The sequence below is a fragment of the Accipiter gentilis genome, chromosome 2 (assembly GCF_929443795.1).
Source record: "Accipiter gentilis chromosome 2, bAccGen1.1, whole genome shotgun sequence".
NCBI lineage: Eukaryota > Metazoa > Chordata > Aves > Accipitriformes > Accipitridae > Astur > Astur gentilis.
In genome coordinates this window covers 18,901,118-19,045,296 of record NC_064881.1, presented here as the reverse complement: position 1 = coordinate 19,045,296, position 144,179 = coordinate 18,901,118, and the positions used below count along the sequence as shown (strand labels likewise).

Here is a 144,179-nt window from a genome sequence, read left to right as displayed (position 1 = left end):
TGCAGCCAAAGCAGGATGGAAAGCTCTGGGTTTTCCAGAGAAACAGGACCTCACATTAGTTTTAATTTACTGCTTGAGTCAGGAGACATTCTAAGCCTTAGAAAGTAAATTGATTTGTTTCTCTCAGTTTTTCATGAAAATCAGTTTGTGTATTTCAGTGCAAACTGGCTAGGAAAATATCGCACAAGAGACTTGATGACAAGAAAAGAAGAAGCAGTGGAGTTTGTGTTTTACTTTCTGCTGCTGAATTACTAAATCAGAAAGAAAAGTAAAAAAGTATTTACAAGCACTATTTATGTTTTGACTATAGTATTGTGCATTGTGAAGAATCTCCACATTCTCCCTAATTTGCTGGTTTACCACATGCATAAGGCTTGACTCTGGCAGCACATCTGAACATGCAGCTATCTAAGCAGCTCTTCATTCAAGTAGCCTGAAGTCCTTGCATCACCAGCTAAGGAAGAAAGGCTGTCAGACCTTCTCAGTGTTAGGATAAATGCAGATCTATTGAAATACAAAAGATTTTATGAGAAAGTAAAGTAATTGGGACGCTGTTTGAGGTGACGAAACAAATGGGATCCACTCCAGAGAGCAGCCTGCACTGATCGGCCAGAGAGCTACGACTGGGAGGGAGCAGATGGGTGGCACTACAATTTGGAGGGGTCGGGAGTCCCTGAGAAGTTGGAATCAGAGCAGTGAGATGTAGATCATCTGAACAGCCATAGTAGCAGTGATGTGGCTTTGCTGTATTTTTGATCTCATCCATAACTGTGCGGTACCCATTGCTAACTCTGCCAAGGCTGCGCTGCATTCGAACTAGAAGGATGCTCCATACAGCAGCCTTATCCCTGCCCCACCAGTGGATTTGAGACATACTCTTTTCTCTGAAGATGAGAACTATTTTTTAAGGCCATCTTTATCCATAAGCTTCAAAGGAAATAGCTTTAAGTAGGTGGGCATTTGCCTATCAATTGGCAATATTTAAAGCTGGCTGGATGCCCATTTAAGTAAAAAAGAAATCAAATAAATAGTAAAACATGTATGCAGATTGTGGATGTAAACCATGGCTGGTTAGGTTGAAAGAGGAAATTGATTTAAGTGTGCGCTTTTTTTTCCCTTGCAGAAGAATGGAAAGTAACTGTGATATTCTGAATTACTATCGTTTCTGTGTAATGCTTATGACATAAACACAGCCCTTGACTTCTAAGAGCCTGGTAGAATTTTATCAATTCCTGGGGGAAGTTCTCACTTTTGAATGACCAACAATTTTATGTCAGTTTATCTAATTGATAATGTTTATGCCCATACGGTGTACAAAACAGAAAACCGCTTTTGTGGCAACTTTTAAAAGCTGAAGCTGGGCTACAAAATTTGATAACCACAAAAACTATTTAATGCAGCTAAACACCAGGGCCCAAATATTTTTTTCCCATTATGTAATATACAAAACAAATTCAATACCCACAACATTAAAACAGTGCTTTTCCATACTTCTGGGATGCTTACAGTTCTCTGACTTTTATTTTGAAGATTTTTATAAGTACTCCATTTGTTGGCCCTGTCTGCAGAGAAGGACAATAATCACTAAATGAGTAAATTTACTGATAAGTTGACAAAAAGCAGTAACTCTTCAGTTTCTGTCAGTGGACTTTTGTAAGCACATACCGTGAGATAAGGTATGATGAGGAATACAATATTGAGTTTGTGACTGAGACATGAAGAGGCTGAATGTTGAAGAGATTGAGTTATATAGATATAGATGTTAAAATATTAGCAGTTCCTTTTCCACCTTAGCCAGTTTATGCTACTGAATGTTAAAGGCAACATAGTTCATTTTGAAACTGCTAAGGAGACTTCAAGAACAATTACCAAAAACTAGTTTAAATTCTGTAGTCCCTTCCGACGTGCAGTCAGATTTCCGGCAAGTAAACTGCTGCCCTGCTGACCTTAAGCCTGGGGATATCCTTAACACAAAATGCTATTTGTACTAAATTATGAAATCATCGTTTTATAATGTAGCTTGCATTATCTAGGGAGTAAGCTGGGACTATCACAGATACTTCCCTTAAGGTTCCATATTTGTTGAAACTAGATGTTAAGTATCAAAATAACTTTCTCTTACTTTCTAAAATGTACCCAAAATAATAGTAATAATTAAAAAAATGCTGAAGTTTCATCTTTTCTTGATCCTTTAGTGGTAGGAGTTAGACTTCCCCAGCGGTTTCTGGAATAGTCATGGTAGTTGTAACTCCATCAAGCAACTCAAAGACCTTAATAAATGGGCAGGTCTTAAAAGACTACCTAAGATACAAAAGGGTGTTACTGAGGTTTTTTTAATTAAATATTTTTTATGCCAAAACCATTTTTGCATCCCTTGCAGCTGTGAGTTTCTTATTAATGAGGTTTATATAGGTATTCACAAAGGGAAAAAATGAGGCACATAGCTGAATATTAGTGCAGTTGTTTTCAGCTATGATGAACACAGTAATTCAACGGTATCTGTGAAGATGCAGTTAATTTTAAACTAATCATGCCGGTGACGTCTTTTACTGTAAAACACACCTGAGTAAAACATACATATCATGTAAACATACATATAATTTTGTTATATAAATACATATATATATGTATGTTATATATGTGTTAAATGAACTGGGAAGATGTGTAGAAAGCTTCTCAGTAGTGCTGCAAGTATAACTGTTGTGAATGGATCTCAAGTTTATGTAAATGAAAAATGATCTATTAAAGTAAATTTGGTTTTGAATGCTAATTGAATTTTCAAAATGTTTATACTGAATCCCTTGCTTTCATTCCTTCTGTATTTATCTTTGCAGAAGCAAAGTATTACAATTACTAAAAATCTCGAAGTCTTGATTTAGTAGATCACATCTCCCAGAAGGGGACTTGTAAGAGCAAATTTTGTACTTAACTTCTAGGTATCTGATTGAAAGAAAATTATTGAGAAAACTCTGCTAGTGCCAAGACTCATTTTTAAGGTGACTGACATTTCTGAACTGCAGCCAAGATGATGGTTAGGCAGATCATTTGTCATGCTGTTTGATTTTCCATTGTTGGTTGATTTTTGATTGTGAGCTTTCAAATTTACTGGTAAGATTTTGAGTATGAACCAAGTGTAACTGGAACATTTCAGTGTTAGTATAATTAGTCCTACCAACAAACAGTGCTTTTGCAGGCCTTCTGTGTCTATATTTATTATTAGTTTGTCATAGTACAAACAACATATAAATAGATCACTGTAGTGTCTAGGGGCCTAATCACAGACTATGTATTCCTCAGTGAATGATGAAATACATAATTATTTTTAATGATTAAACCTCATGCAAAGAGCATGAGAGAAGCTATGACTATGTTGAAATCAGCAAGAGGATTATCAGTGATTTCAGAGGGACTAGCCTCCCAGTTTTTTTGCAGGTCTCATTCTTTCTTACTTGATGTAATTCCATGGGCAAAATTCCTGACTTTTTATAATGCCAGTTTCTACCAGTTGATAATTAGTCTGTAGTGGATTAGTCTATTAGTCTATCATGCATTTCAAAGACTGTTATTTTGAATTATATCGGATTAAAAGTAGACCTTTGGTGAAATTTATGAAGCTCAGTTTTCAGTAGCTGTCTCCTGTGTGGATTTTCTATTATCTAAAATCTGACTGAGGTTATGAGGCAGTCTTTCCCTTAATGGGGAAGAGCTAATCAGGATCTCTCTTCTAGTTAGGCTTCTCTGTCCCTTAGCACTGTAGAAGCTGCCCTCTGTCTGCCAAGTTCAAATGTTACCAAGCAAAGAATGAGAGACACGTGGCCTGCACAACAGTGAAATACTTGGGTGTTTTTTCTTTTGATGTGAAACTGAATTTTTGTTTGCTGTGTAATTAAAAAAACCCCAAATTTAAAAAGTTTTAAACATATCTTCACCTTTCTCTCATGTAAATATTAGATATAGGTAACAGGTATGTCATTGTGCAAGGTAAATCCCTAAGCTTCCTGCTGTGTTGAAAATATGCTTTCTAGTAAATGAAATTAGATGCCAAGTAGCATTCCACAGGATCTTTTTGAAAATGAGATTACATGTTAAAATAAGACTTCAGATCTTTTACACAGTTTGATTATAAAATTGATAACCTGTATAACATATCTCAGGGAAGCAACTGGTAGTTATTTAAGATCCTGGAAGAAGTGAGATGGGGAATGTGGGGAAGCTTAACAGGAAAGTGTAACCTCTACTGTTTGACTTCTGTGTCCTACATGTTTTAGTAGGAACTCGTGTAGTTCTCTTATTATTACCATAAGGGTACCACCATTCTGCAGAAGTGAATTGCCTATGTAATCATAGAATAGTTTGCACTGGAAGGGACCTTTAAAGATCATCTGGTACAGCCCACCACTGCAATGAGCAGGGACATCTTCAGCTAGATCAGGTTGCTCAGAGCCCCGTCCAACTTGGCCTTGAACACTTCCAATGATAGGGCATCTACAGCCTCTCTGGGCAACTTGTTCCAGTGTTTCACCACCTGCATCATAAAGATTTCTTCCTTATATCTAGTCTGAATCTACCCTCCTTTAGTTTAAAACCATTACCCCTTGTCCTATTGCAACAGGCCCTACTAAAAAGTTTGTACCCATCTTTCTTGTAGGCCCCCTTTAAGTACTGGAAGGCCTCAGTAAAGTCTCCTTGGAGCCTTCTCTTCTCCAGGCCGAACAACCCCAACTCTCGCAGCCTGTCTTCACAGGAGAGGTGCTCCACCCCTCTGATATCTTCGTGGCCCTCCTCTGGACTTGCTCCAACAGGTCCATGTCCTTCTTCTGTTGGGGGCCCCAGAGCTGGATGCAGTACTCCAGGTGGGGTCTCATGAGAGTGGAGTAGAGGGGGAGAATCACATCCCTCGACCTGCTGGTTGCGCTACTTCTGATGCAGCTTGGGATACGGTTGGCTTTCTCGGCTGCGAGCACACATTGCTGGCTTGTGTTCAGCTTTTCATCCACCAATACCCCCAAGTCCTTCACTGCAGGGCTGCTCTCAAATCCCTTCATCCCCCAGCCTGTATTGATACTGGGGGTTGCCCCTATCCGTGTGCAGGACCTTGCACTTGGCCTTGTTGTACCTCCTGAGGTTCACATGGACCCACTTCTCAAGCTTGTCCAGGTCCCTCTGGATGGCATCTTGTCCGTCAGGTGTGTTGACCACACCACACAGCTTGGTGTCATCCACAAACTTGCTGAGGGTGCACTTGATCCCACTGTCCGTGTTGCTGAGGAAGATATTAAACAGCATTGGTCCCTGTAATAGCTTTAATAGTAGTCGAAATTTCTTGACGTTTACTGGCTGAAAAGTGACTAAAAGCAGCATTATTCATAATTTTAAAAAACCCAAACAATTTCTGATACAGAACCATAAAACTTTTGATATGTCTTTTATTGTCTGTTTCCATTTTTGTTACACTAAACAGTGCTAATAGACTAACAGACTTTTAAGTTATCTGCAACTATCTATAATTCTCAGATAATTAAAACTGATCACACCTTATCCAGATATGTGTGGGCCATATTCTCACTTACCAGGTGCCATGTTTTATCACATACATCCCTGAAAAGGAGTATGCAATGTGATTGATTTTATTTGATAGGATTTGATATTCCTTTAGAAACACTCTGTATGTATGTAAATGACAATGCAAAGTCCAGGGGACTTAGATGAATGTGCCTGGAAGATAGTTTTAACCATCCTATTTCAAATGAACCAGAGGGGACAGGCTGACTGTCTTGAGGACCAGAAAAAGTTTCTATGTCTAGTCAAGACATAGAAATTTAGAGGGATCAGTGACCTAATTAAAGAACATGAATTCTTCTAGTGTTGACGCCTGAAGTTCAAATGTTCTTTTTATACAGGAAACTCGCCTGCCTGGCTGCTACACAAATACTAAAACAACTCTGTGTGAGACAAGTTTTTTCAGCATCTGGTCTGCAGCACCATGAGACAGTAGCTAAATCTTTGCTATGCAAGACCTCCTTGTCAATCTTGAGCCTAAACATACTAGCCAGTGTAATAGGATGTTTATTAGGGGAAACAAATAATTCATGTCTTGAGATAAGCTCGTAACAGAGACCACATTCCTCTTGCAAGTTACTGTAAATGACTACTGTGTTTTCTTCCTAACTATATTCCTTTCAGGAAGAGACTCTGCATGCCTGCTAAAGTCATTTGTAGCCTTGTCCTCCATATAAATGAATGTCAAGGTTGAATAAGATAACTAATGAGTTGGACAACTTCATACTTGAACACCAGAAGAGAGGTAACTCCAATTTTCCTTCCTTTAATCCTTGGTGGGTCGCTCTTATTCTCATAACTTTTTCTCCCGACAAACTTACTGTGTGTTTCTGGAAAAAAATACCTTATCTAGGGCTTATCCAAATCTCATCTATTTTGTTACCATGTTCACCTTGGGACAAAAACCCTTAATGCGAGACAGGGGTAAAATACGAAAACAACGGTTTCCAACTGTTCTAAATCTTCACATTTTTATAACTAAATATTTTAGTGTCAGATATGTAACTAATAAATTGAAAGCTTTCAAAATCACAACCAGGAGGTACGCTGTACCCTATAGCACATGTTTTAAAAAGGAAATGACTGAATAAATTAAAACATGGGAAGACAATCTGAGTTACATAATAGCTATATGTATTAAATCATTCAGGAGAAGTTGCAGCTGAACTAACACTCTGTAAAAATGAACTCTCTGTGGCAGACTCTTCACTCACTGAACTTATTTAAAATGTAACAGAGAGGAGTGAATGGTTGTACAAAATGGAAAATTGCTGCCATGGAAGAGATATGTTCGGATTTATTCCTTCCAGAGGAGAAGATGATGATTCAGTTACATACAAGGGAGAAGCAATTAACTGTATCTTTCAGTTTAAATCTGATGCTTATTTGAAATTATGTTTAACCCCAAACCAATTCTGTCCCTCTTATCTAAATGCTCATCTATAAAAGGAAGAAAGCATGATCTATTCATAGAGAAGACATTGTGGATGTAATTAGAAATTATTTACAGTCTGCATAAACACCAGGTCTAAATGCTTTCCCCATAAATGCTCATATAAGCACTGCATTGACCATTTTTTTCTCAAAATGTTCAATCATATTTTCACTTCAAGTGTATGACATAACTACTGCCTGGATAAAATTAAAGTCTTAATAGCCTAATATACAGTAATAATATATTCCCTTACAGGGGGGCCCTTACAGACCAGCCAGCCTTATGAATTCAGATCTCACTGTTTTATCTAAATTAGGAGCCAATGAGCTGGAACATATAATTTAATTTTATGATGCACTGAAAATTTTCAGTAAGTAGTCATACCCGACTGCTACAACACACAGTCTCAATTTTACAGGTTGTCTGTATAATAGATTTTAAAGAACAGAAATTATCTGTTATCAATAAATATAGAAACATGTCTGGTCTGTCAGAAGGGTACCTTTATTGGTTTTTAAAGAACTGAGTCTGAAAAATACTTTGCTACGTGTAAGACCAAAATACTGCAGCTAGTGCTTGGAGAACCAGCTCTTTTCCTTTCTTCTGTTCCTTTTTCAAAAAGGTTACTTGCCAGAGCTGCCTTCTAGTGATCTTTCTTTTGTAGCTGCTATGAAAACATTAGCTTTTACTTTGTCATAGAAAGAAGCACAAACATATAGCCATCCCCCTATATTCATATGCTAAAAGCATTAGTATTTTGTTGTTGCACCTGGAACTTGCCAGTTCAAGGGATTGTCTGCTCATGCATCCTGGAAAAAGAGTGAATTCCCTCATCAGGATGCACACAATTGATAATTGTATAACCTATAAAACTTTTGCTACAAAAATTATTTTAACTAAATTTACTTATTTAGGAGAAATGCACAGAAAACAGTAATCTTAATTGGAAGGACTCCATTGTATTTCCTGCCATGCTTTCTAAACAGTGATTTAAATAAAATCAGAGATACTGTGCTGAAATCCCAGGGAAGAACTTAACTATGCGAGAATGCTTTAGTGGTTACTCTGTCTTTTCTGGGCTGTATACCACAGCAGCTGGGGCAATTTCAGTGAGGGAAGACAGCACAAATTCAGTGTGTCCTGTACTTCGTGATGTCTTTGAGGAAGCAGCCGAGTCGAATCCCTTGTAGTTAGGCTGGTGAGGACTTGGAAGCAGGTAAACTATGAGTGCTTAAGTTCATTTCATTCAACAGGGCTGCAAATTTTAAACCAGAGGAGGACAAACCTCTTCACTGTAGGAGCTCCATCCTAAAATCTTTGTGGATGAAAAGCTGCATGGGGTACTTTGCGTACTTAGGAGAATCAAGGATAGCAGGAGTGTGATTTCCCAATAAGGAGTAACGGAAGAGTCCCTGTGCTCCACAGGGCTGACCTGTCTTGCTTCTTAGTTCCAAAGCAGCTGAGGGATGTCATCTTCAGCAAGCTGAACCTTGCTGGCAATACGGACTACCTGGCAGACTGACTGAAAACTTGCTGCTGGCCAGCTTTACTGTAGGGAAATCCCTTTGAACATCCACTTCTGTCTAGCACCACATTTTGGCCAGCCTTATCTGACTGCTTGAAGAATCTCAGCTGGCTTAAGCATTAGCCGCAGGAGTAAATGGTCTCATTATAATCAGTGCAGCTACCAACAGGCGAAAGTTATGGTTCATGATTTAGCATCCTCCATTAATAGATGAATAGGGTGGATTCTAGTGGTTCCATATGTCCACTCATTTTTCATTTATTGAAAGGTATGCACCAGCCACAGTTCAAACCAAGGTGCTTTACAACGTATTATTATAATCTGTTGGAGGTAGGAAAATATAGTATGTACTGAGGTTAGACACAAGCATTGTTCATTTGGAGAGATACAGTCCCTGTAACAGTGAAGTGAAAACATGTTTATTTCATTTGAAAATCCTGTATGCTCCATTCAAGGATCGCAGCTTATATCTTTTGCTAAATTTCTGGGAGTTTATTTTATTAAAACCAGTACTTGAAGATGGGATTTACTATTTTCAGGGGTGGAGAAGAGAGTTTTTCAGAGACACTTGTCAGGAGTGGGACTGCCCCATTTTGTAGAAATCCAAGGAGGATAAAGTCTATTCTTGGCTGATAGAGTAGTCTAAGTGGTAATACTAAAAATGACAAGACAAGGCAACTCCTATTCTTGTTATCAGTAGTTGCTTTACCATTTATCTACAAAGGACGTTTCTTATATGCATTTGAGGCCCTTTTGAGACTAATTTTCATTGATCTATAAGTAAGAATAAAATCAGCCTTTCAGTTGACTTTTTCTTTCCTAATGACATTTTTACTACATTACATATTGCCATCATATTTTAAATATGCTGACTGTAAATTGAACAATATTAATAGAAACGTAAATGAGAGATTACTTCAATGAATTATTTCATGTATCTGTGAAGCAGGATCAAACACCTTAATTACCGTTGTACCAGTGGATGCTAGTCTAACATGCTCTTTGAAACCTGCGATGCTGAGCTTTGCTCCATTCCCAGTTCACAGACGGTAATTCGCTGCCCTCTTTGTGAGAGACTTTTAGGAAGTGGTAGGGATTTATTATCCCTCTTCTCAATTTTCTCCTTCCTAGATCCACCAACTCTAGATCCACCAAGCTCAGTTCTTTAAGTCATTCCTGATAACTCATGTTTCCTCAACTTGATTACCTCTGTGGGTCCTTGCAAGGTCACCTGCTGGTTCACATTTTTATTGGGATGTGTTACCTAAAAGAAGCTGAGGCTGTGTTGGAGTAGGGGTGGGTGGGAGGATTACTTTGCAAGTCTTGCATTTGCATTGCAGTTTATCTGTCACAATAGGATGAACACTTTTTTTCACACAGATTGCTTAGACTCGATTTGTGATCTGCTCCAAAGCCATTTCTCCAGAGCTGCTACTTAGCCAGTAGTTGCTTTCTCATACCTGTGCAGCTGTGCCTGTTTAGATGTTGCAGTTGTTTTACATATTATCATTTTAATTTATGTTAATTAAAAGAAACTAAAAATACAGGCTCAATTTTCTGACCTAACAGTGAAGAAAATTCTAGAAACTTTCAGTAAGCATCTTTAATTCCAACTTTTGCTTTTATTTCACTGATTTTTATGTATTATCCTCACTGTTCTTGAAATAAATGTTCAGTACACATTAAATTAGAGCTATACCACAACTAGAGTGGAATCACTCAGTCTGCATTTTAAATGCTTAAAACCCTTACGTATTTTTTTATTGTCAGTATTCTGTAACTATAATACTATCAGCCCCTTTTTCTTGAATTTTTAGTGGAAGTCTTGGAAGGACATTTATTTTTACTGGTAACTTCTGTAAATTAATTAGCATTTTTTGTTGTCAGATGCTCAGACATAAACTGTTGGTTTTGATTATGTCCTGTAGCACTGCTTTCCTAGACCATGGTCTTGCAGATGTACATTTGCATGTAGCTAATGTGGCTGAAGTTGAGGGGACTGCTTACAGGGCATACATTTAAACATTTGTTTACATCTTTTGAGTACTGAGTCTTTCCTTTGAGGTCTTCAGGGAAGCAACTCAGTCTGCTTTCCTCCCTAGAGAGTGTCTCATGCATTATAATAACAACAAATAATGTGAAGAATAGGTATATTTTCTTATTCCAGTATACTACTATACCCGAACAAAAACAGGTTCTTCCAAATTGTCAAGTGCCTGCAGAGTTGTTTAGCAAGTACTTTTGTTGTCTGATGACCTTTCCTTCATTAGTATGAGTTTCCCTTCAAGGCAGGCATTTTTCAATCAACAGTAATTTGCATATAATTTATCAAGAGAAAAGAAAAGCAAAATAATTTTATTTAAAGATTTCCCTTTGTTTTAAGTGTCATTAGCAGTTCTGACTAATCAGATTTTTACAATCTCATCAGGCGCTTTTAGAAAATCTCTATGAACTCATCTAGAGGATGCATTTATTCCTAAGTGTCCTGTATTGCATTACAGCACGGTAACGAGTCACCGGCTGCTACAGATGTTTATGTGAAATGCAATTAACACTCTGGCAATTTAGTTTTTATAGGGACACAATCAATTTTTATTCATTTTAAAGCTAGAATGCTTTCTTTTATTGTGTGCTGCCTCTCTGCTGATTATATAGCTAAACAAATTATTCTTCTGTTTGTAGTAAATGGGAGCGTTTAGGCAGACAGTACTGTGGCATTTTACATGGATCACATGTAAAATAGGAATTAAATATTTGGATTATGTAGAATTTGTATGAACTAAAAGCTAATTTTAAAATATATTTAAGTTTGGTATATGAAAAAAAAAAATCACATAGAAATGTCAATGATGGTATTTAGAGATGCTTGTTTAATCACAAGCTTGGTCATGTGGTGTGCTCAGTGTCCACAGCTGCCGTGGCTTTCATTAGTAGGGAAATAGAAAAGTCATCTTGTTCAGGACCTCCTTTAACAATGACATTTGCTTGGATATGTGACTTGGTTAGTGTAATTGCAGTGAACAATACTGAATTATTATACGCTAATCTTTGCTGCATAAAGAGACCCTAAGTAAATGGTACGTTCAGCAAACATAGGGATATTGTTGTAGGTAAGGGATATCAAAGACTTAATAGGAATGGAGATTCCTGGATATCCATGTTATTTTTTTTATATATTAAGGGTGATGTCAACTGAAGTAAAAAGAGGGCGAAGGGAAGAGTGGAGGTTGCATGAATGTGAACTATTAGGAAAAATTTTCCTTAGAATGAACCACCTTCTGCTCTTAGCAAAATGATTAATAAAATTTGCTTGTGCTCATGCAGAAGCCATTTTTTTCTAGGCAGTGGTTCCACCTTAAATAAATACCTGTTATCCTGAGTTTAGCAATCACATGGAGAATCTGTAAATAGGGCTTCTGCTCATTAGTCTTTCTTCCTTTAGAAGCATGCCCATATCATTTTCTGTCCCTTCCTTATGCAATTGTTTGTTTGCTTTTCTTCCTTGACTGTTGGGCTATGTTTATCTGTTTTAGTAGAGGCTTATCAAAGAGTTGCTCCCTGCTCATCCTTAGTGTATATAACTGTATCACTGGGCTGGCCAGGAACCCCTTGAATGTGACTGCATACAGGCCATCTGCTGGCATCTTCTGGTTGGGAAGGCTGTGGTTGACCCCGGGCTCTGCCCCTGGGAATCCCCCAGGGTTGTCCAGCAAGCACTCTCAGCACTGTCCTTCCACTGATACTGGTGTTTCTTGCTTGGTAGGTCCTCCTGGTCACTTTTCTTTCTCATGGTCCATTCTAGCGTTCGTTCCTGGGGCGTTCCCACCTCTTGTTCTTTCCATCCTCCAACCCCAGGTTCTGCGCTGCCCGTTATGTCCCTGCATCCCCAGCTCTTGTCTCACCAGTCCTAGCTTTCTTCTTGCTCCCTCTGCTCACCTCTCTGCCAATCCTTCATGCTTTTCTCAGCCCCAGAGCTCATTTTTCTCTCTCGTCTGCTCTTCTTTCCCTGCATTTGAATTAAGTTCTTTCTCTGTCCTTCCGGGACACAATGCAGAGAATGAAAGGAAGGAAAAGATAATTTAAAAAAAAGATAAAAACCCATTTCTGCCCTAATTTTATGAGACAGCCCACTCAGAATTCCCCAAAGCATGCCAAGTGTGGACAGATTTGTCCATAGGATTGACCTGCTAAAATGTAGTATGTTGTCAAGTCTCTACCATGAGCTGCCGTTTTCCAAGGTTAATTATTTTTTACCACATTCATAGGGAAGTTAATAGTTGCTGCCCTGAAATAAATTTCATGTTCCAGATGTATAGTCCGTCTTAAAAAAACCAATTCATTATTTTGAGTGTGGGCAGAATTGTTTTCTTGCTTATCATTCTCAGAAACAGCTGAACAATTTTGATCGACATTTCATATCGATCAGCTTGATATTGGCGAAGCTGTAAATTTACTGCAGAATGTGTTCCCCTAGTAGTTAAAGCACATGTACATTTAAGTTTTCTAGGCCTCTGCCAGCCAAGCTGGAAAGTAAGCTGAAAAGCCATTTCTTCTGCAACTGCCTTGCTACGCTTTCACTGTCAGGCTGCAAGGCTTGTAAGTGTTTTTATAGTCTCGGTCATTCAGGGAGTGCTTATATTACACCTACAGACTATCAGAACCACCTCTGTATAACCTATGCAACTATTAAAATACATTTAGCTTCAGAGAAAGCAGTAAGAATGTGCATCCTATGTGTGTTTAAAGCCAACTTTTACACCCTCTGAATTTTTGCTGCACATTTCAGAGAGGTTTCAGTCTAACTCCAGATGTATGAGTGCTTAAAGGCAGTCTTGTCTTCATACTTGCCTGTCAAGTGTCTTGAATGCTTATAGTTTTGTTATTCGTACCAATGTTAATTTACTTAGGATGCAGTTACAGCACACTGCTGAATTTTCTTGACCTCAAGCACTGAGACAGAAACTTAATTTAAGGCACAGAAGTAGTTTCCTTAAATTTCAACTGTGACTATAAATAATGCACATACTTTTGTGTAATGAAATAATTAATAGTTTCCCTCAAATTTAGTTATAAACTACTAAAGTTAATATTTAATTTTTTTTTTTTGAAGTTGAGATTTCTATAAAATGCATCTAATAACTTACAGAGCACCACAAGACAAATCTGAAGAAAATATTTACAGGTTATAATGAACCCCTCCATTTTAAATTGGTCATGTAAGGATGATCATGTATTCAGAGAAAACATACAAAGGTTTTGTTTTCTTTTTTCAGATGTTTTTTACCTGATCTGGCTTTCTGTGGCAAGTAACAAAGTATTAGCACCTTTGGTGCTAATACTAATAACTCACAATGTAACACAGAGTTTTCAGAGGCCTCCCTGCAGACAGTATGAAGGCTTCTTGTTTCACTTCTTAAAATTTATTAGTATTCAAGTTCAGTGAAGCCTAGATGAATAATTGCAGAAAATAAACACCCCTAGGAAGTATGAACAAGGTGAGCTATAGAAGCTGCCGTTACACCAAAATCAGATGAGATCCACATTTGGTTCTCTTTCATGTTTCTCTAGCGATTTTTCAAAGGAAATCATACAATGACAATGACCATTTTTACTAACATGCTGTAATTGCCACAGTGTTAGGATACAAACCATTGTGAAGCAGGGAAAAAAAGGCTGAAAATGACCAGCAAGGACACTTTAATGAACACTTGAATGCACCTCAAATGAAAACCAGATGTTCTTTGTTAACTTCAGCAGTAAGCCTTCTGTTCCAATTGAGGAAACTGTACCTTCATCAAGGACAGAGAACAAGGAGAGCTCTTTCCAACAACAACGTGTATTTTTTGTGTGTTTAATAGATAATAACTGCAGAAGTATGTTTCTGTACCTTTCTGAACCTTTATGGCATATTTAACATCACTGATATGAATAACAACCCATGGCGCCATAATTTTATGATTTGAACAGTACAGTTCTTTATTTCAGAAAGCCCTGTAACACAATTTGCTTAGCAAATGGAAAATATTTCTGCAAAATAACTACCAAAAAACTACAAAAAAGAACTATTTCCTTACCATTTCACTGCACCAGAAGGAATACTGCAAATAAAGTGATGCTGTAAATAGAGTTTGATTTTCAGCATAGTTTTGATTTAATAGATCGTAAATACCATTTTTTTAGCTATCCGTTCTCCAAGTTCTAGTGGGACTGCCTAGGTCTGGCAAATCAACTGCTGACAGGAAACTAAAAATTCCTGGGAGAATTAGTTGCAGTATTTATGTGCATGTGTGTATCTGTATCAATACATACCTAGACATTCAGAGATATGTAGCACTGCATATAAACTCTAGACCTTAAAAGCATATTGGCCTGTAGAACACCTACAGCAGCTAAGTCAGGTATTAGGTGCTCCAGTTACCCCTGTAGACCTGCAGTCCTACTGCAAGTACAACTTTGTGGCCACTGCTGGAGTGTAACAACGGTAAATTGTCTCTTCAGACTTTAAGGACAGCATTTAATCAGAGATGTTCAGAACTAATTCTGGAAACCCATAACATTTTGTAGGTTTAGCACTGATTTCTCCAGGTCATCAAGTTGTTCTGCAGCACATGCTGTGTGGCCAGCTGAGTCCTGGGTAGGTAGTGAAAATCCTGTCTCTGCCCTGGAAAGGATACAGATAATTTTGCTGTACCATCTGTCCCCTTTCCCGTTAGGAGAAGTGGAACTGGAGGCAGAGACAGGTCATGGTGGAGCAGTTGCTCTGTGCTTCATCACTTGTTGGACTGTGTTAGCAGAAGTACAGGTGGGCTCCTGGTTGTTTTAGCTGGAGGTCATAAATGGGGAAGAATAGCCAACTTCTTGTAGCTGTCCCTGTCCGCTATGTCTGAACATAGTTTTAGGATTACGTATATTGTATTATTTCATGAATTGCTAATGTAATACGAATCATTACAATCTGACACGTCAAGGCCAACTGAATGGAAATGTAATGTATCATGCCAAGATCTACTTGGAGACAATTTAATTTATGGCTTATTGACTAAAATTTGTGACTATTTTCTTCTGAGCTTTTAATATATGCTGCGTAAGGGTTTATCAAGGTGCTTGTTCTATAGTAAGTGATGTAGGAGATCTGAAAGACTAGCATGCAGTGCCTAATGCTAAGCCATATACTACAGCTACACGTTCTTCTTTCTCTTTGCATTAATTCTTCTTTAATTAATATTTAATTATTTAGCGATTTATCTGTTTAGATAGTTAATAACTTAGGATGTTAGGATTATAGGAAAATTCAGTTTGGAAGGCAACCCAGGAGATCCCTAGTCCAACCTCCTGCTGAAAGCAGGATCATCTATAACATCAAACCAGGTTGCTCAGAGCTTTATCTACTCCAGTCTTGAAAAATCTCCAAGTTTTTCACCTCAGGGTGAAAAAGGTTTTCCTGTTATCCACTCCGAAACTCTTGTGTTTCAGCTTATGCCTGTTGTTCCTCATCCCCCAACCATGCATTACTGTAAAGAGCCTGGTTCTTGTTTTCTTGATGACCTCCTTGCAGGTACTGAAAGGCTGCTATTAGGTTCCCCTTAAGCCTGCTAAACTTGGTAGAGTTTGCCTGATTTAATCCACTGGCCAAGCCCCATATTATTTTGAGGAATAAAGGCCAGGTTTTAACCTTTAAACAACTCCCAACAGCTCACTGTTGCCACATGTTTAGGTCCTTCAGACTTTTTGCCCTCTTCTTTGTTAGTACCGTGCCTCTCTGTGCTGTGCGAGTGTTGGTCCGACATCAGTGAGTGGTTGTGAGTGTTGTGCCCAGAGGTTCAGTGTGGGGAGAACTAAAATGTTGGGGGGGATGTTTAGTTTGTGGATACTCGATGTTCTCTGTGGGCTGCAGAAGGGTTTTGGTTTTGAGTGCCTCTTCACATAATAGGAGTAATCTGCTATCTACATTAGTCACGTAAGGTTCCTCCAAAGGTCAGTGGATCTCTCCTCTCTTCTGTTGTTTCCACTTAATCTATTCAGGAGGAGGTACCCTCTTTGCATCCGTCTTGCTTTCTCTCCTTTTGCGGTGATTTTAAACTCTAAAATGAAAGTCAGGTCCACAAAGCTACTGGGAACGCTAGTTCATCTTCAGAGAACTTCTGTTTAGTTCATCTTCACCAGATTATACCATTTATCCTACTACTTGGTATTTCATAAGACTCTTAGGACATCTGCTCCTTTTCTTCGATTGTTATCTGGTTTGCTCTGCATTTCTTTAGCACATTTAAATTTCAAGACAAATTGTCTGAAAATGTTCATACTATGAAAAGTGGTTCATCTGTTTTTATGAACAGTTTTCTTTTTTACAAATGAATGAATCTCAGCTTCCTGAGAATGTATTTCAAAGTTGTCTTCGTCACTTTGCATTCAAAATTGCTTTATTCCTGTGGCTGGATTGAGACTGGACTGGAAGGAGTAGGTGGGGACATTCCCATACATCCTAAAAGGGAATTCAAGGATGTATGTTACATCTGTTTCAAAGTAAAATGCCAAAATTGACCAAAAGTAAGCATTGTCTGTATCAATTCTATTTTTTTACATTTTCCACTTGCAAGAAGAGGTCCTGTGTATGCCTAGAGATAAAAGTGAAAATCTGTTACTTACTGGCCAGTAGTTTTAAGAATACAGAACTGACTTGTACAGCTATTAATGAGTTTACATACAGCAGTTACAGCACACCAGAAATTACTACGTGTAAGGTGTTGGAAAGACCACATTCACAGATATTTTCAGAGCCTTGCTCATCTGTCATAACTTTATGTTTGGCTCCAGTGTTTCTGTCCTTATAGGGGAGCTGCAGACTTGTAGCTGGGTTGCGTGAAGCTGAAGCTTTCATAAAGCCTTAGCGAAGTGTGTTCAGCAGATCATTTTGAGCACAAACTGTTGACAGGAAACATGAGGAATTGCTTGAGATTCTCTGGTAGTTTTATACTTGGTATTTGGAGATTTTTTTCCCCACAATATGTAGTATTCCTACTGTAAAGACTCGATTTACTTTGGCTAGATGTAGAGCTGAAAAGCTTTTCTTTTTGATTTCTGCATTTATGGAAATGAGTGGCAGTTTAGCATTTTGTTCTCATCCTCAGAAGACTTGTAGGAGATTTAGTACCACGTGAGGCTGCAGAGAGACGTACTAGATGGAAGGATAGAAAAGCATGAGAAGGGACAGGAGCAGATCACCAGGTCCTTCTGAATATCAGAAGTTGTGATCATTTAGATTTGGTGATAGCTACTAATGAACAGTATCTACATATGGATAGATGGACAGTTTGCTCTTTGAGCATATTTGCTGACTTTTGTTTGATAGCATCCCTGCAGTGACTTGGGAAGTCTTTAGTTAGCAACATGTACCCAGTCCAAGTCTTACAGATTTTGACCGGTTCTATCAGAGCATCCCTTCCGTGCCGCAAGGAGGAAAAATATTAGTGTTTTGGTTTCTTTCTATTTTAAGTAGACTTTTTCTCCAGTGCAACTGAAGTTTTGTTGTTCATTATGCCAACTAGTATGTCTCATGGAGAACTGAGGTCATGGAAATTGGCTGGGGAAGGACTTCACAGCAGCAGGAAGGAGTCCAGAAATGGCAGTAAAGCTGTGGGTTTTTTCATTTGGTTATTGAGACCTATTAAATTTATGTTTAAGTGAGTGAACTTATGAGATATGAATTGGTACAGTGAGAAGACAAAATAAAAACCTGGGGTCATTCCTGTATTTCAAGCTTTAGCAATTAAAAGTGCAAATTCATGTGCCATTGCTTATTGTTTTATATAAAAGCCAAGCTGGGATACTGATTCAGGTGATTTGTGGAAATAGTAAAATATATACTTATTTGGGAAGTCATTCTCAGGTTACATTTATATATTTTGAATAGGTCTTGCAAAGTTTATCCCAATGTCATCATAAAATAGATTCACTCCTGCTTTAAGTGATAGTAGTACAACAGTTATGTTTACAGAAGGTAGAATTCAAAAGAAATATTAGATAAACCATATAAGCCCCAAACGCACAATAACTTAGGTACAAATGCAGTTTTAAAAATGAGTTTTGGGATACATTTAACAGGCCAAATATTATATATATTTCTTCAGTTTCCTCCTAGTTCCTGTGCATTGAGATTCAGTAACACATGCGTGCAAAAAGCAGAGCTTTATGAAAGCATTAACTGGTGTACTCATTAGTGCCGGATACTGACTCTTTACTAGAAGATGTTGACGTGTAGAATCACTAGTTAGAACCTCCCCCCCCCCCGGATTCTCAAGCTCAAGTTACAGTATTTCCATACTGTACTCTGGTGATTTTACTGGTTTAGAATACATGGAGCCACTATTCAGCCACATGGCAGTGTTAAATTTTGCATATACTGGAGTATTGCATGAAAACTCTGACTGCCAAAGATTGGAGTTTAAGGTGGCTGATGGGAATTTTCATAAAGAAAAGAAACCATGAAAAAGGGAATTGTACTACTTAGATATACTTTTGATTCCCACCAAAATATCTCCATGTTATTGTCTCATTTGAGTCTTTTTTCCTTTTTATGACTTATTGGAATTTTGTCTTACAGTGCGGGAAAGCATTGTAACAGGGAGTAGAAATCACAGATTATAATTTAAATCTATGGTATGATCGCTATTGCAACGTTGGATATAGCTGTCTGCTGAGGTTTTGGTATGAGAATACTAGTTTCTGGGGAGGCAAATGAAGTTTGTAACTTAACAGGAAAAGTAAAGAGAAGGTCCCGCTCTTAAACAAACAAAATCCCTCTGTCCCTAACCCCTTAAAGTTTGGACACCATTCAAAGTAATTCAGAATTAAAGTTATACTCCAACAAGCCATTGTGGAAATGCAACCTGAAAAAGGAATAAATAAGTGTCTTTTATATTTGTCCTGTGTTTTATATAAAGCAGGGGAAGTCTTCATTTTATAATGCTTCATGTATATTTTTGCTTGTTTTACTGAAGGTCTCCTTAGAGAAGCAGAAAAGTGGATGGAGAACTTCATTAGTTCTTGAAGGACAGAACAGATTATTGAATAATCAGCAGAGATCTTACTTCCCAGCTGTTTGAATTAAATAAGCTGTAATAAAATGTACACAAATCCTCCCAGAGATTTAAGTAGATGACTGTGCCCGAGGAAGTTGAATTATAGAAAAGAACATCTTAATTTCAGTCCACTGTCTCTGAAACTCATTTCATAGACACTGAGAATATTTAACTCTCATAGAAAACAGGCTACTGAAGTCTGTGTACCCAAGTCAGAAAATATAGCCCCTTGTATTTTCTCAAGACGTGTATATTTTTGTTTGCTTGTTTGTAGAGAAATAGATGGAAGAGGTTATCTTATAAATAAAAAAAAATATTTTGTGAGAATTTTTCTTAGGATCCTTTTGCAAATCATCACTAGAATAAAAAACATCCAATTATTCATTTTGTAAAAGCCAAAGCATTAATCAGTCGGGCTATTAAACTGTAAGAAACTAAATATAATAGTTGAGAGGGGAAGAGGCACTACATCTCTGTAATGAGTCATGAATGATTAATTTATGTTAGTGTAAAATTAAACACCTACTTTTTATACGAAGTTAAGGAACTGTTTGTGTTTACAATGCTGAAGGACATGTTAAACCAAATAACAGAACAGCAGCAAGAAAGCCAATGGCATTCTATTTGTTCAGCTTAAGGAGGACGTGGTTAAAAAAATGAGTAACAATACTGGAAAGCACTGAGACATATTTTTGTATGAGGTAACCAGTGAGTGTGGAGGTGTAAATCCCTTGGAGAACATAAGTGAGACACAATGAGGCTTCTGCGTTCTTCATGTGGGTCACTGAGAAGGTGAACAAAAACCAGACAGATATGGTATATTTGGATTTTCAAGAAAGCTTTAGATTCTCACAAGAAGTAATTCAAGAAACACGTTACTGCTAAACTTCTGTGTGGATTGAAAAGTGGCTGGGAGAGTAAAGAATAGGAGATTGATATTCATCATGCAAAACCTTCAGCATCTCCACTACAAGCACTTTGATAAATACACTTATTAGTCAACTAAAAATAGGATGAGTGGAGAGATGGCAAATTTAAGACAAGATAATTTAGGTGAAAAAGATTAAGAAAGGCTGAAGAACTCCTACGGGACCTGATGTAACTGGCAATTATGATGCAAACTATTTGGAAGGACTGTGTGAGCTCCTGTAGCCAGAGCTCCTAGAGAGAGTGGAGCATCCTTTTGTGTACTTCTGCCCAGAGCATGGCACCAATGAAAAATTAGAATGGTTTCATTTGTACTAGGACACGTTTTCTTTGTACAAGTAATAAGCCTGTGTTACCCATAGAAGAAAAATTACTTCTAAAGTTTGGAAAGATTTAAAACGGTATTAACAAGGATAATGCAGATAACAAGAGCAATAATAAAATTATTTTTTTTTTTTTAATGTGACATAATCCTTATGCTTCAGAAGGCAAAACCATGGGCAACTGCATCCCTCTGTTGTTGTTCTAGAAGAGCAATTAACATCTCTGTCATAAAAATGTCATGTGCCATCAGACGGTGAGACCTTCTGGAAGGGACAAACCACAAGGCTGTGGTGGCACAGCTGTCACTGTGGCCAGAGTTCACCAGTAAACATACAAGTTTCTAAACTAGAAAATGCTTGTGCGTGTACAGGTCACTAGAAAGCAGAAGTTCAAACTGCAAACCCACTCCATTTAGTTTTTGGGTCTTGCACATTTACTGTGTGCAAGATGACAGTTTCGTCTTATCTAGAAAGATATAACCTTCACTATTCATATTAATTCATAACTGATCACCTGCAAATGAGCTAACTACTTAGACTTGTATGGTTTTAGTATCCTAGCCTAGCTAAGTGCTTCTGGAGACTTAAAGCTCAAAACTCAGCCCACTCAAAAAGCTTGTTAATGGGTCCCACATGACACAGCTATCAATTTTTTAGTATCAGATATACATGCTGTATCCATTATAACTTTCACTTAGGGGCAGGCTTGCCCTAACTGTACAGGAGCTTGTAAGGCTTTGCTCTTATTTTTGGTCTGAAAGAAGGAAAAAAATTAACAATGTTAGATGAGGGTGAAACTGTGTATTGCAAAAGACAATGCTCACTATGTGTCTGGCAGAGAGAGGCCTGATGCATTGCAAGGGGTTGCAAGATTCTCCCTCTGTTTTTAACATTTCCCAGGTTGTTTAAATGTGCATTGTAAGCAATGATAAAATGACAAGTTATCATTGATCTGTCCTTTCCTCCATCTCAGAGGGATTCATTAAATAATGCATGCACCCATGTGAATTACCCTTCTTCACTATACTATCCCCAGACTATTAGCCAAATATAGCAACAGCAGCATCTTTCAACCCCTAGAAACCCTTTGGCTTTCATTTAATTAAATTATCCCATTATGAAAACTCTTATAATGAGATTAAATTTAATTATTTATTAGACACTTATTTGCACTTGGGAACCTATCAATTATGCATGGTTGTGCTAAACATTTTTCAATCCATCACCTTTTCTTTTCATGGAAGGTGCAATTTATTAAGTGCAACTGAAGTACTGTAACAGAAGAGCTGTAGCAGAAATGTATATGCCATCCTAGTTCGATTAATTGCAAATGTAATAGGAAAACAGAAATATGAAAATTTATTCTCTCTCCTTTTGAAATACAGCATGCTGACAGAATTGCATGCTTTGCAATTACTTGGTGCATCTCCTTTTTACATCCTACCTAGTAAAGTTCATGGATGGTCATTTTAATTCATGTTTCTTCGTTGTATTTGGTGTGCTAATGGTTCCTAATTGCACAAAAATTCAGATGTAATGCCTAATTAGAATAGTTCCAAGAAATACTTGTAGCACACTGTACCTTGTAGCTATCTATATACATACAAGAATTTTTTGTTAAGTTATAGAAGATGCTAATATTCTCTTAATATAAATTAGTTGATCATAAAGATTAAATTTTAGGCAAATTGTTATGTGTATAACCATAAAACATCACCAGTCATGTATCTTCTTGATAATAATTTGGATCTGAAGGTAAAAACATATAAGCTACCAATAACTGTTTCAAGCAGAATGACATTTTCTGGTGAATGTTAAGAAGAAGATATAAATATCAATACAGCTCTGAGCTTTTCTTTTATAAGACCTTGTCAATATGTAATTAATTATTCAACTGGGGTTCTGTGTGGCTGAGGGCAGCATTTCAAAGAGCTTTCTTTTATAAATTGCAAAGTCATCATAAGACTGCTTTTACTTTTTTCCTTTCCTTTTTTTCACATTTAGAAATAGCTTGTGTATTAAAGCTCATAGACACCTGCAAAGTGGCATATGCAGTGCAGTGGTAAAGTGAGGAGCAGTAGGCTTTTTGGTAGCTGTAGGCTTTAGCAGATGCTTTTAATACATTACAAAATTCTGCCTTGCTTTAAAAGTGCTCGTGTTTCATGTTCAGATGTGAATGGGGGTCAAACAGAAAGATTTATGTCCTTTTTTTCCTCACTTACGCATGTGAGAGGATGTTTGCTTCATTAACTTTGAAATTCACTGGCCAACTAGAGTGCATATTTTAGAGGATTTAAGTAAATGTGCCCCAAAGTTCACACAAATTACTATAGAGCATTTCAATCCTCATCTTGAAGGAATGAGGCATGATGCATCTGTTAATAAAAACAAAGGATTACTGCTTGTATGTGGCAAAGCAGTCATACTTACAATTTTATCGGTATCACTGGCTGTTATTATTTGGTACTTTCTTCCTGAAAGTCAGGACTGTTAATTAAATCTCAGTGTACCCTAGTGGGCCTGATAGGATGGTTTTATTCCTGTGAGGGAGATTACATTCATTAGGACAGCTCTCCAGATGATAGTCAGACCTGAAGTTTACTTTTCGGTATGCTGCTTTTGTCAGCCATGGATCTAGATCTCATTTTCCAGAATAACCACCCATCTTCCACTTGGATAGGTATGCTCATATGTAAGCCCCATATGTAAGATCGGTACATAGTCACACACAAGTATGTTTCTTCTGTTGAAGTACCAAGATGATATATGAAGCGAGTGATGGCACCATAACTAGTAATTTTGGTCTCTGACACTTCCTCTGCAGAATCAAACCTCTGAGTGAAGCTAAAAAATAGTATCTAGACCAAAACCTTTGCAACATTACACTGCAATGAGATTAACATCTGCAAACTCTTGAATGGTGAAAGGGTGAGTTACATTTGACATCTTCTCAGCCTAAAAGCAGCATTTTAATATATTTTTCAGTAAGTTACAGCAAAAACTTCATTTTAACTTTGGCAAAGATGTGTTGATTGCTGTATTTTGCATTCTGAAACCTCGGTGCTGCAGTTAGCTGTGGAACAGACCGTCTTAGTCTGTGTTGGGGGCTGGTAAATTGGCAACGGTTATTCTAATTTTTTCCCATTGTATAATCAGTTGGCAGCTTTGAACTCTACTTTGAAATCTCCTTTAAGGATCATGTAGGCTACACACTACAATATGTTAGCAAATAATTTTAAATGCATACTTGAGACACGAAAATGAGATTAAAATGAAAATGAACATGAAAAAGCATGCTTGAGACATGACATCTGTCAGCCACCTGCTTAAATTATAGCTACCCAGTCAGGCCAGATGCATTGGTAAGTGTACTCAATTTTTATACCTATATTACACGAAGGTTTCAGTGTTTGCAAATTGGCTGTGGTTGCAAGTCTCCATATATTCACCTCTTCCTTTTACATGTGATAATATCTTTTTTCAAGTGGTACAAGAAAGGTGAGCCTTCTAAGAGCTTCAGATGCTGAAACATTAAAGCAACTGTATATCCAGCTTACATTGTGGAGCAGGTTCTTTGGATACAGGTTTTCAATACTTTGGCTACAAGTTTTGACAGTTTCACCTGGGCAAAGACATGATCTGTGAGGTAGAACAGAATGGCAGTGATGATTTCCTCATTGGTATCAAAAACTTGTAGGTAGGCTTTTCATTTACAGCTTGCTAACAGCTTGTTAACTTTCATTAACATCCTTTTGCTTTTGTATTTAATAAAGACAACAATTAATAGGATACTGCATAAGTTTCAATGTGTTAAAAAGCTACTGATTTCAGCTGTGTAGCTTTACAAGCTTTATTTTTACACTGATGGTGAAAACACATGATGTGGCCCAGTCTAGCTTGTTATAATCTTTGGACTCATGTCTTTATTAATAAAGAACAACATGAACTTAGTATGGTTCTGAATTAATATAATTTTAAAATGTTTTAAAAGAAAGATATCAAGTTTACTAATAATATTACTTAGAGGCATGGAGTTTCCACCTGTGTTGCTTGTTTATTGCTTTCCCCTTCCATAACTGTTTAACTAGAAACAGGTTTCTGTAGAGGACTTAAGATAACAGTGAAAACAATATTCTGACAGGGAAATTATGTTAAAAAGGAAAAACTTGTTAGAAGTGGAGGGAAACGTGGGTTTTCAGAAAACTGCAGGATGCAGTAAAATTTTTAGGATACTTTAAATGCAAAGACCTTTCAGCTTTTTTTATTCTTACAGCTTTTAAAATATTTGTAGACAATGGAGGCTTTGTTTTGTTTGGGTGAAAAGACCTCTGATCTGAGATTCGCTTGTTTCAGGAAAAGATTCCTTTTCAACAGAATATTGATAATTTTCCAATACAGATAACCATAGCTGGGAATCATCAACACATCAGGTTGTTAAGCCAGGGAGAAAGACTCTTGCTTCCTCTATCCCTGATGCAAAGCTTTTTTCCCATCATTTTAGCCCCTCAGGTTGCCTGTGTTCTTCCCATTTTCCTTGAAACAAACCGCCAGCCTAAGGCTTTCCAGCAGGCTGTGTAATGAAGCCCTTTCAAGACCTACTTGATGTAAAATCAGGTTCATCATGAGCTCACACATGGTGTCCGTTCTTGTGGTTTTACTTTGTTTCTAGTGGTCTCATCCCTCACTACATTCCTATGCTGCCTTTGATTTTATTTTCTGGTAGTCATCAAAGTAGACTGAATGAATGTGTGAAAAAGGAGGATCCTTTTCCCTGATACCACTCTTACCTGCTGCTACGTGGTGAGGAAGACAAAGTCAATCTGGCCCACGTATGAGACAGGACAGTCCGGCTGTGTACAGCATCATGTCTGAGATGAAAAAAAAAGTTCAGGTGATCCACAATATGGAAGAAGTGACTTCTTGATCGCAGGCATAGCTGGACCCTGATAGCAGACAATGCACAACCAAATTGGGAAAGGGGTTTGTGTCTGTAGTATTGTTTTCCTTCCTTCAGCAGCTCTATAGGATGAACCTGATTTCTTGAGGTACAGTTTTGCTTGTATAGGTAGGGACTGAAGGGATTTCCTGTGACAACTGACAGGTCTTACCCTCTGGGGAACTGTCTTTCTACATAAAATGAAGTTGCTCTGTCAGCAAAATGAAAAAGTTCATTGAAATAACTGAACAGAACTGTAAATGGAGATCAGGCAGTTTCTTGTTATAACCTGGTTTTCTGAGGAAAAAAAAGGTTTTTGTAACCACATTCTTTGTATGTGTCTGTCTAGCTGTACGTCTCCTAATAATAACTTTTCAATTTGTTGGGAAATCTCCATCCGGTCTGACAGAGAGCTAGCAGCCTCAAAAATATCACACTCCTTCAAGTTTTATGAAAACAGGCAGATGGGTTGTGGAGAACGTGCGTAGACGTCCTTGGCTGATGAAAGGCTAAAGACAAATGTATCTTTCGGTAGACGTGTGTGAATCTGTAGGACAGGGGTGCCGTGTACTGACAATGGAAGGGTTGGAGGTGTGCAGGTCTTCAGTACAAGCTAGCTGCCTTTGGCCCTGGGGGTGCTGCTGGTGGGTGCAGCTCATTGTGCATCCCTCTCCCCAGACTGGGGTTTGGTAAGAGGTGCATGGTTGGTCTGCGTCAACCCTAAGCCATACACCCTCAGCGCTCCCAAGCGCAGAGATTGCATTTTTAAGCAACTTGCATCCCAGAAGCCAGACCCTTTCCTCTCAGGAGCTACACCAATCTCATCAGCAAACCTCCCCTTCTTCCCTGTCACTTGATTCCCTTCACTTAAGCCACCCCATGATCTTCTCTTCAAGTTTCCCAACACGGAGCCTTCAAACCCATTGCAGCTGCTTCACCACTAGATTTCAGCCTGGTTTAAGGTGCTGCTCCGAGCCGGCTGTGCTCCCACCGGCTGCCTGTGCTCACTGCCCCTGCCTCCGTGGCCGCTGAATCTCTTGAGGTTACCTGTGTGGGGAAAAAAAAGTCCTCCCTTCCCCCACTCCGGGTTTCCAGGAGATGTAAAAAAGCTGGTTAGAAGCAGCAACTGTGAAAAGTGAAGCCTGTGAGCTATAAAACAGAGGGAATCTCTGGCAAGGCACTGTAAGTAACTCTAAGCCTGTAATTCTCTCGACTCACAGCCTTGCTCTAAAATACCCTGGCTGACCTTCCTGGCACATTGTGGGGAAAGTTCAAATATAGTCAAATGACAAAAATCTTTCATTTATAACTTGCTGTCATTAGCTTCTGGGGGAGGAATGTCAAAGCACAGTTTCTGGGACTGTGTGATGGGTTACCAGGTTGATTATGTCTTATTCTGGTTTTAGTGGTTCTTTTGATCCTACTTCTTTGGTGAGTGTACTTTTAATTATGTCAGAGGTTCCCAGGATATTAATTTTCTATGTATCTAAATAGGCATTTCAGCAAAGGAATTAATGGAAACGTCTTTAGAGGTTAGGATTAGGAGCAGCATGAGGAGTTTAGTAACTCTGATCAGGCTGGGGACTTTTTTTCCTTTGGGTATAAAATGCCACTGGAGCATCCTGAAGTATCTATATGAAAAGACTGCATGTCCCTTGTGTACTTATAGATTGTGGAGTGGGGGATGCAGACAGTGCATACTTGGAATTAGACAGTTATTTCAGATGGTGGAAAGCAGGAGGGAAATTTTCAAGTTAGAGTGTGGGAACATAACCATGTGACTCATTAAAATTAATAGGAACTGCATAGTGTAGTCTCTATGCACCACTTTGAAAATTTCCCTGGGTGTTTCTCTATGAATATTTATGCAATCAGAAATAAAATGCAGATAATGAAGCAAAAGCCAGTGTAAACACAAAGTGATCACATAATTTACATGTTTTTAATTATTGACATAAACTCCACTTCTGTCCAGTAATAAAAAATGCATATGAATGAAGAAAGTAAACACAAAAGCAAATGGTTTCAGCAATTATTTCAAAAGGAAATACTTTTCTGATTTAGTCTCTAAAGAAGTCACTAGACCTGTTTACACTTATAACAAAGCTATTTAAAATCTATAGTCCATATAGATTATGTATATAACCTATACAAATATATTTAAAATCTATAGACTATATAATCCATATAGATTATATATATAGTACATATAGATTAAACTATACAAAGATATTTAAAATCTATAGTCCATCTAGATTATATATAGTGTATATAATTGCATCACTCGAGAGGTTTATGTCAGTCGGATCACCAGATATCAATCTTCTGGTAGTGTACCAAGAGTCTTAATTTGATCTCAGCATTGGGTTAAACTAGTTCTTTGTATTCTGAAGACTGTACCTGCACTGAAGGATGATTTGAGAAAGGTTCAGGAGGTAAAAGGAAAGGGGTATGCATTTGCTTAAGAACCCACTTATCTACAGTGTCCTCTGACCAGTTACTACCGGCTTACTAAAAGACACAGGGTGCTTACCTTTAATTAAAGTCACGAATGGTGTTAATTTTATTATCCACTGATCTTTCGTTCAAGAGCATAAATCCAAAGCAAGGTAGCTAGCAAGGCTCGTGGTTCCTGGTTGTCAGTTCAGTTCAGGGAAAGAATGAAAGATGAAGCAGTTATGTCTGAAAAAAAAAAAAAGATCATATGGTGTCTGCACCCCATCCAAAACTCAAGATCCCCAGAACTAATTTCAGCTGTTAGTATTATTGTACCACCTTTGCTCTCCCAAGGCAGAGGCAGCAGGTCAAAGAATGGCAATGCCTGCAAAATGAGAATAATTCTGAATCAATATAACCTTTAAAAAACCTGCCAGGAAAAGTAGATACTTCTGCAGCTTTCTCTGTGCTTCCCTGTCTGCCAAGTGGTTCCTACGTTTTGAAGTCTTGTCAAGCTGGGCAGCAATCTTCCGCCAAATAATTCCGTCACCAATTAGTCTGTCATAGGCTTTGTCAGTTTATCTTAACTTCTCTGCCCTATGGACTGAATACTGGATACCAAACAAAGATCAAGAGAAAAGAAATGTTATGCTTTCCCTCTGTATAACACTGCCTTAACCCAAACATCCTCCTCCCCTGAAGTTGTGAAGTAGCAAAATTCCTCCCCAGGACCCCACGCTGAAAAAGGAAAGTCATACCTCCAGTAGGACCAAGCCACTCGCAACCTTCCTAGCGAGACCCAATGTAGGAATGGTTAAAGGGGTGAGGAGGAATATATAACAAATTGATCAGTATCAGAGAGAGTGATCCCTTATGTGTCACAAGCAAAACATAAGCACCCTCCCTAGCCTCTGGAAAATCTAAGATTCCCCTGGGAAATACATGTGGTTCTTCCCCAAGGAAGGAGACTTTAACTAGCTTGTGTGAAGAAAGACAAATTGTGTAAATCGGTTAACCAAATGGTAAATTGAGAGGGCTGGAAAATCATGCTAGGTGAATGTGGGCATCTCCAGCTGTTGAGGGCAGCTCATGAACAGCTGGATAGCAGAACCTGCTATGAAAAAACACCAGCCAGCTCATATTGCCACAAGACTGTCCCCCTTGCCAATATAATTCAGAATATCTGTGATTCGTATTTCAGTGGTTCAGATCAAGAGGGCTGATAGAATGAACACAAAAGAGAGCTAACAAATACATCCACTCCCTTCTCTCATCTTCAAAGTCAAGAGAAGAGAAAGAAGCTTCTGACACACCATAAGGCAGTCACCCCTGCGTGGGAGAGCGCACTCCTCGGAAAGTATTTATAACGTGGTTAGGGGCGAGACACCGGTGTGTTGGACAACGCATTGTCTTCTCTGATAAACATTTTCTGAAAAGTAATTTCCGGAGCTAACGAGGAATTATGTAAATGGAGAAATAATCAGATAAGGTGATCAAGACTGAAGAAATGAAACACTCTTTCAGGGTGCAGTTATGAAAAGACGATTGGGGTGCATTTAGCAGACTTCAGCTGATGAAGTCAGAGTTGTGATTGCAGGCAGGTGAGGAAATCAAACAAATTTTAAATGCTAAATCAGTATTTATGTTTTCTAGACTTGCAGGAAGTCAGGGTTCCGTTTGTTTCAGCCTGAATGTTTGAAAAAAAATTCATGGGAAATTTTGGAAACACTCTTTTTAGGAATAGCTCTTTTGGGGGAGAGAGGGTTCCCTGAAAAAAATAGTTTTATTTTCACCGTCAGTCCAAGCTGCTCTGCTGTGCTGCAAGAGATGCAGTGTCTGGCCCTAACAGATGGCATTTCCGTGAGGATGTGGGTGTTGTGATGTTTTCTGAATCCTGGCAGGCCTCAGGCAGCAGAGAACGGTAGCCTAAGCGCAGTGCTCAGCTCTGCGAGGGGAGAGATGGCACTCAGTACGCTCAGTAGCACAGTTTAAGCACCAGTTCCTATCTGACATCGTTAATTGCTTCATTTTCCTTAGATGATGTCCAGTACAGTTGTTTGGGTTGCGTTGTAAGTTAGGTTGAACGCTGAGGCCAATTCATGGAGGTGGGAGCAGTTTGGGGGTATTTGGTTTTTTTCTGGTAAACAAGGAAGAATATTCCTTTCACTTTGTTGATCCAATTCATGATTATCCACTATAATTACTCATAATATTAATACCATGTCATAAATTTTGTTTTTCATTGTAACGCTTAACAGTCATTAATAAGATGCTAACCTTTACTTGGTATTCCATCTGTGACTGGAATACCAGAGTTCAGGTATTATAAATCAGTTTTAAAGGTTGAACATCAGTTTGAACTTGTTTCAACTTGTTTCATACCTGTTTCTGTCAAGCTTTTGTAAAAGGATGTTTCAAAATTCTTTTTTTTTTTTTTTTTAATTCTATTTTGTGAATCCATTTGCACGTTTCAGCAAGCAAGCAGAGTAAGGAGTAAATTCTTAGGGATTTTCAAGTTGTGGAGCTAATCCAAGATCTGTTCAGGTGAACAAAATTTACTGGATTTACTTCTTCTTTCAGTAGAATCCACCCTATGGAGATGTTAATTTGGACATTATTGCATTTGATGTTAGGCAAGGAAGGATGCTGTGGCTTATTAGTTCTTCTAGGATGGGAGGAAAGAAACACATTTTCATAGGCTAAAGGAGATATTCAATGAATTAGTCATTCCCTTGAGCAAATGACACCTACGTGCTTATGGCATGTTGATATGTGGAAATGTTAAAAAGTCTGAATATCACCATTTTTATTATTTATTAGGTTATCGTATTTCCACTGATGTCTGTGCATGTACTTTCATGTTTGTTGACTGTTAAATGACATCGCTGCCTTCTGATTGTTAATAGTTTGCATTACTATTAGTTCTCAGCTATTTGAGGGAAGATTTGTTGGTAGTATACATGCATCTTTCTAGCAAGAGAAAGGCCATGTATGTTCTTAAACAGAGCCGAAGTTGGAAATTTGGCAAGTATGTTTAAGCTGTGCTGTGCAGTTTTATTAAAACAAAGAAACTTATGTCTTGCAAAGTTACAAGCGAGCTTAGGTGAGTGTAAAGATTTAGCAAATCAGTGTCTTAAACCAATCTCTTAAATCACTGTGATTTATTCTTCTTTTATTCGTAGTCGTGAATTTCTAAACCAAATGTAAACAGCAGTCTTCAAACCTCTTATTCAGGGTCTCAAAAGTCCACTTCTCATACTAGATTAATAGGAAGCATTTTTACTGCGTATTAACTTTCAGCTATTTTTTCTGTCCAATTCATTTCAAGTCATTTTATGGTACCCGTTCAAATTTTGAGAAACGGGTATCTCGGCAGACTTCAGTGCATCTGAACATGAAGAGATAACTAGACCTGGATCCTGCAGCCTGGGCTGTGAGGGTAGACTCCAACACTGCTACACAGCCCTTTTGAGGTCAGAAGGACCACTAATGGGTACCGCAGTCCGCCTTTGGATCGGGCTGCAGGTCGGTGGCCTAGGCTGAAGCAGACCTCAACACTGGCTGACAGGAACCTCGTAACGTAGGACCTGCTGAAACATGTTTCATCCTGCACTTTCATCGGATGGTAAAAACAATGTTAGGCAACCCCATATTGGATTGCCGTAAAAGATAGGTGACCTGCCAGTTGTTACTTTATGATGCATACTGCATAACTATTTACTTTTATTTACCTACCGACCAGAAAAACAAGAGCCAAATCCTGGAATTCATCAACTAATAGAGAAGGATTTGTATAAAGCTACTCCTGTACTTGGTATGCCACATATGTCTGAGGCCAATTCCATAAAAAGAAACTTAACGTGAAGTTGATCCTGTTTTAATTTAAGCTTTAGAGATTTGTAGACAATATTTTATAGTATTTTGGAGGTGAAAATACTAACAGTGTTTTCTTCTTAAAAAAAAAAAAAAAGATTAGAACTAAAACCAGTGAGGATTTTATGGGAGGGGAGACAGGAGGGAAGAGAAATGCATCGTAGCGGTATCATTGCTGGTTTGTGGCAGCTTTTTTGGGTCTCACAGAGGAACGAGAGCCTTACGGTGCCCAAGCTGTACCCAGCTGAGGGGCAACCACCCTCCATGCCTTGGATTTCCCCCTTCCCTATTGCAGGCACCACACAGTTCCTGAGACTCCTTCTGAATCCAACCCCCTTTCTAGATATGGATTAAGGTTCAGGAGGGGGACCCTTCATTCTGGATGCTTGTTTTCCTTTGCAGGGAGGGGTGGAGAAGCAATTCACCAGTGGCCGCAGGGGCCGAGGATGCTTTCCCGTACGGCCACAGCCCGCTGGGGCTTGGTGGAGCAGGTGGCAGCACCGCCGGCATCCTCAGCCAGGGCAATGGAGCCCTTGCGTGCGTCCCAGGCACCAGGAGGCATCACTTGAGGCATTCAGCCTCAGCAGTATAATTTTGACTTCATTTTAATAAGCAGTCATCTGCAGTGGAGCACACTGGTGGAGTATGTTTCAGGCTAGTGCGTTTTTAGGCTACTAAATCTACTAAATTTTCCTAGGTGTCTCTAATTTAGGATTTGGTGCTTTCCAGAAGAGCTATTAAAAATCAGCCTAGATGCAAAAAGATATCCTGCTGGTGAATATATATTGCATTCAATATATTCCTTATACAGAGAGCTGCCAAATTCTGATTTTTTAAAAATCAAATTACAAGAGATAAAAACTTTTTACCTCTGCTCATCCACCTTCGTTTTGAGTTCTTCATACAGTTGTGTTCTGTTGTGTGTATCTTTGTGTCCTCTTCTCCTTACGTTTTTGTGTTCTTCTGCTATCACTGCATGAAAAGCGTTGTGCCTCTGGTCGGTGTGCAGTACCCATGCTGTGGCTTTCGGCATATAAACTGGCATCCAGTGCAAGGCGTGTTCTCATTTGTCTGTGTCTAGTTTAGCAACATTGTTCAATGGAGGTTTCTGTGTATAGAGATTCCTATATAATAAAAGGCGAGGCATCCTTAAAGACACATTTTCAGAACTTCATCAGGTCAATCACTCTGGTGGGTATGAATGTTTCAGTCTTTTGTGCATGCAGATGTGGTACAAGACAGAGGGGCAAGGTATAAGATTTTTTTTTTTTAGATATTGAAATCAAACTTTTGCTTGTCCTTAATTGTTGTGAAACCCTCTTGAAATCCTTATTTTAACCTATTTCCCTTTAAATTAATGACAGGTTTGCAGGGACAAAAGTACTGATTGCCCTCTGTGATTTTTTTTTTTCCCCTTGAGCCTAGGTTTGAAAGGGATCTGTCATCTTATGTTCGTGGGCTGAAAATATAGGTGTAATTATGAATAATTGGTTTAGGAATTAAATATTTCTTTGGAAAGGTAGATTGTCAAGCAGGAAATACATGTAGAAAATCCGTATAATGCACTTAATTAAAAAAAAAAATCCGTATTAGTAGCCTGGAAGTATCCAAGCAGTAAAAAGAGTTTAAGCTTTGTTTACATTTTGGCTGCAAGAGGTGCCTCTCTTTAAGTATTTAGATAAACAAACCAAAGCTGCTGTTTTCATTAGCATGTAACACAGAGCCCAGTTTCCTTACCTTGGAGAACACTAAACTAAAATTCGGTGGCAGAAAGCAATTCGATCTCTTGCAAATATGAGTCTTGATAAACCTTACAGTATGGAGAAAAAAAAAAAACAACCTTCAAATTTCGTACCTATTGACATTGCTTAATAAAAACATCTCGAGTGCTGGTGCTTCTGGGTGTGTTTCCAATAGCAATGTGATTGCAAGGCTCTGTGGATAAAGTTACCAATCCTTTGAATTCTGACCTTCAGTCTAAAACAGCTTTAGAGGTTACTCTTTTTCCGATTTGTGAGATTGCAGAGAAGAAGTTAATGCTGCTGGAAGGAAGCGGGGGAGGGAGCTGGGCTTGGAGATGAGAACTGGGACTTTGAAGCCATCTGAGAAGTTTTCCTCTGGCCTTGATTTGTAACAACAAATATTGGCAGTCTGAGTAATTATACGACGTTTCAAAACAGAGCATGCGGCAATTTACATTTCTGTGAATACAATGCCTATTGAGACCCAACTGATTTTAAAGGAAATAATGTTGGGCTCGACAAAGTCTGGATACTTGGGGGAGCTGTAGCCATCAACACCTGGGAGCTAGCTTAAGCCAGCCCATCGTCTGCGTCTATGGGGAGCGGAAACCTCAAAACTGAGTCCCCTCTAGACACATCGGCTGGAAGTGTCTGTCTCTCTCCACTGAAGGTGAGGGTTGGGATGATCATCTTAAACTAAATGCTTAATTTTAGATGGTTACAGTTAGGTGAGAATCTAACCCCTGCTGAACAAATGAGGGTCGTGGTATAATTACCGTAAGGTTCAAAAGAGTTTATTGTGGTAAATTTCTTAAAAACAGTTTGCAGGAAAAGCTAGTGATGCGAGCGTGAAATAAATTGCCCTTGTAATGATTATTTTAACTTAGACTTCCACTTTTTCCTTTCCATTACAAGGCCCAAAATGTGGAATATATATGAACTTCACTTTTAGAAGATACTTCACCCTTCCCGATCGTCGTAAGAAAAATATGTGTGACTGAATGTTTCAAGGTTAAGGACGTACATATTTACTGTATTCAACTAACGCAAGGTTTGTGATTTGAATGTGTGTTTATGAATCCCTTACACTAGTCATAAATGCAGGCTTGTCTAATAATTTGTCAAAGTGAGCTTGGTTTGCTGTTCTTTCAGTTTTCTTCATAATTCCAAATGCTTTAATTAACAATTATTTTCCCTATATCCTTTTTTTTTCATTTGCTTGTTCAGTCTTGTATGTCAGCAGCTGAAAAATTATGCAATAATTGACACGAATAACTAAAATACAGTAATGATCCACTGCTCCATCTACTGTTGAACAGTGACACGAATAACGCTTCAGGAAAAAAATACGGAACACATTTAGGAAATAATAACAAAATGGAATTTGCAACAAATAAACCTATTGTTTCTGTGGTTAGTGAACAAACGTATTTTTCTTGCAGAATTAAGAATTCTGAGTATGACCTTAATTCAGAGCTGAAAAACAAAGCGGAACTTTCCATCTCCCTTTTCACCTTATAGGAGTACTGACAAAACTGGTTTTGTTCATGTTAATGGAAAATAGTTGGAGAAAAGACAGTCTAGCATTACTGAGCTGACTCATGTTATATGGTGCGCTGTATTTATATCACTGGCAAAAATGTAAATTATTGCTGTGAAAAAAATTTGCAATGGTTTGTAAATTCTAACTTGTTTCTAGTAGCACTAAATGAAAGATGGGGAAGGCTTAAATAGTTGTGGGAGGACGAACTACAGAACAATGGCATGTGTGTGAAATTATGTGTTTTATAGCCTTTATAGAACAACAGGACTTGATTATTTTGTCAGCTCACTGGTAATCTCTCACTTGAACTGCGTTCTTCATGCAACTTGGTCTTCTGAGGAACTACCAAGTGTAGCTTTTTTCACCTGTTAGAGTGCTAGCAAGCTGCTCCTCGTCATCACTGGTGCATTTGATTTGACTTGTTCATTTTTGTAAGCAAATTATTATTCACACATCACAGTGAAGGATGATTATTTTCAGTTTTAAGGCAGTTATGTTTCCATGCTGAGCTGGAGTAGAAGCTCGAATGTAAATTAGAAAAATTAGCTTTTTCTCAAGGATGCTCACAGGTTGCAATTTACTCCTTTCATTCCACCCCCTATCTTGCAAACAGCTAATTCTCCAAATAACTTTGTTCAAAGACAATTACGTTGCCTTCAGCGGGACCACTTTTGTAAACAGTTGCTAACATGTTTTTATGTATCTTTCGAGCTGAGGTTTTTGTGCAAAAAAAAATGTTACATTCTCACCGATTCTTAGGTACCATAGACAGTATTAAAAATCCCCATGTAAAACTATTGAACTTCATTGGGAAATGGAAAGTAATTTTCAGTAGTTCAATTTAATAGCTAAGATATTGTTTAAATGAAGGCTGTTGTAGCTAGAAAAGCTACAACATTACTCTTACATCAGGAGTAGCTCTCAGAGCTCTGCCCTCAGTGTCACAGAGCTGGTGTCTCAGTCTTTAGGGAAAAGCGATGCCATCACTTTTGGGTAGAGCATCTACTTCAAATGATCTGGAGACCCAAACTTATCAGTATTTTTGTGTGGCGATCATAAGTATAATTACCTTCATGAGATTTCTGGAAAAGTAATGTAGGAAGTTTTCGGCTGGGTGTTACGATGTACCAAAAGAGACATGACAGTATTAGCTATATTTAAAACTTACCTTTGTGTAGGAAACCTTCCCTTCACCCTGCCAAACTACTTATTTATTTTGCAGTTAGAGTACTGAGCATATTTATAGTTTACACTGTTTGTGTCTATAAATATATATGCTTCCCCCCCCCGCTACATAATGCTTTTAAGATGCAACGGATCTATTGAAAAAACATGCATACCTCGATTTTGGTTAAAGTGAAAAATTGAGAAACACTAAGGTATTTGCTATCAAACTAGACTTCAACTGCTTCTTCTGTGGAAAATCTCTGCATTCGTTTGTATCATAGTTGTCAGGAACTACTTCAGAATCATATAAAGTCACGCATTGATTTAAACAGCTAAAGCAGTGTCTACTTTAGATTAATAAAGACTACTATTTCCTATTTAAAATTATACAAAATGATCCTGCACTTCCTACTGAAGTTGCTGATTAAAAACAAGTACAATTGCATGCGAACTAGCAAAGATGTCATTGGGGCCAGCAGGTCACACATCTTTTGACTAAGGACGATGGTGAGCAGCACGCACCTTTTCTCATAACATGTTACAGATAGACCTTAATTCAATATTCGTTTTATCCAGTGTATCTTGAAAGAATATAATGAAATTGTCCTTCTCAGTCACACTGATAGCTTTTGGACAGAACGGCTAAAATGGTTGATTTCTGTCACTTTTTTTGTTTGTATTTACCAAGGTCTTTCTACTTTTGCTCACGTGAGTAGCTTGAGACAATAAAGGCTCCTGTCAAACACTGCAAACTTCTGCTCCAGCCAGGCACGTCTCTAGGCAACAGCTGCTATGTGTAAGATAAAACTTGTATGGAGACATAGGAGGGATATTGCCTGCTTCAGAGGGTTCTGACGTTGCATTGCAGTTGTTATGGGAAGAGCCAGGCGGCGGCTTTCGGGAGCAATGGGATGCGTCTTTTGCTTTAGTGAAGTGTGGTCTTCCTGGGCCTATTTCTAATGTTAAATATTCCAGTAGCATTTCCTACTTAGAGACAAACATGCAAACTTCCCACTGTTCCATACCCATCTTATGCCTGATTTGTCTTAATTATCAGCACATCTGTAATTGTGGCACCTAAGCACCCAGTAAATACTGTGTTCAGGATGGACCGGCTTTACTTGTGCTAAAACAGGTATGTGACACTGCATATGGAGTTTAAAACCATATTGGCGTGAGTAATAGTTGTAAAAATATACCCAATAGCTTGTTGTGCATTTGATACTATGTAATAGGCCTGGTCCTTCACTTCTTCTGACTCTTGAGATGCCAGCTGTATCAGCAGGAATGCAGAATCAGGGCAAATTCAGGCATGATGTAAACACATACAAATCCCACTGAAATGTCTGTTCCAAACCCAGTGTTAGTGCAGTTGTGGTTTAAAACTGATGTTTTGTGCCAGCGATCAACAACCCAGCCTGCACTGATTTGGTATGCAGTTAGTTGGAAGAACAAAACCAAAAAAGCCAAGTAAACAAACCTCTTTCAAATAGGTTTCAAATAGGTGCTGTGCTCAGCTGGCATGATTAGTTTAGCTATTGAAATAAAAAAATTTCACTCACTTAAACCAAATGAGGATCTGGTCCGTGGTATCAGCTGTAGGGTAAGTTCATAGGTTAGACCGTACCATGGGGTAATGATATACGCTAATCTGAAGTCCAATCTTCAGACATCAGATAAGGAACTTTAAGGCACTGTTTAATGGCTGCATAAACACAGAGGACCCTACTTTATCTTATATCGCCCATCTAGATCATTTATATGGCTTCAGTTCCCGTACTGCCTACATGCCATACTACAGCAGAGATTAAAAATTCAAAGCCATTTCTTTTCTTGCAATGCATCATCAACACCCTTTTTCTGATCATCTTAGCCTCTGTGTAATTTATCCCATGTTTATCATCACATCATCAAGCTCTGTATGTGAGGGGAGGGGGGATCTGTCTTAGTTTAATTAAATACAGAGGCTGGGCACACTCCTAAAGTTATTACTTAGACAAAACTCCCATTAGGGACTACAAACTCTGACCAACAGTAAACCTGTTTCAGTAAGCTTTACATTTAGAACAGTAAGATTTTTTTCATATGCTTGTACTATTTGTTTGGGTTTTTTTTTTTCAAATATGGAATGAAATGAAATAGATTTATGCAAAAAATCACATGCATCGTGGGAAGTCAGTCATATTATTTGTTAAATATTTTTTTTTTATTTCCATAGCATCATTTAAGTATCACTATTTTTGAGAAAGTGTTTTGAGTTACATTTTCCAGTGTCAGATGGTACCTTACAGCAACAATATGATATTTTTTGAGTTTTTTTTTTCTCAGAAAAAACATGAGCTTCTGCTTCCTGAAAATATGTGCCTGACCTTTTTCATGTAATAGATGGAGCTCCTAGAGATAGTGAAGCAAGACATGTGTCTTTATATAGGGTTGGGTAGGGTTTTTTAAAAGTGATCTCGTTAACACTGCTAAAGGCTTCAGTGGTAAGCGTTTTCCGGAGGATCGTGGCTGTTCCAAAAAGCGTATAGGTCAGAATGATTGCATCGCCTTGTATTTCAGGAGTTCAGTGAATTTTACCTGACAAAACTGCATGTCTCCATAATAAGTAATTTGTATTTCTTTTCACCGTTTAATATAGAACATCATAAACAGTTGTCTTGGCGTGAGATGGTTTGTGACTGTAAAGAAGTAAAGGGATTGTGCTAGCGCTGGCTACGCAGACGGGCCCAATCGAAAGCTGCTTATTTTGACCTGGGCTCCCATATATGGTGTGTGACTGTCCCGAGATCCCTTTTCTCCGCTAAACAAAATGAAATCCTAGGTGCCTTTTCAGCTCGAGGTTGACTTGTAGCTTTGCAAACCGATCTGCTTTCCTGAAGTATTCCCAATGTACTTGCTACAAAATAATGTCTCGCTTCCTGGGATGTAGTAGCCAGAAGACATTTCTCCTCTAGAAGTATTGCTTTGATTCACAGATTAGTTAATTGAAGGTAAGGATATATTAGCGGTGAATAACCACAGATTTCTGTAAAGAAAGAAAGGTTCTGTTTCAATCTATTTATGCAGCATAAAGTTGGATATTTTTTTTAAGTTAGTACTGTAGAGCTGGCATAGTATTAAGACTTCTTTTTTTTTTGGTACTGCAAATCATTATGCTGTTTTCCTCATCATATTTGGATTATGTGTACTGAAAAAGTGTAGAAAAATAAGTGTTACATGCATTGAAAGATACGTTCTACGAAGTGGAAATGCTCCGGACGACCCCGGTCAAATTCAGTTGTTGCCTACGTTATAATGTTTTTTAACATAATGTATATATATTTGAAAAGAGTTTTTCTGAATTACGAGCAACTAATAGTGCTGTAATAGAAATGTATCATAAACCCATTTCAGTTTAATGGCTTACTAATTAAATTACTTAATTACTTATTGATTGGTAAAAGCTAAGCTTTAAAGAATTACTGTTACTTAATGCACAAATTTAGCTCTATGCAACCATCTCTTCTTTGGAAATATTTGCAAGGTCTATGGAAGGGGCCTTTACGGAGTTTTAAATTTTAAAACTTTAGCGGGTGAGTAGCAGTGATTCAAAATACCAAGTTGCCTGCATCTACGGTTGGTTTTAGGGGTAGGTACAGATATTTCGCATACCTGCACGGTTTAGACCATTTTAAAAGTTCCAGATACTTTATTTAATAAATACCTTTAAATTGGAGAAGGCTGGCTTAAATAGTTTTAGCAGACCCGTTCTTTACAAGGTTGCAAGAATCTCAGATATTTGAGAGCAAATCTGTTACATATCCAATCAAAACGGCATGTCCGGGCGTGCATGCTGGTTGTATGCCTGCGAGCCTCTGTGAGTATCCTTGTTTAGCGTCTCTCATTGATAGAACGTTGGTTTAATTCCAGTTATTCTATTAGGACGGCTTTTGTTTAAGCCCGGCTTACTCGAGGGGACGCCTCTACGCGCCGCTAACTTTTTAAAGGCGGAGGGACCCGGGGGATTCGTTAGTTGTCGGGGGCTGAGGGTGAGGCTGAAGAAGGGGCGAAACGGGGCTCCGGCGTGCGGGCCGGGCGCCGGGGGGGGGGCGGCCGGCTCCGCGCCGGTTCCGCGCCGCCGCCGCCGCCGCCTGCGGAGCGCGGCCGCCCCGGCTGCCTTTCGCCCGGGCGGGAAGGTTGTGACTTCAGACCGCGCAAGCCTCGCTGCAGTTGCCGCTGTTAAACCAATGAGCTCGGGACAAGAGAATAGCTGCGGTTTGCATTACAAAAACAAAAACAAAACCCGAAGGGGAGGAAAGGAGGGGGGGGGGGGGGAGGGAAGAAAAAAAAAAAAAAAGGCAGCAGAAAAAGGGGAGCGAGGAGGAGAGAGGGCGCGGGAGCGGCAGCGTGCCCCCAGGCACCGCCTGGGCAGACCCACAAGGCTGAGCAAACAGGCGGCGGGGCTGGCGGCAGCCTCCCTCCGCCGCCGCTTTGTCTTGCCCGCCGCCGCCCCGGCCCCGGCCCCGGCCCCGGCCCGCGCCCCTCCGCCCCGGGGCGCGCCTGCCCCGCCGCGCCATGGGAGGCGCCGCCGCCGCCGCCGCCGCCGCCGCCGCCGCCGCGCTGTGAGCCCGCGGGCGCGGAGCGCTGCGCGCCGCGGAGACGGGGCGCCCCGGCAGCGTGAGTAGCGGGCGGGCGGCGCGGGCGCTGACAGCGGCGGGCGGGCGGGCGGCGGGGGAAGGAAGGAAGGCGAAGCCCGGAAAAAGCGGGCGGCGGCGAGGGGCGAATCGCGGAGCAGCGCCGGAGTGCCGCTGCGGCGGCGGCGGCGGCGGCGGCGGCGGCGGCGCGGGGGATGAAGCGTGCGCGGAGTTGCGGGGACCCTGGCGCCGGCCCGCCGAAGGGCGACGACGCTCGGTCATCGGTCACTGGGCGCAGCGGTTCGTTTTGGCCGTGGTTCGGGCTGGGGTTCGCAGGCTGCCCGCAAAGCAGCAGATGTTAGGCGGTTCTGTTTGCTGCCGTCAGCCCGGTTTGGGGATTCTCCCCTTTGATTTCTTAGAGTGCTCGTGGTTCGGCAGGTAGGAATAACGTGATGGTGGACATGGTAAATGGGGGGGGGGGGGGGGGGGGGAGGAATAGGCACGTAACATAGGCAACCCTTAGACCCTTCTGAAAGAGACATGAGAGCGTGAGAAAAATGATAAAAAAATTGGAAGGAAGAATGCCTGACGGAGGTTTTGACAGCGCTTTCTGAAGCAGGAAATCCTTTTGCTTAAGATGTTTAAATTTTCCAAACACCAAGGAAAACACGCAGATCCCCACAGGAGAACTTTTCAAGACGACAGAATAAACTCCTACACAACTGAAATATTTGACGTTTATTGACATTTTAGGTGGCTTATTTAGAACGATGATCTTAGAACGAGGAAGTCAAAGACCTTTTGAAGTCTCATTAAATTTACATCTTGCTTTTGAGCAACCGAGACCCACAAAACGTTCCCAAGTATGTCGTTCTCTCACCCGTGTTTCTGACAAACACCAACAAGAGGAAGGGCTGCCCTTCGCAGTGAAAGGTTTATGCTGGAAAAGTAAAGGTGTTGGTGCATTTAAAAGTGTCTCTTAGAAGGTGGTTGGGGTTTTTTGGTGAGCAAACATTTAAAACGAGGCAAGCAGGAGAGGGAAAAGTTTTCAGGGGAAAAGAAATAGGGGATAGTATATTTCACGCAGTTTGTTGAAATTTAAAAATTATCACAGAGAGAAGTTTGTGATAAGAAGCGGAAACGTTGTGTAGCGTATCACTGGAAGCTGTTAACGTTAGCTACCACGTATAAAGGATCTTTTCTTTTCCGTCCCATACTGAGACGGTTTGCAGAGCATCCGCCAGAACACAGACTGCTGGTTTGGTGCGTAGAATGGATTAATAACGTGTATGTGTATCTGTAAATACATACGTGTGTGTGTATACCCACTGTATACTTCTCTGTGCAGAAACACGTATGCCCGCGGCGTTCTACATGTTGCTCACGAACCCATGACACGCAGTATTTAGCCCGGCACCTCACTGCTGCCGGAGTTTTCCCAAGGCCTGGTAGGGTCTGGAAAGGAGCAGCCATCCCCTCGCAGCAGTTCTGCTCAGTGACAGACGGCTTGAGTCACGCTTCGCCTTTGGAGAGCGAAGAAAAAAAAGAATGAGTAATCATTTTGTTTGAGCTGCAATAAGTATGAAATATTTCTCGGGAGCCAAAAAAATCTTGGAAAAGCAGAAAGACATTCTTAAATGGCTCGTCATAATAGGAGCATTGTCACATTGTAGTACTTCTTTCTTAAAGGGAAGAAAGTGTTGGGGTTTCAAAACGTTTCATTCATAAGCGTATGAAATGAGCACACAGGATAGCACTTTTAGAAGAATTTAAACTAGTTATTAAAAATGAAATAACTGTAATTACCTGCTTCTGGTTTGATAAGTGCAATTTGTCTTTGATGTGAGAATCTCGTGAAAAAGCCCTACCTCTTCACGTAGAGCCCAGCGATAGGATTATTGGAAGAGTGAAAGTATTACCAAGTTTCATGTGTTGCCAGCAAGGTGCCTTTTTGTAGCCAATTTGCATTTTAGTTTTGTAACATTTTGGCTGTTGAAGCCATTATGTCTCTAGATACTGATTGCACAGGGCTTTTAAGGAGGCAAAGAGTGCTGTTGGGGGAAAAGTCCTCTGCTCTCCCTCCCTCCACCCCTTGCTAAAAAATGACAGTTGTTCCCCCCCCGCCCCGAGGAGGAACACTCTGATTTGAAAACTGCCATTGTCTTTGAAATTTGCTTCTTTAAAGTAGAACTGTGTTTTAGGAAAAAGCGCATGTGCTGGCTATAGTTTTCTGGGTTAACTTCTTATTTTCACTTAGAAAATTTCTTTTCAGCTGGAAAAATGTTTTAAATTAATAGCCATTTAAAAAAAAAAAAAAAAAAAAAAAAAAAAAAAGATTGCTCCTAGCAAGCAAAAATACTGTGGAAAAGCTGTAATTTAGACAAGTACCTACATTTTATTTGCTCTGTGCTGCTGAAATTTAGAATCCCTTCCCATTTACAGTTTACTTTTCACAGAACATTATTAACTTTTTGGCTTCATACATGATCTTCTGTCAGATGCTTTTGATTTGTAATTTAGCAAAGTATAATAAACAGTGCAAAAGTCATGAATTTTCCTCCGCATCCTGAGCTCTGTGGTAGGGAAAATGTGATAAAATGTGTACCTTAAGTCTTGTTTGATGATCTCTCAAAGCAAGTTTGCCTTCTGGAAATAATTTCTGGGGTTGAAGAGCATGGTATTAACAGATTTAATGTGGCTATTCAATGGATTGGTGGAGTACTATGTGAGGTTTAACAAAATGAGAGAGACAAATTGAACATCAACAAAACCTACATCTGTGAAGAATTATAAATTTAATTAGAAAAAAGGCAAACTTAAAAGACCTCATTAACTAATCAGAATTTGATGTTACTGATTTAAGATTCTTAAATGGATGAATTTTAAGTAGCTTTGCTATCATTGTCCTTTTTTTCTCGCCATGTACTATGTAGCGCCCCGATCTGCAATCCATATTAAGAAGAAGGATGTGAACATTACTTACAACAATCAAATTATACACCGTAATATTTTTGAGGTATTAAGGAGAGTGTGTATGCCATTTAGCATACAAGGCATTTTTAGTTTAAAGGGGAGTGCAGTGTATGAAGGGTGAGTGACAGCTCCTTTTTTCTCTTTTTGTTTTTTTTTTTTTTTAATGTGCCCCTTTGGCTGGCCGGGTAAGGCTGTTGCCTTTTTTTTTTTTTTTTTTTTTTTTTTTTTTTTCCCCTCCACTTTTTATTTGATATGTGAGTTATGTTGCAGAACTTCAATTATCCAGAAATCTGTTGGCAAAATGGGAGAATGTATGAGAGCAAGCACACGCCACCCAGAAATGTTTTTATTCTATGAACTGGTAGTCATAAGTGTGGTTCCTTACTACGTTGTAATTTTGTACTACACATAAAAAACTGAAAGCATGTGAAGTGTAGCATTTTGTAAACTGTAACTAATTTCACTCACATCTGTGTCTAATTGTTGTCTGCATTCGCATTCTTGAGAGTAGATTTATTTTTCCTGGACCACTCTGTGGATTCAGCTGACCAGCCTAAGTGAGGATTAGTTGTTTTAAAGTTATTTTGATTAAAGAGTCATTTTTAAATATGGTAACGTGCAACACATGGTTTAAATAATCCTTGAGACGCAAAGGAATATATCTAAAGTATGTCTAATGAAAATGAAGATTGTGGATATGAACTTTCACAAATCATAGAGTGTTAGAGGACATATAACGTATATATTTAATTCACTTTGAATGAGCTGTATTATTATTTTTTTTTTTGCCCTCTCCCATGAATCCGTAAATGAAACCTCTCTCACTATACATACACGTGCACGTGTGTGTATATATATCTCTATATTTGTAAGTGTATAGAAGTTACTATTTTTTTTAATTTGGGTAAATGAAATAGTGAGGATTAAATGTATTTTAGAGTTTAGTGAAGTATGAATAATACTGTAGGGCACTTTGGAGAATATCAGTTAATTAAAGCATTTCTTCGTAAAAGGAAGTTTTCTTCTATTATAAAAGATATGTTTTAAAGGATCCTGTGCAAGAGGGAGTGAAGATAGCTCTCTAAGCAAACTTAGTTCTCACCTATAATTTTTTCCAGGTGTTTAGAAGTAACAGCAGAAACATATCCTAAGGCACTCTGCTGTAGTTTCTGGGGTAAAGAACTGAAAAAAACCCCTCTAAAACAGAATGCACAGTTCTGAATGTATCTGCTCGTCTAGTTTGATTTGCCATGTGACGATGTATTGAAAAGCACGTTATACAGTACTTTTAAGTACCCAGTTATAAAAAGATTGATGTTTTTCAGCATGCATTATTGCATGCTTCTTGACATCATTTGTAATGTTCTGCATTGCCTGGCTGCCCCTAGCAGTTGTTTACTCTCGCTAGTAGTAATTCTGTCTGTGATTAAAAATAACAAAAAAAAAAAACCCCACCCCAACCCTACAGACACATAAGTAGGATTTGCTTGGATGATTTTTATGGCACTTAAAATGCCTCATCTCTCTTGTCTTTGCTCTGTGATCATTTAAGAGATGTCAGTTCAGGTTGAATGGAAACGCACATGAAGGATTCTCAATGCAGACATTAAGAGGATATATACCTTGCCTGGAGAAGCTTTTGTGTGCTTTTAAGCTAACAGTGTCTAGCAGTGTATCTTCACCTGAATTTTATCACCTGCTGACAATCATTACTGGCTACGGAGAAGAGGCTGTTAGCAAAGCAACGGTGTTTTTCTAATAGGATATGAAAATCTATTACTCACCTGAGTTATAAAAGGAGTCGTTTTATTAAACTGGGAAATTATTGCTGGGCTTCCCAGTGGAACCAGATTCCTTTTCTTCATGAGTGACCTCAGAGGTAATGCTACAGCTTCCTCCTATTTATTTAGCCAGACCTGTTCTTTTTAAGTCACTTTATCAGAAGTCTCATTAGCGACGGGAATTTTTACGAGTAAGACTTTGTGCAATAACGTGTGGGGTTTTTTATTTTCATTCGCCCCGGTTGGAGATGGGCTCGTTTTAGAGGTGGCGGTGTAATACTGTTGGTCATATACTGAAGATCTTTGCCTTAGGTAGACCTGCCCCTTGCTGTCCCTCCCCAAAAACTAGCGTCAGCCTCTCCGGCTTGCTTCGCCCCCCGCCTTTGGGGGTGAGCTGACTTGTGCGTTCCCTGTCGCCCAGGCGCCGAGCAAGGATGGCGAAGAGCGGAGGAAGAGGAAAGCCAACGTGATGAGGGCAAGAAGCTGTCAAGAGCTAAGGGGATGGGAGGGAGAGACAGATAACTCGGCCGGCAAAAACAAGAGGCGAGAGGGGTGGAGGGTGCTGGGGGTCTCGGGGCTGGAGCGGCTCCCCCTGCCCTTGGCGGGGCGGCGCGGCGGGGTTACCTTGGCGGAGCCGTGCCGTGCCGTGCCGTGCCGTGGGAGGAGTGAGCCCCTCTGCAGCTGTCACGGGCCCCTGATGAATCACTATCCCGTCACTTGGCCGCCGTCCCCCGGCGCGGGGAGGAGGGAGAGAGACCTGCCGGGGAAACAACAGTTGAGCCTTCAATTTAAAGACAATATGCCTTTCACGGGCACTGCGCCCTCCTCCTCTCCTTTTGGGTTTAAAGGACAGAATTGTCATCCGCGGTGATAGCCTTTCTTTCAATTAAGGCCTCGCGGTAAAGCGGAGTAATAGAGGCTTCTGTTTGTTTCCCTGGTTTACAGGTGCAGAAGTCCCAAACCAGTTCAGATGTTGCTGTTTCCTCAAGCTGCAGGTAAGGATTTGGTTGAAAGTCGCTATTTTTCTGCAAGCCTTTTCTTCTTTTTTTTAAGTTCAGGTGATAGGTAAATATTTATTCTTGTTTTCCGTATTAAGCAGTTGAGTAAGTGCTGGAGCATCGCTTTTGCGTGCGTGCAACCAAACCTGTAATCCATGAGCATGTACCCTTTTTCGCTAAATTGTTTGACTTTATTAGATACTGTCTTTTCAAACTCATTGCAATATCATCCCTCTTTATGTGTAGATTGGTTTAGGTAATGAAATATAAAATGAAGGGTTTATGTTTAGAACTTGTGCTAAAATCTCAGCTAAAATGTGAAAACTTCATAGCTGAAGTGACACTTAGGCTTAAGGATATTTATACCATTACCACGGGAGGAATTTTTAATGTAATTTTAATAGTCTTTAAAAGAGCCTAAGCATTTCTCTTAAACCAAAAAAATACTGGTTCAGATGCCTTGGAGGCACAGTAACCTGTGAAATTTCTACTGGGAGCAATTACTTAGACTGAGTACATCAAATAACGTTATCAACAGTTTTAGGTGTAAAGAAACGGAAGGATGGGGCACTTCAGTCGTAAGCTTCCCCAACGTCAGCCAAGGGATATGTCATGGTGGTGACGGCCCTTTTATTTAAGGCCATTAAAAACACAAATCGGAAATACTCAGCTGCTTGTGTGCTGTATAAATGTTTAATTTTTGCTTTGAATCAGAATTGCTCTCTTCTTATTTTGACTAAGCGACAACTGCTGAGATACAGCAGAGTGCTAAGGCACACTAACGCCTATATGGATTCACTGTATGTTGGTCATATCCCTTTTCAATTGGGCACGCTTTATGTAATCCACAAAGCAAACAAGTCAGCAGACATAATAATGTTTTAATGCTGCATTTGTTTCAACGGAAACAGAGGAACAATTAAGTAGTTTGCCAGAGTAAACACATACATCAGGAATATCTCATTCCCTGTCAGTAGATGATAGGTTTCCACAATTGCTTCAAGTGTTTTATTTGGTTTGGAGGCCCATTGTATTGCCACGGAGTGGTAAATCTTGAAAAAGCAGAGTGCTAATTTGTTGTTAAGAGCATATATGTCTTCATATCTTGGTGAATCTGCCTTTGTATGTATCTTAAAAATACAAGGTGACGTGAATGTTTAAAGTACAGTACTTTGTATCTGAATTTTATTCTGTTAGAAGCTGCAAAAATAATTATGGTAGCTTCTCAGTCATGTGTGTGGGGCTGCAAAATGAGATTGGCACTAGGCAAGATCAAGTTGGGAGAAGCTGTTCATTTTTTACTGAGTGTTTTTGGGATGTTGATTAATAGCAGGCTGCATCTCATAGAGGTAATCCTCTGTAATCCATGTGGAATATGTCACTAAAAGTAGTTGCATCTTGTTTTCAGGTCTATGGAAATGCAGGATCTAGCCAGCCCACATAGCCGACTAAGTGGTAGTAGTGAATCCCCCAGTGGTCCAAAACTCGATAACTCCCATATAAATAATAATTCCATGACACCCAATGGCACAGAAGGTAAGCCACCTTTTCTTTTAGTGTTTCATAGTTTGTTTTTTTCTCCTTGTTGCATTGCTGTTCTTGCAGTCAGCAAGCTATACAGAGAAAATGGTTTACTATTTTAGGTGTTCCGTGTTTATGTAATATGGTGTGGAGAGCCGATGTTCAATGTTTATCGGTAGTTACTATCATCAAGTTTCAGCAATAGCTTTCATTCCAGGTTTGTGTTCCTTCCATGAAGTTTGAATGGACTGAGCAGGTAGTGTCTGCAGAGCTTAAAAAAAAATAATCCCCCAAACCTGAATGGGTAGTTTAGTGATGAGAAAAAGGAATGAGGTGTTTACAGTTGTTGTACTACAAAACGCAATCTTTCAGTCTTTTTCACTATTTCGATATTTCTTTATGTTCTCACTTTTTGCAAGCTCCTAAGGCTATGAAAGTTTTGTCAAGTAGGCTAATAAAACAGAGTGTTGAAATTACCTCAGGCTAGCTTGCTGCTCTGATGGAGTGGCCAAAATTCAAACAGGTGTAGTAATTCAATGGGGTAAACTGATACCTATTTTTCAAGAAGCAGTCAGGCAGTTGATAAGTTATGTTTGTTCTCAGTAGAAATCTAACAGCAGAACAACCTAACAGCTTTGCCAGTAATAGAATACATATATAATACATATAATAATAGATACAATGAAACACAGAAGGGTTTATAGAATAAGCAGCAAAAAATACTCTTTCCTGTAACATTTCTATGGCAATAGTAGGAAAGATCATACACAACGTTTGGCTTGCTATGTGAACAGAGATTTTAATGCATTACCAGAAAAGAGAGTCACGCAGTTTCGATATTACTGTTCAGTATAAACGTATAGTTAAACAACTGTTGTAGCAAAGATACGCCTTTTTTTCTAAAGAACTGGGTCATATTAGTGCTGTCAGACTGTTTAGGATTATGGACATGCATTGCATTCTTCCAGGAAAGGCACATGTCAATCAAACAGATGTCGTTCCCCCCTCGATTCCCCAAACATCTCTGTTATTCATTCTAATTGGAGTCCTCTGTAGAGGGGAGGGTTTATGGGTTATCAGATTAACAGGCATTTGTGCCAGAGTTGTGTATAATTTACTTTTGCTATCGCTGTAAAAGTATGGCTGCAATCAAATTTTAAGCCATTTGGAAAAAAAAGAAAAAGTAGCTTTTTAAAGAAAAAATAAAGTGCTTAATGTGTTAATGTAGTTTAAGCAGAAAAATATTTCATGTCCACAGATGAATCCTCTTCCTTTTAAATGCTCCAGTATATTACTGCATTTTTATGTCATATTACCAGGTATATACCAGTTTTGGTACAGGATAAAACTGCTCGACCCTTTCAAATAGCTCATGAAAGCCTTTGCTGTAAACTTCATCAGCTCTTGTACCTTCTGTGTAACGTGGAAGGTTCTTTAGTAGCACAAAAATAGGGAGTGTTCCTTGAAACACTGAAAGACACTTACCATCTGGCTCGACTTTTTGTTCTAAGTAGTTGCTGTGTGCAGGCATACACTCTGAAAAATGGGGTGCTTAATATTACTGTGTTGGGAAATGAGCTATATATTGTATCTATTCATGCACTGACCTCAGGTAGCAAATAATTTTGGCAATAATATCCCAACTTCTTAGGTAGGTATCAGAGTTTATTGAAGAAAGTAAATTAAACCACGCTAACTTATTTATCTGACACTAGAGTTCTAAAGTTCAGGCTTATTAATTTGGGGGGAATTCTACCCAGAAAGCTATAACTTGCAGTACCTGTTTACCTTCTGAGACGAAGCCAAACGGTTTTCTTTTGTTTGCAATTTTCCCTCAGGTGACATGACCCTCCTCAGCACTGCAGACTGGTTGCTAAGCCCTAGCGCACAGACCCCCGCAGGTTTGGGTGGCTGCGGTGGGCGCAGCAGGCGTGGGCACTCAGCATGCGTTTTTAGATGTTGTCCAGAAAGCGTCCCGAGAAATAGCTTGTGCTTGGCAATTCTGGTCTAAATTTTCTAAATTGAAAATTCCTGTCTCTGATTGCTCTTAAGTGACAAATAAGGAAAAGCTTGTGAAAGAAACGTAATTGAATAATTTATTTCTGAATCAGATGTGTGCCAAGAGACCAAATTTATGAGCGAAGCAGATGCCTAAGAATCTGAAGGTGGAATTTTTACTGTTAATCTGTTTTATCTTGAGAAAATGTTTGGTTTGGGTTCCTTGAGCTGCTAAACAGGCTTAAGAGAAAATTAAGTGAATGAAGCAAGGGTTTCTTATTTTTTTTAATGAAGGGTGAAGTAAATTTATTTTTTCTGAGATTCTTGAAGCAGAATCCTACTGAGACACAAGTGGCAGATTGTAAGGATGCAGTCGTGAGGGCTTGCCAAACACCTTTCTTAAAATGCTGCAGTGTGGTTTGCTTGTTGCACGTGGAGTGGAGGTGTGGGTTGCTGAACCTTCACATGTTAAATATAATACTTGAAACCAGCTTCTAATCTACGACACACCCATTCTCACTAACATGAAAGAGCTCTCCTTTTCTGGCATAAGGGGCCTTCATGGGAAGGAGAAAAAGGGCCTCTAGTTATTTGCATGTTATAAATATCTTGTAAAGATATGTTAAATTTGATTTGACTATGGCTGTGATTTCGGCAGGTTTCCATACCCTGAAGTGCAGGATATGTTCACTAGATGAGGGGGAGGAAAAAAAAAAACAGAAGAAGAAGAAAAAAACCCACGTCCCAAAGTGAAATGGCTCTGTTTCAAACAAATGTTTGTTAATTCCTCTAAGGCGCGTTTTCAGACGTGTCTCTTACTGATGTTGTTCTACAAGAGGATGTGGTTGAAAGATAGCTCATTGTTACTAGCTAATATTTTTAGCTTCACACTTAGTGGTAAATTTTCAAAGCACTGAATGGGTATTTAGTTGTTTGATTGAGTCTGAGTTTAATCTCTGCATGCAGCTTTGATATAATAACTCTTTGTGTGCTTAATTTCACTTCGGTGGAGCAAAATTACTGTAGCGCAGAACTGACCAGGTAATGCTGGTGAGGACTACAGCTGAAGAAATACAGGGAGTTTTGGGTGACTGCTATTTATTTCCTTCTAGCTAAACATTTTTAAACGAGTCAGATTTACTACTTTGTGTCTCAGATAGCAATTCCTCTATGGGATTCTTTTAGAGCATCGTGATTTCTGTAGAACAAACACTCTCCTTTTAAGTTTGCAGCAGGTCATAAGACAGTCTTCATAGCTCTGGATGTATATGTGCTGAGAGGAATAGTAGCACTTCCTTAACACTTTGATTTAAAAAAAAATCATAGCTAATAAGAATTAATTACTTTGCTGGTGTTTGGGTTTTTTCTTCCTCTTCTCTGGGCCAGGCAGTATGGTCTTCAAACCAGTGATGGGGAAGTAACAAGGAAATTATAGACTTTGACCAGCCAGAAATTTCCCAGGATCAAATGCAGAGGAGTAACACTAAAATGTCTGGCTAAAGGCACTCAGAAAAATCAGTCCTGGCACTCCAAGGTGGTGCTGATGATATAAATACTGCAGCATTTGAGTTTTCTGTGTTCTCTTTAAGTGTTTTTCCACAAAATACCCTCTGTTGTAGGGAACAGCAGACACTGGACACCATTAAAAATTTGGCCCTGTATAAAGTGCCTAAGAAAATCTGTTAAAAAAAAACCACCATAATTGCAGTAGGGATCAAAATGTTCATAGTCGTGCTTTATCTCTAATCTTCTTTTGTCAGCGAATTGCTGTGGTGGGTTGATACTGAAGGAGTTAAAGAAACAATAACAACAGAAGCTAATAAAATTGCCATTCATTAAGTTTTATCAGACAGCTAGTGGCTATTCCAACGACAGTGCCCACATTGGTAGATATACTTTAGAGGGGAAAGGCTGCAAGTAATCAATAAATTTGAAAGGAGCAGCAGAGCTGTTTTCCATAGCGGACAACTGCATCCAGTTTCTGCCTACAGGGATCTGTACTTTTATCTAAAGAATGTATATCAGTTCTGATGAATGACATAGAGTGAGAAACAGAAGCCTGTGGCCGATCATGATGATGTTTAATGCAACTGGAATGGAAAAGTGTAGATGAAGACTGGGAGAAGGAGCTGTGGTTTTCCAAGCAACTACACTTCATTCACGTTCAGAGCATGGTGCTGCTTCTGCCCTCATTTTTGAGTGTTCAGAAGGAAGAAGAGAAGGCATTTTCATATCAAGCGGGAAGGGAAAATGGATAACAAATGGAAGATCAGATTTTCAAAGACACATAGGAAGGGAGGCTTCAAAGAGAGTTGGGCATCAAAATTCCTTTGGAAAAAAACGGTTCTCGCTCTTTAAGTACCTGCTGCAACATGAGAATGAGATCCCACACAAAGGCAGTCAAAGCTCCCCACTACGTGACTATCTGATGGGTAGCCATTAAAAAGGTTGTTTTAAGTCTGGTGAATGTAAATCCATCTTCACGGTTTCAAAAGGCAGCGCTGTGTAGTATGTTTGCAATATTATAGAATGGAGAAAAAAATGTTTTCAGTATTTTCTGAAGTAATTGTGGAGTAAGATGTTGAAATCCATAGAGAGGGTATGACCTGGTCATTGTTATGGCACATGATATAGATTTCTGTAAGTAAATTATACGTTGAGTATTCGTTGGAATTTTAACAGTACTTTGTAGCACTCAAAATAGTCTTTCAGTGTTGCAATCAAGCCTGCACATTGGCAGTGAATGATTTCATTGACAGTAAATAATTTTGTGTAAGTTATTTATAATTTTTAATAGTTATTCAGAATTTTGTGTACTTTGGGATGCAAAGTTGTGGTAGGTGATGGCAATCAGACAAAATGGTCTTCCTTTGGGAGATGCTTGGGTTCTGGTACCTTTTAATTGCTCATTTCTGGAGCTTCTGCCAGTTATGTATGCTGAAGTCTCTAGGCTTGTGTTTGTGATGCAGAGCCTAATTGAAGCTTGGAATTGGTACAGGGATAACTCCATATTTAGACATCCTGAAATAACAGCACAGTAAAGGTAAATCTAATCTTTGCATTTCAGTAGGGTGTTAGTATCAAGAACTATAGATGCTAACTTCTTTACTCAGCCCCAGAAGAGCGCAAGAGGACAGTTGTGTGGCCAGAGGCAAAGACTGCAGTGGTTCCAGCCCCCAGACTGCCAAAAGCAACCTAGGGGTCCATAGGGGCTAGTAATAATCTTCAACCTGCTGCCACTTCTGGAGGATAAAAATCAGATGCACATCACTGCCCATTTATGTGAAGGCAAGGGGCTGACTTGGACTGTCTTTTCTTCCCTGCTTTTTACCTCTTTCTTCTTGCTGTATTACATTGGCTTCCTTCCAGATGCTTTGTCTTATCTGTGCTTTTATTCTCCTGCTTCCCCAAGAGTCCTTCCGTCTGTTCTGAGCACATGTAGCATAATGCTCTATTATTCCTCTTTCATAGTTTTTTGGCCAGTGAAATAACTTGTCTACTCCTCTGTTGGCTCAGTCCAGCAACTCCTGTTGCAAGGTCTTGAGGAGGAGACTGGATAATAAATATCTATGTATTTATTGTCTTTTCTGTATGTATGTGCATCTGTTTGTGAAAGCTTCACCATTTTGTTTTCCCCCATAACATTTTCTTGAAAGGATGGACCTCATTTAAGTGAAAAGTTAATAGCAACACTGGTTCGCATGGACATTTCAGGGAAAGAAAATACTTCAAATGACAAATGACTTTAAAAAAAAAAAAAAGAAAAAAGAACATAACATCTTGGAAGCACCATCATTTTAATATCATTTATTGCTGCAAGCTTCTCATAAATGTGTTTGCAACACGTGCCGTTCCAGACTGTGGGTGGAGCGTGGTGGTGTGAGAGCACCCTCTGCGTGTGTCTGAGGGTGCCAGAGCCCCACTGGCACAGTGGCTTTGCACAGGCTGTGGGACATCAAGAACCTGTGAAGATATTCACTGCTTCACTGTAAACTGTAACTGCAACACATCGTGCTAGGTGCGGTGTCTCTCCAGTGAGACCAGCCTGTTATGCATGATCTCTGCATGTGTGCAACTGCATGATTGCGCAGCATAAGATAGAAGTATCATACGCCTGGCCAGTAATACAGATGAGAAGGAAATCCAGACCCTGCTGTTGCTGTGCTCCAGCAGAAGTTCCAGGGAACAGGAGTAGAACATCTTAGTCTAAGGTCGCACCTTAATAGACAATAGGGTGATACATGAAGAGCCTTAGCATAGCAACTTCAGAGGCTTGTGACTTGATGATTTAGCACTTGCATTTGCATCTTGTAATCTTCGGAGGGGTTTTGCTTATCACAGGTAGATAAAAACGCATGAAACTTGGTTACGCTTCAGGGTTAGCTGTGTCATCTGACCCCCGGTCAGTGAGAGAAGTACCTGCGCCACCTGGTTTGATGAGACAAGCTGGGGAGTTTGCTGCTGCTGCTGCTGGGTGGAGCGGAATGCAAGCTGGTGCTATCCCTCTTTGTCCAGGTGAATTTCGCTTTAAATCTGGCAGTCCTGGAGTTCAGGCCCTGGCTAAAAGTAGGGGATATTACTTCCCACTTATGAAAGGTCCCACCCGCTTTGTCATTCTGCTTCTGTCTTCGTGTCTCAGTCTGGCATCTAAATGGCAGAGCTGGCTTGACTTCTCCGTGATGCTCTCTGTTCACTTGAAGCCCTCCATGTTCCCAGAAGGTAGCTGAAGACAACTTTTGCCATTAATGGCTGGGACTGTGACATTACGTGGTCGTTCTGTCTGGCTTTGGTTAAAGAGTACGGATATTTTACATGGAGTATGTGTGTACTGTTACACATGTGCAGGGGAGTTGCCACAGTCAGATTCCCCATCTAGGAGTTAAGAAGGCAAAAAAAAAAAAAAAAAAAAGGAAATAGGCCATAACACGTCTAAAAAGGATTGTTTCTGGATATATGCTGCCTCCATTTGGACAGGAGAGATACAATCATTCAGTACAAATTGCCAAGTGAGTGTGAAGGGGTAAGAACCTTAGTTTGACTCAGATATTCTCATCTCCTAACTGCAGTGAATGAGACTAGTTTAAGCCATGACTGTACTTGTCAGATGAATATCCAGGTTAAATCTTGATTAGCAGCTGCAACTACTGTCAAAACTTGTCTCCACCCAGATGTCTTTGAATTTTCTTTCTGATTTTGCTTTGTAGTGGTGATGCCATTCCTTTGTAAATTTAAGGGGTTTACTGCTAGATGAGCAGGTGCAATGATGTTAAAGCTCTTTCAGTTGTAATGCATAACGTAAGAGGAAGATGAAGGTCATGGGGGAGCTGTGCATGCAGTGAAAGCTAGGTGTTAGCTGCAGCCCAAATACTGCAGAAATTTTGAAGCCTCCTCACATCAGAGGAGGGGAGAGCAGGAAACAGTCTGGGCTTGAACTAGAATGTGCTGCTTTGAGCAGGGACTTTCTTTGAAAACAAAACATAAATTTAGGCTGGAAATTACCTGGTAGTAATTACCTTCTGGTAATTTCCAGACAATGAGATTCAGGAAGAGTCCTCTGCCTTCAGAAGCAGGAGCAAGTAAGTTTATCTGGCTTCACTGTCAGGAGCTGATGATTTGATAGTCTGTGATAAAAAGAGAAAATAATGTCCTGGATAGGAATTACTACAATTGAGTAACCTGTTTATAAGTAACCTGTAAGCTTTAGTAACCTGTTTATAATTGCAAGATTCTTCAGTGCAAACAGAGGAGAGTTTGAATAAAGTAATGGAAAATAACATCAGCTTAGAGATTGAAGGTAGAATTTTTGTCCCGTCGTTAGTGACAATTATCTTTGAGCTTTCAGGTGAGCTTTGGGCTTCTAGTGGGTACAGAAAGAGGATGGTATCAAGCAAAACAGTGTATGAACAGTAATGGATACATAAATACTTAATCAAGATATCTACCTGGTGTTTAGCTGCTAACATTATTTGAAGATGTAACCTTGAGACAAACCGAAATAGGGCTAGAAATTGTATTTATATGTATGTCTATAAACAAACAAAAAGCCTCGCTTACTTTGTTGAGACTCTTTGTGCCCCATGAATGCTGAGAGCTGTCAGCCAGGAATGATTTCATTTTGCCCACTTACTCGTATAATACAAAGAATATAACATTACAGTATTACTTCAGTCTTAAAACTGCAAAATTAAAACTGATTTAATGTCAGCCATGTTTACAATATTTCTATTCTGGTTTAATGGATATGGCATAGCTGTTAACGAAGACTAGTTCAGTAGAGCAAGCCTTATGTATTTTAGATAATCAAAGTAATTTTAAAAAGATATTTAAAAACCTTACTTTTTGCATGCTTGAAGGTGCAATCTTTGTGATGTATTCATATGACTTCTGTGTTAGGAATGCCCAAATTTTAGGTCTTTAAATCCATACTTAGAACAGCTAGCATCTCATTCCTCATAGCACTCTTTACTGCTACATATACCAGACAAGCTGTGAACTCAGAAAGTTGTTACTTGGCCAATCAACCACATGAACTTGTGGGTTCTGGTCTGAAGTTCTCTCTCTGAGTGGAGTTCAGAAACTGCCATGTAAGTAATTTTTAACCACCTTTTATAATATGGCTGACAAAACAGGGCACATTGCACTTGCAAGCTCTGAGTATCTTAAGAAGAAGTACCTTGACAATCGATACAATGTCAGATCAGAAGTTAGGCTATCTCAGAATTTTTGTGCTTTTTATTTGGAGCTAGTATGTGGGTTATTATCTGCTACTCCTATTTTTTTCTAGAATTCTGTTGCGTTTTCTTACGCAGTTTCTTTTTAAATCTTGTTTTTAGAATCTCATAAATGACTAGAAAAGAAAAATAAGGAGGAAAACGATCTCTGTTGACATAGCTTCTTAAGCTCCTTGTTATATAAACCAAATCTATATCAGTAATTCTAAATAACTGTTGAATTTTTGCAGAGTAGGAATATGTTAGATTTCTTCCTTAACTTCTTATTGATAATCTGTTTTATAACAGGAGTGATTTTGCCGGCACTAAAACTTAGTAGCGCATTGCTAATCAGAGCCTGTCTCTATAATGCAAGTCTGATAATTCTGCACCTCTGTAAAGGTCTGTTTTGATGAAGAAGCAGCAGAAATGGAAACTCTCCCGTTTCACTTTCTGCGGTCTCTGCCACGAGCATGCTGTTAACAGTTACAGGCAAGCTTGCACCATGTTCTGTGTAGATGTGGCAACATTCCCACTCATTGCCCAGTGTCATCCTGTGAAAGGTTAGGACGTGTTGCAGAAACATTAATTGTTGTGGAAAATGCAGAGAGCTGAAAACCAGAGCATGCTTAAGGAGCATGCGTCAGGGCCAGTCAGGGCCAGTTCCGTGCCGGTCCAAAGCCTTGCTTCCTTGGACGGCTCCATACGTCTCTCATGATAGACATGGATTACTGATGTGCTACTGTGATAGACTGGCAGACTTGTAACCTTAGGCAATGCCTTTGCAGCTCTTTTTCCCCGTGATTCTGGGGTGAAATATGCTCCATTGCAGGTCAGTTTTTGCCTTGGGCAAATGAGAAACCTTCCTTTGCAGTGAGAATACACGTGGTAAATATTTCCAATGGGTAAAACCATGGCTGTTCTCAGTTTATTTCTTTGTATAGCAAGCTTTGATTATCTTGAAAGATGTTTAGGCTCAGATAGAAGGAAATAGGCAGTCATTTTCTGGCATTTTGATTAAAATGCTTGGGGAACGGAGGGCTTTTGTGTTCCTATCCATCTTTATTAAATTCTCAACTAGCTACGGTGCAAAGGTCCATTAAGGTCATAGTTGTTCCTAAAGACGGCATAATAGGGCTTATTTCTTATCAGCCTACTAATGGGTATCCAGATCAGGAATAATGTGAACAGCCTTTCTTATCCTGTTTTTCATTTATTCAGGAAATACAACAGCTGAGAGAGGAGACATAAGGAACAGTTGTTATGAAAAATTTGTGAGCACCTCTGTCAGCAGCTAGAATTCATTTCCATGAAGAAGGCACTGCATTGTATTTCATGTATGTCATCCTGTATCTTCAAAAGTAGTATGTCTAGTAAACAGCATTCAGTTACAAATATTGTTGCATGGAAGTATTGCTCATGAGTCATAGAGACAGAAATTCCATTTTGATGAAGTTTTCCCCCAAATGGTATCTGAGATCCAGATAGGTGCAAAGGCATGCGAAGTAGGCTTTTAAACCAATGGCAAAAGAGGCATTTACATCCACTTGGAAAGAAATTATCCTAAAAACCTTTATCAAAACCAAATGATGCTGTAGGTCTCTATATTGTATGAGCTGGCTCAGCATAGCTCTTGGACTGCTAGTTTGCAGTGATCCAAACAATGATATTTTATTTTATAAGGAATATAGAAGAATTGTTTCTCCAGTAGAGAAGAGGGGAAGAGTTTGGAGAAAGCATATACTGAAATCTTCCACCCTTGACCCCAAGTTAGGTTGATCTGTCTCATCTTCCTCTCTTTTCCTCCCCTGCAGCTGCCAGCTATAGAGAAAAGCATCTTTCACTGTTATTTCCAAAAGTATAATAGCGTTATGGAAATTGGTTCAGAAGACTTGCAAATTTTGGGGAAAGCTGGAGTAGTCTATGAGGGAAGTATTAGTCTGACCATAAAATGTAGCTGTGATAAACTTGTAAGAAAAAGCAGAAGATAATGTAGATGCTCTAATTCCTGGTATTTAGATTAACAAATGGTGTAGAACTTGCTGTAAAGATCTGGTAGTTTCTGGAAAATTACTTGGGATAGACACTTTGCAACAAATATTTTGTTGCATCTGTGTGTTAGACTTTCAGTATTTAGTTATGAAATGGATGTTGCATATCTTACATGCTGTGTTTTTAAGAAATACGTTTGTATTAGAGTTGTAGTTCAGATCATGAGTGCACTCTTGAAGTGAACCTCTTGACCACCCTTTCTTACCGCATGTTAAATCACCTTGTGGAGTCTCTTGGACTTCACCTCTTTCAAAAAAAGGTGCTCTGCAGGAGCGCAGCTAATGTTCTCCAGCTGCTGATGGGTGCTCACTCCTTGCGACAACGCTAAACCTAGCACGAATAACCGCCCCAAAAATGCCTAAAGTGTGGATACTGGACTATCTGCACCAACCATTTCACTCCATGAAACTTTTCTTACTGGGCTGCACTTCTTGCTAATGCAGACATAGCAGAGTTTTGTGTGGACCTAGTATTGATCTCCCGAGTTAGCGTGTGCAGACAAAAACATCCTGCATGAGAAACAAAAGAAAATAGTGGGTGATTAGTAAAATCTTGAGCGATTGCATATAAATCCTGTGGATGAGGTCAGGTGAAGGAAATAGTGAGGCATGCGGAAATAAGAATTTGGATTGGCAAGGAAAGATCCTTTGTCAAAAGGGGAAAGCGCCTCTGCCTCTCCCTTTCCAAACCTGGCACCAAAAGGGTTTCTGCCAGTGATGGTTGCAATTCCTCAACACGTATGTATTGACAAACATACATGCATACACGCACACCTATGTCAAGATGACACCAAGGCTTTACATGTCAAATGGGGTGCAGTTTGCCTTGGTTTTCTCAGATTCACCTTTTGCAGCATTACTGAGCTCCCTCGCTGAAAGGTCAGGTATGCACCAGCTCTGGTGCGTGGGAAGTGGTGACTGTGTGTGTCAACAAGAGCGAAAGCGGGGTGGGATGTTGATAGTAAGATCAGCTCTGTTGTTTTCTGAAACATCATCCTCAGTTGCTTTTGGTGCAACAAGTTGCTGTAACTCCAAAAGCTAGGTATGTAAAAATGGATTTGCCGTGCTGATCTGATGGCTCCTTGGGAGTAGGTATTGTGCCTGTCTGCATCCATGCCAGGTCAGCCCTATCCTTGCTCCATGGATCAGAATACTGTCGTTACTGAGATTGCGCTGCAGTAACAGAAAGGGAGGTTTGCTTATTTACTTGAGGCTTTATTAGAAGTCATTAATTAATAATTAATTATGAAGCAGCATGAGCCAGGAGAGAATCTCTCTTACTGTCATTCTTTTTTTACTCTCTGACAGCCATGTTGGGTTGCGGGTGCAGAGGTGATAAAATGTAAAAGCATTCTTTGAAGTATTTGGTGAGGACTGTGTCCCCTTTGCTTATTCAGTGTTGCTGAGTATAAAGTTGGTTTTCATTCTGAGAGGAGAAGTCCACCACGAGGGAAGTGTTTTACTTCATCACAAATTCTTATTTTTCCTCTGAAATGTTATTTGGATGGAAAAAAAATTTGAACAGTCCTCAGAGAAACCCATTTTAAAAAAATTTCCTTTTTTGTCTTATTCAAATTCCTGTCTTTCAAGTCTGTAAATGTCTGTGTGACCTGATCTAAATGTGGACCCTTATTGTTGGGTCTGCAGGATTAAGAGGAATCAGGACAGGTGCAGAGAGTTGCATGGGGACTTCTGGTTTGTTAACAGTGGCTCTTATTCCTTGGGGACAGAAATAACCCTCCTGATCATTTTAAATGTATGTGTAAATCATAGCTGCCAGTACTTTGCATTATTTGTATACACAAATACATAAAATGCAAAATATCGATAGCCATGATTTAAAACATTTTTGGCACATTTTTGTTTTATTGCATTTGTGGCTGTAGTGAGTGTGTGTGCATGCGTGTGCAAGAATATTAGGTGCATATAGAATATATTTTATTTATATTTCTATAGTTAAAACAGAACCAATGAGCAGCAGTGAGATTGCTACTACTACTACCACAGACGGGTCTTTAGACAATTTCTCAGGATCAGGTAAGGAATAAACAAAGGTTTTAAGCTCAGCATTTTTTCATTTACTATTTTCTTATCCCATGTGGTCTAAACCTGTGCACAGCTGTTAAAAAGCCTTGTGCACTTTGCAGCTTATGCCTGTTTCTGTTCGTCTTACTCAGACAGTGTAAGTCAATAGGAGTTTTCCCCGAGTAAGGAGCATTACAGCATCAGGCTTATTAATCTCTATTGGTGTCTTCAGTGGGAGTCTCACTAGGGAGTATTCTGGCCCAGAGTAATTACTCTTTTGTCTTCTGTAAGTAAACATACCTGCCTCTGTGATTAGTGTTGTAATTGAGGGGTAGGTCTTCCTCATTTATTGTAATTTATTATTATCAAGGTATTCATTCTTTGGTCAGGCTTTTTTTCTTCCTGGAAGCCAAACACATCTTCGCTTCTAACAGACAGGAGACAAACACTGTGAGAAAATCCTAAGATGTTTGCACAGTTTTGCATACCTATGGATTAACTGTGGTATTTCTAGCACATTGTTTTTATGGTGCAAATCAAATAAAAAAGGATCTAGTACTATGTTGTGGGATTATATTTCCAGACTAGCAAAATTTGACATCTCGCAACCAGTCAGGCTCCAAGTAGCCAGCCCTTTTCTGGTCTTGTCACAGCCTCCATTTTCTGCGCATGCTGTGGAGTATGAAAGTATCAAACTTGAAAGGCAAAAAAAGGTTTCTAGAGTCTTTTAAATCTCTGAAAGAAGAAAAGGTAGTGTGTTTGATTGTAGCTACGTACATCTGTGGTGATCTGACTAAAGGTCGGACTGTAACGTTTGACGTATCTGCAGCCTCACAGGCCACAGAAAAGAAAAACTATCAGGTGTGGAAGGCACGGAAAGAGATTCCCTGCTTCCCTCCGCACATCGCGAGTGCTCCCGGAGTGTAAAGATGATGGATTTTCCCTGTAGTTGGCCAGGAAAGGGGTAGCTGGCGAAGGGTAATTATCCGTGCCTTGTTTATTTCCAAGTACTTAGCAATAGGGCCTGTTGTTTCTCCGGCTGTCTGATTTTACAGTAGTCTCATAACCTGCTGCTGACCCCTTCCTGGAAAAGGCTTCAAACCCCACCTTGGGACCTGGAGAAGAAATGGCACCCAAACGGTAACCAGAGAGGGAAGGGCTCCCGAAAATAACGCCCAGAGCGGAGCACGCCAGCACATCCGCCACGCTCTCGGCAGCACCCAAAAATACCGAAAGAAATCAGGACGGGTTGGCGTAAAGCTCTGTGTCAGCAGCGGCTGGGCTGCCGGCGGCGAAGCTCACTGTTTCGCCTCCTGGGCTTAAGCGTTTCACTAAGAACATTTGCACGAGGGACATCTTTATGCAATACTGACTGTTTTGAAGGTCTGAAAGCATTTTAGAAAGCAGATAAGGTGGGAGAAAAGAGGAGGAAGTGTAATATGGTAATACATCTTCTGTATTATGGAATTTTTTTTTTTTTAAAAAAAAAAAGAGGCACGTGCTCTGAAGTTGGCCATATGTTTTCAATTGAGGCACGCATAAAGCTCCTTCATAAAATGTAGGTCTTAAAAATTCTAAAAGTTAATAAAAATGTTGCACTTGAGATATCAATAATCCTTTGAAAATATGAAGGGAAATGTTTCCATTAGGAAATAGGTTGTTTGCATTGAAAATGTTGTCTGTGTGCGAGCAAAGAATAAACTATGGCTCAGGAGTTGTACAAAGGGGCAATTTAGTATTTGAGATTTGTAATCAAGATTTTAATGTCAAGCATTCTTGTATAGTTCCTGATAAAATATTATTTTCTATCTAAGGTATCAATGATATTTGAATTTAATTAAAATCTTGTTAATACCCTGAAATTCTATTAGGAAAAAAATAATATTTGTCTTTGGTGTGTGTATTTACACTTCTGTGTGCTTTCTTTTCTCCTTGGTGCAGCAATTGGAAGCAGTGGTTTCAGCCCAAGACAAACACACCAGTTCTCCCCGCCACAGATTTACCCTTCCAAGTATGATATCTTTTAAAAATAATAATAGTAGTAGTAATAATAACTGAAATAGACAGATTTTAACCTCATTTAAAATAATAATTGGGTCCATCTGTTAGGTCATAATTTAAACCACAGCAGCTTCTAGGGAAAAAAAATATATTCTTTTTAAATGCTAAGAATGTATTTGAAAATATTTGGAAAGTTCTTATTTTACTTATTCTTTTATTATTGATTTCTTATTGTTGTTTTGTCTTTGTCTTACAGTTTCTGTTGTCTAGCACAGCCTATGATCATGTGTTAATGAAGTAGCAGGATTATAATAAGGCTAAAAATAAGTACACGCATGTCTGTCTAATGCAGTGTCTGTCCTATTTTCTGTCATTTGTAATCAATAGCAGACCATACCCACATATTCTTCCTACCCCCTCTTCACAAACGATGGCTGCGTATGGGCAGACACAGTTTACAACGGGGATGCAACAAGCTACAGCTTATGCCACTTACCCCCAGCCCGGCCAACCCTATGGAATCCCTTCATATGGTAAGAAAGCACGTCTGTGTTGTTTTATTCCCGGGGCAAATGGTTTTTAGATCAAGATTACGTGACCCTTGCGTTAGTACTTAGTGGGACAGCTGTGCTCTCGAGCATTTCTTGTGGGAGACTGGTAATTTCCCCATTGGAGTGCGTGATGCTTAATTTCTGTATTAAAGAGCTAAGAAGCTGCTCAAGAGGATGACTCTGTTTTGGGATCAAGTAGAGAGATTCATTAGGGTTTTACTGGTGATATTAAAAAACCAGCACTGAAATGGGAAAAGAGATCTAGGGACTTCCATTACACAGGCACAGCTCCTGGTGACTCGCCGAGGAGCTCTGTTCTCCAGCAACGCAGTAGGCTACATCGGTACGTAACAGTCTGAATTTCAGTTCATCCAGATTACTGGAACCCAAATGAATCAAACGAATCTGTGCTGATTTTCAGCAGGTGAAAAACTGATTCCAAAAGACCCCCACCAAAAAAGTCTCACTTTCAATGTTTTAAAACTCCCTGGAGGTGAAAATTGAGGTAAATTGCCACTAAAGCTCTGTCTGCCTGATGAAGGAGATAGTACTAAGTAGCAAGTATTTCCAAAAAAATTTAATTTAAAAACAAGCTGCTGTGGGTGAGACCATTTTGCTGCCAGACTGTCTGCTGGCAGACCACATAGCAGTTCAGCAGCAAGGATGCATTATTAGAAAATAGGTCTTATATTCCTCTGGGGAAATATATTAAAAATATACAATCCACATGCTTTTAGCAGTATATTTTGTAAAGATACATTCAGGTAATGTAAATTTCATACCAAAAGGACAGAAGTCACAGTATAAGCTGTGCCCCTTAAAATCATTACAACTTTTAAATGCAAAACTGGTGAATCTTTCATTCTGAAATCTGCAAGTTGAAATCCACTGGCTCTCAAGTATATCCTACAACAGATTGTTGTGAACAGTAGGTACAAGAAATAGATTATTATTTCACCTTACTTTAAAAATTGTGTTTCATTAGTATATCATCAATAATTATGATCCAAGGAGGCATTCTTCCTGTGGCTATAGCCTTGATTACTTACTGCCAAAAATATGGTTATAAACATAAATTGGATGTTTCAGTTTCAGTTCCATTCCACATATTTTAAACTTACACAAACAAAATACTTTAAGGATATTTAAACTTCGTTTTCAAGACTACAGAGGTGGGGATTTTTCTCACCACCCCCACAAGCTCGTGTGGCTGACGAGAGCTCATCTGCTATTTCCAGCTGGATCAGGTGGTGTGATAACAGACGACCCCTTTCCCCACCACACTTCTCTTGAACCATTTCTCCTGCGGACACCTCGTGTTCATACTTGGCTGGCTGCTGTGGCTTGGACAGCCCAAACAGTGACTTTTTTGTTTTTTGCTTGGTTCCTCTGGATGAAATCCTGACCTCACTGAAGTCAGCTATAAAACTCCCACTGCCTTCAGCAAGGCCTTGATTTCACTACTTGAGTTTAGCTGTCTCGCTGTCGTCGGAGCTATAATTGAGAGTTGCTTTACTTGGCAACTGCTCACCGGGGGTTAACATGCCTGCCTGCTCTTTTGTTTTGTTTTGTTTTTTTTGCCCACTCCATCCCCTGCGCCTAGGACTTCGGATAATTTTGCCTAACGTTTTACATTGCAGAGCTGCTTTAGACCGCTGAAGCCCCCAGCTCCCCAGCCAAGTGGATTTTAGTGCGTTTTGTTCTTTTCAGACAGCGCCTCGTGACTGGGGCTAAGGTGCTCCTCGCTGATGTATTTTGTAGGGGTAATGCTGAAAAGCAAATACCTATTCAAAAGTTTTGGGACCTAACACCATATATATTTTTGCACGTTTAAGGCACATCATGGAATCCGTGCTCCCAGAATAAATAACCTGGGGAAGGCTGGGACGCTCGTTTGCAGCAGGCAAGAACCGAAGCCTTGTTTAGAGCCAAAATTCTCCTCTTTGGCCTGCAGCTTAGACCCCACGTACCGTCTGCCTTGCCTTTCTCTCGTCCAGACAGAGAGCTTCCAGCAAGCTCTAAGGAGAGGAGACTTAGGACATACGTGAAAGCAAAAACTCTGAGCTGGAGTGGGGGGCTTCTTTACTCTGGGACTTTACTCTGGAAGAAAAAGCACTTGCGAATTCCCATGTCAACCTGCCTCGAGTTTTCTCTCTAGGGCAGAGTTTGGGGAGGTGCTGTCTCGAGTGCACCTCCAGCCTCCCGGTTTTCCCAGTCCCCCACCTCAGCGTGGGGCAGCCGTGCAGGCAGGAAGGGGGGTGGAGGGGAATGCCACTGACAGACAGCTGCCTCCCAGGGGCTCCTGGCTCTGCTTCATCTGCAAAGCCCCTGAGGAGGCTGGAGAATTTCCTGAAGCTCCCTCCTCCTGCCTGCTGTGGTACCAGCACCTAGCAAAAGCTTCGCTTACCGACTTCTTGTCTTGCCAGATCCTGGCAGTCCCCTTATGTTTTCTCGCGGTCCTTCCCGCTTCCTTGCATACAGTAGACTTGGGAGAAGGAGAAGGGAGCATCGAGGTTTGATGAGTGAAGGCTTTCTGGGTGAGAGCAGGTGGGAAGAGTAAGTCCCAGGAGATGAAAGGCTCTTCATAGCATGGGGGTTTGCAAAAGGGCACCTCCGTGCCAAGTTGTCTTCACTCAAGTGGCATCCTCCTGCCACTGCCTCTGATCGTCTCCTCCCGCTTCGTCTGAGACGGAGAGTTGGAGCAGGCCGTTAAAGCTGGACTAGAAATTTAATGCTTGATTTAGTTGAACTTTCTCTGAGCCATATTTAATCGGTATTTCAGAAGTCCTGAAACAGACAACAAATAGAGATCGTTGATACCGAAACATCCCTAGCAGGAGTTTCCCCTTGGAAACGAGGTGTCAGATTTGTCATTGGGATTGTTTAATTGAAACATGAAACAGAAGAAGCAAGTAAGCATCAGGGAAAAACAAGCAAACAGGGTTAGTCTGGCAGTTAGCGGGTCTGGCAGAAGGAATTAAGGGTAATTAATGACAGCAGTTGAAAAATAATGATTTAAATGGCAGAAGAAAACATGCTGCCATTTGTATATAGGGAGATACTGAAGTTTTGCAAACACAGTAACTTCTCAGCACTCTCCTGCCTTCAAATGTTGTTGAATGTTGTTTAAAAAAAAATAAAAAAATTCAACCAGGAAATGGACTTAGATTAACAGTCATTTTCAAAGGAATGTCACTAATTCACACTTAGTTAATTCAGTTCAAATAAGGGTGGTTTCTGAACAATGAGGTATCACTGAATGCCACAGTGAAACTTAAGAGTATTGTATTACTTTTCTACTGCTTTGGCTATAATTATTTTTAAATGGTAGTTCATGTTGGGACAACCTTATAATTAAAACTAAGAGACAGAGGCTGAATTGTGTGTGTTTCCTCAGTGTTTCACGTGCTGATATTTACTTGCTTGTTGTCTTACAAATTGGGGGAAGAATCACTGAAGCTGGGAGGCAAGTCATTCATTTAATTGGACTTTGGATTCTTTTATTACTAAATTTGGAAATGAGAGAGTAATGTGATGTGTAATGGATTTCCCTGTCACTGTAGATTAATGACTCTCTGCTATGTTTTTCCCAGTTTCGGAGACTGCTTCAGCAATAGTTCCTGTCTATTAGGTGTTTATTTGTTAAAAGACTGCCTCCTATAGTGTTTAATTAGCTTTGAAAATCATCGTTACACATTAATGCTGCTAGTTCTCTTTATCCCCTTCTAATTCCTTAGAAAGCCATTGTACTCAGAGCCATGTAATTTTCACGTAGGAATATTATACAATGCAAATCTCAGTTATGTCATTAATGGGTGGATGGCAGGAGAGCTTGGCTATGCTATGCTTCATTAAAATCATATAAAGTTGCTAATCTACCTCTGTGAAATGTCATGAATATATGGAAAAGTTAGCCTCTGGCAGGAAAGGAAAAAAGGAATAATGCAACTTCCTGTTCATGTATAAATTTCTTTTGCAGTCATTGGAAACACAGTTTTGAATTTAACCTCTCCCTGGTGAACTTCAGTTTTATGTGTGCTTTTAGACTGCCCTTACCCCGTTCATTTGTGCATGCTCTCGGTATTTGTTCTTTCATGCATGCAATAGTAGGTGTATGTTAAAAATGCTGTTAGTTAAGTGATTTTATTTTCCATCCCTGTTTGAATATGAACAAATAGATTTGCTGTCACTAACTGATTTAGGTGCATTGTGGGCAGGCATCAAGACAGAAGGTGGATTGGCACAGTCACAGTCACCTGGACAGACAGGATTTCTAAGCTACGGTGCCAGCTTTAGCACACCTCAACCTGGACAGGCTCCCTATAGCTACCAGATGCAAGGTCTGTATAAAGAGATATTACCATTAATTAGATCTAGTTAATGCTATGGGGTTTGGGTTTTTTTCCACCTTATGTCTTTACATTCCTAGGATAAAAATGAATGTTTGCTCAAGCACTTACTTCTAATGTTCTTGCAGTTGGAGCTGAAATGATGATTGCCTTTGCTGAGAGCTGCAACGGGCCGGCTCTCAGCAGTTTGGAAGATCCCTCGCTTAGTGACTTCATTAATTTTTAAATAGTGAAGTGTTGTAGTGCTCTTACAGTAAAAATGCATCTCAGAATAGCAATAGTGTAACAAATAGCGAATATGACAAAGCGAGTCCTGGAAAACATGTCAGGATTATGAATTTAGGAAGTGCCAAATATAATTTGACACCTGAGTGTGTTTGGGGAGGGAGAAGAAGATAAAAATACCTTCTGCAGCTGTGGAGGTAGCTAAGTAATGATTGAAGTCTGTTTCTTTGAAGTCTATTTAAAAGCTATAAGTCTTTGTATGTGCGGGCTATTATTATCAATTATATTTTGTAGCCTTACTTGCCTGTTTAGTTTACTTAACATCTTTCCACCTTGTTCTCCCAATTCCTTTTTCCCCTTCTGTATCGGGAACTTGCTGGGTGTGCCTGGTTCTGGATTTTCACTACCTTAAGGGGTATTTTAAAAAATCTTTTTTTACTGCGAACATCTAATTTTAGATGTCTGCTGCAGGACTTTCCACCCCTAATTTGACAGTTGAAATCAGGTGTGTTGCAGATTTTAGAATTGTTGAAATCTGTGATCACTCACAGAATTGGACCACATTTTTTTAGAAGTTTAGCACCTCTCTTTATTATTACCATGCTCCGTTTAAACTGCACCATCATGTAAACACTCTGTGAAATGTCTTGAGGCAGAAGTGCTTTCAGAGACCAAGTGAATGAGGTTTTGCTTTTGTTCCATGACTTTAAGGGTATATTTATTGATCCAGTCCTTTGCTCAGACACATGAGAGATGTTTGGGTTTTTTTTTTAAAAGCCCCTTTTGAACTATGTGTTGAGTAGCTCCGTAGGGCAGAAGCGACCATCTGACATCTGAAGTATTGCTTACTTGTAGTGTGCCCTGACAAGTAAGAGGAAGCTAGTATTAGTATGCAAGCTTTCATCTACGTGCTCAATTATGGTGATCTTCTACTCATTGGCATAAATGTAACCATAACTATGTTATTGGGTTTGCTTTCTGCAGATAGCCACACTAAAAAAATCAAACACGCATACCCCCAAACTCCCCAAAATGCCCTACCTCTCTGTAGGAGAGAGGACAAAATGCTTGCCAGCAGCAGCTATGAGGAACTCCTGGATCAACATTCCAGCTTTTAAGGAACTGGTAATTCATGGTCACTAGGAAATAGTTATTGAAAAATCATGTCTGTGTTGTCTATAATTTCTATTGCAGTCGTGCCTTTGTGCCACAGTCATGTATCAGGATCCTGTTGTGCTAACTTATACAGCCAAATGAAAATATAGTCCCCACAGAAATTGGAGGCTAAAATAAAACACACAGGCTAGGAAGGCCTAATATAACAATAAAGCTGGCACTGTTTAGGCATAATAAACAATTGTCACCCCATATTGGTTATCTAAGCTCTAAAGGTGGGGGGTTTTGTAAGATACAGAGCTGAGGGATGTCAATAAAAAGGGATTTTAGGAAGGACAATGAAGTAGTTTTGCAGATGTCTATGGGAAACTCATTCGATGGAGGGAGGAAAGGGGGAGCAGCATGGGATAATGCAAGAGAGTGCTTGTTGGAAAATTTTAAGAGTAAGCAGTGAATTCTGGCATTAGTAGAGCAAAGCTAGGACTCGGTCAGTGGACTACATCGAGGTCTGTCATAAAGGGTATTGCTTTGTTTCCTGCAATGTGCTAAATACGTATAAGATCAGAATTTTCAAGGTCATGAAAGGGTGGAGGTTGTCAAGAGATGGAACGGTAAGATCTTGGAAAGCATTTCAGCTGTACACATTGAAAGGCAAGGATCTAAAAATATGCTGCAAAAGGAATGTGTTAAAGATGACCCAGTTGTGAAGCTCTAATGACAGGAGGGTCAGAGGCATTGATTTTCATCCAGGTCTGAGCCTGGGTTCTGCTCCACCTGTGCCATGCTTGGGGTGAGAGCTGCCTACCTGTGGAAGGCAGCAGATTGCTGACAGTTTGGCTTGGGGGGAAGAGCCACAGGTCAGAGTCTGGGGGTCCAGGTGGTGTGTATGTCATTTCTATTGTGCTCCTGAACAGCATGGTGTGTGGATGAGGGAAGGACTGGTATCCTACTTAGAGACCATGAGAATGGAAATAAGGAGAATTTTTTGAACAGAAATCTTGGTGGAGTTGTCAAAAGCTGAGTAGAAAAGAATCACATTGCTGAACAGGTCTTTCTTGCAGTTAAATGTTGACAGTATTTATCTGTACTACACATGAGAATATGTCTCTTTAATATTTTCATCAGGCTGACTTTTGAATTTGAAACAACTTTAAATTGACATAATTCTTCCTTTTGATTGAACAGATGTGAAAAGTAAACAGGAACATTTGTTTCCCTTTCCTCATTTAATTTTAGGAGAACCTATTCATAGTTTCATTTATTATTTAAAGACAAAATTTATTCTTTTGACATAAGATGGGGGTAGTGCTGCTGCTGTTCAGTTGTTTGTGCAGAAACCTCCAGAGAGGGAAATGAGTTTATTCTCCCTTTCCCCTCTAGCAGTGTATGGGCAGGCTGCAGCTTCAGCCTCGTCGTAGTCTGCAGTAGCCGTTCTTCATCTTCTGTGTGCGGCTGCTGAGCTGCTAAACGGAGATAATGGATCCCACAACCTACTTCACAACCAAGCGTTACATGACAGCGTGCTCGGGGCACTGCTGGCATTCTTGCCTGCAGTAAAGGGGATTTCCTAGTGGCCTTGCAGTTGCTGTGCTTGTGCTCCCTGATCGGGGTTACCTCGTGCTCGAAAGCTTTGGAGTTATTCTGGTTCCTCTCCCTGGGGCGAACGTCTCCCTGCAACGTAAAGGCGCTGCCTCGCGGTGCGTGTGCAGCCAATTAAACCCAGTGCTTTTCCTGACCCTGCTAAAATTACAGCGTGATTAGTTCCCGAACAATAGCGGAGGGAGAGACTGCCAACTTTTGAAAACGATGAGGAAAATTGCTGCCTGTGACTCCTTGCTAAGGTTATTCTGGTAATTGGATTTTTGTTTGTTACAAATTTATCATCCCTGGAACAGGGGGTGTGGAGGGGAGAGGGTGGGAAGAGGACCTAGGCGGTTCTGCTACCCCATCTCCCCGCTCCCCCCGCCCTTACTTTAATGAGTATGTTCCTAAAGCTGTTTTTCATATAAGTTGCTTCATAGATGCTGAAAGACCACATACATGACTAATGGCTGTGGGAATGGGCCGTTGTTCCTATATTGGCAGAGTTATAAGCATTGCTCAGAGAGGGTAAATGGAGTGGAGAAGGGCTGGGGGAAACACCAAGGAAAGAGCTCCATTTGCCACTGCCTTCCTGAGTATCCTTCGACTGTGATAAAAACGGGGCTTTTACCCTGCACGCGCGTGCCCGGCCGCTGGGAGGGCACTAGACCTGTGGTGAGCACCAGCATTGTTTTCGTTACCAAGACCGTGATGTTTGAGAACATACTAACCAATTGGTTTGGGAATTCATCCATAAAAAAGTAAACGTTAAGGTATTCGGTTATTATTATACAGTATAAAAATATTGTGCTGGATGGCTAAGCAGTTACTAGGACAACAAGGGGGAGTTTGCCAAGGATTTTTAAACACTGTAAGCAAACGGAAGAAACCTTGAGTTTAAATAGCCCATCTGGCCGTCTTAGGCTTTCCCCGGAGAGCTGCACTAAAATTCTGCCACATACATACGTTGTACCCTGATGATAGACACAGCCCATGGCAAGGAGACGGAGCTAGGAAAGCAAATGGACTTCTGTGGCAAATACACAGGGGAGGACCGCATCCTGCGCATCACGGCGGCACGGGGGCGAGCCCCGCGCCTGGAGCCCGCGCCCTGGTCCCAGCAGGGACCGGCCGTCTTCCGACGCTGACTGGGATTCCCAGCTTTAATGTGGGTCTGCGCTCTTTGCAAAATAGACCTTTGACCTGCAATTTACAGCTTTTATCACATTTTAAACCTACGTAGCTGGCCAACTTGGGGCAGTAAATCTTGTGCGTTTTGTAGAGGTTCTTATTTTTGTGTTTGTTCAGCTAAAGGCAGGAGCAGCGGCTCTATGCCATGGTGTGGCCGATTATTTAAAAAACAAATGGCAAAATTGGAGTATTTGAAAAACAACTTTAGGCCAGTAGCTCTGGGTGGCCCACAGAGCCGTTTCTGAGAAACCTGCTTCATGTTTGTTACGGTCTAAGAGACCCCTACCCCTCCTCCATAGGAGCCAGTGCTGACCGTAAGATGAAAGAGAGAGATCTGCGTGTTAGTATGTGTGTGTCTTTGTCTGAGAGGGAGAGATGCTGGCTGGCATGTAATTACTTTTCTCATTTGCTCTTGCAAATTATTTGCCAAACTTTCTGTGGGAAGATAATGTATTCCTCAAAAAAAGGTTTTGGTTTGGGTTTTTTTTTTTCTTCTTATGAGAGGCCTTTTATATCTTTTTAGAATGGCTCAAACCATGCACCTATAAAACCTGTGTTTGAATGTATTACGGCATCACTCAGAAATAACTACAGAAATAAAAAGAGACACAGTGACTTACATTCTTCCAGCCAAAGCAGTCTTAGAAATAAAATCGCATTTCAAAGTTTTGCAATTTAAAATATTTTTCAGCTGTATTTTGGCTCTGGGGTTCGTTATAATAAAAAATAACATCTGTTTTCCAATTTTAAATTAAATTTAAAACAACATGTTTTTCTCATTAGTACTGTTTATCTGTACTATCTGCTAAACTTGGATGTCAACTCTTCTGCTGAAGTAATCTGATTTTAGTTCACAGGATTAGTAGCATCTATCAACAACCACAGAGCTTTTGCACTAATAGCAAATACAAGAGAAATGTTTACAGTCATTAACACACGTTAAGTTTAAGCTTCATCTTTTGCTCCCACTGCTGTTGGACATACTTCATGTCTACTTTGAGGCTTAACTTGTGTGCGTTTTTAGTAACTTTTGCAATCAAAACATTTAAATATTTTTCTTTCTGACTTCTTACAGCTAGGATACCTATTGCTTTGTTGTTGTTGTTGTTTAAAAAAGTAAATAGCTCACAAATGCCCTTTAGGGCTTGTTCTAAGCATGCAGCCCTTCCTGCATTCCTCGCTGTTTGGATTTGCAAGAAATGTCGCTTTTCCCAATGGGTAGCTGCTGCATAGGATTTGGTTGTTAATTGAGTTGTGTCAGGTACATCAGAGGATCGGTGCATCTGTACGGCTGGCTCCCTGTTGATTTACGTCCCTCCTTGCCTCCTTCGTTCACCTGCAAGCTTTTGCTCCCAAGGTCTTGGTAGATCTTTGCACTGAGGCAGGTTTCGGCAGTGAGGGAGGCTGTAAACAACCCGTGAGCTTTAATGCGAGCTCCTCGCTGGCTGGTGCTCTCCCGCTGGACGAGTTCAATAGGTTGCCTCATTACAGACTTTCTGGTGGCTTAAGTAGCTTCACCCTGTGCATCCATATGTCTCAGCTGGTGGCTGTGTCACTCCCGGGTTATAACCAGTGAGGGCAAAACAGCTGAAAGGGGGTTGCTGCCCTTTTAGTGGAACAGCTTCTCAGGTTAGGTATTAAGCAAGAGCCCCATCTGTCTATTTTTGGTGGTTCGTGAAAGGGGGAGGAGGGAGGTGAAGGCGGTAATTCAGTCTCTGGGCTAAATTCAATCTTGGGTCTCCCTTCTCAGAGAGATACTTTTTTCCCTTGTGTCACGCCCAGTAGACTCTATCAAAAAAGAAGGTTTGCAGCCCAAGGCTGGCTGTGATCGATTGGCGAATCCTAATGGCTTCGCAGTCGGGCTGAGCTGTTCGGAGCAGCGAGTTATGGCTTTTGCTGTTCCTGCGAGGGGCTGAGGCTCAGGGAGGGGAGAGGACCCTGTTCTCAAAGACAGTAGGAGAAATGGAGCCAGTGGGCTTCAGTGAGGGGAGACGGCATCCCTCGGGACAAGGCTCCCCGTTGTTCAACAAAAACTGAAAGTAAAGAAACCCTCATTACTTCCACAGCGCTGGGTATTATTTGGAGGGGTGGGATAGGCTAATATTCTATCAGACCTGAGGAGGCTCCAAATTCCTGTCTAAATTTCAAGTTTTTCTTTTTATTGCAGTAATGAAATATAGGGTGTAGGAACGATGAATTATCACTTTCCATATATTAACATGTTATAGAGCTGATGACAACCGAATCGGTCAACATATGGGAAATATTACAAATATGCCATATCCTTATGATATAATCGCATGATGGAAGTTATTTTCCAATACTGTGTTTTAGTAATTCACATAATTTTTCATTTCATTTCAGGCAGCAGTTTTACAACATCATCAGGAATATATGCAGGAAATAATTCACTCACAAATTCTACTGGATTTAATAGTTCACAGCAGGTAAATTTGTAAATATGAGTTGAGGAAACTTTGGCAAACTTAGAATTCTCATCCACTGAAAAAATGTAGCCCTTAAATAGCTTTTTGAAAGAAATTAGCATCCTTTCAAGCTAAACGAACGTTTATAAATGTTTTTCTTCAATTTGTCATCTTCCAATAGTAGAACTAATTGTTGGGGGGTTGATGTTCTTATTCACACATCTTCAGCAGTGTGTCTAATAAACTGTTTGTATGAGAAGACATACTAAATTATGTGTAATTTAGATTTCATTTTACTGCCCCGCAGTTTTAGGTCCTACGGCATCCAGTCCAGGAAGCATACGTGCTGAAAGTCTGACATGTGTTTGTAGTTATATTTTGGAATTTATACTAAAAAGTAGCAAAACTTTGATGGACTTTTCAGTTGCTTTTTTGTCTTGCAGGAATATCCCTCTTATCCCAGTTTTGGCCAGGGCCAATATGCACAGTATTATAATAGCTCGCCATATCCTTCACATTACATGACAAACAGTAACACCAGCCCAACGACACCCTCCACAAATGCAACATACCAGCTTCAAGAACCACCATCTGGCATCACCAGTCAAGCGGTTACAGATCCTGCAGCAGGTAATTACATGGATTTTATGGTCCCTATGAGGCACGTTTTTGTAAGTTGAAAGGAGGTTGAATTGGATTTTTTTTTTTTTTTTTTGTGTAGTCGTTGATTTCTTTTTTTATTATTATTTCTTAATCCTGAGCCTGTGGCACATCTTGCACAGATTCTAATGGTAAATAGACTAAAGAAAAACCAGGATCAGTAAAAGTTTTAAAGCTTGTGTGAAATACAAGTTGTTTGTATTTATTTGTAAAATGCTTGTGTTAAAAATTGCAGGATATGGGAAGGTCTTTACACTAAACCAGAACCTGATGCTTTTAAGCTCTGTCTTCATTAAGATAAACTCCTTTGATTTTTTTCTAAGTAAGACTGAAATCGAGAGGCCTTCAGACCATAGACCAACTGTCCACTTGAAAGAGAGCTTTTGTGTTTTTCACTTTCAGAGGACATAATAATGCTTGTAATGGGGAGTTAAAATTGCACAAGTGTTTCCATTTTAAGGAAAGATTTTCAGTGGCTTGTCCTTCTTCCCAGTCGTTTTACCTTTCTTGCTGGAATTTGGCAGTCCTGTACTAGTTGAGACATTTTTTGAACATTTATGCCAAACTGCTCCAACTGTTTTTGGAAATGAGGGGTGAAAAATACTTTTCCCATTATTAAAAAAAAAAAAAAATACATTTTTTAACAGTTCAGGCATGTTGGTAGTTAGTAGATGGCAGAAGTTTGCAATGTGTCAGACAGAAAGTCCACAGTTGCAGATGTGTTTCTTAGTAATGCGGTAAGAAACAGTTATGATTTGACAATGTTATCAGGAGGTTTTGTTTTGGAATTTTGTTGGGGGAGATTGTTTTTATTTTTCTTGAAGTAATTGATAGGACTAATCTTGCATGTGCAATGTGAGCTTTAATATAATTTGCTAGGACTCTCTTGCTTTTCTTCATGAGTGTCTACCTGAAGAAAATATATGCAGTGTTGTCTCTTTTGATACATTTGCTGAAAGTAAAAAGGGGAGAAAATACAGCTGGTGTGTGTGTTTATATACATGAGATCCAATGTGTGTGCAATGTATTTGAGAAAGGAATCTTTCTAAATATATGAATGCATATTGGAGTCTGTGGCTTTTAGAATATATGGATCTGTATTGGAGTCTGCATAATTACTCTGCTTTTCACTTTGTTTTTAATTTTTTTGGTTTTGTTTTCTTGTGGGTTTGCTTGCTTTTCTTTTTAAGTTGGAAGCAGTAAGTTCCTCTTACCCCAAAAAACAAATGTGATCAAGTTTTAGCTTTCTTCAAGATACTAAAATGGAATAATTTTATCATCTGGGTTTGGATCTTTTGCAAAATCTTTGCATATATTTTTTTAAAGTAGTTGATATTTCCTAAAAGCAACAGTGAACACACATACGGAGAGAGGAGGTATACTTTTCCCCAAGCTTAAACTTAGTGGCTTAAAGGCTGTCTTCCTATTTAAATACTTTTCCGTGCTCTCTAAGCCTGGACAGAACTTTGCTATCAGTTCCTTTTTAAGAAGTCTTTCTCCCTCAAATCTTCCACACTCTTGTTGAGAAAGTTGTGTCAAAAAATTTGAAAGAATTTGGTGGGCTTTCTCATGGGTGGGTCCTGCACCTAAGCCCTCTTCTAGTTTATGCTTTCATGTATTGAAAGCTGTACATCCATGGGTGCCCTACCACTACTTGCTTGGCCATTCCTTGGGCACGTGCACACCTCCCCTGGCATTGCTGGGACTGCCATCTCTTTCCCTGAGCTATTTATGTTACTGAAGAAGTTCCTTCAGATGGTTTGCAAACGACTCTTAATGTAGCTATGGGGTTATCTTGGCCTGGCTGCCTGTACCACAGGATGAGGACACATTTAGGAAAGCACCTTCTGTGGGCCACTCTTTATTAGGAGGAGCTAATGGAACCCGTCTTTCTGTTCCCCTTCACCAACACGGTTGCAGTTGGCAGAAGCTATAGGGCTAGACCCAGATTTCACCATTTATCTTTACACATTCGTCTTTATGCATTTAAGTTAGGATCAAGCCCGTTTAGGCTCCTTCTGTATTGAGTGGAGAGAGATGAGTACCTCTATTTAGAATTCAGTTTAACTACAGTCTTAATCCTGAGGTGCCAAGGCCTCTCCACTGGTATGAGGGCAGTTTAAGGTGGCTGACATACCAGTGTTGGGTTCCTAGGTTAAAATTAGGTGAGAACCTTTTGCTGCCTCACAAACCCTTCAACCCTGGTAGAAGGGAAGCAAGGACCAGTCAGCGAATCCAGTGCTGCGCCTGCCATTTCCCCTTGGGCAGTGTAAATTTTTTACTTTCTTCTTGCTGAGGCTTATTGCAAAGCCTCAGCTGAGCTCATACACAGTATGGTCGGAAGACAAAGCAAGGTTGGGGTCAAAGAAAAGAAGGATCAGCATGGAGGAAGGGAATTCTGGTGGAGTGGGGACAAGTGAAAGGCATATTAGAGAGAAGGACGTTCATAGCTGGGTCAAAACCACAGAACAAAGGAGCAAACTAACCAAATTTTAATTACAATTAGTTAAATTTCTGTAGGGTGTTTTGCCACGTCTGGTCAAGTTACGCTGCTGATTCTCTACCAGAACTGGAACGCTGCATTTGAGAGATGGTGGGGAGCAGTTCAGAGCCATCACATTAGGCTACTGTACCCCTTTAGTAGGATAGGCTCCAGCTGCTGAAGTGCAGCTGTTCTTAGTGGATGTTGATATCCCTAGACACCTTCTATATTTAAAAAAACCATGTAATCTGCACGGTTCTGAACTATGCCAGGACAAGCACAGAACAGCTTTCAGACTTGAGAGAGGCACCAGAATAATTTGACAGACATACGTGGTTCCTATGAATTTGGGCCAGTAAGTGAAACAGAAGAGTCTGGTAAGAAACATGTGAAAAGAGAGAAGGTAGTTATGTGCTCTTGTGACATTTTTAGTAGAGTTTTGCAGACTCAGAAAGCTCAGATAATTTCAGTTAAAATATATCTAATTCCTTGTCCAAATATAAAATAATCCTTTTATGGTTTCCCACAGTACCTAGTTAAATATGCAAGCTTTTGCCATACAATCCAGGACATCCAGGGATTCTTGCAGAAGAACCTGACATTTTCTATGCTCAGTGTTTCTTCTTTCTCCTCCCTTTGTGGATCTGAAAAATTTCTTGTACCTCAGTCATGACAAAACCTTTTGATTGCATAGATGTTGATAGTCCCGGTCTCCATAAATCAGACATACAAATTCATGTTATTTTCTTGTGATCAGAAGGCTGTATTTTTGCTAGTGATATAATCAGAAAATTATTAAACCAAAAAATCTCAGTATGGCACTTCAAATTTTTAATGTGTGCTTTGCTTCTGATTTCATTGGCAATTTTGTTTCAGTTCAAAAGTAAGAATTTTCAAAGTTTTTTTTCCGCTTGTAGGATTCTAACTTTTGCTTTGCAGAAGAAAATGTTTTTCATCAGAACAGCAATAAAATATTAGGTTCCTTCTGGGATGAGCTTTCAGTCCATACATGAGTAGATTAACCCAGGTCTGAACAGTGAGTTGCTGATTTTTTGTGTGAGCTGTAATATGTAAGAGAAGTAATAATAATTAAAATGATTAAAAGTACACTAGTGAGCTAAGATTCACTCTCCTTTCCAATACTCAAATTCACTGAAGTAGGTTCAAAGTGAACAAAAGGATGTATTTCTTTATGTTGCATATAGGTAAGCTGTGCAGCTCCTTGCTGCAGGATGTTGTGGATGCAAAAAGTTTATGCCAGTTCAAGCATTGCTTAGACGAACTCAAAGATTGGATTTACACAGACGCCAATGGCAATTCAAGAAATTCTTGACACAAAAAATCACTGGAGACAGTGGATGAGTTAGCACTGTGTGTATGTTTGTCCATTTTTATGGTCTCTCACCCAATCACCTGCTGTTGGCCAGTGTTGAAATTTATCCTGGATGGATGGAGTTTTGCCCCAACCCATTATGCCTGCCCTGATATTCTAAAATAATTAGAGGAACGTTCATAACGTGTATTTCTAAGAGTTAATGTAGAAAATTACTACTTTTTCTAAAGCTTAATAATTTTCTCTTGCAATATTTCAACTCCATCATCACAGCTGGTAACAGAAAATTCTTGATTTGTGCAAATTTTTGTTTTGAGATTGAGTTCACAAAGCTGAATATATCCTTCTATTTCATATGATGCTGGTTTTATAATTTATTAAACAGTGTTTCTCACAAGAGAGACTTGCATTGTTCTTGAGATTTGATCTCTCTCAGTTTTCTTGGTTTCTGCAATAATTATGTTTAAAATATTACTGGAAGGTTTTTTTCATATTACTCACATATTTCACAATGCAGATTAAAAACCCCACAAGGGCTGTGCTAGCCAACAAAAATTGTTCTCAGCCATGGGTCACCATTTTGCTCTTAAAGACTAAACTTCTTTTTCCTTGAACACTATATCACATTTAGTATTGCAAAAGGGAAAGCTACTTTTACAGTTTCTCCTTATCATATTTCATAACAATAAATTAGAGGCAGGAAAGTGAAAGCAAAGAGACTATATAGGCAACTTTTCACTAATACCTATATGGAAACAAGTACTGCTGTATTCACAGTGCATTACTGGTGTTCTAACATTTGCTTTTTTTCATAAGTATAAATGAAGAGTAAATCTAGAGTATATATTTATATAGGAAGGGAACACAATCAAAATTCTGTGAAAACAGAAACAAGATTGGATGCAGTAATGAATGGCAAAATATGGCACTGGTTTTGCTTTTCTGGTAATGGTTGTTCTCCTGTTTTTATGTTAACAATGTACAGCTTTTAACTCTTTTGTGTTGCATTCAACAATATATAACCTGACTCACTGTCTCAAGATAGGCTGAGGCTAAGAACTTGATGCACTTTTCAATAGATGTTTTAAATAGATAAATAGAATGTTTATCATTGATTTCAGTAGCATTAAAAGTAACAATAATTTCAAATTGTTTGAAACCATAAATAAGAAGTAAGGAAGAAATGCCTACAATGGAGAGAGGTAGTACCTGTCCATTATGTGATTGCTTTGTTATTTTTTTCTTTCAACATTGAAAGTTAGAGAAAAATTCTGAACCACTGCAGGGCTTGCTCATATGGTTGTTGTCAATGTACACTGTAGTTAATGTACACTGTTATATATAAGATATACTGTTAATATGGTATTTTGTCATTGTTTTGAATATACAATCCTAAATCAAAAAGTCACCCAAGCCTTGAAATAAATACGTGGTTTTGCCAATATTTCTAACAGCCTTCTTTAACAGACTATTGAGGGCTTATGTCAAATTTATAACAGTACGACCATAGTCCTCAATAGACAAACATTAGATTTGTTTTTCAAGTGGAGAACATTTTGATGTTTTGTCAAAAGAGTACTAAAGATGTCATCCTATAATCCTGTCAGCGGGCGTTATTATATTTCTTGCAATACTTATTTAGTACTTTTACTTACTTACTACTGATGTAGTAGCCATATTTTTTACAGAGAAGCAAAAAAAAAAAATAATCCTGAAATACCTATGTGATTCTGCTGTATTGTTTAATCCTGGTCCAGTCTTATGTAAGCAGTAAAGGAAAAAGTTTGTATCGTGCTTGTGAAACTTTATGTCTAGCTTTATTTATGCAAAAGTAAGAAAATCATAGCATAAGACTGATGTATTCAAACTGCCTGTATCTTATATTTTTATTGTGGTATAGAGGTGCTGAAATAACACTGGCCTGAGGATTTACGGTGCTTATTCAAAATTAAGTATAAGATTTGGGGGGAAGCCATTAATCTGGACACAATCTAAATGGAAAATATTTGTACAGATCTATTTGCAGAGACATTTGACTATACTAGGTATCCTAGACCCATCTTGTCAATGTGATTTACATCATGACACAAGATATGATTACTTTGATAATGCGCGTTTACTCTTTTTTGCATACCCTTTCAGTGTAGTAGGGAAAAAGTCTGATGAAATTTGCAATCCTTTTGTCAGCAGCAAGAGCTCTACCCACACACTTGTCAGTCAGATTTACCTAGAGATAAACTTGATTTTGGGATTTCAGGGACAGCTAGTTTTCCCCAAATTTGTCATGCGATACTATTGCTGTATAGTACATTGAAATCAACAGTAAAAAAATACAGCAATTACTTTGGGGGGGATTTCCGTTACAAACAGAAAGGAATTACAGAATATGGTGTTGCAAATGGTGTTTCTGTGGCTATATTGTCTATTCATAAGTAATCAAAGTATTCTTATTTATGAGATGATGGAAAATTGTCCTGTGTGACAAAACCATCAAAAGCACCCACGATGATCTATAACAGGGAAGTATATGCTTATGACATTTTATGTCAAGTTGGAATAATATGGTGCCTTGAAGCATAGGGAAAGGTATGCTACAATATGGTTCATGTATTTTTGGTAAACCAGAATGCAAACCTATTTTATTCCTCACAGTTATGTGTAGTTTTTGTCTGGCTTGCTGTCACCATACAGTACAAGGGTGACTACTGGGGGTCAGGAGCAGGGGGTACTGGTCACACCTGGAAAAGGAGGTATACATTTATAGAATCTGGGTTTAAAATGTTTTTTCTGACTGACTAGAGAAGTCAAGATTGGGTCTATTACACTTGGTCAAGGTTTGGAAGAGGGAACTCTGAGTGTGTGAAGCAGAAATAAGCCATAACATTTGGTGCCAGACAATCTGGGGCAGAGTGCAGAGATGTGCTGTAGCAGAGAGATCTGAAATTATATGTGTCTGTTACTGGATGCAGAAGAATAACTGTTGCTTCACTATTAATATAATTTTGTGAAGGCATATGCAACACAGAATTGGCTGTAGTGGTCCAGACCAATAGATCAACGGGGCCGGTACCCTGCCTGCGGCAGTGGCCATCAGCAGACACCCCGGGAGCAGCGAGGACAGGCTAAGCTTGTATAAGACTTGCCCTAAGCGCTTTTCCAGCTTCCAGATATTTTCATCTCAGGGGATTTCCAAAGCTGATGTTGTTTGTATGTTTAGGGTGTGCCTGCATTAGGATTTTAATTTGGAGCAGGAGTCGGTTTTGAAGCGAAGAGCTTTGGCTCAGGAGAGCGGACCTAGAGCACCCGGCTGGAGTCCTTCCAGACAAAACTAACCTGGAAGGTGTCCTCCAGACAGTACCGAATTCCTCCAGCCCCTATTGAGGGTGCTCAGGACATTAGATCAGGCTGGATGTACACTGAAATGACCTCCCAGAAACAGGCACTGAAGCCTGGGGTCATTGCCACCTCTTGTTTGGTCCCACAGATCCAACCCGCTGATGCAGCATGGCTGTAGCACCCCTGAATGCTTCTCTTTCAGGGGTGTCTTCAGGCTCCCCTTGAACCCTTGTAGTCTTTTGGGTGCCTGGAATTTTTTGACAAAAGGTGGCACAAATCTCCTACCTTTTATCTGAACTCCTTCTTGTGTTTAACCTGGCTGCTGCCAGCTTGTGACCTTGCTTTAGTATTGGGACAGGCAGTGGAGAGGTGATCCTCATCCCCTTTTCTGCTCATGATTTTGTGAGGGGCTGGGTTTTCTCCTGCACTTCCCAGTGTGTGTGATGCTCAAGAATGGGATAAAATTAAATTCAATGCTTTAGAAACTTAATTATTTCTCTTGGCTAATATTGAAGTATGTCTGTTACTATGAAATCAGCTGAGGTTGAATAAATTAACCCCCTCGTATCAATGAATGTAGAATGACGGGTATAAAAATAATGTATTTTGTGGCTATATAGCTTGACTTCAGCAAGGCTTTTGCTGCCCTGACAGTTAAATCTTTTCACTTAACAATCTTATAAGCAAACTAGGCTAAAGCAGTCTAGGAGAAACTACAGCAGAATACTATAAAGCTGTGTAGGAAACCATGTCCAGAGAGAAGTCAGTGAGAGCTCACTGTTAAAATAGAAGGATGGCTACAGCAGCATTCCTCAGTGTCTGCCTTGGGCCCAGCATTTTCATTAATCATTTAGATGACGGAACAGAATGTGTTTGCCTATTAAATATGTAGATGACACCATGCTGAGAGGGGCTGCGAGTTCTTTGGAGACAGGATGAGAACTCAAAAAATGGAGATGTGATCTGAATAGGAGCAGGTGTGAGGTATACATTTAGGCAGGAATGATGAACTGCACAAATGTGGGATGGGGAATGTTGGCAGCTCCTTCCAGGCTCTACCTTTCCCTGCGGACCGTTCTCAGTACTCCAGATATTAGCGGCACACCAAGTACCCTCATCCGCTGTTGTTTTTCTTGCTCCAGAATTTGTCAGGGCTTGGGCTTGTCGAGGCTCAGGGCTCAGCTGGATACTGGATTCTTTAACTGGGTTTCCTTATGAGGACCCGAGAGTGACCATTGGACAGCGAGCTGGTAACCCAGCCGTGCACATGGAGGCTACCCTGTCGAACAGCCTTAATCCAAAGAGTACATGCTGTGGTTTCCCTTTACATACGTGGAATACGTTTCTTGCACCCGATGTCATGTTTTCCCCCATTGGTTACTGCCATCTGTCACACTGTTCCTAACAGACCGGTCTCCTGAGTAGGCTCAGAAGCTCCAGGTATTAGCAATGTTGTGTGCTCGCTTCAAGTGCAATATTTGGCCAGGTCTTTGAGAAATGACCAGTTGGGCGTCGCTTCCTCCTTGGAAGATGATCTAGGGATAGGGATCCTGAAACTAACATTTATTGAAAATAATGCAGAAAGCACAAAGTGTCTCCTGCCAAGCGGTGCCAAGGGGAGGGTAGCCTGTGGGACATGGGAAGTAAAGCTTTGCTTGACTTTGCTTTGGATCACTGTGTCCAGTTTGGAGAAACTATAGAGAGCGATAATCAGAACCTAGAAAAGAGGATCATCAGGGAAGGGTTGACTTAACAACAAAGGAGATCTGAGAACAGTCTTCAAATGCATGCAAATACAGTGAAGGGAATAATTTTTTTCCCCGCTTTCAGGGATTGAACTTATATTGCTGTAATGAATGCTGCAGTTGTATGTTCCGTTTTTAATGGCATGGCTGTTAAAAGTAGCAGAGTAGATTTCCTGGAGAGATCTGTGAAAGCAAGGCAAGCAAAATCTCTCTTGGGAATGATGCAGGTACAGTGATCCCAAGAAGGGTGGGCTAAGGTGTGCCCAGCCAACCTTGGGGTCCCCAGGTAGGGTTGGGAGTCTTTCTGTCAGGTGAGGGTCTGGCCCATTCAGACAGATGACTTGCACTTGTGAAGGGGAGATGGAAATGAGCCTCCACCCAAACTTGCAGACCTGTGTTTGAAATTTTGAATGCAGTATACTTAAATGAAGGTGTTTGCAAAAATAGAAAGCTGGATGGCTCTTACGAACAGACTTTCTTCCCTGCCCTCACCACACTATGCGTGCTCACTCTTTTAGATTTACTTGATTTTATTTGTCATGAAGTTTTGCTTGTACTTTTTCCATGCTATCTGTTCCCTGTTTTGTTTAGTATTATTATTGCTACCCCAAGTTTAATACTTAAAATTTTTAGGCATATCATGTCTGTGAGAAGGATTTAAAAACCTGGCTTCTAAAGCCAAACTCCTAAAAATATTGTCATAGACCAACAGCAACCCTGATTTAAATTAGTCAATAGGAAATGCAATTTTTCATTACATATGAATTTTGGAGCATATATTTAGAACATCACTGGCCACAACACCTGTTGAAGAAATTCTGGTCTGTTTATTTTACTGGGTTATAATGTATTTCAAGGCTTTTGTGCATTGTTTTCTTTCTTTTCTTTTTCTTTTTTTTAGTAAGGATTTTAATAATAAAAATAATATATAGCAGATAAACTCATTTAAGTTTAAAAGGTTGGGAAAATTTGTACTAGTTGAGTTATGATTCCTTATTTATGTTTAAGTACAGTAGATGAAAGAACAATCAGCAATCAGCATAAGTAGTTTAAATAAATAGTCTGAAGAAGTGTACATTGTCACAGAAAAAATGTATATTATTGGATGATCTTCAACATTTAAACCTCTGGTTTTAGTTATGTTGACTGATGTGGCTGGATGATTTTTGTTGTTTGGCACATACACAGAATCACTCTTCCAGGTATAGGTCGAGTCTCTTTTGAAGATTCTTTGTTTTACCTTGAGTTACATCTCACCTTGTTATTCTGCTTTGTTTAATGTAGCCTAAAATACTTAGGTAAAAGTATAATGTGAAATACATAATAGATACTAATTTCCATTAAGTGTAGATTTGAAGGCTGAACATGAGAATTTCAAGACCTTTTCCTTTCATTCAGTGCAAGCAACCATTATTATTCGGAGTAATTGTGAATATGTAGTGTTACACAGATGTCCAGGGTCTCCTCCTTAATCTAACCTTTGACCTCAACAGGATGTTTTTTTAGGAGAAAGAATCACTTGTATGAGAAATATACCTGTCTGTTCAAACTGGAATGCCATGGTCTAGGCTGATTAAAAAGAAAATTAATATTGATAGAAATACCCACTTCTACTGAACTCTAAAGAGTAGTTAATGTTAACTGAGAAGAGAAATTGATAAATATATTGTATGCTGAAAATTCTGTCTGCCTTTACAAAAATAGGGGGCTTTAGGAAAAAAAGAAATTATGATAACAGTCAAAATAATTCTTTTCTCCGTGAACTTAAGACTGCGAAAGGAAGTCTCGAAAAGAGAATTAAAAATGTGTTGTGGCATTTCTGAGGAGTACGGTACTTCTAGTTAAATGAGTTAGGAAGGATAATTTATGCTGGGTGTCTGCTTTGCTAATGTTCAGGCACTTCACTGTTACTGAGTCTATGGATGCTGAGAAGAGCAAAACATCTTCCAACTAGCATGTTTTCAGGAGAACTTTGTTGTTCTTACGTAAATCATTCTTTTTTTACCTGTTCAACAACAGTAAAGATTTTTGTAAATAAATTTTGCTGAAGCATAATAATTAGCGTACAATACAGTTTATGAAGAATTGTATCCTGTCTTGAAGGTACTCATTGGAAAAGTTGAGTAGGCCTTTGAAGAATACTATAAAATTCATCTTCATAGTTGATGCATATTTAAAACTTATTAATTGAACTTACCCTGGGAAAATAAGGACTCTATTTTATGCCATACTTAGAAAGAATTCTGTTCATCTGGCTCAAATGTAGCGACCTAAAAGTAAAGTGTCTGCAACCAGACAATTTGAAAAAGTTCTCAATTTCTATATGTTATTTTTTTTTCACACCTGGATGTTTTTTTTCTTGCCAGTCACTATAATGGTTATCTTAAGGTATGTTTGAAAACTTAGAATTAAATCAATGTTCTTTAAAAAAAAAGCTAGTATCCCTTAAAACTGCTCATTTAGAGTTTAATCTTGTGTATGAAGTGATATGATCTTCTCTATGATTTGAAGGAATGAAGAGGTTTTTTTACTTACTCCTTTTTTATTTGTTTACTGAAATAATTTATATGTCTGTCTTTACATGAACTTGATTGAATTAATTTATGTATCAGTATTGCCACTTATTGTAGATTTAATCATTTTAGTTAGGACTCTTTAGTGAACATCCTGGTTTTAGTGTCACATGTAAAAAGCAAGTAAGTTGAACATTTTGAAGTTTCAACTGAAGGGTAAAAATGTCATTTCTTTACTACAGCAGAATACAGTACAATCCACAGTCCATCAACACCCATTAAAGATTCAGATTCAGATAGATTGCGTCGTAGTTCAGATGGGAAATCACGTGGACGTGGCAGAAGAAACAATAATCCTTCACCACCACCTGACTCTGATCTAGAGGTACATTATATTAGATGTCTTTGACTCTATTTTTATCATTATTTTGCACAGAGAAGTATTATTTACACATCAAAAATAAAGTGGCATTGGAGCTCCCTTTCTTTTTTTTCTAACAGTATTTTCATAGAAGATAGAATTTTTCTTCTAAAGAACCTTCTTCATGAAGAGCACCTACTTTCTCCGAAAAATACTGGGGGTTTCTTTCTCCTTTTGATTAAAAAAAAAAAAAAAAAAAAAGAACAAGCTTTTCCCAATTCAAAGAAAGGTTTGTGTTTGGACAGGAGACACTTCTAGCACAATAGTGGGTTTTGTTCTCTCATGCTATGTTCACATTCCTCCCAGTGGCCCATGCTTTATGTTGAGAACACATCTCCAATGACACACCACAGCTATGAGTGTCCACACTGCATTACTTTTCCTTTCCAAAAGCTTAGCCCATTTGTCATCATGGGAAACACAATCTCACCAGGATTTAAAATACTTGTATTTGAACACTTTATTTTTCATTAAAATATAATTTTCTGTGTGGTCAGAGGACAAATTTAAAACACATATTTTCCATTGGCTGTAAGCAAAAGAATTATTTACTGATGCCATAAATTCTTACACATGCGGCATCTAAGTTCATAATTTTCATTCTTCAGGTGCCTAAAATCCATTAAAAATTAACATAGATTAAGGGGATTTAAGTGCTTAGCAGCAATTTGCTTTATTTTAGTTTTAGAAGTAATTTTCAAGAGCAGTTATATGAACTTTGTTTTGTAAGACTTGCAGAAATACAGAATTCAAACCCCAAAGATTTAATTTTCAGAGGCTTCTCTTCATTTTTTTCAGTTTCTATCTCACATCTGGCTTTAAAATAATACATTGTACAATCTCATTTTCTGTGTGTATTTGACAATAACTATAATTCTATTCTAATAGAATAATTTTATATAATAGCAATTGTAGTAAAAAGCTAACAGATTGTATTACCCTATTCTGGAAAAAACTTGTTAGTTCTGAAAATAAATGGCAAGGAAACTATGGTTTTAATATATAACCATTTCAATACAATTTTCTCATTTGTGCGCTTACTGATTCAAATTTTAACTTTCCATTTCAAGTATCAGCTTCACAGAGGAACACATTGATTTGATTCTCTTTTTTCAGAGAGTATTCATTTGGGATTTGGATGAGACAATCATCATTTTCCATTCCTTGCTTACAGGGTCCTATGCTAACAGATATGGAAGGGTAAGTGTCAAGAAACTGATGGAAATTTTCAGTAATATTTGCTGTTTTATGGTTGATACACAAGGAAGCCCAGAACATTAGTTGATTTTCTAGAGGCACACCGGTAGTGGTGTTTCAAGACATAAAAAAATCAAGGAGTAAAGCTGTTTCGCGTTTCCATTCTTTGCACTTACTCAGCTCTTATATTCAGTAAATAATTAAATAGTGTTGGGAGTAATACTTTGACCACTTGAGGTTTGGTTTGTAGGTACAGAGTGTCTGAAACCTGTTGATATCATCAAAAGCTGCAAAGGTTAGCTCCCCTCAGAGAGTGAAGAACTTTCAGGAGTGATTGCTAAAATAACATTTTAGTTCTGAGCAATCAGCAGTGGACTGTGCTCTGTATTGAGAAGGCAAGAGGAAGAATACTTTTGGACACAGACAGATTAGTCTAACATTTTTTACCTTAACTTTTTTTTTAATCTACATATTGACTGATGGTTTTGAAAGTCTGCCTATGAGTCAAATCTTTCTATTATGCACAGTCTATAAATCATAACTGAACTGATGAATATGTCTACAGACTGTGGGTTTCCTTGGTAATTCTCCGAAGAGAAATGCGGTCTTAGGTGAATAAGAACATTTTATGAATGGAATGCCCTTCTGAGATCAAACTTTGTTTTTCCAGGATTGTATTTGAGAGCTAATGTCTCAGCTTGTGCTAAAATCTGTTATGCCGTTTCATGTTCACCTCATGTAAGGTATAACTAGAAGGTGATTTTTTGGTAACCTTAAAAAATTCTACATATAAAGAACAACCAGATAGTTTTGTCTGGTTTTATGTAATCACTCTGTCTTCTTGTAAAGCTTATATTTATCACTAAATGGTTTTACCCTACACCCGGTTGAGTGAAGGGCAAAGCTACTACTGATTCAGTCCATGCCTGGGTAAGGTTCTGAATTCCTCCTAATAGCTTTTTGCATTATTAAAATCTAGAGCAGTATTGCCTTGCAACCTTTCTTGCTTGTTCAAGTGTGGTGTATTTTCAGAAGTGTTTGCTGTAATAGCAGCTTACCTGTTTGAGGAATATAATTAGTTTTTTTCATTATGTTTCAGAAAAGCAAGTTAATTCAGCAACCTCGGTTTCCTAGGTGTTATTAGTTTATATTTAGGTAGTAAAAAGACACTAGAACTTTAAATGTTTCAAGAATTATTTTATGGATATGTATAGACAACAGCTTTATGGAGCATTAAACATTTACTAAAAGTTATTTCCCATTTCTCAGGCCAAAACCAGCTTTTGCATGGCACCCCAAAATCACCAAATCTGTGACAGTTCAGTTCAGAATGAGGAGAAGAATCCCAGTGCTCACAAATAACTCAGTGCCAGCAGAATCTCACCGCTTGCTTTTGGGCAGCAGAGTAGTGCTGGAAAAGCCTAATTAGTCATCACTGTAGAAGTACTTGCGCGAGCATATTTTTTCCATTTGTTACTAGTTTCCTATAGTGGTTTCATTAACTGGGGCTTGAACATAAACACCTTTCTTGCTGGATGCCTGAGGTTGAGGAAAGTGGCTAGTGTTCAACTGCGAAGAGATATAAATACGTATGCTGCAAGGAGGTGGGTGACTCCTGATTGCAGCCTCATCACTGTTGGCACTGATTACTTGAGATGTAGCTTTCTCCCGGCTGGCTCTGGTTGCATGGCATGTGGCAGAATACTTCTGCATTGCTAAATGCGACCAACCATTGATGTTAAGAGGGGTGATGGCATTAGTGTTTATGCTGTGGATAAATATTAGATCTTTTTGGTGAGGGGTAGTGACATGCACGTCCTTGACTCTCAGATGCAGTCATGAAAGTATGCCATTCTTGCTTTGTTTTCTTAAAGTTTCATTCATATCACAGTTTCTCTTGGCTTACTGACAGCTTCAGACAACAGTTAGCAATTTCCATAGACATTAGAGGAAGACAGTGTTAAAACATTCAAAGCAAACATGCTAGAACATATATCTGTCATATGAGAATTGTAGGGTTTATTTGCAGCAATGGGAGGTGCACGATTTTTTAAAGAGTGTTTCCTAATGGTTTCTGGCCTTTAAAATCAGAAATCCAGATCATAAGTCAATCTGAAAAAAATTCAAAATTGTTGAGGGGAATTTTTGTTCTTTTCACCTGTATTCTGCTTTTTGAGCAATCTAACATCATGTTCTCATATGTTTCTGCACTGTGGTGAGGGCTAGAAATGCCCTTTTAAAAAATTAAATCTAAGCTGCTCACATAATCATTAAAATACAAAAGCCGGATCTTCAAACAAACAAAAATATCCTAATTAAATAATAGGGGATTTGGCAACTTGGCATTCAGCTCTTTTCATAATGCCTGAGTGAGTTTCATGGTGAATGACTATGAATGATGAGCAGCCCTGCTGCTGAAGGGATTGCTTTTCTTTTCCTTATTCTCTACCTCGTTCATCATAACTTCTTGCTTGTGCCACCCTTTCCTGTATATTCTTAGTTTCTCATCTGTTTTTATCACCTCCTCTCCTTTTACTGCTGTTGTGCTCTACTTTCTGCCTACTTTTGTCCTTCAGCTTTGTTGGAACAAAATAATACCTTTGTTTTGCAGTTTGTGCAGTCATGGTATAAACTGCTACATTTTTATGTAAGGGTGATTTGAATTTTGTAAATTTCATGGAAATGCATGAAGCTAGTATAGGAGTATGATTTGTCCTTCCAGAAGAGAAGAAAAAGAAACAAACCAAAACATTCCCTTATGCTTTTGGAAATTTTTTTTTTAATATGTACAGAGAGATCTATTGACCAAATACAAAGTTATCAGTTACTTTAATTGACCTCAGGGCTTCTAACACCTCAAAACTTATGTTTTGAGCCAGATGTCAACTGTTTAAGTTTTGGGATTTGGAAAAAGTCGGAGCCCTTCTTTAGCATCTTGGAGCAGGTGGAAATACATCTCAGTATTGGCACTAGAATACTGTGGTCTTTATGTACATTTCCACTCTCCGTGAAAGCACTTATATTCAGAGGCTTTAAAGGAATTTTCCTTTAAATTATACGCTATTTTAATGTGGTTTAATATATTTTAGAGATTGAGAAAAACAAAGCCTGGTTTCACTTAACCCTTCATTTGTGACCTGTAGGCTTAAGTGGAAAATAAGCCTTGTACCCAAAGTGAACTTTCCTGTTTTTCAGCTTCTTGTTTCTCCACAAAACAAAGAAATCAAGTGGGTAGAATTTAGAAATGACATACAGACAATGTTTTGGCTTCAATACCAGTATTCAAAACAAGAGGCCTGCTTAAGCAGTTTGACATTGGTATTTCTTTTCTTTAGCTAAACTGCACCTCCCTCAGAGATTTGTACCTGATTTTGACCATACCTGAAAAGACACTCCGACTGAACCTGCAAATCCTAATCAACAAGAAGAGGTTGTTAGCTTTCCTTCTCATTGTGTGACACCTCACAATAATTAGTTAGCAATTAGTGGCTTAAAATTGCAAAAGAAGGTTTGGTATGGGATTTTTTTTTTTAAAGCCTTATTCCAGCCTTGTCGTCTTTTCAAGTTTTCAGCCCCCACTGTGATGTCTGCCATCCGAGTTTAATCTGCTGCAGTGCCTTAAACCAAGGCTCTTGTGCTTTTTACTAGAGCAGTTGCAAGACTGTAACTACACAGATACTTAAAATCCTAATGCAGATAAGGTTTTTGCTTCTGGTAAATATGTGGGTATCCAGAGCTGCAGCTTAACACAGTTCTTATGCTAAGTGGAACTTTCTATAGAAAAAGATTGTGTTTAATCAAGGAATTAAGGTTTTTTTGAAAAGCAACCTGTTTTGTTTCTTCTCTTAGCTTTTATGGTATTTAATCTGACATTTTCAGTAGGTGCCAATGATTTTCTTATTTGTTTTTCTCCTAATTAAATTAACTTAATAAATGGCATTATTTTAGTATTACTTTAGAGAAATCCCCATTCTGCTTTTTCTGCCATTTATAAATACCTTGGCGTGAAATGGTTCACAGAAAGGTTTACAAAAGGCCATTTTCTCAGACTCAGAAGTGTGATAAAAAGTTTAATAAAAATGTTTAACTTAAGTCATGCATACATTGAAACTTAAAATATATATTCACAGCCATTTGTTGAAAATTAACCTTATGGGTTCATAACCAATATCATGCTCTGTCTGCCCATTTACTCTGCTTTTCAAAATGATGTTCCTATTATGGATGGAAGCTCAGAATGGGATTAGTTCTACACTGTTATGTTGGCTGTTGATAATCAAGGTGTAGCTAGTGATCTTCATTTGCATCTTAGACCCGTAGTCCATCTAACTCCTTTTAATGACTAGAGCAGAGACTTCTTTGGGTGACTTCTGTTAGTGCTCAGGCACAACAGAAATCCTTGTCTGGTTTAAAAAAAAAAAAAGGCTGATGAGGAGTGAAGGATGGTGGGGTGGTAACTAGGCACAAAGATAAGCAGGAATGTCAGAGGGAGAAGTAGCCTTAGGCCTAGCTGGAGAGAAAATATCACCTGCTTTCCACCTCACATGCCTACAAAAGTAAAATAAGGGAAGACATAGCTCTACAAATAGAGCAATATTAAAACAGAGAGACAGAATACTTTTGTTCATATTTTAAAGTCTTTCCATTTGAATTAAGAAGCCAAATATTCTTTTTTTGGTGGTGCCAATTTAAATAGAAGGCTTATTTTTAAGGGAAAAGTTCATCAAAATAGCATGATGCAATTTTTCTTTCCCATTTATAAGGGCTATTTTTTTTGATACTAGGAAACTTATTTACTCTTAATGTATGTGAGTTCAACAATAGATGTTTTGTCTGTTCTATTTAGCTTTGTTTCTAACTGCTTCTTTCCAAAATTCTTTTTCTGGTTAATTTTACTTGGATTTTGGCATTTCCAGAAGGCAAACAGGCTGCCAAATCACCATTCTTTTCCAACTCTTTGCTACTGACACATTTTGCCTTTTAACCAGTAGTTATAGAAAAATATTTGAAAGTTCAGAGATCATGTTGAAACACCTATTAATTTGATTGAGAGGTGGAAAAGAAACTAGGGACTGCATCTCTTGGTTTTTAACTTTGAGTTGTCATCAGGTTTAGAATATTAACTTATTTTAAGTAAAATATGGGTTGTCACTTCTGCAGTTCTATTTAAAATATAAATCCTAACAAGCTAACATTGTTAATAGAGGGTGTCATGAGATAATATAACATGTTCTTTCTAACTCATGCTTCTGTGTGCTTGGATATACTTGGCATTATAATTGAGAAACTCTATATCAAATGTATATATTAGGCTTTCTTTTCAATTTTTCAGACTGAAAATATATAAAACACAAAAAAAAATCAAAACAAGACAAACATCTGTAACGCATTTGTTAACCACAATGCTGAACATGCTTTTTGAGTTTATTAGCTCAGTAAGGAATAAGTTGTTATGGTAATTTCTGTAGCAAAGTTAAAGTGTGTTATGTATTAATAACAAACAATAGATTTGTTCACTCTGCATGGGTGGGCCAAACTGAAAGCATAATTAAAGCATGGTTTTGTGGAGAATCAAGGAGTGGTTTTAAATATGATTGCCATTCGCAAATGAAACGTCACCGGTGATTTGCTTTAAAGTCACTAGGTATTCCCAGGACTGAATCCTTTCACTTGTGACCAGTGAGAGTTTATTTGGAGTAACAATAGCATTATCGTGCCCCTGGTTGATCATAAAACTTGTAAACAGTTGTGAAATCTGGAGAAGTTTTAGGTGAAATGGATTTGCCCTTTCTGCACGGAGGGCAGAGAGCCCATGCCAGGAATGCATGAGGATGACCACAGAGGTCCCGCTGCATAGTCACGGTATCAGTCGAGTTAAAGTCATATTTTTGAGTTTTACCGGTGAGTGTTAGAGTACAGGATTACAGAGTTACTGAAGTTAAACTGAAGAAGTGGATGTTGCATTTAATACATCAAATAATCTCTCTTGAAAAGCATTTCCTCCAGCTTCTATTCTGGTGTGTGTGTTAGGCATGGTATTGATAGTGTACTCACTTAATTTCTTCTTTAAGGATCCGCCCACTTCTGTGTCTCTTGGACTCCGAATGGAAGAGATGATTTTCAATTTGGCGGACACGCATCTATTCTTTAATGATTTAGAAGTAAGTGTTCATTCCTTTAAAAGACGTAGAGGTGGTTTAATGTTTGTCTCTTTTAATGTGTTGTTAGATGGTTTGACAATTATTTTTGGTTTCACAGTTTTAATATGGAAATGTTTAGAAGGTATCTGTATAATTTAGTCCTTCAGATATATAATAATTTCTACACTAAACGCCTGCACTGGCATTCAAAGGTTACAATAGTTTAAATGGTAGAGTTTTGTCCTCACAGGTCTTAGTATCTATGACCACAGTAGACAAGTTTTAGAAGCGGATACACCAAAAGCATCTATAAACATTAGAATTCAATAGTCTGCATTAAATATTAAACTTCAGCTTCTATAAACAGTTAATGGCTGGGTACAGATTTCTCACTTACATCCCGCTGTGGGCAAGTATTACCTTAACCCCGAGGGAAATCATTAATGTTGTATATGCTGTGCGTCTCAGTGGCCTATTACCAGGGGTCCTCTGCTTTCCCCAGCGACAGGTACGGTTTGTGACATGCTAGGGCTTCTCTGCCGCTCATGCCGCTCCCCTGCGGTGTGCAGCGAGGAGCTGGTGTCGGCATGCCAAGGGCTTTTTCAGCCTACGTAGGCTATGGTTTGGCGACGCTTGTGAGATCGTTCTAAAACTATCCGAACTGCTGAAAGAGACTGTCACCATAATGCCTGGCTGCTTCATCTTAAAAGGGAAAAAAGCAATTTCTGATCATATTTTAATAACATGAAAACATGAAAACAATCAGATTTCTTTCCCATCATAATGAAGACAGCTGTTTATTTAAAATCCAACTGTTAAGCAAGCTTGTGGTGAGGCTGCCAACACACATTAATCATCAAGTTGTTGTTTTGCTAGATTTTAGAGTAGTGTGTTATTCCAGACAGGCAAAAGAATCTAAAAGATTCAAATGCAACTTTTTCTGATCAAAGTTAATTGGCAGCAATTGGCCTTTAAATATTTCCTGATGTTTCCCTTTTCAAAATCAAGCAAAATACACCTTATTTAATAGATGAGCCAAAATAATTTGAAAAACGCCAGTGTGTGATAGACCTCAAATGTGGTTTGTCCAACATCTGTCCTATATTTTGATTTCTTTTCATCTAAAAAGAAACCACTCACAGATGATTTGGCATCTTAGAATGTAATGAAATTATTTAAATGTGCTTTATTTTTTCTTCCATTCCGTAGTGGAGTATTTATTTTTTTGTGCTTATAATAAAATAGATGATTTCTTTAAATTTTAAAGCAATGTTTTCTTTCATTAAGGCAGCTGTATGTAGAGAGATGATTGTTTTGCATATAAGAAACACTATTAGTGAGTTGCATGTACAGGACTGATTTTTCAGATTTGTAGAAAAGTGTAGCAATGCTAGTTATTTTCCAAATCTGTTTCTGATTTCTGGTTAAATTTCATTTTATCCAGAGCAGAAGGAGAAAGTACTACTGTATCTTACAAGCATATTCAATAAAGTTCAGTGTGTTTTCATTTGCTGTGCATAGCCAGATACATAGTAGACTTGTAGCTACTTCTTCGTACATGATTGTCAGAGTCACTGCCTTGAATGGAAGTTAATCAACTGCATCTTAGGGATAGTAGATTTTCTTCTGCTAATGGGCATGTTACAGCTGTAACAGTACAGCATGGCAGTTCATTCACTGAAGAACTGCGAAGCTATGTATGAACAAACTACTGATCCAGGTGGTTCACGGAAGCAGAGGAGCTCACTGGATGAGCTTGGGTCCTTGCATTTCGCCCATAAAAAGCAGGTTTCTCTTGTATCTCCAAGCTCAAGTGTAATAGTCTGTGTCTATACCCTAGCCTGTCTTCTTCATAGACAGAGGCAATTAGGAGTGAGCAGTTGCGTTCATGTCCTCGTACATGAGCTGCAAGTGCATATTTCTGAGGAACATGAGCTCCAGTCTGAAAGGTCATGCCCTGTCTAAGGGAGTGAAGAGCATGTTCAGCCTGCAGAGGAGTAGGTTTGTGCTTGTGGACTGCCATAGAGAAGTCTTTGGAGAAGTACACAGGGAGGGCGGCTTAAGAGAGCCTGTTCTTTGTGGGAGGCAGCACCTAAGGACTAGACCTGGCCACAGAATGAGGCTTTCAGTTCACCAGAAATGTCACGTTTTTTGACACTTCACAGATGTGTGATGTTTTTGAAGGAACACATCTTCCTGGAGCCTCAGTGTGTCGTTCTTGTGAGCATCATTGTTATTAGCAGGGCCTGCCTGGTTCCCAAGGCCTGTGACCTCAGGGCCGATTCCTCGCATCCATCTCAAACCAAAAGTCCTTGCTTGGTGGTTTGGAAGTTCAGGCTGCCCTACAGCTTGACAGACTTCCATGAAAACTGCGGGCAATTTGGCTTGGCTGTGCCTCAGGCTTAAAGCATCTGTTCTTGCTGATGAAGGACTGAGTCTGGAAGATGTAGTGGTGACCCTGCTCAGGCCTAAGCTTTCCAATTCATGCGCACAAGCATCTTGGCTGTTAGGAATTGAGAAGTTTGTAGGCAACATTACCAGCGAGCCACAGAGCTTGAGCGTCCTTGCCCAGAAATAGTATGAAGACGGGCAAAGCTGGATTTGGAACGTGTCTAACCCGCAGTGTAGACACGTCTTTGGGTCTAGGCATAATTCAAAGTGGGAACCTGAAAGCTGATGCTCTCCGGCTCACCCGGGCTCAGAGGGAACCCTTCCTGGCATATAGAGAGGCTGGGTTTACGGGCAGGCAATCATCTGTCATAACTTTGGCCTATGATGCACATTTTTCCAGATACCACAAGTTAATGTTTTTTAATAAAAATCTTCTTTTATCCAACACGTTCCAGAAAGCTCTAATCAGAACAGTTCTCTTGTCATCCAAGTTAGGGGGAAAGTATTTTGTCTTATAAGCTGCTGAAGACTGATTTAACATTTTGAATGCAAAGGGCAGAGTTGCAGCAGTGATCTCCGAAGCACTGCTTGATTTGTGTATGACCTAACTGGCTTTCCAGTGATTTATTTAATGTTATTAGGTTAAATTCTAAACTTCAGCAGTCATTTTTCAGTCTGTGTAAAGTGAATCAATGCCAACGTGTACCAGTTGAAAACTAGTTCACCCATCCTAATTTAGTAGGGGATACAGCCTGCTAAATGAATTATCTAATTTCCTATACGTTTCCTTTTATGTAATAATAATAATAATAATAATAATAATGATGGTATTTTTAATTGGCATTTTTCAAACTCAATGAAAAAATTCAGTCAGATCTCACTGTCTAGCTCCGAAGTCAGTTTTCTCTTTATGAATGGGTGAGCTGTGCTTAGATTTACAATTATTTACTGCACCCTCAATTTGTGCTAGTTCTTCGTTTATTGCTTTGAGAAAAAGTAAAAGAGATGGCTTACTTCCTTCACTTTGCATAGATTTATTTGGAGTCATTAATTCCCAATTGATGTAATAAATAATTTCAGATCTCGAAGGAACATTTCTTAAACAGCATGTTAAAGGGATATGACAAGTTTTTTAACACAGTGAAAGGAAAATATTAGTGTTTACTAATGCATAATTTGATCTAAGTACTGTCATAAGCAATGATTTCTTGCATTAATGTTAATTTCATAATGAAATTAGAGAAGTCAAATAATAGAAAGTAGTGCAGTGTTCTCAAAATTTAGATTCCAAAAGCTGTATTTGGACTTCAAAATAGGAAGTTTAGGTTTTCAGTATTGAAAATTTCATTTCAATAGCTCATATTCTGCTCTATAGTAGAAGTTTAATTGTGTGCAGGGGGGAATAACTACATTGATGAAATGGTCTCAAGAGGACCAGGGTTATCTCATCAGAAAAGAATGTGTGATTTTACATGCTGATTATGTTGTGATAGGGATAATAAGATGTAATATTTTAATGGTATGTATGGAGCAATTACACATATTGGTATTTTAGGATGTATGCTCCAGTGTTTTAGGGAAATTAGCAACTTGATGATAGGACTGAAATGTGACATCAGCCTACCCGCATCTTTAAAGACTGTATATATTTACATATTTATACTGACCCTCTTAAAAGATTAGTTTATTCATTTCTTTGGCATATCAGGTGCACATTGGAACTAGATATGTTAAAGGAATAAATGCTAGTAGTGATTATGAATATCTTATTTTAAAAAGTTAGTTCTGTGCTTTGCAAAATCTATTCTAAAATGGTACTGTCTCATTAGATCTGTTCCTTTAGAGATATTTACTGAAGCTGAAAATGTCACTTAGGAAGCCCTTTTTTTTTTTTTTTTTTTTTTTCTTAATCTGACCTAAGAGGTTTTTATGAAAAGGTACTTCTTTTTTTTTTTTTTTTTTGGTTTTGGTCCGTGCTGAATTCTATTGAAGTAATTAAAATCAAATTAATTTGTAGTTTTATTTCTTTTTTTTTTTCTTTTAACCTTTTTATTTCTGTTTGTCATTTCAGGGTTTTGGTGTGGGCTTTTATGGGAGGGTTCAAAATAAGGTTCTATATATTGTGAAACTATTGAAAAAAATAATTTTATCACTCTGAGAAACGCAATAATGCATAAAGGCACAGTAATGATGATTAGTATTCATTTTTATGCCATCAATGAAGGATATATAATACACGTTCATGGCTTCACAATTCACATCTGTTTGTGAAGTCTATGTGCAAAGTGATGATATGTGTATGGGAGTAATTTATAATGAATGGCAGTATGGTATGGGTTTTTCAGCTCCGTTAGTTGATGTATTTCTCTCACCGATAAAAGGTGAGGAACTGCTATCAGATATTACTGTAAAGCAGTAACTTTGGTTCTTTGGGGGGGAAGAAAAAAAAGAAAAATAGTTACTTACGTTCTAACAGTTAGGAATACTGACCTTGATTAATTTCTCCTCAGATTCTTACTTAAAATCCACCTGGATATGTGTTAATGTGTTGCTGATGGAAATTCAGAGCATAGCCTCTTCTGTGTGTCAAAAAGAGCTGCATAGGTGCTTTATGGTTGCAGCGTCTATGGCGTTACTTCAAATCAGTGAACCTTTAAGGCATGGCATTAGCATGTCACTATGCACAGACCCCTCTGGGAAGCTGCCTGCACTAGCGTTGCATGCGATTTCCGTAAGATGCAGCTCCGTCCGTGAGCACGGCTGGCTGGAGCAGCAGCGGGGGCAGGCGGGGGCCGCAATGCTCACTTCCCACCCCGGCTCCTGGGCAGCACCTTTGCTCCTCTGCCCCCCCCACCCGCCGCCGGCAGGGTCGGCGGGTCCTCCCACGCAGAGGAGCAGCAAAACCCTACGCTTTCCACATATGGGAACGTACCCGGCTCTCATGAAGCATTGAGATACTGACTTAAATAGGTGCATCTTTTCACAGTTTAAAGCAAAGAATAAACAGCGTTTACATCCCTGCACTCTCACGCTCCGTGTTTGGCCTGTAAGCCTCTTCCCTCTGCCCACATGGCAATAAATCGTTCCAGGACTCCTACAAGTCTGTAACTGCTAGCGTGGATTTACTCAGATCTCGAAGTTGATAGGGAAAAGTCAACTGCCACATATTTTTTATGAAAACTGCCCTTTGTGGATTGCTTGCTGCATAATTTACTATGTGGATGTGCTTGCTCTCCTTGTTCGTAGCTCCCAGTCATCGGACTACCGGTATTTATCAACGCTACCTCTCCCTCGTGTTCCTTTGTAAGCTCAAGGCTGTGTGGAGGGCAGCTTTTACTACTTGAAGTGCAACTGGGATGTCTGACACACAGCAGTATGCAGAGCCCTTCTGTTCCCTAAAGAAATTAAAGGACCTCTGAGGCCCACATTGCAATACAGACTCTCGTGGCACTAAAGCAGGTGGTGATACCTTCCGTGTTAACACTGGGCACTAAAGGGTTTGCTCCAAGAGGTGCTCCAGGGACATCATAGTGAGAGCTCAGGCCTAAGAAAGGGAACAAAACCCCAGCACAGCAACCGTGAAGCCTGATCACAGAGCAAAACTTCTCCAACGTTAGTCCCTCTTTGCCTTAGCCTTCAATCCTTACAGGTGAAACTAGGCTGCCTCCCTGCTGCTGGAAGCAAATGCACCATATAAATCACTTCTAGGCCTCAGGGAGACCTTTTCTTCATGACAGGGACATATATTCTTCTTTTCATCAGCCTGAGAATTTTCTTCTTTGTAGGTCTTGGTAACACCGCAGGAGACTAAGTGACTTTCCTCCCAGGTCCTTCAGTGACCGTGCACACAACTATGTCCCCAGTGTACCACGCAGTGCCCTGTAGGAATGCCTTTGAAGCAATACAGCCATATGTTCTGTTTCTTTAATCTGAAGGAGAAAGGGAACTATTTCCCCTCAGACCTCGATACTTTAATATGCCACAGACTCAGGCTGGTAACTTTTAGCACAGTAGCACTCTGAAGCATGATTTGGGATCATGGGCATTATGATAATACACATTATTGAATAATAACATTCAGCAGACTTACTCTGTGCAGGTTACTGCACATCTCAAAGAACCATGACCACTGTAGGGTAAAACGCTCCTCTTTCTGAAAGCATTTTAGCACATCTGTTCCTAGAGTCAAGTAATCTAAGAAGTGAACTGCTTGGATGCAAGCCAGCTGTTAAGTGCAGGCTTTGAGCAAGCTCTGCAGCAAGCTGGGGGAGCAGGTTGGCCACTATTAGTAGTGTGGAAGTCCATCATTTATTCTCTCACACCTTGTGGAAATGTCATAAATTCAGCTTTGGGCAGGCGTGATAGGTATGATGTTGCCTAGATTTAAACTTAACTAAGTTGTAGAGAGATCCACAGTCAGTGATGGGAGTTGGGGGAGCTGCAGGGGCATAGCTGGGCAGACCGAGGAAGTGGAGAAGGAGGATTGTGAAAACAGGATCACCAGAGAGAAAAGCTTGCTTAACTTCTCCGCGTAGAAAAAATCAGATCAAGATCGTTTTGTGTCTGAAGACATGCTCCAAGCTCTGAACATTTACAGGGTAAGCCTTTGCTGGCATTATGTACTAACTGGTTGTCTGGTGCACATATTTTACATACATATTTGTGTACAATGAAGTGACACGAGGTCCGCTTTTGTGGTTGACACTACTTTGTAATTCCTGATCACTGTGCCTTAGTCTCCTTGTCTACAGGTAGGGATGATGATGGTGATAAGGATGGTATCTACAGATAACAGGATGATAATTCTGTCATAAAGTACTCAAAAGGGAAAAGAGACAGCCAAGTCTGGTGATTGTAGTATTTTTTACTGTGTACGGTTGTAGTTGGCTTTCTAACAATGCTTCAGCTTGGTCTCTTTAATGTCTCACTCCTCAGGAACATCCTGGCATGAATGCACTCTCTGCTAACACAATTAGAAAATATGTGTATTCAAACAACTTTAAAAAAAAAAAGGAAAAAAAAGACATTGCGAGTAGTCATCCAAGAAAACTTTCCAGTTTTCCATTGTACTTGTTAATTTGTTTTCTATTGTTTTTTTTATTTTGGGTGATTTTTGTAAGTTGTAATTGTTCCAGTTTCAGTTATTCATACATTTCAAGTCTGTTTTTTAAAACCACAGGTTAAAAAAACACCCCAACAGTTAGAGCAGAAGGGCATCAGTCATCACTAATCATTGCAGTGTTTCAGGTGTCTGTACTTGTGAGCTAGTAACCAGTATGAACTGCATGTAGTCTACTGTTTGGTACCAGGGCTTCTGTTTGGGATGCCTAGATTTTGCTGTAGTACAAATGAGCTAAAGAGTAGGCAGGCATGCTTTGTGAAGAAATACATTGACACACAAATCACCCAGTATAGTAAAGAGCATTTCATGGGATCATCGTATGGTTTGGGTTGGAAGGGACCTTTAAAGATCATCTAGTCCAACCCCCCTGCCATCAGCAGGGACACTTTCCACTAGATCAGGTTGCTCAAAACCCCATCCAACCTGACTTTGAACACTTCCAATGATAAGGCATCCACAACTTCTCCGGACAACCTGTTCCTGTGTCTCACCACCCTCATTGTAAAGAATTTCTTCCTTGTATCTGATCTAAATCTACCCTCTTTCAGTTTAAAACCGTTATCCCTTACCCCTTGTCCTATCACTACAGGCCTCAGTAAAAAGTCTGTCCCCATCTTTTTTATGAGCCCCGTTTATATATTGAAAAGCCACAATAAGGTCTCCCCAGAACCTTCTCTTCTCCCAGCTGTACAACCCCAACTCTCTCAGCCTTTCCTCATAGGAGGGGTGATCCAGCCCTCTGACCATTTTTGTGGCCCTCCAGACCTGCTCTAACAGGTCCATGTCTGTCTTGTGCTGGGGACCCCAGGGCTATACGCGGTACTCCAGGTGGGGTCTCATGGGAGCAGAGTAAAGGGGGAGAATCACCTCCCTCAACCTGCTGGCCATGCTTCTTTTGATGCAGCACAGGATACGGCTGGCTTTCTGGGCTGCAAGCACAAACTCCTGGCTCACGTCTGATTTTTTATCCACTAGTATCCCCAAGTCGTTCTCAGCAGGGCTGCTCTCAATCAATTCACCACACCGCCTGTGCTGATACAGGCGATTGTCCCAGCCCATGTGCAGGACTTTGCACTTGGCTTTACTGAACTTCACGAGGTTCACATGGTTCCACCTCTCAAGCCTGTCAAGGTCCCTCTGGATGGTGTCCCATTTGTCAGTGTTATACGTGCTAGTGAAAAAAGGTTTGCGGTAGACAGCAAGCTAACTTTTAGCGGTATTAAACCCATCTCCAAGATGGTACCCTGAAAGTAATTTCTATCAGACAACAAAACATGTTTTATCTACATTGTCTCTCAAATTGCACATTCAAAGGTGTTTCTTCCAGTGACAGAATTTAGGTTCTTGTCCCCTTCCCAGGAAATAAAATACCAAATGCTGACATACTTTTCATGGTAACAATTGTACCTGCCCATTACAGCTAGGTTCTGCAGAGCCTGAAATACCAGATTTAAGGATTGGCCGGTACAGTAAATAGTGTATTGAAGGGCAGTGGTAAGGTACCTGGAAGTCATTGTAATATCTGCATTAAAGCACTATATAGATGGGGTCTGTTACTGGAATCACAGATCTACCCCAGGTATGGCAGCTTTAATTGCAACAGAAACTTAGTGTTGTTCTGCAGCAGCAGGCTCTGAAGGGTACCATAAAGATTGCTATATAATAAATGTCATGAGGCAGTGCTCTGAAAATTCTCTCCTAACCAATAATGAAACAATGTAGTGGTTCTAAAAAATCTGTCTAAGGCTTGATGGAAATTAAAAGATGCAAAACTCACTGTAAGAAATTTAACAGATAAGTTTGCAGTCTATTTCCATGCTTTTGCTGTCAATCCATTAGCAGATTTCAGAACACTGGCTTACGTTATATTGCTGACACATATAAACACCTGCCCTTAATGAATTTTTATTTTCGAGGGGTTGCAAAGTCCCTGGTATGTGCCACAGAGCTCTTCTGCCAATGCAGATCTTGCCCTAAGCACAGATGTGATACACTGCTTGATGGTTCAGCTTGTTAGATCCAAAACTAGGTAATGATGTGATTCATAGAATCATAGAATGGTTTGGATTGGAAGGGACCTTAAAGATCATCTAGTTCCAAGCCCCCTGCCATGGGCAGGGACTCCTTCCACTAGACCAGGTTGCTCAAAGCCCCATCCAACCTGGCCTTTTAGTGCCAGAAGTGTCATTTCATTTTTGAATAGGCTCTTTTTATTATTTAAATTATCCCAGAAGTCTGAAATAATAGAACAGTGATGCCAAATGAGTGAACAAATAGATGATACTAATGGTAAAAGCAGTTAATGTTGCTATTAATTGATGTATTGCTTTCTGTTTATTCTTGCATAGAGAGGCTTCTCGTCGGCTTTTAATATTTCATGGAACTGATGTGAACAAAATGTTTTTTACATTTTCTTTAAATATTATGAACACCACTGAACAAAAGCCTGTCTACTACTACAGATGTTAATACTGTAGTTATGACTCATTCATAACACATTTATCAGTTTCCTAAGTAGTTCATTATTAGTTTTAACCTAAAAATCTAAGAAGCTTCACAAATTCAAATAACATTCCTGAGCAGTAGATTTTGTGTTTTGGTCTCTGATTAAGCTGACAGATGTGTAAAATCTCATACAGCCAGTCAAGTCCCTGGCGCAGCTGCAAGTGCTGAAGAGTGCAAGTTATTCCAGCTAAGATCACCATTAATTTACACTCAAATATCTTTCCCAGCCCACCCTTTCTGTTCACGTAATGCAGTTTTTTTGTGCTGATTCCACCACTTTGAGGCAAACCATTTTTTTTTCCTCACTGGACTCTTCCAATGTAAAACCCAGAAGATAAACTGAAGATAACATGATAGTCACCCTTAAAAAAATTCTGTTCTTGTTCATTTGGGTACCATCTTAAACCATAAACCTCAGATTTGCATTATCCAGGTTGGTGTTTTAAGTGGATTAGTCTTTGAAAATTATGTACCTTTTATTTTAGGAAAGCTAGGCTAAACTAAGTGTCATCCTTACATGACATTTTGCAGGATGAGAGAGCATTAGCCAATCCTCACATAAGTACAAAGATTTGAAACCACAGCATAAGCATCTTAGCAGTATGCATGGTAGGTAGTTTCTATCAACCTCTTTAGCCTAGGTTTAATTTTACCATAAATTTACAATGTTATCAGTGCAGTTGTCTGGTATCTTGAGAGCCGTCATGCAGTTTGTGGTAGTATGGTTACATGTGATTGCTATGACTGTATTTAAATTTTAAGAAAATATGCATGCACATGTATTTTAAACAGATCAGTTTGTGCTGGGTTTTTGTAGGAATCATATTAAAACGTTGCTACACGGAGAAAAATTAAGAAGTGTCTTTCATTCATTTTGTTTTAAAAGCACAAAAGGAGTGCTTGAAGTTGGTTCCCAAAATGTTTGAGTTTCACAGTCTCAGGAGAATTCTACTGTTTCAGTGTGGTTACAATAAGGCCTCTATCTGAATTTCGTCCAGTTCAATGGTCTAATGAAACTTTAAAGAAAGGGGAAGGGGATTATTCCCTGTACTCGTTGCAGTATCACTTTTATTTTTCTGTGTTTTAAAGTAAAATTTGACTGCTGTTAATTGTATTTTTAAAATTTGTCTTTAGATACGGTCAAGAAGATGAGTGATTCTGTAGTAGACTAAAGCAATTTTAATGTGTGCTGTTAAAGCATGAGGATTTAATGAGGATTTTAAAAAAATGTAAATGAAAAGCTTAACAAAAGAAACAGTGAGGTATTGAAGGAGTAGATTATTTGGTTGTTCGGGGGTTTTTTTCCAAGATCCTTGTCCAGTCAGAACAGGGCAGTCCGGGCACTTTCTGAACATTACCTGCAGGACTATGCAGTCAGGAGATGATAGTTCTTAACGTGTTCACTGACAGCAGAGCACAGACTGCTGACATGAGTACTGAGCTCAGCTGAAATATTATTGCCACAAGAAAGATCAGCTGTAACTAAGCAAATGATACTTTCTGAATTGTGGAAAAACACTTCAATGAGTTAAAGGATCTCCTGTTTTTATTCTGCGTATTTGTGTAACTTGCCTTGCGAATGTGAAGTATGGATATGCAGGGGAATAACTCCTTCCCTAACATTGGTAGGCAAGGGGCAGAGCCAATTGTAGCAGCAGTAATAACTCAAGTAAGATGTTTTCTAAGAGTTTTCTCTGACTGAAAAGTTTAAAAATACTAGTCAAATATTTCAATTCATTTATTGGAACAAAATGTGTATATTTTTCTTGATGGTGTGTTTACAAGTCTAAAACTCCCCTTATGGCTTTGGTCAAATGAATAAAGCATAGACCAAGCCATAATTACCTACAAATAAGGGCTGATGAACAGAACAAAAGAGACGGTGAAAACATACAACGACTTTTTTTGTTCCATCACTATAATAGATCCAGACAGAAATTTGAATACAAGCAACCTCTGACTCCCAAACTGTCAAGAGGACTGACTAACAAAACTAATGTCTTTTTCCTGAACTCTAATCTCCACTAGTTTTGTGTTTAACAAAGCAAATATAATGACTAACAGAAGTATCTTCCGCAAAAAAATCATAAAGTGAACAGGTTTTTTTCTAATTGTTCCATTTTATTGTAAATTCATACATCTTTCCTTACCATAGGAAGGTAGGGAAAAAAGAGAGGAAAAAAAAAAGGTTCATATGACTGTAAAGTTTTAGTTTATAATCAAAACCACACTCAAGCATCTATACTAATGTGTTATTTCATGTATTGGGAAAGAGTCTATAATTTTAAATACAACATTACATATTAAGAAAAAACCCTGAATACTGCTTGATTGATTCCAATTCAGTCTTTTTTTTTAATTTTATTTTTAGTTAAAAAAAGAAGTACTGTGGGGAAAAAAAATTAAAAACTTGCTAACAGCAAAAATGCTTTTCCTATAGCTTTTATGTATAAACTTCATATGGTCATGCAAAGGGTTAAGCTATGTGATTTCAGGATAAAAGGTTTCCTGAGTTGACTATTATTCCTATGGTCTGCCAACAACTTTGCAATAAATGGAATGATTTTTATGGGAATGTGGTTATTCACAGCAAGACTACAGTTGGTGTCAGTATGAAAAATTCTTCTTTAGTAGATTCTCTCAGCAGGGATAACAGATCTGAAAGAAAGGCAAAAAGTAGTTACAGAGAAGTCTGGCTGGTGTTGGTGACAAATTATGTTTACAAAATGGTGGGGTAACCCATTGGAAAAGAAGAAATCAGGACAGTAAATCAGAGTCTTGCTCCTCTAAGTACTGCTGTTCCAAAACAAGTTACTTGTGATTGTGTGTATCATTTAATAGCTCCCATTTCTCTTGTCCATAAAATAAGTGAGACTTCGAGGCTTTCAGTTGGACAGTTGTGAAATAATTCTTCAGAAATCAGTAAAATTACTGCAGTTATACCATTATCCTTGAGATAACATAAAGTATTGGTATGTATGAATTAAAATAATTAAGGAGAAAGGAGAAAAATTTTCTCCTTTGATTAGATTTTAATATTGTTTTTATAATTATTAGTTATGATTATAATATTTATAGTTTTTATTATTTCTTAGTATCACTTGACTTTTTTAACTTCTTTAGGTTTTTAAAAATAATATTATTAGAAGGAGAGTGTGGTGGAGAATGCAATAGTATATTAATGAACTTAGTTGGTATTAACAGTTACTGCATTTAGATTCGGTTTGTGATAAGCTTTCAGAATGCTTAAAAGATTAAACCATTGATTAAGTCTGCAGTACTGCTATTAGAGCTGGTATTATCTTCCATTGGAGATGAGGAGTAAAGTTACACAGAATTTAATGATTCTCCCCAAACCATACAGCAACTTCATGGGTTTTAATTGTCCAATCATTCATAAAGTTGTTGGAGGATGGGGGGCGCAGGTTGTTACTATTTTGGTTGGGATTTTCTTTTAAGCAATAGGTGGCAGCTGTTTAAGAGGTAAACACGGCAGCTTTGAGTGCTTCCTGCTCTTTGTTTCCCTCATGCACAATTACCCCAGTTCTATTTAAAACTTTTAATTTGTGAACTGATCTTGGAGCATTGCAAGACCTCGGTGTAGCATTGTGGCATGAATTTCCCTTGTTGTGCTGGGATCACCAATGATGTACCAGCAAGAAAGAAAATCAACCTAGCTGTGTCAATGTTGGGAGAAAAAATAATTAGCCAGTACAGAGCAACAATGTTGTTCATAGGTGGAGGTTAACCTCTCTAGAGGTAAACAGGTGAGTTTACTGGCCCAAAAGTAAATATTGACTAAGGTGATGGCAAAGAAAATATATTTCTTAAGAACGTTACATTTCACATTCTCTCAAACAAGAAAAATAGCATGTGCATCCTTAAATATTCTAAATGATGTCATTAGAAATCTTTAAAAACCAATCTATGAAATGAAAATTTTTTTTGTTTGAAAACAGTTTTCAAAAGAGCATGATAGTTAAAGATACAGCTGAAAGCAGAATCAGCTCTTGTTGAGTGTTGAATGGGTTTTCATGTTTCAGTGTAATCATGCATGTTGGTCATGTGAAAATTTATTGCTGGTAATACAAAAATGGAGAATATAACAGTCCAGCTTTTCGTAAAGGATGGGGTTTGCCAGATGACCTTCATTTAGCAATGAACAATATTTATGTTCAGACCACTAGGTCTGGTTCTACAGCTGTGAGAAATAGTTGTTTTCCTTGAGGCATCCATCTGACTTTGGCAGAGTTAGTCTGATTTGGCTGTGATTGGAGGATGGATCCGGGAAAGTCTTGGAGGACCTTTAGCCCTTTATTTCCTGGTTAGCTGGATGTTGAGTAAGAAACAACTGTAGTCACTTATTACAAAAACAGGTAGAAAGGACATATTGAAAATAGATTTCTGGGCGATAAAACTCAAAAAAAGGAAAGGCTGTTTAATAAGCCTTATTCCTGATGAGATACAAGGGATGGTTGCAGGGAGAGGAAAACTTCAGATAGAGCTGGCTGAATTATCTCCCTCTCACCCCCAAATACTGTAAGGATGGCAGCTGAACTAATCCCAGGTCATCCGGAGTAGAGTCATCCAGGGCCCTACAGAGGGATATCTATTAAAAAATGCCTTTTCTCGTTTGGTTGAAATAAGAGTGCACCTCCTCCTGATGTTTGCATGTCCGTAACAGAGACCTCCCGACTGGACTGTGGCTCGGTATGCTTTATGAGGAGCCCGACAACAGAGTCCTGGGAAAGCTGAATGTGACTATTGCAAAAGCTTCAGTAGAGCTCTTTCTTCATAGCACTACATTTATTTGTAGATGCAAACCTAATTTTTAAGGTACTTGAAGTCCCATAAAGAGTAGGAGAGTTCACCTTCTAATGAACCTGTCAATGCTTGTGGACTCCCTTCCAGCAGGCATTGCAGCAGTTACCTTAGCACATTCAGGCTGAGACACAAAGCCCATCTATTTGCATTTAGTTTTCCACAATAGCAATCCAAGAACAGCTCAATTTCACTGCAGGAAGGAAGGAAAGAAAGGAAAGGAAATACAAATCATGGTAAGGAATTTTCCCTGATACGTATATGAGGGAATGACTGGAAATAGCTTCTCATCTACATGGTACTAAAACCACGGGTGACTTGCAGAAAGCTCATGAAGTTCCCCTTCGTGAACGTGGGACTAAATTGCACCACACATATAACTGTAGGTGAATGAACAGAAATGCAAAACAAAGTCTTTATCCCTAGGCAGAGCTGTGGCGTTGCTGGTGTGTGCAGAACCCAGCTGAGAGCTTTGACCCATCCGGAATGCGTGATGCCTGGCTGTTGTGGCATGTGCTGCTGTGGTGCACGAGTGTTAGAGTTATGAAGAAAAACAAATGCCTCCTTAGCTTACTTGAGAGATCATTCCTATAGGAACTTAATAACTATGTAAGTTCTTTCCTTTCACATGTCCAGTGATGAGCACCTTCATACTAGGTGCCACTGAAAATAGAGCCTGTATGACTTCCTTTCTCAAGAAAATCAGATGGAGTGGTGTTTGCACATGTACAGCTCAGCTGAAATACACGGGAGCCTACCAAGCTTGTAGCATCGCTTTATCACTGTATTCACCTTCCTGTTGCTTCTCCCTTTCCCTAAATGTAAGGCTGTAAGGTGGCACAAAAGCTCCTGCCTGTCCAGCTGGCATTCTGAGACCTCTGGAGAAGCAAGTAGTTGTCCTCTGCTCCTGCTGGGCAAGGCAGCAGTGCCTCAGCCCACTCCCTACTTCTGCCTCTGGGCAGCGGCATAGGGGTCAACATCTGCCCCACAACATCGGCGGGGGAAAGAAAAGTAAGGAGAAAAATGCAGTGTTGCGCGAAGTTCTTCAGGCTACCCATAGGAGCCAAAGATTTAGCTGTCTGTACTGGCAAGGTTAGCAAAGAGAATTTTAATCCCAGTCTTTGTCCCATTAGCAGGTAATTACAAGGATGGGAGACTTGCTAGCTGAAAGCATTGTAGCTTTCATTTAAACACACGCATTTAGGAGATCATCAACAGCACCGAGGCAGAGCAAATTTAAATCAATTGGTCACACGGGACTGAAGGAGAGAGCTTACATCTTCTTGTGAAAGTGTCCATGTGAACCGCTCATTTCCTGAGATATGAGACATTGTTTTCAGGCTTTTGTGGAAAAATCATTCTTTCCATAAGTTTAATTTTGAAATTGTTTAAAATTTAAATATATTCGAACAACCTTTAGTATATAGTTTCAATAAAATGTCTATGTTCCTAAAAGTATACTTTCAAGTTAATACTTTTGGGAATAATTAATGACATGCTGACCAGGTTCATGGCTTTTGTTACTTCTTTAAACACATTCATATTTTATTTTCACTGGCTTTCATTAGTCATAGAATTCTTTTTTTACAAAAGTATATGTCCGCAGATAACATGAATCATGTTGTAAAGAAGGTATTTACAATGTGAAGTGCTGAACTTTTAAAATAAAGTGAATTTGACATTTTGAACTTAACACTGTCCTTTCCGGGAGTGACACAGACTCTTTAAACAGATACACTTGAGTTGCACTTAGCCATTTCTATCTATGGGTAAAATTCTTTCTCTGACACCCTCCTCTTCCCTTCTCTTTTCCTGCAAAATATACAGAAATAAAAAAACCCAAATTATTTTGTCAAAGTTGTGGCAAGAATTGATTATTCGAGAGACACTCTAAAACACTTCCCTGAATAAGATCATACATTACAGAAATAGAATAGTTTTATGTTTTATCTTGTCTGAACAACTGGAATGTAATGAGCGTATTCGGAACGATAGGGAGTATCTCTGAACTGGAACCCGAACAACAAATCTACACCCTAAAGCAAGCGAGAAAGCTCTGGGGTTTGGAGGACTACACTTACTGTGATTGTCCTGACCTCTGCTGACCCCCTGCTAGAGGTATGATTTTACATTTTGGTCTTTTCAATAGAAAGATTTCAATGTATTGACTAATATATACAGAGACACCATCAGTTCTTGAAATACTTGCTTCATGACAGTTATGAAGTAAAGAAAACTAGCAAAATAGAGTTTTCTTTTGCTATGGGAATGGAACTCGCATGTTACAGTTGCTATATAGATACTTCTTTAGGTCATGTTTTATTTTAAATTGGATTCTTCCAGTTACAAGGTGCAGCTGAGATGAAAATGTAAACCTTGATTTTAGTGTAGCTACTTCAATAAACACAAGTTGCAGAATAAGATCTGTATTTATTTTGGAACAAACACTGTTTACTTTAGGAGTATCATATTTAATCCAAATGCACTTGTTCGTGTGAGCAAGCAAAACAGGATTTTAATCACTTTTTCTATGAGAAAAGAATGGCATCCATTGTGTGTTCTAAAAGGGTTACGTGTTCAGTGCAGGAGAACGCTCCCAGGCCAGTGGCTATGAAAATGAGTTTGTTAAATAATTTCAGTTCTTAGTCTTCAGTGTTTATAAAAGCTAATAGTTTATATAGCTAATAACCTTAAATTGATTTTTTGTTTTGATGTGCTATTTTAACGGTAAAAGGTGGGGTTTGGGTTTTTGTTGTAGTTTTGCTTTTTTTTTTTTTTTTTTTTAAAATATAAGCTTCTCTTTATAGTCTTTAAGTTTAAAATGGGAGTGTTTTGAAAACCTTCGCAGCCCGACTTAATTCCTTGACTGTTCATCCACAAATTGTCAGACAGAATGAAGTGGATTTCAAGAACTCTCTTTGTTGTTCATATCCTGTGCCTGACCCACAGGTAATCTGCACCTTTTTTCTTCAGCGCTGAATAATTGTGGTGGGAAAGAAGAGAAAATGTTAGGGTCACAAAGTGCAGGCTAGACAGAGATGACAGGTCCTGCCAATTGAGTGCCAGTGCTGAGAACCTGCGAACTGTAGTCTCTGCTTTTTCACATGGATTTGCGCTGTATGTTAACAGGCACTCTGCAATGATGGGTTAGGAAGTTCAGCACTTCGGCCTTTATTGCCTCGGCTTGAAAGGAAATGCAGAGGGTTTTGTATATTTAGCAAGTACAGAAGTACAGTAGAGGAGCATTTGGCACAGGCCATATATATATATATATATATATATACACACACAGAGGATATAGGTGTGCTGTTGTTCTATGTAATGTCTATTTTCTAACCTGCATGCATACTAGAGGTTTTGCTATCCTTCTAGTCAAGTAAAAACCAGAGATTTACTCATCAGATTTAATGACTATTGTTAAATAATGTTGGGATCCTTGCATGTTATTTTTCTAAAATTAGAACAGAGACTAGTTGAAGCAATCTGCTCTTTATTTTGCAGGAAGATAATCACAGCTATAAGTAAAAAGATGTAGAAACAAAGAGATTTGTAATAAAAAATGGTCATTCACAAACTATATGCAATTTGGAATATGCAATTGTCGCTTGGAAAAACATTCACTGACAATGTGTAAGCCTGTTTCCCAAAGAAGCACATTGTGGTGAATTATGGAAGTGATGAGTCTTTGTGGAACAGATAATAATCTGAAAGGGTAAATATCTTAAACAGTATATACCTTATTTCTGGAAAAGACATAAACAGAGATAGTGCTGTCATAAAAGCTGCATAAAAAACACAGCAGTGTACACTAGAGGATATTTTTTTAAATTAAGTTTTTTTCAACTACACCACATTTATAAAGGATTGCAGCTTTAACTTGTTTTGCCAGATCTGTTCTCACATGTACATGACCAAATTTCTCTACTGTTCAGTAGGGAAAATGAAGCAGTGGATATAATTGCGTAATGACAGATATGAGAGGAACAGAGAATCCCAGCAATCATTTCCTGTGAGTTGGCCAGCTTCCAGGCTGTCTCAATGGGCATGCTGATGTAAAGGCAAAATGAAAATAGCTTGTTCTGAAGGGTGGTTGTTGGGTTGGGGTTTTTTTCCCTCTCTCATTTGACTTTGCAGACTAAGGTATTGAAACAATTAGTTGACAGGGTGGTGTTAGTTTTCTCACGGTAAATTAAGAAGATTAACCAAATGTGGAAATGTAGTTTAGCTATAATCAGCAGATTTGGGACTGTAATACTTTGGCATCCTCTGAGGTTATGTTCATAATATTATTCATGTTATTTCTTTTCATAATATGCAAACTTCTCCAGAGTTGTCTTGCACTCAGTGTTTATTCAGACAGCAGAATTATTAGATTTATTTTTGTTAGTTTTGTAACACAGAAATATAGAGGATCAGCATGCTAGCCATTACATCACTCCACTAGTATTGGCACAGGTAAGAGGAACTGTTATAACAGCCTTAATCACTTTTTTTATTATTATTATTATTGTTAATAATAATTTTCCTACAGTAAATTGAGTAGTGAGGCATATTTTACATAATTATGGCAGAAGTGCACAACTTGACGGGTGGCAGTGAAGGAGCAAAGTAATATAAATATTTGCAGAACATTTCTGCCATAACTTAATGCTTTGCATATGAATCTTTATAAAGATCCTAAGTTAGTTTAAAGGAATGATTCCAGAAGACTGCATAGGTCCAGGCATTTTAAGAGCTGTGAATGATGACTGTGAAGCATCTCTGGGAGTTTTTGGCTCATCATAGAAAAACAGAAAAGAGGAGGAAAAGTTAGCAGGAAGGAGTTAGCAAATGCTTTGGGAATGGAGGAGGGAGAAGACAAGCCTTCCATGTGCAAGTCTTAGGCTAGACTCATCTAGTCATTCATTTCTGATTGTTGTTTTTCTTTGGTTTACTGCATTTCGCTGGAGACATATTTTCACTTAGCAAATGATTGCAGCAGCTTTACAGAGCTCCTGCAAGCATGTGTCTGCTGCTGCTTCAAGCCCCAAAGCTGAGCTGATGGAAGGAAACGTAGAAACAAGTCAGTTACTCCGTGCAACATCTGTTGGTTTAACTGAGCTGCTGCGGGAGATTTGTTTCAAGCTAAGCTACCAACCGTGGCACTAAAAGGTCTGAGGGACACAAACACATGGATCCATGCAAGCCAGCTGTGTGAGAGAACAGCAAAGGACAGCATGGACTTCTTAAACTACTATAGGTAGATTTGCTAAATTGCGCATGCTGACACTCTCTTTTTTCCCTTAGGCTGATTGGTAAGTCCACAGACATCCCCCAATCCCACCGCTAACGACATACTTTGAGCACGTTACCAATGTTTTATATCACCTGTCTAGTGTCCTCCCTCATCCAAACTTGCACTTTAAAGGTATATAGGAAGTGTTTCCTTTCTCCCTTGGCAGTAGCTTTTGCTGGGGTCTCCCTCCTAAAGGCTTTTAAATCCTCCTGCATTTCACAGCTTGCTGTCTTTCGTGCTGCCATTCCTGAACTAAAAAGCCCTGCTCTCTCCCTTTGCAGAAGATGAATTTTCTCTCTGCCTCAAATTCTTTCTTAAAATGTAATTCTCCGTGAAGCCTCTTGAACAAACCTCCCCAGCTTCCAGATGGCACTTACTTGACGTAGCTCCGAGGGTGCTGCCTTGGGGCAGCTGCCAGGCTGCTGCCAGGAGCACCAGTCCCGCTCCCACCGCCCAGCCCTGACTCTCCTGCCATTTCCTACAGCGGCCGTCAGGCTAGTGTGCTGGTCACACAGAAAACCAACCAAGAAAAAGCAACTGCTCCACGTGTCTGACCACCTTGCCTTATGATTGCTGGCCACAGCTGCAGGGGATCTGCAGCAGAGATCTGAATCAGGGCAGCATCGCTTCCCCGGACTAAGTTACCCTTTGCTAATACCTGCCCTATCCTGTGCCTGCCCTTCATACACAGAAAATGCACGAGGCATCATGAATAAGGTCTTTTAAAGTGTCTGCATTTTTTAGTAGCCCAGATCTCATTTTCAAATGTGAATTAAGCACTTTGGCAAAGGTTGCATTAAAATCAGTGCAATTTAGAAGACCTATGTGAGAATAGGGTTTAGATGCCTAAGATGCTTTGCCCTCCTGAAAGTATTATCCCTGAACTATACCAAGTGCATTTTGCTTTCCAGGGATTGATCCCAATGTGCAGAGCTGCATCTCAGCCTGTCTGACTGAAATCCAAACCTTCAGTGCAAACATGTCATCACTTGTAGTCCCTCATGAAGATTTCAAACTGGATACACTGAAGTTGCAAGGTCAACACCTTTAGGAGCAAAACACAGCTTGCTGCATAATCTTTATACATAAGCCACAGGATATTTTGCTCCTTACTTGCCAATTCAGCCTATTTTAAAAGAGAATCCAACAATTTTAATGTTCTGCTTTGGAGCTGACGGCTAAACTGATTCTACCATAATAAAATACATCTGCATAAATAACATGTATTTATAGTGTTTCTACAGGGACTTTCAGTATTCATTTCAGATACCACTTTGCCAGAGAACTAAGGGGGAGAATACGAGTACTGTATATCCTGTGAAAATTTTGCAAAAGTGTCAGATACATCTATAAAAGTTTGAAGTGGTAAGCCTACCAACAAACCAGTATTTTTTTTTTTCTGTGTGGCTGTTTAGCTCTAAGTTGGCTCCCATCACAGAAGCTTTTTGGGGAAGTACTTGAAGATTTTATGAGTCTTTGTATTTTTATTAAAATACATCTTTGCAAAAATGTACTGGTTGGAAGTGCATACTTTATTTGTTGGTCAGTGTCAAACTTCATTTTAGCATAACCCTGATTATGGTGCATATTGAGTAAACTGCTATTTTAAAATGTTAAATGTGTGGGTGGTTGCTTATAACTAATCAGGAGACTGAACAGTGTCTCAGGTAGTCTTTGCTAATGAACAAAATGCTCCACACAAAGCAAGCAAGTGAAAACACATACAAGGTGTTCTGAAGGAACGTTGGACCAGATCAATTAATGGTGGGCAGGTAATTGGCTTCTTTGAAGAGGTATTCCTAAATAACTTTACGGCTAAAAGAGCAATTGCTAAATGAGTGTTTTTCCTTCCCATGTTCAGGGGTTGAAAAATGCACCCATCACTCATTAGCCCAAAGTCTGAGTCAGCTAGACAGCGTGAAAAAATACCAGGCACTCAAAGCTCACATTTAGCCTCAAAGCCATGTCCTGCCACTCAGGAGGAACAAAACAGTCGTGCACTGTTTGTGACCTTCCTTTAGTTGTAATGTAGTGTCAATCACATTGGTCTTTAATCCTTTCCAAATTATAACATGTATCTCTTGCACTTTAATTTTGCTTCATTCCCTTCCTGACTTGCCTTTTTTCTTCTTTTATTCCTGACAAAAGAGGACACTATCCCTCTCCATTATATTCAGTATTTCACCTGAAATTTCTGATGTTCATGACCTTTTCTTCACTTTGCTTGCTTTCTTGACACAGTTTCTCTACCTTTACCCCACCAATTTTATATTTCTTTTCTGGGTTTTTCTCCTCGAAATCCCCTTTTCTTTCAGTACCATGATTTCTATTTCTAAGGTATCATTTCATTCCTCACTTTCTACCTATGAAGGAGGTGGTTAGACCAAAGGGGAGAATGTCTGTGATGTCCTAGGGCTTATGATGGTCTGAAGACCTTGCACTGTAAATTAAAGTTCCAAGTCCCCACGTCCTCTCTAACTGTGGGATCTAAGATGTAGTGGTCTCATCCCTCCTGCCTCTATCTTTTGCCTGGGAGAGTTGAATTTGGATGTTTGATGAAGTCACTCCTTTTTTCAACTGCTCCTGTGAGAAGATGAGCTTCTACTTCTTCCTTTAGTTTTGTGGTTATTAAAAAAACAGTTTCTTTTTCCCAGATTTCTATTTTGAATCCTCTTCTTCAGCAACTTGTTCCAGTTGTCATTCATAGTTTCCAAGCTGGGAGGGGAGGCTGTTGACTTGATGATAATTTTCACTGCTACATTGACAACTCAAGCTTAAGTTTTGTATCCATGGAGACTTCGAGAAGTCACTGAGCAGTGGAAGAGAAGCTAAAATGAGAAACATACAGACTCGGGAGGGTGTCCCTTCATCAGCTTTCACTCAGTTCACATTTGAATCGTTAACTTCGTAGGCATTTGGATGGACAGTTCCTTTCAGTTTTAAACAAAAAAATTTAATTTCTCTGAATTTGATAACTTGCTGAAGAAGCTTCTGCTTTTTTTTTTTTTTTTTTTTTTTTTTTAGCCAAGTTGATTTTCAAAGCCTAGCAGCATACGTTCACACTTGTGGTTTCAGTTGTGTCTGTACATCTAATACATTTTGTCTGCCTGAGGAGGGAATTCACTGTATGGTGGTTAAATATGAGCAAATGTATTGTCTTTCCTGTGCTTGCTGTTGCTCTTACCTCTCTCTCTAGCACAAGCTATCTTTGCATAAAATACAAAAGGGTATGTATTACAGTAAGAATAAATACATGTTGTACAAGTGCAAAAGACCACACCTTATTCTTCAAAGCTTTTGAAAAGTTTCTGAGGTATTTTTCATAGACCTATGTTTTTAAAAATCTAGAATCCACAGCCATCATGTGAGGCCAGATAGACTTCTTCAGCTTTTTTCTTATCTGAGGTTGTTGACCTCAGGAGAGGAGGAGAGGGTTACAGGGTCAAAGTCTTTTCCTCCTTGGAGTTTGCTGCTTGCTGGGAGAGGGTTGGCTGGAAAATAGATGTTTCAGAAAAAGGGTTGAGGGTCATGATTTTAATTCTGTTAGGGAACAGCTGGTTTGAGTTTCTTTCCACTTCTATCTTCCCTCCCTTCCTCACAAATCCATGGAGAGAGAAAAATTTGTTCAGAGGAAAGCAGTAACACAAAAATAAAGGATTGCAATATTTTCACATTTAAAATAGATCATGTTTGTTACAGGACTTCACATTAAGAAAGAGAAGAGGAAATTATTAAAATAATTGAAATCTGTTATTGTTTCAAGCATTGACTTGAGATTGATCTAGAGTGCCAGAGGTTTATTTGTTTTCCTGCCAAAAGTTATATTGTTAATAGTAATGTTCTAATGTTTTTTTGGTGGATAAACAATATGCATTGCAATTTTTAATTTAGTGATGGACAAAGCTAATTATGAATGTGCTGTGTTAGTTTGCATACAAGTCGCTGAAAAAGATGGTTTGATTTGGCTATTTCTGTTCAGATTTTCTTCATCTTTGCATGCTGCTTTCATGCACTAAGACCAAAGAGAGAGAAGGAAGCTCACAACTCTCAAATGAATGGCAAACTAGGAACAGATTTTTCGTCTGCACTCTTCTGAAACACTGGCCTCAGGCTGTGTTGGTGTGTGGCTCAACAGCAATCAGAGGTCATAATTTCATTGGCGGTTAGCATCAGGTTTAATTTTTCTAATATGTTACATTTACCAAAATGTCTGGTTTCAGTTACACTTATGCACTGACTGAATCAGCTTTGAGCAGCATGATGTTTTAAGGTACCTGAAAGGCTACAAGAACGTTTATGGAACACATATGCTAATTGTTTTTAACCACTTTCCTTTCTAAACACAAAAATGTGTTTTTGGAAAGTCCTTTAACAGTAGTAGCTAATGATAGTGTGCATTTATTCTAAGAAATGAGCACAAGGAGTAGGTAAAATAGTTGTTTTAACAAGACTGCCATCTACTGATTTCCACAATTAAAAATATCCCTGATGAGTAGATTGTTCATAGTTTTTTATAGCTTTATTTTCGAGATTTGCAAGATCAAGAAAATTATGAAGTCTTTCTGTCGCCTTAGGAATGCGACCAGGTTCACATTGATGACGTGTCTTCAGACGACAACGGTCAAGATTTAAGGTACAAGAGAACTGAACAAGATAAGACGTTGCTTTGCAAGTTCCTTCCTGGGAAAGCGATGAACTGCTGTAACGCTTACAGTAGCCCGCTCTCTTTTTAGCTGTCTTAGACTTTGCAACCCAGCAAAGTGAGTAGCTGGTGGTAAATGTAGCCTGTTGCCTTTTGTTAATCTGGGGTTTTCTTATCTCTGACTAGCACCTATAACTTCGGAACAGATGGCTTTCCCGCAGCTGCCACCAGTGCGAATTTGTGCCTCGCGACAGGGGTGCGCGGAGGAGTGGACTGGATGCGAAAATTGGCTTTCCGCTACAGACGAGTAAAAGAAATATATAACACCTACAAAAATAACGTCGGAGGCAAGTGACTCTGCAGTATCTAACAAATATAGATTAGAAGTAGTAAAAGGGAAGAACTTTCGGTTTCTGTTCCTTTTCTAACATGGTAGCATTTAGCGAGCTGTTTAGTTTGCAGTGTGTGGAAAATTGCCTCTGAGCTAATGAAAGCAAAAGAAAATGACAGAACGTTACTTAATTTCAGTGCAGACATGCCCTTATCTACTCCACAGGTCTTCTTGGTCCAGCAAAAAGAGAGGCTTGGTTACAACTAAGAGCAGAAATTGAAGCTTTGACGGATTCTTGGTTAACACTTGCACTGAAAGCACTCACCCTTATTCATTCGAGGTGAGTACAAAGAGTATGGGGTAGTTAGGAGACTCTAGGATGTCTGCTGATGATCTAGATGAGGCTACCTGGTCTGGTGGGCAAAATGCTGAACCTGGAGGACCTTCTTCTCATTCCTTGTTCTGGTCTGACCGTGCCAATCTACCTTGCTCTCCTGTAAGGTGAAAAAAACCCCACTTTCTTTTTAAGTGGCTATAATAATAGTCAGGGGTTCTGATGGAAGGATAAAGTTTTCCTTCTTTTGTTTTGTTTTGTTCTGTTTTGCTTTGTTAAAAAAGGATGTTTGCGTTTTCTCTTCCATAGGACAAACTGTGTGAACATTCTCGTAACAACTACTCAGCTAATTCCAGCTCTGGCAAAAGTCTTGTTGTATGGACTAGGGGTTGTATTTCCCATAGAGAATATTTACAGTGCAACTAAAATAGGTGAGCTATTTTTATAATGTTGTGATACATTTGAAGCTGCAATTCTAAATGAATAGATATTGTAGTCTATATTTATTTCTGACATGCATTCACTGTAGCAAATGTAGAGATTAGTAATGCCTGATCTCATGAAACACTTTTCATGCTAAAGCATCCTAAAAGTGCTTTTCAAATGTCTGTCATGATCCAGCACAGAAAGCTTCATATAGCTCTCTTAACACTGATGAAGCTTCTGTTAGGAGGAAATATAATTGCTTTTTTTGTCACAATTTCTCAAAACTGTGGGGCTATGTAGCAGTTGAGAAGGCTTTTTAATAGGCTATAAGTATAGAATGCTGAAGTCTCCCCAGATTAGCAGAAGAAATTCTGTAAAGGTAAGCCCTGGCTCCATTTGTTTTCATGGGCTCTGGAGCAAATTTTAGTAAACAATTTACCAGAAGCAAGAATGTTTTGCTGCAGAATGTAATTATTTAAGTTCATTCATACTGACTGTAATAAGCTTCAGCCAGGCAAATGTTTATTTCTGTTTTCTGGTTCAATATAAAAGATGTTATTCTGAGTATGTAGAAGTACATAGGACCAGATGGCAATGGTGCTTGTAGTTTTTAACGTGATTATGACATATCTTGTTCTGTCTCAGATTCCCTCAAAATTGTGGGCTACATGAAAACATTTTTCATGTGTTCTTAAGTATCTATAATATAGGAAGCTCAAATGGCCAAGAAAAAATGGTGGGTTATTTTTGTTTGGTTTTTTTTTTTTAAAAAAACAACTTGGTTGAGAGTTTTATGTAGAAATTTGAAAGCATTACCATAAAAGATTTAAAACTGTTGCCTGGATAGAAATGTTACGGTGCCATCTGTCAAAACTTCAAAGTAAATTAAAACTTTGAATTATAATACTTTAAATACACAATTTAATTAAAACATATTTTAATAAATACTCACTTGTGACTTCACATGCACAGGACAGAAGGGTGTTTTTGGAAAACTGCATTCAGTCACTGATTGTCACAGGAAAGCATAAAATTTTTGTAACGTGACACATTTCATAATTTTCAAGCACTTTTTCAGCCTAGTTAGTGTTGGAGGTTTCTTACGGCTGGTGCTACTGTTAAAGGGTATCATTGAGTAGTATAGCTTCTCTAAGGCTAGAAACCTTTTCTTAATTTCCAGCTTATATGTTTTTATGCTGGTATTGTTCTGTAGCTGAAATAACTATTATGAAAAACATGATTTTTCCCATCAGCTGCTGTAGACACACAGGTAAGCATGTACCATGACCAGACTGAAGTGATCTTTCAGAACGGCCGTGTTTGTGAAAACTCAACTATAAGCATTTACTTACTTTCTGGCTTCCAAGTACCAGTAACTGAAGCTTCCCAGTATCAGTACCTGCATGTAGGACTGGAGCGCTGGGATCATTTCTCTAGGTCTGTGCAGTGAAGTAATGAGCCACATTAATGGATCCCAGTGCAGGATCAAGAACCTTGCCCATGTATTGCATTACAGGCTTTTAAAATCTAAATCTTTTGGGTGACCTTCTAAGTCAGGATACTACTGTTTCAGGAGCTGTGATTAATCTTGTCACAGGTTGTGGAGAAAAGCTAGAATTTCAACTGAGATTCAATCAATTTGCTCAGTTCAGGATACTGGCCATAAAGAGCCAATAGAGAATTCTCCTGCTAGGGAAATTCCCCCCGAAACCTGTCTCAGATTAGGGAAGGAGACAAAAAAGGTGATATTGCAGACCTCTAGTACGCTATATCTACCATGGCATGAGTACTAAAGGACCTCACGGAGCAGATTTTAAGGTTGCCTGTCAGCTGCTGTGGTGGGAGTAAAGCTGCAGTCAGCCTTGATATGCCATCCTGCGGGAGAGGCTCTTCTAATTATTTATTATAGTACTGGGGAGATCCGGGCTAAAAACTGATTTATTTGATGTCATCCCACCACCACCTATCCTGAATAGTCTGATCTTTTTCTTTCAGGAAAGGAAAGTTGTTTTGAGCGAATAATTCAAAGATTTGGAAGAAAAGTAGTATATGTTGTTATAGGGGATGGTGTCGAAGAAGAACAAGGTGCAAAAAAGGTAATGGCCCTTTTTCAGTGTGGGTTGATTTCAAGAATCTGAAAGCAAAATTGTCTTTTTCTTCAACATGGGACAGCATGCATTGACATTTGGATTTATGTGTCTGTGCTTTATGAAATATGTTTTGACCATATCTAGTAGAAAGCTGCATAAAACTGTAGATGATGATGGGCCCTGCTGTTCTCCAAAAGATACATTAAGCTAGCTATGTATATTTGATGTATTTCAAAAAGGAGCCAGAAAATGGACCATGGCTTTTGTGCCAAGAACTAATAGTTCTGTTTTCATTGGCGTCCCAAAATACCACGTAGGATGTTATGAATATAAGCAAAAAATAGAGATTCTTACTGATCAAAGGCAGCGTGCTATTTGACTATATGAAATACGTGTATGTCACACCTTGAAAAGGTATGTAGGAGTGGAGTAGTTGTACATAAATTTCAGTCTCCTTGTAAGTCCATAATTCGGATTCTGCATTCAGGTAACTACTTGTGGGTGTCCTGCATTCATAACCTCAGTTAACTGAGCAGAGGATAGTATTTGACCGTGTCTTTATTATTTTTTGCTTTCCGCTGGGAAGAAGGGAAGAATTTATATTTTTTTTTCCCAGTGTGGAGTAAGTTCCATAAAAAGCAACACTTCCCACTGAGAAATAACAGGCAGTATTCCTAGTCTTGGTATTCTACCCAAGTACAGCAGATACAGGCTCTTCACTTGGAGGAATGAGGCATAATATTGGCTATTTGAACAATAGGAGAAAGGGCAACCATAGGAAAAATGGGCATTTCTGTTCTTGCTTCCTTTTACAGGTAAATTGCTTTTACACAGCTGCTTTTTTACCATGAAACTCTCTGTGGTACTTCTATATCTGTTTCCACTGTAACTTTCTAAATTGGAGAAGTGAAACTAATTAGTCCACATGATGTTTTAACAACCATTGACTGGTTTTGCTTCATGAGATCCGGGGTTTGTCCCCCTGAAGCGTTGCGGGTAGGTTCCCAGCTTGTCCCGGCACTTCGCAGAGTCTCAGTTTCATATATCCCTTTGGCGGACTGACGGGAACAGTTTGCTCCTTTCTCCTTCAGAAATGCCTTTCATCTTTGCGGAGAAATGTTTTCCCGCTGTAAATGATTACATTTTAAAAGCTGCATTTAAGATCGGGGGAAAAAAAAATACTTCTCTTTGTTCCTTTTCTGTTGCTCGGTGAAATCGTGTTGTATATGATAATGGCAGGAGTAGTCTTTTCGGTAACATTATCTAATTCAATGCCTTTTTCAACAGGAAACACGATTCAGAAAAGCATAAGAAAAAGCCTTTCCAGTCGCTAAGAGGAGTAGCAGTATAGAAAGTTTCTTTGTGCCATTACTTCTGTGTATTCTTTCTCGGTGGAAGGAATTTTCAGATTCAAAGCATGTTAGATGTTCTGGATTAAATTATCTGCTGCAGCAATGCCAGAGAAGTCAATAAGTAGACCAGCAGCCCTGCCTTTCTGCAGAAACTATTAATTTGATTAAGGAAAATGCTTCTGTGATTCTTGTCCTGCTTCTTACTCCACCAAAAAAGAAGTCACCATTTCACACTGTGAAAGTAGGATTTCCCTCTTACGTTTTGGCCCTCGCGTCCTGCAAGAGCAATAACCACACAGTGCCTTGCGGTATGAGAAGCTGCTCCCAACTCAGATGACGCCTTTTTGGTTATCTGCTCCTCACGTTGGTTTTAGGGTTATTAGGAGGAGTGAGCATGGGAAGGCACCCTAGTATACTGTGCTTCAGTTTAAAGATGCATGCCCTGTCTAAGGAACAAACGGTATTAGAAAACAGTATTAGAAAACAGTAAAAGCCTGGACCTTCTCTGGAGAGTGTGCAAACAAAACAGGAGATTTACCCCCGCAAAAACAAAAGTGGCATTAACTGTCCCATGATGTACCCCATTGCCTTGCTTATCTCCTGAACCTTGCTAGCTGGTTCCATCCTGCCTTCCTTCCCATCAGCACGCTGAGTTTTGTGATATTCTCAGGGCAGGGACAGCTTTTGTGTTATCCCTTTGCAGAGCACATTGCTGAACGGGTTTGGCCTGTGGTGAAGCCCTTTAGTATATGTACGTTTCTTTACACTGATTAGAGTGTAAACAGTACACCCTTTTTTAAATAGCATTTGATTGATTACATATAAACTATAATGAGTATTTTTAAGTAAGCATATTCATTCAAACCTATTTAATTTTAAAGATATTTTTATTCTGTGTTCATGTAGTGAAAAGAGCTGCACTTGCACTTCCAGCTTAGGAGTTAAGAAAGTTTAAGTTTGTTGTTAGAAATAATTTACCAAAATTTTATAAATTGCTTCATCATAAAACAAGATCTTCACTTATGTCCTTCATTCATGGAAAATCCTCGGTCAATACAACAATAGGACACATTTAATATCTTTTTATTATTGTCATTATTGTAAAAATTCAATAATATAAACTTTTTAAAACCATTTAAAAGATCATTGCTCTTTAAAGAAACATTTTTAGGATAGACTCTTTTTTCATAAAATGCCTCTTTTGATTGATGAAAATAAATACAATACACTGAGGAAACTCACATTTCACATAGCACGGGACAAGCCATGGTATCAACACCTTTGTTTAGCTGTCACTTCCAGCACAATATTTTATAAGACAATTAAAAGTCTCGGGACGTTTGCGTTGCAGACTGAGGAATAATCGTACCCTTCTGGATCAGTTCAGCAACCAGCCAGCTTGGCTGTAACGCCAGGGTTCACGCCGAGGTTGCTACCTTCGGATCAGCTTCCCCGGGAAAAGAGGGAGAGGAGGGGACAGAGAAACCGTTTGGTGTGAGAGCTGAGGGGTCCCCGGGACGGCTGCCGGCATCGGTGTGGGTGCCGTCTGGGTCAGAGCCGCTGCATCTGAGTGCCTCTGGGGGTGACACAGCTCTTTGCAGAATAAGTTTCTGGGGTTTTCTGCCAGAGACTCCATTGTCTCGGCATTTTGTTTTGCCTTGCTTTGTTTTGTTTTGTGTTGGGGGGGCGTTGGAGCGGAAAGTTGTTGTTTTGTTTAGTTGTGTTCTGGTTTGGTTGGTTTGAGCTCATCCTTTGCCTTTGCCTTTGGAGACACAGTCAGGAAATACTCGTAAGGCAGAAAAAAAATCCTGAGTTTTTCTACTCGGGAGAATCCTCCAAAGGATTTCTAATTTGCGAGAGGAGACAAAGGAGGAGGCTCTCTGCACTGAGGAGCTGGATTTTACATCAGGTGATTGGGGAGAGCCTGGGCAAATCGGCTTCTCCCTTTGTCTCCAAAATGGTCACGCTGCCTCGGAGGGAAATTGGGAGGAAAAATCATAAATCTTTGTGGAGCAATAAATAGAATATAAATGGGTATACAATATGCCACTGCTTTTAAGCTCACAGTCACACTGTGCTGGTCAGGTTTGGGGTAGGAAGTAAAGACGACTGCTTAGCAAATCTGGCAGGAACACAACAAAAATACTGTGAAGGATGACAGAAACTGATGAGTTTTCTATTAAAATCCGTCACAACTCTCAGGAGTAAGGTTTTTCTGTAAATATGTATTCATTTAAGGGAGGGAGGATAGTCTGCGCTTTTCGGTGTTGCCATCAAAAAATGGCTTGTTTTGCACAGGTATTAAAAGGAACACTTCATTTTGTTGAATAAAACAGTTGAAGTTCTGCTCTTCTAGTAAATATATGCTGAAAAGTAATATTGCTTCTATTTCAGAAATAAAAGACCTTAATATTTTAGGTTATGTAATAATATTATAATTGTTAGATTTAGTAAATTAATAATTTGACTTTTTCATGCTTTTTACACCAAAATGAAATTCAAACTTTTGCCACCATTTTTCATTTCAAAATGTCATCAAAATGAAATCATTAAAAAGTTCATAAATGTATTTATTACCAGGTATGATCTACAAAACAATTCATGCTTTTTAAAAGACAAGTTTCATATTTACTTGGAAGGTATTGAAATAGTACACAAAATCATTGTTTTACTACAAGCCTAGATGCGTATTCCTCCAATATGCATTAAGAAAAGCTTTCTTATAGTTTCATTAGACACTAATGCATCCAGTTACACTGCCTATTTATTAGCAGTTAGCATTTGTCATCCATTCTGCTGCAGCAGCAAATGAGATATTAGTGTTTTTCAGTGTGCTCAGAATAGAAGGCATGTGTTCTACATGACATGTGTGCTAAGTGTTGGCAGGGATGGCTTTCTAAAGGCAGTATTTAGTAAATATATATACAAAGAAATCTTGCCCGGTCATTTGGTAAGAAAAAATGTACTTCTGTTTCATGGGTGTGTTGCCCCTTTTGACAGGGCTGAGTAGTTGTGGATAAATGGGGCATGTTAATACAGGAACAATGTATAAGGTTTTGTATGTTAATTTTGTTACTTTAAATGTTTTAGTTCTGTACAATCATTTGTTGTCTCAGATAAGGTGAAAATTACTGTATATGCCCTGGTAACACACATGAGTATGTATGGACACATACGTGTGTGAGACTGCATATACATACACAAACATATACATATAGGTATATATAGATCTGTATCGGGTTTGTTTCCCCTCCTCTTAGCTATGAAGGCTGTGCCGTAGGGTCAGACTGATAGGGATCTGAATCGGCTGCGTTCGGCCATGCAGAGAGGGACAGTGCAGATTCCAGCCCCGTGCAGCCGCCGCGTTCCTGGCGTGCTTTATTTCTTGGGAGTGTGCTGCTGGTCTTTTGACCTATATGCAGGAGAACTGAAAATAATTATAATCCTGAGGTTTATGCAACCTCTTTGTTTTCACGGGACTCTCCAGAATCATTCCACACCTCACTCCTGTAACTACATGGAGTAAATGGAGGTATACGCCTTTCACAGACAGACATAAATAAAGCAGAGGACACTTAAGTGAATTTGAAATAGAAAGGTATAGCCAAAATAATGACCACTTAAAGTTTTGGTTTAAAATCTGACCATAAACAGCTGAGGGTAATCCAAAACTTGATATTGCATATGGGCATCTAGCAAGAATCGCTGTGATTTGATTTAGCAGAAGCTAAACCTTCTGTTAAATCAATCAGGGTCTTTAACTGCCCTAGCTGCCTGGTGTGTGTACGCTCTGTGATGCTGAGGTTGTTACTAGGGAAGCAATATAATGCTGGAGCTGCATGAAGTGGGAGCTGGAAGCCAAGAATTTATTACTACAGTCCTCCCTATTCATTAGTTTGCTGTATGACCTTGGAGGGTGTCCATGTCATTGACTCTTGGCTTCTGCAGAGACGCTGCGCGAAGGCGGGTGCTCACCAAACCCCGTGCCACGCCACATCTTAGGTATGCTATTTACACCTCCCTGACCCGGAGGTTGAGGCAGAGCTGGTGCCAAGCTGACCGAGAGAAGCGGGGAGCTACGGCAGGCTGGCGGGGAGAGCAGGCAGGTCCCACCTGGCAGGGGGGCTTCCGAGGGGACAGGGAAGCTGCAGCCGTGCAAGAGAGGGAGGGCGGCACTGCTGAGCACCACCGGCCCGGTGCAGTCAGCTGGCAAACACTGCACGGACCTGCTGCAAGCACAAACCTGTGCCCGTTTGTCCTTGATGTAATACCCCTATCAGATGTTATGAATCCTGCCAGGAAGATCTCACAGCCTAAATAAGAGATAGGTGCACAGAACCTTTGGAGAGTCCAGAGGACAGCATGATGAGGAATTTTTATTTCGTTTTGCTCTTGCGGGTTCATTTTCTGAACATGGTGCGAGAAATGAATCTTTAGGGAAAAAATGAGTTGGAAAGCAGCAGTGTCTGACCTGACAGAGCGCAGAGGATAGACTATTTGTATAATGTAGCGGAGAAGACACTGGGACGTGGAGTTGTAACTGAGTGAGCTAACTGCATCTGGTTTCTGTTGCTGTGGAGCGTAGAGACAGTACAATGGAAGTCTAGATTGAAGATGTAGAAATAGTAGGTGCAGTAGTCAGTGTTTAACACTTCCTTCTGAAGTAAAGGATCAATCTGTAAAAGTGTTTTGGAAATATCATAAACATTTTTTCCAACAACATCTCAATTGTCTCTGAATTATTTTGTTTGTTTTGTTCTCTTCATAAGCTGCTATTGCTCATGCATTTATCTTCAAGCAGAGATTTAGCCAACTGTTTCTCAAGGCTTTGTAATAATGTAGAGTTAAGCAAGCAAAGCAGAACAGAAACTCTTCCAATGGTGCTTCCTTCTGGGTAATTTTATTTTCTTCCTGAAGAAATTTATTTGCTCTAAAAGCTAGGCATACTCTGAATGTGGGTATCTGTTGATGCATCCATATTACATTTTAATTCAGACCAGGAGTGTCATATCGAAGCAGACCTTCCAGTCATTCCCCCTCACTATGCGTTGATTAACATCCTGGACTGGTCGGGGGCGGGGGAAGAAAACAAAACAACAAAACCAACCAGAATTCTTTTGGATAGAACTAAAGAACAATGTATTGTCCAGGTGCTCACCAAATGCTCTCCAACTGCTAACGGGCTCTTTTTCCACGATGGCAGACTAGAGCTATTCTGAAGTGAAACCCCTGAAACACGGCCACCGGGTGCTCAGCGCCGCCTCCTACACCCTACAGTCCCTCCAATTTCGCAACTCTACTTGCTAACACTTGTCCTGCATGGGGTGCGTGTTTTCCAGATGCCTTACAGCGCTCCCTTGCTGATCATGTACAACTCTTTAGTCTTGCCTATTAGTATTAATTAATTCAGTATTAGCTTCTCTGACTCTCACCAGAGCAACAGTTGATTGTTCTTTAACAGTTAGCCATTTGATTTCAGAGACTCTTGCCGCTACTTCCGTGGTTATGTTTCTTTTAAAAAGCTCTTCTTTATTCTATAAATTCAACCCAATTCATCATCACATAATTATCTGGATTGAAGCAGCATTCGTCTAATAAAAACAATTATTATTTATACACTGACATACAGATGTTTACTTGAGCTTCTGAAGACAAATTTATGATAGGCTCTGTGCTAAGGTGTTTGCCTTCTGAGATAGGTATAAGGTAAAATTACAGGGCTTACAGTGAACATGCAGCTGGAAACAGAGAGTTTCATATTGTTTTCAAAATTGTTCTCTAACTTAAATTTGAGGAGAAGACCTGAATGAAAAAAGGACGTCAGTGTAGAAGTGATAATCAGAAGAGATAGAGTTTTGCCACTGATTTCAGCAGAAATAGGAATTTACTCAGGAAGTGCAGAAGGAGGATGAAGAAAGCCTCTCTGAGAAGTTGTAGACAAAATGCTTGGGGAACTCAGAAGCTATTGTGATAATACATTGCTTGTGGTTTGCCTCCTAAAGATGCCAGGACATAAGCTGACCCAATGAAAAGGTGAACATGATCACGTTAGCCTTCAGAATGTTGTTGAATTGAAACTATTTTCCCATGGGATTTATAGAATATTTCCCTGATGAAAGCTGATGGTAATCTTTTTTCTTAGTTATGCAAAAGTTCCTTCCTAACGCTCTAGTCCCTGGGTTAGAGTATAAAGATAGTTCTGAATCAGATTTTTACCCTTTATGGGTGAGGTAATGTGTGCTTTTTTCCTGGTGTTTGTGTTTTTGGTTTATTCGGGTTCTTTGCAAATGTATTTGTGCTCCAGACAGACTTTATTACAGCTAATAGGAAAAAAATACGTATTTATTTTAAAATTGTCCCATATGGAAAAGATGTTTTATGATCAGTGCTAATAATGAGCAATGTTATACAAACCACTGGGATAAAATTCCTTTCAAAGTGATGGGAGCAACACATGAGCTATTCTGAATCACCATGGCTATGTACTCACCTGCCAGGGATAGTTCCACAAGGAACAAACATGTTTTGATAGTAAATAATACTTTCACTTCCTTTATTTTTGGGGGCTTTTTTCAATCAAGCTCTGTTCCCTTCCTCAAACTACCCACATGCTTCATGTATAGATTATTTTTCTTAATTTTTTTCTAGAAATAATATTTTCTTCTGCAACGTGCTGAAATCTGTTTTTCTTATAAAGAGATGAGAAACCCCTCTCTTCCTTATGATCTCCTGACATGTTTGCTGTTGTTCCTGTTGGTAAATAGATTTGCTATTATTGAGAATTTATGCTGAGGGGGTGGGTCAGAGAAACCAGAGATAAACGTGAAGGGTTCGAGGTTTTAAGAGCAATTTTCCTCTCCTTGCAGTGCTCCCTTATCCTTGCGAAAGACAATGGGTGGGTCTAAATGCCAGAATGCTTGGGGTTATTTTTACATGTTGTCTGTGCTGTTCACAGCACGCTATGCCATTTTGGAGGATCTCGAGCCACTCTGACCTTATGGCCCTTCACCATGCCTTGGAACTGGAGTACTTGTAGCAGCTCAGCAGCACTTTGAAACCTCAGAGCCTCCTTCTGCCGTGGACGGGATGCCTGTGTCTTGTGTCAGCATTGGACTACAGAACTTTGTGATTTCAACATGTTGACGTACAGCTGCAATTGGTCTTAACCCTTGCCCTTTCAGTAAACGGAGGAGCATGTCTTTTTCTTCAGAACAGCTGTTGACTCTGGTACGGCGAGTCCAATGAAAATAAGCCATGCGAATGTTTGAACAACTCATCTTTACTGTATTTGCTACCAAAAAGAAATAGAGAAGGAAAAAAAAAAAAGGAAATAAAAGGTTCATACCTGTGAAGAAAAAAAAGGACCTGCAAATGCTTTGTAGTTTTTAGACTCTTCAATGTGACACACACCGTTTCTTCAACACAGCAAACTTGATTGCACAATGAAGACTGAGATTTTTCAAACTACCAGTGGAGTAATTTTCTTGTAAAGAAGGTTTACTTTTTGGTTTCTCATACCCAGGGTACTCTGTACATCTTTACTTATTTATGAACAGACTATATTTTGACATCATATAACTGAGGATATGTATAATAGGATTAAAGGCTATTATAAGCCTTTGCCTTATGGTACAGCAACTACTTTTGATTTTAGCACATTACAGAGTAGTTTAAAATATGTCTAATTTAAACTAATAGGTACATCACTGAGACAATCATGTACAGGAAGAATTTTTTGTGTAAATTTGTAATAATGAATGATTCTTTTACATATTGTTAAGGTAAATGCTATTGAAAGATAGTAATGCCTTGTTGGTGAAGAGTGAGGCCACGTGTGCACAAAACTGTTGTGCAGTGCCTTATCAATGCGTTGGATATAAATATGTAGATAATGGATTTTTTTAGATAAATTTGTCAAGACCAAAAGCATGGATGTCAAGTGTCAATAGGAATTGGGTTTTGTTCTTCTCAGCTGTTTCTCTACCTTTATCTTCTCTCACTTATTCTGATTATGAAAAGATTGAAAGATTGATTTCTCCTCCCTCTCCCCCCCCCCCCCCCCAAGGAAATGCAGATAAAATACAACTGAAGAGGAGTGCTTTGCTGTCTTCTGTTTCCTCTTTTAAAGTTAACATATTAACCCTTTTTTAGAGTATTGAGAAATTAATGAAGAGATTCATTCCATAAAGAAATAGAGAAAGAACACAAATATATTTTAAGACATGACTTAAATTGGAATCTTGGTACTGAATAGTTTTTGTCTCGTGCAAAAATGAAGGAAACTATCATCATTGTTATTTTTAGAAATTAGAAATGAGAATATTTTGGAGAAATTGAGCAAGAATACTCGTATACATTTAAGTTTTTTAATCCTCTTCCACCAGGAGTCAGATTTTCCTAAGATATAACATCCATTGCCGGCAATGGAAATACTGAAATAGTTATCGCCAAGGAGTTAAAATTTGCTTTTGTCTATACCCATTTACAGGACAAACCTAGACTGTGTCTTTCTGTGACTTGTGACTTTTCTAATCTTGAAGGCCATGAGCTACTTGGTCAGATAAACTGTTAGTCTGACTTTTCAGCTTGAATTGTACCAAATCCCTTTGCCCAATTTAAATCTCTCATTAGAAAGAAGCCTCGGCTTTGTTGGTTCATTCTCCAGCTTTTCTTCTTGTTTTCTTTTGCTAAAAACACCAGCCTTGAAACAGCTACCTGCAAAGCTACAAAGTACCAATGTAGCTACAAAACAACACCCTTCTCTATTGGAGGAATCATATTGCTGCTAGAATTCAATGTTTGTGGATTGCTTTATTACCAACAGAGAGGTTTTTTATCCTACCAAGACTTGCACATTGTGCTTTACTTTACCCAGTATGAGTGCTGGAATTCATGCAGTACTCGCATACGTACATAAAGCACATTGTGGGTAGTTTTTAGAATTGAGACTATAATTAGCCTTTTTTTTTCCTCAAGCAAAGTAGACAGTGATGGGGGGTTGGTTGTCTTTTTTTTTTTTTTTTTTTGGCTCTTTTCAATTTTTAGTCACTCGCGGACTGAAAAAAAAGTTTTTCTGGGCCTTATTGTACAAAAAGTGTGTTGTGTCCACAATTGTGTACAGAAATTTTCTTCATTAATTTTGTTTTAAATTAATAAAATTGATTTGTGAACGTATTAAACAATTGTCTTGTATGCAAGTCTATGATATTTCTGCCCTCTAGGTCGGGATCAAGGAGACGTGTCATCTCTTTGCTGTCCCAAGGCAGAAGTTGTTCACTTGCTTGTGCCCAGCTGAGACATTAAATAGGATAAAAAAAATATTTGCATTTAGTTTACAAAAGGCTCCATTAGATGGACAGCAGGTTTGTTGCTTATCAGCAGGAGCTAGAGAAGGTCAGTGCAGAATAGGGACTTGGTGGATGGTGTCCTGGAAATGTGTGCCTCAGTGACTCATAGAAGTAAATGCCTGAACATTAGGTGCTGCGGTGTCTCTGAATGTCATCCAAAGCAATCCATGTGCTAAATGGATGAGTCCATCATTCAGACATCTCACTCAGGGCTACAGCAAGTCTCCCATCCTCTAAGGATCTACAGGCCTGAACATCTATCAGATTTCAGGACTGGTATTTCTCTTTTACAAGCATGGAGCACAGCCACCCTTTAAATCAGGGGAAGAGTGGTAGTGACCACCATTTTATAGCAGATGCTTTATTGTAGACCCATGAAGTATTGGTGCAGGGTGTGGGTCTGAGTCTATCTTCTAAGGAGGTGGAGGAGCATGCCCAAACCCACATCTCGCCTTCCACAAGTTTATCCTAATTAACAACTTTTGGACTAACCTGCCCAAGAAACATCCTCCGCTTCTCCTGGTACTGATGTGCCACCCTGCACGAAGGGATTAGTTGAGCCAAAGACTGCAGAAAAGAAGTCAGTGAGCTAAAGAGTGAGTATGGCTGCACTGATGGGAAAAGCAAGATCAGCCAGGAAGAGAAACTGTGTCCATCAACCATGTATGATTTTTTTCAGTGGCTGGTGACGAGCCCTCTTTGCTCCTCTGCCCATGAGTGAGAGCCATGAATGGCGGCTAGTGAGCACTTGTGCTCACTTTCTGGTCTAGTGAGACCTGAGTTTTGTCCCTGCATTGTGGTGTCAACACAATGGTGTTACTGGGCGACAGTGTCACAAGCCAAAAAAGGCATGTCTTAGTCAAGCATGGGTTTGTGCCTTCTCAGAGAGAAAAGGGGTTAAGTCAGCATAACTTCTTTTTGAACTAATTGTCCTGTTATAGCAGTAGTGACCAAAAGGAGTGCATTGCGTAGAATTAACTGATGTCTGCTATGGTTTCTGAGCAACTTGATCCTAATGATGTCTGAGGTGCTGGAAGTGCCTGGCAAGTCAGGTCCTTAGGAGATTTAGGGGAAGGAATGTCTACTTTCCAGCTCTCTGATGGCCCTAGGAGTGAGCTGGGAACCAAGAGTGGATACATATGAAGAGGTGAAACAACTAAATGCACATTACTCTTAACTTTACAGACCTCAGTATCTGATAATTTTAGGTAAGGAACAGGATGACAGTTTCATTGTAGAGTCTGCCTAAGTCTCACTTTGGGTAACTTGAATTCTTTCTGTATCTAGCTTTTAGCATCAACTTTGGTCCGGTGAAAGAGGAAAATAACCTGAATAAAAGGTTGTGGGCAACAAACCAAGTTGTAGTATTATCAACTTCCATGTGCCAAACACCTTCCCTTTCTTGTATCGTCCACACTTTGCCTTTCCTCCAACAAATGTTTTCTTTGGTTTTGCTGCAGTGTAGCTTGTTCTTTGGCAGTGCTTATTGCAAGATCTCCGGTCTCACTATGTGTGAAGGACGATGCTGCCAGGTGCCAGAAATTGTCTTCCCTCAGAAGTGGTTTCCCCTCAGAAGGCTCAAAGCGGAGTTTTCCCCGTTACAGAAAAGTTGAACAAATTCTTTCAAGCAGTAGAACACTGGAACGAGCATAGTGACAGTAATTCCATGAGGTTTTGCAATTTGCTTATGCAAATGATAAACAAAGCCTCTGAGGTTTGCTGTTTCTTGTGATTACTAGAATAGAGGTCTTTTGGAGACTGGAATTCCCTTGCCAGCTGGCCACACTTTAAACAGCCACTTCTAAATCTATCTCCTCCCTGTGATGCACTGAATGCAGTGCTCAGGTGTGCTCCTGCACTAACTGTGAAAATGCACTGACTGTTCCATTGAACAAATTGTGGAGGTTTTGGTGTTTAGGCTGGTGGATGATCACAATGTTTTGAAGACATCCTCTTTCATCATTGCTTCCGATCTCAGATTAGTCTTAAACCAAGAACAAGAAATTGCAAGTGTTTCTAAGCTCCAAACGTTTGCTTCCAGAACCCTGGCAGGCCTGTAGCTATACATTATCTGACATTACTGATGGAGGCTATGTAGCCTAAATACACTACACTGTGAATCAACTCCTTTGATACATGAATACACAGTCATACTAAAAAATGTTGCCTCAGGTCCCTCATTTATTTCAAACTGTTGCATCTTAAAATGATTATATGTACAGTACTGTTGATGTTTTTGAGGCAAAAGAAGCCAGATGCAATATATTATTCTGCTGTAATCCATTAGAGCATTGAGTTTCCAGTGGCAAATCACAATTACAGCTTTACAAACTTTTGCTTTTAATGTAAAGATGAAATTAAGCTTTTTGTTTATATTTCCATCCCTTTCTTTTAAAGCTGACAACCTAACAAATGGAAGCAAAACCAAGACCAGCCAAAGACCTGCTCCTATGTATTTGCCACCACCATGGAAGTTGGATGCTCAGAGTTACATTATGTCTGTATGTTTTCAGCACAGCACCAATGATGCTGGGAATTAGTCCAGTGAAGTAGGCACTTAAATCCCCTCTGAAGTCAGTGGCTTTCTTTTCTGAGCCTCTCAATGCTCAGAAAATTATTTTTTAAGGAACTTTGTATGAAGACCCTACTTAAATCAAGATCTTGTAAGAAAGCAGGTGTTCCTGTAGAGTGAAGGGCATCATGTTATGATGTAGGCAGCTCATGAGCTTGGGGTATGCTTTTTGGAACATGTCAGTACTGCTTGAAGTTTCTATTGCTCAGATGCTCACTGATAACAATGCTCAGCTGTAATAGCTTTAGTTCTAAGAATAAAATGCATCAAAATCATTAGAGCTATGTAACTTTAGTAGTGCCAAGAAGTGAAATTAATAATAATAATTATTATTATTTATGTCTTTCATGACTGGAAAGCATGCTCAGTGAGTGGTATCTTTGTCTCAAAAATGCTTGCAATGCAAGCCAATAAAATACTGTTAGAAATTCTCTTTTGCCTTTTCCTTCCAATTTCTGCTTCTCTCAGTGTTATGATTCTTGCATTCTGCCCTGCAACGTGAGTAGAGGATGGGTGTCAAGACACATATTGCTTTGTGTCACATGCCAAGGGAGAGGCACAGCCCTGCACCAATCTTCCTCTGTTCTCCGTCAATGGCAAGGCTGCACAGCTGCCACTTTTGTCGTTCTCCTTTTAGCCAGGGACTGGCTCTAACAAAACCATCCAGCTCTCTTGTGCAGGCAAAGGGCTGGAAGAAAAAAGGGAGAATGCAGGGGAAAACAGTCAGCTCCCAGGCTGAAAAAAAAAAAAAAAAAGGGGGAGAGGTGTGATGGTTGCAAGGCTCCAAAGAGGGTCTGTAGGTAACCAGGCAGGGTCACTGAGGGGAGCACCCAGCACTCCCAGACAGCCTCCCAGCAGCTGCCCAATGCTCTGCCCAGGGATCTGATAGGACAAGGGACTGGCGAGAGGCCTCACAGTCTCTTGGCTACTCTATCCCACCAGCTTCATGGTGTGGATGGCCAGCTTGGCCACAGCAATGAGGACAACAGCGTGCTGTAACTCAGTAGGGGCCTCGGATCAGGATGTTGTAAATGAAGAGGAGGCTGGTTGCAGTCCCTTGTCTGGCTCCTTCTGAACCTCTTGCCCTGTCGCCATTACCTCTGCACAGCTGGGGCACAGCCTCTCTTCGTGTGCCTGGAAGGCTACACACACACACACACACACACACGGTTATGACAGCAGAATTAAAACAGTGTCTCATTGAGCCTGTTGCCTAACTGATTTAAAGCAAATGGTTTGCAATAGAAAATGCCTCTTACTCTCATTCTCCAGCAGAGATATGAGAGAAAAATAAAACTCTTACATTTGACTACTCAAATCATCTATCTTTATAACTGTTTGTCAGCATTTCATTTTGTATGAGTACAAATAAACTTTCACATTCTGATACACTGGGGAAAAATATATTTTTCATTTTGTACCAATATTCTACATTAAACCATTTCTGGTTTTTAAGTGACTATTAGTTCCTGCTAATGGTGTTAGAATAACAGCAGAAGGAAAACAAAAGATTTGCATTTATCCGAAGGAAAATACAGCTCTGCCAGCTCTCATGGAAGCCACATGATGTTGCCAACTAACACCTTGTGGAAGTTAGCCCAAGGCACAAGTAAGTATGTTATTAGCAATCTGCCCTTTCCATTGCTTCACCGCCACTGGCAGTTTTTTGCTGGGAAGAGGTATTTGTGGTTTGGGTTTTGTTTCTCACCCACTCTTTGAAGTATTTTGCATGGACTGCTGTCTAGTGCTCCCTGAGGGGCTGGCCTTTGACACTGTGCTATTTCCAGTCTTACGTATAGATGCAGCATTATTTTCCAAAGTGGGAATTGAAGCATTTGCGAAGGAAGCCTCACTCTGCTTCATTTTCTTCATTGCCAACTTATGTCAGATTTGACATGGAAGTGAGGTGAGATCTAGAGATTGCATTAAACTGAGTAGCTGGGGCTGCAGAGACAGGAGATACAATGCAGAGGAGGTGGAGAGTGGTTAGAAAGAGAAAGACAAAATGTAATTTGATTTGAAAAATGTGGGATAATAAATCGGGGGGGGGGGGGGGGCGGGGGAGGAGTAATCCAAAGCAAGGAGTGGGGAAGAATGATGAGTTGTCTGGCATGGAGGGAATTAGCTTTACATTTAGGAAAGCAAATTTCATTTCTCGCCTCTGCCACAGAATGACCCAGGCATGTTGTTAGGGCCCCGGCCTGAAAAACGCTCCGGCTCATTAAAGCTGAGTGTTCCTGTGGCTGGCCACCAAGAGGGCATCCAGAGCTTCAGCTTGTCGTGCATGCTGTCGGTGGAGAGAGCTGGGAGAATTGGTGAGGAGCTGCTGAAGGCAGCTACTGGCACTGGAGCTGTGCACAACATCCTGCCCTCACCGGGAGCTCGGGCACCGCATCTCACCCCTTGACTGACAGCTGGGAGCCCTTTCCCGTGCAGGAGCACGGGAGGTGCCCCGTGTCCTGCGTGGCTCCCACTGCTCACCCTCTCTGCAGAAGCGTAGTGATTAGTGACCACTCGCGCAGGATACAGGTGACTTTAATCCAAGTCCACTTTCGACCCTGTCCAGATCTATGTGTTTTCCTCTTGGGAGGCTGCCTGCTGTTAATATTCTCAGAGAGTCTGAGGATTTTTGTGGGAGCAGAAGAAGACAGGAGAGAGGGAGCGAGCGAGCATGCAGGCTCTCAGAGAAGCACACGAGGATGGTGTTTGCAGAGCAAGAACGCTTTGCCTCTGTATACCTGCTTAATGCAAAAACCAGAAGGTCCTGGGAGGTGGCACTTAGCTCAGGGCTCCTGCTTCTGAGGCGAGCGCTCACACTGCCGAATTACAGTCATGCCCTTTGCTCTCCTCAGCAAACGCTGTTGGGTGGACTGAAATGGATTCAGCAGGAGGGAGCAACGATACCTGTTTTCCCTCCTCTCCAGAGTAAACAAATGCAGTTCTTGGTACAAAGATGAACAACTGAATAGAAACACAATAATGACATTCCTTTTTACCCCAATAAATGCTGTAATTCCAGAAGGGATTAGTAACCTTGCATTAAATTCGTGTTCCAGCTCCTAAATCTGTCTATACAGTCATTATTTATATGTGACTCACTAAACATTCAGTAGAGCATCTCTGTCATAGATATCAGAGGTCTACTTACATGCCATTTGGTACTTGTCATTAATTCAGGGTCACATGAGGTTAGTCCAGTAATATCTCCACTACATAGCAGGTAAATCCTCTAGGACTGCTCCTGATATCTACTTATAAAATGAGAGTTTGAAACTGAATTTAAAAGGCCCGGATTTATCCCCAGTAACAGCCTTCCTGGAGCTCTTGTGTTTTAAGACAGAAAGTATTTGAACAAGAGTTGGAAAAAAACCCCTAAACTATATGCTTAGTTTTCTAGAAGACAAGGAAAGTTCAACAAAATAAAATGAAACCAGAAGTAATCAAGGTTGCAATATCCCTTTTAAATGGCCATTGCGTGGAAAAAAAATAAGTTCTTGTGAATGTTAGCAGTCCTTTTTTGTGTTCTTACAGTCTGACTGAAATCCATCCTTCTGTAATCTTTTGGTCCAGCATTTCTCAAATACTTACTCTTAAGCCACCTGATTCTTGTCTCCATTGTTCCAGCTGCTGTGTGAATCAGCAGGTCCGAGGAATTTGCTGAGGGTCTTTGGGCATTTCCCTGCAAAAGACCCAAACCGGGAGATGGATGCGCACAGCAGGTAACAAAGTCAATGTTAGTATCTTCTTGGGGACTGAAGGTGCTTTTGTTACCATTGCCTGTTCCTGCCTGACATAGGCAACGGGCTAATATATTTGCATGTTAAATTACAACTGAGAAGTTCAGTTTCTGAACTATTTTTTGTGATTTTCTTTCTTACAGATTAGCAGAATTGGAATTTATTTATGGTGGCTATAAATTTACTTCCATTGAAGTCAAAGACTAAATTTCCATCAAAACCTGAATGTAAACTGTCTATTACAAATCCCAGACATTGGGTCACCCATTGGTTTCTATAAAAGTTATGGGCATCTGTGCAGATCTGTAACTGTAGCCTACCCTGAAAGCTTATTGGCATTTTTGCTTAATATTTGCTCTTTTTTTCCACTAGGAATAGAAGTGAGACAAACCTGATGATTGCTATGGCAACCCTGAGCCAGAGCTTTTTCTGAAGACTTTTATTTGGTTCTTGAACCTTGTTATGCTTGGGAATGTGGTTTGATGTTATTTCCTCTTTCCTGCTGAGCAGTCCAAGTCCTGAGATGGGCAGCTGGGTGATGAGAGAAGATACTGACCTCATGCTCCTTTTTTTTTTTTTTTTTTTTTTTTTACCATATTTTCTCCCACATTTGTCTGTGCAGTCTTGTCATTGCCTGTCTTATCTTCTGTGATCCTGTTCTTGCCATTTTAACTTCTTCCTACTAGGTGTAATGTCCTCCTCCATATTCTATGATACCCCAGTGTTTTAAACATCGACATCTGAGACAGAGGCTATTTAATACTTCCATAATAGTATATAATACATTTCCTTCTGTTCTGAGATGGAGAATGCTGTACCTGAAATGTGCAGGAAAAGTTAACAGTTCAGATACTAATATTTTCCACAGGCTTCTAATTACTCTTTCATCTGTACCAAATATAGACTGATGTTCAAACCTTGTGTAGGTCTCTGGCAGGACTCTGAATGGTTATGTTGTCTCTGGTCAGGTTACTAAAACCATTCTAGTAATTTTGAAAACATGCTGGCAGAAGGAGTCTGTTCCACAAGACACCGGTTTAATTCTTAGACAGTGGCTTTCTGCTGAATATTTGCGGTATCGTTCTAAAGTGTGGAAGTACATGGGATTTCTAAACCCTTGGTTTCCTGGTGGGAATACATCTGGACAGATGGTTTTACTATCCAGATGACAAACTAATTACCAATAATTTTGTAGAAATAAAAATCTTATTTGAAATGATGACCTAATTGTTATGCAAAAGAATAATAGACTATTGTAAATGCTTCATTGTGTAACATAAATCTGAAGGTGAGCTATGAATGCTGCTTTCAAATCAGTCTGTTAATTAGACTTTATTAGGCTTGTAGGTGAGATTCAAGGGTTTGCCTTCATTCAGAGGTATAAAGCATAGGGAGATTTTGGCTCTCATAGATGGAAAAAAATAATTTAATCCACTCCTTTCTAACTGGAAATGGAAAGTAGACCCCCTTCAATCATACTTTGAATCAAAAATGAGGGACAGCTGCAGGCTGAGGTTAAATCCAATTATTCCCACAATTTTGTAGAGAGATTGAGATATCGCTTTTGGCCCTTTGATTTACTAATCCACCTAAATAACCAAATGACATTGCTTTTAATCTACAAGAGGGTAAGTAAGTGAGAAAAGCTAACTAAGATGCAGTACATTTGTGGCTGAATTGGTACATGAACATGCTTAAATGCCTACAACAAGTATGCCCGAGATCTCTAACCAGTGTATTTCCATTCCCAGTCACTCAGATTTCACTTCCAGCATCAGTTGCACAGTTAGTAGCAGTGTGGCTATGAGGAGTTCCGAAATGGGCCGAGGGCCACCATGTGTCCTTCCCACCCATCTTCAGATAGACTCTGTTGTGAACCTACATGTATGCAGAAATCAGTATTTTAGCTGCCAGTCACCACCTTCTTCTATCAGTCGTGTGGCACAATGAGTCAGGAAGCAAGGGCAGCAGGGTATGGGTCCATGCTCACCTTACTCATTAACAACCTGCAGTGGGTTGACCCTGGCTGGACGCCGGGTGCCCACCAAAGCCACTCTACCACTCCCCTCCTCAGCTGGACAGGGGAGAGAAAATATAACGAAAGGCTCCTGGGTCAAGATAAAGACAGAGAGATCACTCACCAGTGATCATCATCATGGGCAAAACAGACTCAACCTGGGGAAAATTAATTTAATTTATTACCAATCAAAATCAGAGTAGAATAATGAGAAATAAAAGCAAATCTTAAAGAACCTTCCACCCACCCCTCCCTTCTTCCCAGGCACAACTCCACTCCCAATTTTGTCTACCTCCTCCCCTCCAGCAGTGCAGGGGGACGGGGAATGGGGGTTGTGGTCAGTTCGTCACAGGTTGTCTCTGCCGCTTCCTCCTCTTCAGGGGCAGGACTCCTCACACTCTTCCCCTGCTCCAGCATGGGGTCCCTCCCATGGGAGACGGTCTGTTTCATGAACTTTCTGTTCATGAATTTTCTGTTTCCCCCTCATGTTGAGTGTTTTCCAAAGGTGGCCTGGGTAAAATAAACAAAATACCATGTATTTATGTCTATGGCTAGAAGAAAGACTTTGTTTCAAACTCATTACAATACTCCTTAACAACAGTGTGCAAAATTTAAGCCTGTCTAAACAATGCCAGGAGGAAACAATTGCAATAAGTGTATAAATAAAATTAATCATTTGTTCTCCAAAACATAGATTAAGCATGCTGTTAGTGATATAGCCCATAAAAAATAAACTATGGAGCCCTAGCGGTCAGCCTATAACCAACTCTGACATCCTTATATATTCTTGTAAACCTACAGTGGTTTGTAGTTTTCTTTGCTGCAAAGAGGAAGGCAAACAAATATAAATGGAAAGACACTGCTATGATTTGAAATCACTCAGCCAAAAGTTGAACCCATGCAACTGTGTCATTTTATTTATCCATCAGCACTGATGTTTTGTTCTGCCAGAACTCCCCAAATTCTCAACTCTCTATCACAGACAGTAAATCCTAAAGAAACATGGTTTAGTAACACTAATTGGCACAGCTGCTGAAAAAACCAAAGACCCAAAAAACCAAATAGGATAATGGTAAAAGCTTCTGCCCACAAACCTAGCTTGTGGTCTCTGCAACTTCGCCACAGCATTTCAGCTTGCCAGATGCTGACTGCATCAGTCTGCAAATACTCTACTATTCATTTAAGAGTTGTTGAGGATGCTTGGTAGATAACGACCATTCTGGATCTTTTTTAAAAAAAATTAAAAGCAGCAAAATAAAGAAATGCTTTTTGTTGAATAACATAACTGATGGAAAGACAGCAATCATTACTTATCTCCCTGAAACTAAAAGACAGGCAGCAGTTTGGGAGAAAGGATGTCAGGCTAGGAGAAATTATTTGGCTAAGAGAGCATGTTGCATGCCATGCCAGCACCTGTGATTAATTTTAGAGTCCATGTTAGCTGAAATATCTTGTAATAGTTTGGCTGGGGCTTAACCCACCTCTTTCCAGAGTGGAAGGGAGAGCAGGCAGTGCTCCACAGCAGGAGCAGCCAGGCTCATCCGACTGCAACGCAGCCACATATGACCCTCTGCTGAATCGGCGGTCTTTGCTCACACCTCTGCTGCACTTTCAGGGGCAGCTGAGCCCCTTAAGCGCTAGAGCTAAAATACTGAAGACGGTGCAGAGTTGTACAACATGTGCATCCCCTGGACACTGCCCTAGGTCCTATAGCAAAGCAAAGCACGACTATGGCCAGCAGCAAAAAGCCCCTATCCTTATCAACTTTTGTCCAACCAACACACATCATGGAAATAACGTTTTCCAGTTCGAGCTGATATCTTTTGAGAGTCAGCAGTAGTGTACTGGAAGGAGAACAAGGACTGATACAGCTCCAGTATCCAGCATGGCTGGGTTGTATCCTCTGATTCCCAAAGTCATACTAAGTGACTTACTTACCTACTCTATCTGATGTCTCTTACTTCTGAGTAAAGAAAATACCAAACACAAAATAGCTGTTGGGACACTGGCATGATTACACTTTTGAAACATTGTGTGCTTCTCCGATATAAAAAAATGTCAAATGTTTTCAGTGATGTCAGTATTTTATTGTATGTACATTTCCATTTTAATTGTAGTATTATTTCTATTTCAATTGTTTCATTTTCTTTACTCCCCACAGGTCCCAGTGGATCAACCAGATGTCCTGATGTTTGTGAGACAGTCCACCTCCTTCTTCTTCTCCTCCTCCTTCTGCTGAATTTCTGTGTCCCTTGAGAGGGTGCCATTGTGGCCTGGATCTGGCTTTCCACGTGGTGTGTGGGGTGCAATAAGAGGTAGAGAAAATGGTCATCCTTGGTGACCACACAGCAAAAGTATATGGAGATGACACTTCCTGCTCTCCCACCCCTCTAAATTCAAGACTGGTGGCCTTGCAAGGAGGAACCTCATCTTTTGTTGAATTTGGTAAGATATTTGTAGGAGAAATCCTCCTACAAGCAAAGCGCATAACTCCACCTCTGCCCCTGGCCATGGCTCCCACATTGGCTACTGTCAAGGTGTGTGCCAGATAATTGCAGCCCAGCAACCTTTCACATTTCATGAAATTTGAACTGGAACTGAATCCTAGAACTACTGCGCCAGCTAAATGGCAAGGGTGTTGCGAAAGGTTTGCTTTTGTCTGAAGGGAGTGATATGAGTGTGAGGGAGGAAGGAAGAAATAGTGATACAGAAATAGCTCCTTCAGTTCCAGTG

At 39.4% G+C, this 144,179-nt stretch overlaps 1 protein-coding gene across 7 annotated transcripts; it reads left to right on the top strand.

The window, feature by feature from the left end:
* The first annotated feature begins 39,439 nt into the window (after window positions 1-39,439).
* On the top strand, window positions 39,440-132,771 carry EYA1 (EYA transcriptional coactivator and phosphatase 1). 7 transcript variants are annotated; one of them, XM_049824317.1, is made up of 19 exons: window positions 39,440-39,537; window positions 46,860-46,909; window positions 48,321-48,448; window positions 50,272-50,334; window positions 61,149-61,229; window positions 63,159-63,228; window positions 63,606-63,751; window positions 67,972-68,109; window positions 74,596-74,678; window positions 75,101-75,287; window positions 86,969-87,111; window positions 88,264-88,347; window positions 94,416-94,505; window positions 119,173-119,231; window positions 119,427-119,587; window positions 119,797-119,911; window positions 120,215-120,336; window positions 122,327-122,427; window positions 130,729-132,771. In XM_049824317.1, exons 3-19 carry the CDS (start codon window positions 48,325-48,327, stop codon window positions 130,807-130,809), a joined length of 1,848 nt encoding a protein of 615 aa, XP_049680274.1. In that variant the 5' UTR covers window positions 39,440-39,537; window positions 46,860-46,909; window positions 48,321-48,324; the 3' UTR covers window positions 130,810-132,771. The 7 variants fall into 7 exon arrangements, with proteins under 7 accessions (XP_049680274.1, XP_049680282.1, XP_049680267.1 ...); XM_049824325.1 differs by lacking the exon at window positions 39,440-39,537 and adding an exon at window positions 41,137-41,203 and having other exon boundaries at window positions 67,987-68,109; XM_049824310.1 differs by lacking the exon at window positions 39,440-39,537 and adding an exon at window positions 41,137-41,203.
* The last annotated feature ends 11,408 nt before the right edge of the window (window positions 132,772-144,179 follow it).

Coding starts and splice junctions, on each gene's coding strand:
- EYA1 (XM_049824317.1), top strand. CDS start 48,325: ATGGAAATGCAGGATCTAGCCAGCCCACATAGCCGACTAAGTGGTAGT. Junction 48,449..50,271: donor GACACCCAATGGCACAGAAG/GTAAGCCACCTT, acceptor ATTTTCCCTCAG/GTGACATGACCCTCCTCAGC. Junction 68,110..74,595: donor CTATAGCTACCAGATGCAAG/GTCTGTATAAAG, acceptor ATTTCATTTCAG/GCAGCAGTTTTACAACATCA.